Consider the following 122,504-nt stretch of genomic DNA (forward strand, 5'->3'; position numbering starts at 1 on the left):
GAATGCATATTGCTCTATAAATACATCGCAACTATGATTTACTTAGAAACAATATTCACTCAGAAACTGATAGTATATTTCACAAATAATTACAAAAGAAACAGCAAGTAACACACTAAATTAAACATTACATTTTGAAGCAGAAAGACTAAAACAGCTTTTTTTTTACCCTGTTAAACATACCTCAATCATTTGTTTTTTGGACAATTTGATAACTTTTTTTTTTTTTTTACATTGTAGTATTCCTAAATGAGTGTAGTATTTCTAAATACCTAAATGAGCTGCTGATAAGACCTCATGAAAGATGGAGATATTTAGTGTGGTGTAAATACTTCTGAAGCCTGTGCTGAGGGCTTATAATGATGTTTACCGCAGCTGTATTAAAACTGCATGTGCTCACCTGTGTTAGCAGAGGCTAGTCCCTCTTCCCTTAGGCAGGTTACGGTTCTCGCTCTCAGAATGGCCCGAGGCCTCGGTTCTAACACACTCATCCAGACATATCTCCTATCCCTTAGTTCAGCTCTCCCTCTACTGCTGTCTGCCACTCTTCATCTCCCTCTTTCTTTTGCTTTGTTTTCTTTATAACCAATTATCCCTTCCTTTCAAGCTATTACCACTTGTTGTCTCATCCCTTGACCACAGTGATCCCCTCAGGTTGTGGTTTCCAGCATGCTAATGGGTGCTGTGATTACGTAAAGACTGGGAGCTTTATTGTATTGACGTATTTCCTATTAAAACAGTAAGATAGGGTTGCAACATGTCAAACACCTTTTTAAATGCACAACAGCCTTTATATTTCATATCAAAACCATTTGCCATGATTACTATTTACTATTGCTAGTGGAAGCACTTTCTCATCAAAGAGAACAAAATTAGATGCATTAGACATCACACTGAATGACTACATTATAATATACTATCAAATACTATCAAGTTATTTACTAGCTTTTATTTGTATATTTTCACATTACATTTTTACAAGTTTGTTTCACTAAATTTGTTGTGCTTTTGTGATTTTAGTTTGTTTTTAAATTTCTATTTTAGTTTAGTATATTGCGTATCTGGAAGATGTACTTTTTAAGCATTTGATAATATTCAAAACATTGTTAAAACGTTACCTGTCAAATGTTTGAACAACATCCAGCAGATGCAATGCTTATGAATATGTTGTCTGATCTCTTTAAGACGTTTATCAGAATACAAACATAATGCTTAAAACATGTAATGCTTTCCAAATGATGCACTCTTTTACAGATGTGTGCATGTCCTTGGAGAAAAAAAAATTACATGACAAATTTTTCAAAATAAGAGACAGAAAAAAAACTTGTTCACTTTTCAAGTTGAAGTTTAATTTCTTAAAAAAAATCTTGGTTGACCAAAGTGCTGTACAAAATTGCATATTGTCATCACCCAAATTAAAATAGACAATCACAAGATGATAGCACAGGTGTACAAATAGTTTTTTAAAAGACTTTTGGAACAACTGAAGTTTATAGTGGGGCAGTTGTGGCCTAATGGTTAGAGAGTTAGACCTAAAATCCAAAGGTTGGGAGATTGAGCCTCTAGGTACGGCAGGTATTTTTGGGTTTGGGGAGTGAACACCACTATGTGTGTGCACTTGGATGGGTTTAATGCAGAACCACACATCACTTTATGAATAGATGAGACAGGCAGCCCATGATACAGCGACTTACAATAATCAAGCCATGATCAAATAAAAGCATGGATTACAATCTCAAAACTCTTCCTACTTAAGAAGGGCTTAACTTTAGCTAGTCTCCGAAGGTTATAAAAACTGGAGCTGACAACAGAGTTGATCTGTTTGTTCAGCTTTAGGCCACTATCCAGAATAAAACCCAGATCCTTGACATCAAGTGAGCAATATGATGTGAGAGAACCCAAGTCAACAGCACTCAGATCAGTTTTCTCAGAAGGCCCAAACAGAAAAATATGTATGTTGTCATCATTCAGATGCAGAAAATTATTGGTAGCCATGTTTTCAATTCTTGGAGACAGGCTATTAATTGATATATGGCAGATTAGTCGTTCCGCACAAATGGTATGTAAAGTTGAGTATCATCAGCAATGATACGACACACCAAATCTCCTAAATATAGAAGCAATGGGTAACATGTACAGTGAAAACAGTAACGGTGCAAAGGTTGAACCCTGAGGGACACCACATGTACAACGCGCTACAATAGAAGAATGCTTCCCTATATTTAGTGAGAATCTTCTATTGGAAAACCAAAACCAGTCGAGTACAGTGCCTCTAACTGAGACAACAAGAGACCATGATCAACAAAATAAAACATGAGCTGAGATATATATATATGCACTAAAGCCATTGTTTTACCAGCATCAGTACACATTCAAATGTCATTAAAAACTTTCAAAATGGCAAAAGCATCAAATGCAAGTGTTACTGAGGGAGGGCAGTTGTCCTGTTGAGACCAAATGAATTTTTGAGTGGCATGCCCTCGGAAACCAACCACTTTGTTCATCTTATGCAAGAGCTGTTTGCACAACAAAATAATATAGTGTTTTTTATGTCTTTGTAAATATTCAGTTCATTATATTATTCTGTTATGTTAATCTGTTCTTATTTTATTGGTTTACATTCATTTTATTTTTAGTAGTGCTGTCAATCAATTTAATTACTCAAAGGGATAGTTGACCCATAAATAAAAATTATGTCATCATTTATAGAAACATCTCATGTTTTTCCAAACCTGTATTACTGACTTTCCACTGTGGAGCACAAAAGAAGATATTTAGAAAATTGTTTCCATGATGTTTAGAGCCCAATGACTTTGAAAATACCTTCTTTTGTGTTCAACAGAAAAATAATATTTCAAACATGATGGTTTTGCCAGTTCAAATCAGCTCTGAATAAATTTGTAGAATGTCAGATAAATAAACCAGGGCTATTATAGTTGACTAAAACTAAAAACATAAAAAATGCAATAAACATTTTTCAGCTACTTGCAAAGGCAACTTGATGTCCTAGAATTGACATTGATGTCCTAGAGAAAAATACACAACAAAACTACCAAAACATTAATTAAAATTAAAATAAAGCAAATATAAAAATAAACAATTGATTCAAAATTGTAATATACTAAAACAGTAATTAGATACTAAATAAACACTGAATATTTTTTTTTAAATAAAAATGTACTTAAATCATAGGTTAAAATATTTTATTACCATATTATATTTAGCACTTTATTTGTGCATGTTTAGAGAGGTTTTGGCAAAACAGCATGCAAAAACAATCTTGCATACTTGAAGTACTTTGAAATGTTGAAGCTGTGACAGTATTCCAGGCATTATTGCTATCAGTGACAGAGCCGTTACACAGACTGCCGTTTATTATACGATCATACACAGCTTTAGGGAGAAGGGCCTGATGGGTCATGATCCTGACGTCCCGCTCGTGGCGATCCCAGATAGAGAAACACACTCACTTCAGACACTAGTCTTGTCTCTTGCCTTTCACTGGCGTATGATGCTAAAGGGCTAATCCACATATTAAAGCTAATTTATGGAGATCCGGTAAGCACTGCCTTTAAACATGCAGTCAAATTAATATTCAAATGTAATTCCTCACCTAAAGAAATAAAACATGCTAATGGCATACTAATTTAGTTGCAGCTGCTGTTGCTTGCAGGCTGATGGTCTGATTTCTCAAGGCCGGGTATTTAGCACTGAAGCCAGAGAGTAAAGAAAGAAATTTTCTTCCTGCAAATGAATTAGTAAACAGCGAGTACGTGTTTGTAGAAACATGTGTCTGAGGTTGTAAACGTACGCTGCTGGATGTATCGTGTCAAATAGTTTGTTCGTAACTGCATACGTCCTCTCAGGCCAGAAAAAGGGTCACGTTTTAGCTTCAACCTCGTCTCACGCAGGGAAACTATTTTTTATGCAAACTTGATTTAATTACGACTTATAGATGTGAGGGGAAAAGCACATAAGCGACGGATCGTTCGGTTTGGCGGGGAAATTGCACATTAGCCGTCACCACCTGTGGCTGTTTTCAGTATCGGCTGATTTCATGCATGTCTACGGGGGGATGAATAAAACAAACTAAAATATTAAAATATAGACATTGGTTTGTCATCGTGTGCTGTCCTCCAGAGGTGGCTTTTGCATATTCATATTTTCAACTGGATATATGAATAATTTCCCTTTCTCCAAAGGTTAGGGCTCATTAATTAAAGCCAAACAGTTAGAGAGAATATTTTCTATTATTAATTGTTTGAGTGTGTGTGTGTTTGTGTGTGCATGTAAGTGGCGCCACATGGAGCTGTTATAATTTATAACTGACCTGAACTCGTCTTTCTAGTTTCCACTCAGTTACCACTGAAAGCCAGTTCACCTTGGGCAATGACAATCTCCAGCTTAACCTCTCAAAGAGCCGCCACAGGGCAGTTCCTCCAGCCCAACAAACAGCTCCTCCTAGATTTTCCACAGGGAATTGACTCTGCACAAATGAATTGGACTAGAGAACGAGTGCTTACTGCGCTCTCGAAGAGCAGCCGCTTAAACAAATCATTTAGATGAACTAGAAACAGATCGAGGAATGCTGATGTGGGAAAACTGGGAGTGTTTGTGATCAAGAATGGATTTAAAGGTGAAGAGTGTCATTTCTGAACCGCTAGCATCAGCAAACAGAAAGCTCCGCCCCCAGACTCACCCCATTGGTTGAGTCAGTGTCACTGCATACAATTAAAGTATTTAAAAAAAAAATAAAAATTTGCCAGCCTTTAGTTTTCGAAGCTAATCTTAAACAGCGGCTTATACCTGATCAAACTGAATGAAAAGTATCTTAAAACTATCATATTAATGCATTATTCTATATGTTGGAGTTGGTAAGATTTTCTAAGAGTTGCTTAGAAAATCAAAAACCTTTCTGATTAATAATATCGGTTTTGAAAACTGTTGTGCTGCTTAACATTTTTGTGTAAACCATGATATATTTGTATGATTCTTTGAAAAATGTAATGTTATAAAGAACACTTTGTTTTAATTATAATTTTTTTGTTACATTACAAATGTCTTTACTGTCACCTATCACTTTTGAACAATTTATAGAATCACATATATATATATATATATATATATATATATATATATATATATATATATATATATATATATAGTTTGTGTGTGTGTGTGTATGCTGCTTAAAGGTGAATAAATATTAAAAATTACAGAAGAAATTAAATATTATAAAATTATTACCGCAATAACAGACTGGTCATGGTGGTCCACATGGTTATGTGAGCTTGAAGTATCTGAAAAAGGAAAAAAAAAAGTTTACGGTGAATTCTATTAGATTTGAATTCTATGTTGATTCAAAAACATTTTTACAAAGACACATTAGTGTTTTAATTAAATTAAAAGAGCATTAAAAACAAGCAACATATTTGCTCTTGAAAATCACCAAACAAATATCAAAAATCCACCCAAGTAAGGATTACATCAACCCATGCCACAAAAAAAAAAAAAAAGATTATGCCATTTGATGGCACTAATGCGCAGAAAGCTGTTTTGCAATCCGGCATAAAAACACCAAAGAATGAAGCATCTAGAACAAACTTGACAGCTTCAAATAAGATGTTCAATTAATTTTTGAAGGGTACAAATTCAGTTTATGTTGAGTGAAATAACATCTGGCATGCGAGTTTACGCACAAGAAATTTCTGGATGTGTGCGTCTGAATATTTGTCCATTTATTTTTCTGAGTTTTGAATATATTTGTAAATTTCGGGGTGAATAATGACAGTAAATCAATTCGGTCTATACTGCTTTAATCTTAATTAATTACCTCCCAGTTTCTATGTCTCTACAAAAAAGTTCTGCAATATTTATTAAATCACACCAAAAATTGTTGAATGTTGAGGGGTGAAAAAAATCCTTTAAATTTTCATCAAACGTATTCTAATCAGGCAGTCGTCAGGTCAGCTAATGAGATGCCAGGAGTGAGGGCCTGACACTGCAGGCTCTGCCAGATGACTACCTCTCTCTCTCTCTCTCTCTTTCTCAGCCCGTATCCCTCGCGCTCTCTCTCGCACGCTTTCATCATCGCTGAAGCTCATTAGTCCTTCCATTTGATTATAGTTTCACTTTTTAAAAGTAAAAAATATTTCACTCATTTACTCTCATTAGTCCTCAAGGTCATCGTTTGAAGCCGCTCCTGTCAATATAAGATAAATCGACCCTTCGCTTCCTCTTCCTCTCCCGCTCTCGTGCGTGTATCTCCTTCAATGCTTCAGAAATGTCTCTCGCTGTCCTTTGGCTCCAAAGTTACGCTTCTGTAATCATCTCTTCCTCCCATTCCTCCGTTTCGCTCACACCATCCTGACAGAAACTAGCAAAGAGGAAGACAAAGACACAGAAAAAGAGATGAAGTGAGAGAGCATATTACTACTACTACTCTTTCTGCAATATCTGTAGCATTTCGATCAATTTACTGTGTCCTGGCTGAATAAAATATATGTATACAGTAGCAATAAACAAATCATGTTAAAAAACACTCACTTTAAAGGTGAACGGTGACATACTAATTGCAATATTAGTAATAAATAAAAAATTTAATAATATGTTTGGTGTGTATGTTTTTATTATTATTAATATTTAAAATGTATTTCTAAAAGATTTATTTGAAATAAATGCTTTTGAACTTTCTATTCATCAAGAAATTCTAAAAAGTAGGTTTTTGTCAGTTACTTCCACCGTTAAAACAAAACAAAAAGAAACTAATGGACTGAATAACAGTAAAACAAGTCTGCCACTTCACATGAGTGTGTTTCTGCTAAGCTCCTGTGGAAATGTAACGTGTTTTCGTTTCTTTGGTTGTAAACTTGGCGTGTGATTGGGGCCTAAGGCTGACTGCAGAAATTAAAGCACAATCGATACGGACTGATGTTTCTTCCTCTGACGAGTCTCCACCAGTCACACTGTGTGTGTGTGTGTATGTGTGCTGCCATATGCTCATCAATACAGCTCTATCGTGGATTGGCAACTTCTGTATTAATTGCTAATTGCTCTTAATGACATTTAATGACTGTCAGTCAGTCCAAGTACTGCCCCTCAACCTGTCAATCAAAATTTCCCAGGCGAATTACTGCAGCAGTGTTACTGTTACTGTTTACTTTTCTTTTCTGTTGGCTTCTACTGTTTTTACCCTAAGCTATGGTATTTTCTATTTTCACACTGCACAAACTGTCCCTTGAGCCCCTTTCACACTGCACGTCGGACCCGGCATATTGCCGAAACATTGCCGGGTCGCCTTCTGTGTGAAAGCAACCACGTCCCGGGATTGACTCCCGCATTGAACCCTGGTCGGGGACATAGTAACATTGCCAGGGCGAGCGCTGTGTGAACAAAAGCCAGATCTAATGGCGTGTCGATGTGATGACGCGCGTTATCGCTCGACTCTTTTACCGGCTGTTTTGAAGGAAGATCAATGTTCGCGACGAAAAAATATGTGCAAACTGTAAAGAAGCAGAGATCAGTTAGTTCCTCACTTTCCGCGCTGACACCGAGATCGTTTGCTTGCTTCAGTGAAAGTATAACGTGCCTAATGTTTTCGACTTGTACACTACACGCCCTGATGTCACGTGTCGTTACGGGATCTTCACGGGTTGTGTGTCAAAGCATGCATACGACCCGGGAACAATTGCCGGCACACTTTACCCGTGTGTTTGCCGGAATGGCAGTGTGAAAGAGGCTTTGGTGGTGGGAGAAGCAGAGAAGCAGAGAAATCATCAAAAACATTAAAAATAGATAAATAAATCAAATAAACCAGAGAAAAAGACAACTTTTCCGGGATAAAAAGAAATATTATGCACTTTAATTATTTTATATACAGTATTCATTTAGAAAACTATTTAGTTCAATTTGTTTATTTAGCCAGTTACCTCAAGGGAGCAGTTGGCCCTAAAAATAAAATCAGTGTTAACATATATTATAACTTATATTTTATTCACAAGAATAATAATAAGAGAGAGATATTGACTGTATTTCTAAAAAAAAAAACATTTTTGAAATTATTATATATAGTTTATATTTGTATAGACATGTATAAATATATAAAAATGTATAGATAATGAATGTAATTATGTATAATGATATAAAATATTTATTTTTTATAATTGTCAATAACTAAATGTTTTTTACTGCCATTTGCAACTCAATTACTTCATTCACTGTGCTTATGAGTATTGCATTGCATCTTTAAATATGTTTTCCCCGTGATTTTCAAATAACTTTTTCAAACAACTTTTTGCATCAAGGTTTGTAATGTTAGTTTCTGAGCTTGTGGATCTGGTTTATTACTTTGATTAATATCTGCGGAGAAAATTAATGTGAAAAATACTTCCAATGCCAAAGCCACTAAAAAAATGGGCGGTTACTATTGCACTGTAGTCTCTCTTTTATTTATATGTGTGTGCGTTTGTTCTGAAGCTCCGCCCCCCGACAGGGGTCTCAACCTCATATTTAAAATATCAGACAAAGTGCTGTGATGTCACAAAGCATCAGTGTCCAGCAAACTCGCTCTGTGTGTGTGTGTGTTAGAGAAAGAGCTTAACTGAACCCTTTTTCCTGTTATGAACACTTTTCTTTTCTTCCCCCATCTTCCTGTCACTCTTTGCTGTGTCCCTTCCTCTCCAGTCTTGCTGTCTCTCCCGGTGTCTTTAAGCTGCTGAATGCAGGATGCTCTGCACAATGTATAGGCCTCAGGGATACAGCAGAGAAGAGAAAGAGACAGAGAGAGAGAGAGACAGGGCACTCAGTCAGTGTCTGCAGATGAACATGGTGCCCAGAGCGAGACAAACAGGAAGCTCATTGAGCATCTCGAACCCTGACAGCACAATCAACCTGACACTGCAGCCATGCACACACATGCTCACATGTATAATATGCTGCTTTCTTTTTTCTTTATTTGAAGTCCACTCAATCTGAGGACACACACACATAATGTACATTTACTTAGCTATCTAAACCTTACCCTACCTGCAAAATTCATTTATAATGTTTTATTAATCTTTTTCCAATTAAAGATTCCCAAGGCAAGCTCAAGCTAGAAATGTTCCAAAGTTTTAAATAAAACAAAGATTACTGGAGTTTATTGTAAAAGAAAATACTATTTTACTTTTTAGTCTTTCTACTATTAAATTTGTTGTTTAATTCAAGGTATCGTTGTTTCTTTGTAATTATTTGTGAAAATTTGCAATTTTCTGAGTCAAAATAGTTTTTAAGGAAATCCTACAAAACAAATTTAGCGTCAGGTTTAGCTTGACTTGAAGAAAAAAGCACAAATTTGTATTGAAACTCTCTCTCATACACACACACACACACACACACACACACACTACAGCTGCACTTAAACCCTAAAACTGTAAAATAAAGCCTTTTTTAAATGCATTTGCAGTTACTTAATTTAAACCTCTAAATGAGGAAATATCATAGACTTCAATAATACTATACACTAATCTAAAACCTAAATGAAAGAAGTTTTCCATTTTATATATACTTCCAGTGAATGCATCATAATATGCACCTCGAAAGTCGCTTTGGATAAAAAAACATCTGACAGATGAATAAATGTAAAAGTTACATTTATTTTATTTATCTTTTTCACCAACGCAGGTTTAGTGAGATTTAGCTCAACTTCTGAGGACTCAAATACATCAATCTGAAATTTAGGCCAATTTCTTTTTTTTTGTATAGTATCAATACAGACTCATTCTCATCCATCAAACACATTAACCTAGTTATAGTTAAACTGATTCTGTCTGAAACAGATACACACTGAAATAACGACCCCTGACTCACTCACACACACACACACACACACACACACACACACACACACATGAACACACATGCAGGCCACAGAATAAGACAGAGGACTGAAGTGTTGTAGAAATTTCAGAGGGATGAGTGAGTGTGTGTGTACATTTGGAGGTGGGGTCTGAGGGGATTGTGTGTGTGTGTGTGTGTGTCTTTGCGGTGGGGGGGAATGGTGTCAGCTGCACAGGCAGCAGAAAGCAACATCTTAATAAAACAGCCTGAGGCAAAATCCCATTAAAGACTTCACAGAGCAGCCAGGTACACACACACACACACACACACTCACAATATACAATACATCTGTCTGTCTTTGTGTATGACGGTGTGAATTCATTTGGACTGTGTAAGCCTGTGTGTGTGTGAGGGGTTACAGACCTCAGCGCGACCTCAGTGCCTTCAGAGACATTGAGAGAATACCAAAAAGAAAGAGCAATTCTTTGATGTATTTTGTGTGTTGGTGAGAGATACAAAACTTTTTTTCAGGCGCGTAGCCTACATTTTTGGTGCTGCTTGATTGTTCAATATTTCACTATATCTTCCTTTACAACAATTCATAGAGGGAGACAGTTCTGTGAGAGCTACCCGAACCAAAATGTGGCCAAACAAACACATGCACTGTTTACAAATGACGATCGCTGTATTATCATTTTATGTATGGAGGCAGATTGTGAGCATTAGCACACATAAAAACACCCGAAACTGTCAGAGCGCAAACGGGATGTCACGAGAGGGAAGGAAAAAAAAGAGGCAGATGCAGAAGTTAAAACTCCCTGGCTTTTTCTGCCCGAAACGCAGAACTTAACGTTTTTGTAAACTATTGTTATGACAGCATGTCACTTCGGTTTGAGCGTCAGCGGTTAGCGGCGCGGGCTGAGCAGGGCGGTGCAGCGATCTTTAGCGAGACCCTAAGGCTATTGTCATAAAGCTCAACGGCGCTAACAGCCAACTCTAATTCACTTGTCAACTGCCTGATAAAATACTGCACAAATGCCATTTTAACTGAAGCAGCTAATAGGGAGGTTTATAGGCCTTCCTGTGCGGCGCGTGCATGAGCGCGAGAGTCTTCACACCAGTCATCATCTAAAGCATATTAGAATAATCAGGCGGAAATAAATCCTCTGTGTCATCTGGTTAAGTAGATTCGGTTAAGTCGCCTGTTAACCCTTGTAATCCAGACAGCCAGTGAGTCCTGACCCTCGCATTAGAGTTTGAATGCTAAACTAACCCTTTAATCTGAGTCCAGATGTGTTAAGTGCTGCTATTGACTCCACCGCTAATGAACACGGCTCTACTGAAAAGACAAACAAGTACAGAATTGACTGCACTGGATTTATAACTAACAACAAAAAGACTGGTAAAATAGTTATGTGATGTGATGAGAGGCGTTTAGTTAAAATGAAGGTATTGTATGGAGATGCACGGGATGTTCAGGTGTTTGTCTGCACCTGGAGGCAGGAAGCGAAGAATTAAGCTTGTCTTGTTATTTCAATCAGTAAAATATACGAACGCTTATTCTTAACAAATGAAATGGTGAGTTATGAATATTGAACTCACTTGTATTTCAGATTTTACTGACTGTAAAAACACAGAGATGTTACAGAGGCCTATGGCTGCTAAAATGTAGAGTAATGGTATTACACAGTACTGTAGTATTTTATGAATACTATGTTCATTTACCCTTTTCTTGCATGATAGATTCACAAAAACTATAATAATGTGAGTGTGAGCAACATTCAACAAAACAACTGAGTTGTGGCTAGAAGGGATAGAGCAAAAGCCGGAAGCTAACAATAAATTAAATTTTCTACTTATTAGATTGTTTTATTAATGTCTACACCTCAACCCTAAACCTACGCCTTACAATAATGCAAAAATAGTAATTATTTTTGTACGGTGTGAGAAAAAATTATGCTATAGTGATGTGCGCATACCCAATTTTTTTATTTTTATTAATTTTTTTACTTTTTTACTGTATAGCCTATCATCTACCCTTAACCCAAATACGATTGGGTTTGGACACGTACTTTGGATATACTAGCCTAATTATTATCAACATGGTAGGCCTACCATGTTTTTTTTTTTTTTTACCAAGTTTCTCAAAGAATTGCATTGGTAATGCCATCATGCCACAAACAAACATGGCATTATCATGGTAGCCTACATGCCAACAAAAACAAGCACTATTTGCAAATACATGCTAGTCTCAATCTACTTGCAGAATACCATGGTAATACCACAGAACTGTTTGTTAGTGTCTAGGGGAGTTGTTGACGGTGGGCTCGTAACGCCCCCTGCTGGCGTGGGCCGCTGCTCATGTATTATTTAGAAGAGCGAGACAGGTGAGGCTTGCCGAAGCTCACGGTGACGCGGAGCCCACTGACGCCGTCTCAACCGCTCAGAACCTCTGTTTACAGTCGCTTTACCGGGAAATCTACCGGCAGAACTAGTAAATAAGTTAATGAACGTGGAGATCAATAAAGAGCGCGCGCGTCTGGTCAATATTACTGTGACAACAGCGACATCTGCTGAGAACTCACTCCCTTTACCACAGTGCCCTACAAAATAACAGTTTTTATTACAATAAAACTGTGGTGATTTGGTATGATTTAACACTATCATAAAAAAATAAAAATAAATTGTTAAATATAAAGACAGTGGGCTGATCAAAACAGCATTTTAGCTATGCTAAATGACAATGTACAGTGAAAATGAGGAAGAGAACATAGCTATGCCCTGCTCATTACTCTCATGCCCTACAGGTGTATTTGTTAACTCCATAAACGAAAGCATAGCTCCTTGTTTTGGGATGCTACCTTGATAATATAACAGCAACATTTAAAATGATTGTAGCAAATTTCCTTAAATATAGATTGTACTGTTTGCATATTTGAAAATATATTTCTTGAGTACTGTCTGTACTTCAGGTGCATGTTAGAAACAAACATTTCCTGCTGAGTTGAAATCCCAGGTAATACATACATTTCTTGCGCCACCCAAGATCATGAGTTTATAAACAGCAAAATCACTTGAAATTATGATAGCACCCATAACAAAGTGAAAGAGGCCTTTGTGAAGAGATTCAGTTGCTCGCCTTTGTTTACGAGGACTCTTTGATAAGCATAAAACTAAAACAACAGAACATAAAACCACTGATCATCTGATGCTTAGTAATTAAAAACAGAGGACATTTGCTCACACTAATATTTACTGTAAAGCTGCTTTGAAGCCATCTGTATTGTATAATACGTTATATTAATAAAATGATTCCAAACTGATATTATTTCATCATGAGACTGTACTTCTTAACATCTACAACAAAAATTAACTGCATAAGCAAAAACAAAACATATCAAATCGATAACGTGATAAAGATTCGCAGGGAAGCCATCAGAATCCTAATTCAAGGTTGAACAAGGCCCAAATTCATCTTCTTGTGGTCTGATCTGCATTATAGAATACTTGGGAGACACTTCTGCCATTGTAAAGAAACTTTCGTTAATACAGTCAGAGGAAAAATAAATTATAATGATTTCTAGTAATTTATTTTGTTAAAGCAGCCTGCATATCAACCCAGAATCATTCACAGAGCCACTAAAAATACTCATTTGATTAAATGGTGTTCATGGAGCTGTGAAGTGAATCGCATTATTTACATCTGAGATGTGTCAGATGTGTGATGTGATGTGCATTTCTACATGTGTGTGTGTGTGTGTAACATACATGCAAGGTGTTGTTTTTGTTGATTGTGAGAGATGCTAAAGAGTGACTTTTCTGTTTGTTGTGTTCATGTGCATGTTATGGCTGGTGTGTGTGTGTGTGTTTGAGTAATGGTAGCTGTCTGGAATGATTGACTCTCAGGAGACAGATGAGTGGTGTCAGGCTGTCAGCGTGAACTCTATCACACCAGCGCGTCTCTTTCAGACGCAGAGAACAGAGAGGAGAGACAGACACACTGAAGGAGTGCAGCTCGGTCTCTCTGTTTGCTTTTCGCTCTGCTCGCGATCATTTCCCTCCAGCCCTGCACATTAAACAATTTACCCAAACTTTCCTCGCAGTGCCGGAGCGAACACAGGCGCTAAATGTTTTAGCTCGACAGTAAACAGGATCTCAGATCAGATTTTAAACTCATTTAAATTCACATTCTGCACTTGCTCTGTGCGGCAGGCACTAATAATATGCTAAAAACATCAGATATTCAGAATAGCTCAAAACACTTTCAAAATTATTCATTTCTGACAGCGAGAAAACAAAGGATATGAAGAGCGATGACAGCGGATGGAGGGATGAACTGGAGAGATGGTGCAGTGAGGTGGAGGACGGGTGATGAGGGGTCAACGGTCAGACGGCCCGGGGCAGACGATGCTCTGAACGAACAGAACCGTCTCATCACCGGGAACAGACGGGTCAGAACCACAGGGACACAGAGAGAGAGAGCTTATTATTATCAATACTGCTACTTCTGCCACCTAATTATTTTCAGTTACTGTTTTTCCTGTAATGATGCATAGGCAAAAGATAGATAGATAGATAGATAGATAGATAGATAGATAGATAGATAGATAGATAGATAGATAGATAGATAGATAGATAGATAGATAGACAGACAGACAGACAGACAGACAGACAGACAGACAGACAGACAGATTGATAGATATAACGAAAGACAGAACAAATGATAGAACGAATGACAGATGAATGAACGAACGATAGATAGAACAATAGAACAAATGATATAGCAAATGATAGATAGACAGACAGGTAGAACGAAAGATAGAATGAAAGATAGAACAAATGATAGAATGAATGACAGACGAATGAACGATAGATAGAACAACAGAACATGACAGAATTAATGAACAAATGAATGAACAAACGACAGATAATAAGATAGAACAATAGAACAAATGATAGAACAAATGAATGAATGAACAAACCGATAGATTAGAGAGATAGATAGATAGATAGATAGATAGATAGATAGATAGATAGATAGATAGATAGATAGATAGATAGATAGATAGATAGATAGATAGAACAAATGAATGAACGAACAAACCGATAAATAGATAGAGATAGATAGATAGATAGATAGATAGATAGATAGATAGATAGATAGATAGATAGATAGATAGATAGAACAAATGAATGAACGAACAAACCGATAAATAGATAGAGATAGAGAGATAGAGAGATAGAGAGAGAGAGATAGATAGATAGATAGATAGATAGATAGATAGATAGATAGATAGATAGATAGATAGATAGATAGATAGATAGATAGATAGATAGATACTTTTTTCCATTTGTTAAAACAATCAATACATTGCGAATTATATTATCATCAACATTTTATTTTAAGTGAAAAACTATTTTGAAACATTTTTGACTTTCCAAAAATCATCATGCATCTTGAGCTTCAACGGAGAGAAAAACATCCGTTCATCTCTACAAAGAGTCACATGACCAATGACACAATATTTACTTATATATACTTATATCTAAAAAAAAACAACGTTTTGTTCGTACAAAAAAAAAAAAAAAAAAATCCCTGATTTCAAACGGGGTCTCAGACTTTTGGATCCGACTGTATAATGTGACTTCTTCAGGGAGACAGAGAAATTGAAAAAAAGTGGGGAACACAGGAAGGGTTTTGACTTAACAGAGTACGGCAAGGTTACAGGAGTGTCGAAGTGTGTTTGAGAGCTAAAGCGTGTGTGAGTGAGACAGAGAGCAGCTCTGAGACTAATTAAACAAGCAGAAGGCAGCGAGTGTTCTGAACAGAAGCCATCTCTGGGCCGGACTGAGGTAATGATGGAAAAAAGGATTTAGTCTATCCACCATCGCTCTATCCTTTCCTCCCTTTCCCTCGTTATTGAGCAGGTGTCCGTGTCCCAGCTATGTGTGTGTGTGTGTGTGTGTGTGTGTCCCGACGGGGGCTTTCACAGCTCTCGGCTCTTGCAACTGTATCTCCTTCACCGGGGCTCAAACTCCCATTTACTGACAGATACCTATGTACAACATAAACCACAACCAACCGGCAGTTCACACATAAAATCATCTCAAACAGTGCTGGGGAAGCTACTTTGAGGATGATTTGACAATAGAGCTTAAGGACTTGAGATCAGATCGTTTGGTTTGATGTGAAAGCAGTTTTCTGAACTTGGGTGCATCTGAGTTTGCTTAAAAACTTTTGAAGTCTGGAATTGTTTACAGTTGGTTTAAACGCAATCCATCCTTAAATGTAAAAATACACCATTTATGACTTTTTGATTAATTGCATGTTCCAGGTCACAATTATTAAAGAACATTTTAATAATATTTTACTAAAAGGCATTTCTCAAAGCTGAATGTCAAATAAATTGCCCTCAGCAGCAGACAAATGCTAGTGCGCGTAAAGTTCTGGTGGTAAATCCAAAGCTACAAAACATGAATAAAACAGTAATGCTGACATCTCATCCTTAGGGGTTACCTAGTTACAGTGGTAAAAAGCCTGAACCAGTATTCGGCGATACACCCAATAGTACAATGGGGACAGGGAGGTGAAGTCAAGCTCAGGAAGAAACTGCCTGAAACTAGCTTGCCAGGCCATAAGCTACTCATAATTTAACCTGTGAAACATAAGATGCAATCAGATATTTAAGATCTGGGACCAAAGGTTTAAGAATTGCTAACTAAAAATGCATTGAGATATAATGCATTGATAATACATATATATATATATATATATATATATATATATATATATATATATATATATATATATATATATATATATAATAAGAATCTCAATTAGGATGATAACAACAAACTTTAACACTGGATGTAAAATATACACGATTCATAAAACTAAAAAACAATTTTTTAAAGAAATAAATACTTTTTTTGTTTCTTGAGCAGCAAATCAGCATTTTAAAATGACACTGAAGACTGGAGTGATGATGCTGAAAATCCAGCTTTGACCACAGGAATAAGATGCCTTGCTCAAGGGCACCTAAGTCGTGTTATTGCTGGCCCGGGATACGAACCCACAACCCTAGGGTTAGGAGTCAAACTCTCTCTAACCACTAAGCCACGACTTCCCACATAATAGCCCCTGAGGGCCATAAAACCCAGTGGGCATTCATATACGCCTTCTCCTCTCTGTGCCTGCTGCCTGATAATGTCTAGATGGAAAACTTCATTTGATTAGCTGTAAAATCTTTCACAAATGAGGGTTACCATCTACACAACCCGATGCCTGTGTTAGGCCACAAACATACAGTAGTATTCTCAAGTCAGCAACCAAAAGTCACATGATTGACATGTAAATTGTCCAACAATTGTCCAAAAACAAAGTTTTTGAGGTAGGAAGGTTTGTGAAATACAACTTTCACAAACCAATACGACTTTCGATACAATCTTGTGCTTACCAAGACTGCATTTATTTCTTCACAAATACAGTAAAATCTGTAATATTGTAAACATATTATTACAATTCAAAATAACCATTTTCAATTTGAATATATGTTAAATGTTATTTATTCCTGTGATGCAAAGCTCAATTTTAAGAATCAATACTCCAGTCTTTAGTGTCGCGTGATCTTCAGAAATCATTATAACATACTGATCACCTGCTTAAGATTTTTTTTTTTGAATATTATAAATGATGAAAACAGTGCTGCTTAATACTTTTGTGGAAACTGTGCTACTTTATAAAGGATTCTTTGAAGAACAGAAAGTTCAAAGGAACAGTGTCTTTGAAATAAAATCTTTTGTAACATTATAAATGTCTTTACTGTCACCTTTGTTCAATTTAATGCATTACTGCTATATATACATGAGTTTCTTTGTATATATCACTTACTTTAGTGGAGAGCAAAACAAACACATGTATAGATATATATAATAACAGGAATTTTCAATAGATTTGGCTTTTCTCTTTTTAAAAAAGAGAAACATGTCTTAACATTGTTATGTGTTATCACAATGAATATGTTTTAATGAGACAATGGAATGAAGGAATTCAGTGACAACATGATAAGAGAAGCCTGTGGAAAGCAACATCTAAACATGCGTACATCTGGAGCAGATCTTGTTTTGCAGATTGTATTACAGGAAAAATAATAAATAAGACAATTCAGTCTCTTATCACCTTGTCAGTGAACGGCTTGCATTCACAGTCTTCTTTTAGCATATTTTATTCAACCTACTGCAGGAATAAAAAGGCAGTTGCTGCTTTTTTAGCCTTATTTGAGCTATAAAAAAACAGACATAACTTTTTGTTTGTCTTTTCAAAAATAGCTAAATTTATCAGTATGTTTTCTTCATTTCCCTATTCTAAAAAAGTTAGGAAACTTATTCTGAAAGAAAAATGCATAGAGAAAAATCAGGCCAAACTGTACCTTCCAGCGCAAATGTGGAGCGCTTCCTGCTTGTTTTGCCACATTTTGGTTTCCAGCACAGTCAAAGATGAGGAATGATTACTGCAAGAGATAAATTGACATATACACGACTTAAATGTTCTTAAACAACAAAATAAAGTAAATGCATATAATATTAATTGGTTAAAACCCTAAAATAGTTCCTATTGGAAACACAATGAAGCAGCCTGGAAACTTGATGTTTTCTGGTGGACTGATAAAAAGCTGTGCATTTGACTCCTAGAAAGTATGTAAAATCAAATGTTTTTTTTTTTTTTTTTTTAGTATTACTGATTTACTAATGTAGTTTTTAATTAATCCTTAAGGTTAGTTTTTAATTTTATTTATATTATAGTAATTTGTGATATGTTGTCAATTTTATTAGCATTTTTAATATATAAATAATTATTAAAATATTTTAATAAATTAAAAAAATAAATAATAAATTTAGTTTTACTTATTTAAGTACATGAAGTTAAAGTAAATAAAAATGAAATGTTTCCTTGATAACTGGCTAAAATAAAGTACTTATATATATATATACAATTTTATAAATATAAAAATAATAATAAAATATATTAATATAATATTATATATTTTTATTTAATTTACATATATTTGATATTTATAGTAGATGTTATTAAATACAATTTTTATTAAACAATTATATTACATTTTAATATGTTTTATTTTATTCCAATGTTTATTCTATTTCAAGGAATTTTTTTTTTCTTCTATAGTTTTAGTTAGACTTTTTTTACTATAATAACCCTGGTAAAGTTATTGGCGTATAAGGTCTTGCCCTTTTTTTGTGTGCAGCATACATCAGATGGTCTGTTAGGGTCAAAGGTCACAACTACACACTCTACTCAGGCCTATTCTATAAGGGACATCTCTCCCTCATACCTAAAATAAATTGCACTCACAATTGCATATAAAAATACTAAAATTGCTCTGAAGTCAGTCGATGGCCTGTCTGTCAGCAGTCCAGTACAGTAATGCAGTTTGAGTGTCTCCTGTGCTGGTGATGCTCTCTCACCAAACACGCCGGCCCTCTCAACGTTCCCTTCATCTTGTCAGCTCACACAGGCTGCCGGTGTTTTGATGCTGCTAGCAGTATGACGCCACAGCCAGTAAAATGCCAGAGGGAAAAATGCCCTTAAGGTGTAGTATCCGCACTCCTCCCTCCGTTCACTAGCTTAACGTCTATAAACAGACACTAAACGCTGGGTCTCTCTGTTTTGAACCAGACCTCACACGGACCTGCGCTCTGTCAGTTCTGCTGACACGCTTCACTGTGCTCAGCAAAAATACTCTTTTGAAGTAATTGCCTCATTTTGGTGTGAAGCTTCACATTCAGAAGGGATGTTTAGAAATGTCTTGTTTAAAAAAAACATGGCGTGCATTATGTAACACATTTGTCAATCAAAACCAGGGATGTCAAAGTCAATGCATTTACGCATATGATTGATTAAATCAATTTCACACTATAACTAGTATTCTGCTGTATGATTTCTAATTTCCAGAGCTAATTGCAACTGAAGTGTACATGAACACACACCATTTTTAGCAGTAAATAGAAAGACCCTAAAATCCGAATTGTTGAACACAAGAAAGTCATTTCATCATGCACTGACTTCCATGTTTGCATTTACAGTGTATTTTAATGACATTTGAGAAAGATAAATAGAAATATAAACACAATAACACTTTGCGAAAGTGAGACAAAAGTTAATAATACCACATAGGCCTTTTTTAGTTTTCTTTGAACACAATATCATTAACTAATTGGAAATTAAACATGAATTTTGATAAATTAATTAAGCTCAAATTAAAACCTATTACTTGTTTCTGCACATCTGCACAGATATGGGTTACAAATCAACCCTCAGGTAGACAACCATCTTTAATATAATGCATTTAAATTTTAAATTCAGTCAAATTGCATTGAAACATATGCATTACTGTGCACGAGTGCAGGGTATTTTTGGAATTTGGTTGCATGTAAATGTAGTTATTTAAAAAATAAGACGTGGCATAGGGCCTGTGCCAGTTCTTACACAAAAGGTACAAAAGAGGTCACTGGGGTGGTATCTTTTCAAAAGGTACACTTTTGTACCTTTTTTTTCATGGTGTATTTTAGTATCTTCAAGGTATACAGTATTACCTAAAGTGTACATACTGTATTAGTACCTATATGTTAAAGGTACTGGTCTAGTGACCGATTTTGTACCTTTTTTCTAAGTGCGTCTGACACAAATTTGGCTGAAATGATCTCTAGGACGGGTAGAACCATAGACACAATATGACTTATCATATCTCACCAGACGTCTGAGGTTCAGGTGAAAGTTTACACTCGCACCAGGATTCAATCTCGACATGAATTCAGACCAAAAGTGTACACCTGACCTATTAAAGAATAAGAGTTATTATTATATTAGACATCTCATTGTGTTGAATCGGTCATGAGATCACAGGTGCAAACCATACACACATGTGATAGTTATACGGCCCTTGGCATCCTAAACGATGCCTACAAACAGATTCGGGGAAATGCTTAAAGTAGCCATGTCAAGCGTGGAGGAGAAAGGGATAGGTGCAAGAGAAGACTCGGACTCGCCACAAAGGGTTTCAATAATGAGAGCAAGACAGATAGGACGGGAAGTGCACAAAGCAGCTGCGCCGGCGCAGGACGATCGCGGGCCCGCGCTTGCACAGGAACGGCAGCGTGTTTGAGACTGAGCCGAGCCGAGCACAGTGGCATTAATGTAGAGTGAGACTCAGGTAGCACCCTGCTGTCAATCATTCATCCATCCACCTGACTAATTGGCTTCTTACCCTCTCTCCACCCGGCTCCTGTGCTAACCGCTCGCCTCTGGCAAAAATGCAGATGAGCGCTGGAGAAGGTGTCTGGCGGAGGGAGGGAGAGGAGAGGAGAGGAGGGAAACTGCAGCTTTAGTTAATTATCTCTCTGAGTCAGTCTGTCCGACAGCAGCCCACACAGTGCACTTATGCTAAACAGCAAAGCATCCTGGGAATTGGAGTGACAGCTCATTTTCCTCCTGCAATTTTATATGAAAGGCGCACTAGAGACCTGCACCCCTCCTTCTATCCATCCATCTATCCATGTCTCCCTCTTCTCCTCCTCCATCCGTTCTTGTCTTTCTCTCCTCGCACTCTTTCTGGGTGGCGAGGACTCATGGGATGTTGGTGTGGTAGCTGTCAGTGACACTGTGTATGCCTTCTCTCTCCCGCTCGCTCTTTCTCTCTCTCCGCGCTGACAGGGGCTTGTTGACAAACGCCAGCAGTCATCTCGGCACCCTGGGAAATCTCTGCTACCATTTTGTCAGCAGAATGACAGAAGCTGTTAATGTCTCAAATTCTCCCCGTGACAGAGAGCCATCTTGTTGACAGTGTTTGACATTCGGCGCTCACTTCATGTCGTCCATTTTAATTTATTATATTTTTTTTCACACCAGATCCAACTCCCCCTTTTCACTCTCTCTCTCTCTCTCTCTCTCTCACACATGGTTCCTCAGTGGAAAAATTAACAGTTACTCGATTTGTCTGAATGTAGCTGTGGAGCTGCTAATGATTTTTGTCCGGTAATGAGAATTGTGTCAGCACCCTGTTAAAAACAAAATAAATCCTTCGCTCTGTATGAATCCACTGGCATATCTCCTGCCAGCTGCGATCGATGCTATTTACAAATTAGAGTCGGGGAAAAAAAATAGTTTATTCCCTCTCTAGGGTGTTTAAGGCAAACGTGCGAAAGATAGGAGACAAAACGAAACAATGCACAAAACACTGCGGTATGTCAAACATATAAACCGTACAGGACTACTTCTGGATAAAATGCACATTGACTGCAAATAAATCTGCTCGAGACGCATTACATCACAGACTTTGAAAACTGGTATAAACAATATTAATATTATAATAGGACTGTAAATAGGAAATTAGGAAGTTAATCAGCATTCAGGTTGAGCCTAGCGATGTTCCTGTGGCTCGGTGTAAGAGCATTGCACTAGCAGTGCAAAAGGTTGTGGGTTCAATTCCCATGAAACACACATACGGGTAAAAAATAAATAAATGTACAGCCTAAATGCACTGTAAGTCGCTTTGGAAAAAATGTGTCTGATAAATGCATAAGTGTAAGTGATGCTCATAGGTGAAAACTGAACAGTCAAACTGAATCTGTGGAAATTTGTTACATTTTCAGTGCAGATTTGAAAAGAAAATCAAACTCCAAACGTTGTTTCTAAAACAAATGAGCAAATTAGTAAAAAAACTAAAAATAATAATTATTGCCTAATTATAATAAATATGTTGTCAATAAGGAGCTGATCTTTTACTAATATTATGGGAAGATACAAATAAACCAAGTGAGCGAGATGAGTGTGAAAGTGCTGATCTTGGATTCCTATCCTCATTTATGTTTAATAAAAAACTGATTAGATCTGAGTTCACACTAACTGATCTTGACCCACTCATTAAAGACTTATAAAATAGATATATAAAGATATATAAAATTGACACACTGTAGCTAGGCTGTAAATGTGTGTGTGTGATATATATATATATATATATATACATATATATATATATATATATATATATATATATATATATATATATATATGCATGTATGTATGTATGTATGTATGTATGTATATGACACACACACATTTACAGCCTAGCTACAGTGTATATACATATATAGTCTGTAAAATTACTGTTTTATACTGTCATGTATCTTGGTGTTTGTTTACATCGCATTCGACTCCAAGTCACTTGATATAAAACAATGGTACTTTTTGTTTAAGCCCTCCAAAAAACAAATGCAAACAAAATATTGAGAAAGTGATTCGTAAAACTACAGAATCAACATCTGAGCTTAACAATTTTCTTTATATTCTCTGCCAGTTTACTAACGGAAATTCCCCCCCAAACCAGGTTCAGAATACAGATTTATCCTATATAAACAATTACCTTCGGTTCCCAAGAGCCTGAGCGGGAGGCTTTTTAAATGTTATAATGTTTTCTTCACAGCCGGTGTTTGTTATTATGGCCTCACAGCTGCATCCGGTAACCGTGCGCGTTAAACTCGGGGAGGCGCGCGGGGGCCGCACGCGCTCGTCTGCAGGTGCGAGCGCGAGCAGAGGGACGAGATTAAAGTGTCTCCCTCCACCTGACTTTCTCTCTCTCTCTCTCTCTCTCTTTCTCCTCCATCTCTCCGTTTGACGGGGTGAGGAGCGTGAGGTAGATTTGTACCGACAGCACCGCGCGCATTCTCCAGTCAAACGGCATAAAAGGCGCGCTTCTGATCAAAGCGTGCGCTGCGGCGCCCGTCTCGCGGGTTCACGACGTTTGAAAGTTAAAACAAAAAAACCGACACGCAACCGCTATTTACATTTTACTCAGTTTTTTGCATTTGGATAAAAACCTTTTTTTTTCTCTCTCTCTCCACCTCTCTGAAGCGCTCCAAAAAACTTTTCTGCACAAATAACGACATTAATACGCAAATATAGAAGTAGGCTTGAGGCGTGACGCTTGTTTGGAATAATATTGGAATTAATTCGTTTAAAAATAATTTAATGATGCCGACGTTTTACGGAATGTGAGATGATGGCAAACGAGCAATTTGAGGGAAACAACTTGCGTCGGGATTATTTGTAGCTCATCTTCTGAGGAGTTGAAACGCTCCTATTGGGATTCGCGGCGGAGCAGGATCATCCTCTGGTGCTTATGAATACAATTATTACACTCCGTAAACAGCGCTCCGCTTATGAATGTGCGTAAAACTTGCGCTGCACGTGACGTAATGCTGCGCTAATATGAGGCAATCCTTTTATAATGCTTAAGATTGAGGGCCACGTTATTATCTCTTGTTTCATTACAATAACATTACTAATAAAAAAAAATACTATGTATTATTTTATATTCATATAGAAAAAGTGCCTCAAAAAGAGAACTAAAATACAGTGATGTTTAGCACTATAGTAAGTTCATATATGTAAATAGCTATATTACAAGGGTATAATAAAAATAAAAAAGTACTAAAAAAGAATTTAGGGTAAAGGGTGTGTACCAAAGTTTGTCCCGAAAAATGTGAAGGAAAAAAAAGATTTTCTTTTTTAATAAACTGAACATTAATTATTTCCAAGAAACGAAAGAAAAACAATAAGTCTTATGTGTCAGCCTGAAAGCTGAATAAATAAGCTTTCCATTGATTTATGGTTTATAAGGATCTGACAAAATTTGGCAGAGATACAACTATTTATAAATCTGGAATCAGAGGGTGCATAATATTACTTAATCAAAAATTACGTTTTAATATATTTACAGTAGGAAATTTACAAAATATTTTCATGGTACATGATCTTTACTTAATATCCTAATTAATTTTGACCCTTACAATGTTTTTTTTTTTTTTGGCTCTAAGCTAAAAATATACCCCAGAGACTTAAACTGGTTTGGTGGTCCAGGGTCACATATGACAAAATGCATTTCATAAACTTTAGAAAAATGTTAGCATAACTGGCGATTTCAAATAATGTTTATTTGTACAAACCACTAGAAAACTGAGAAATGGATCACAGAGTTCTCCAGAGGTTCTCCTGCTTGAATCTGAGGCTCATGTATGTGTAAGTGCATTACCTTTGTCTTTATGGTTGATACAGAATCAATCAATCTTACAATCCTATCCTTAAAAACTAAACAACAGCTAATACTGCTGTACAACAAAAAAACCAGTGAGAGCAGATACAGTCGTTAAACTTCATAGATAAAATGAAGCATTATCTGGAGATTATAGAATGCTTAGAATTAGGAAGAAAAGATCTAGAACTATAGATTTCAGAATCAAATGTGAATTATACCCTTCTGTAATGTGGAAGAATATAACTGGCCTGTTTTAACTGCTATATTTAGAAGACAAAATATATTTAACTTATCTACTTATCACTTTTTCAAGTAAAGCTACGTCAACGTTTACATCCATGTCTCAAGCCTCATTTCAAATCAAGAACCTCCAGATAATGAATAGATCATGAACATATCAAGGCAATACGGCACGTTATTTACAGAGTCCATGTGTTACAGTCTGTGGAAGTTTGATGGTTACTGGGGATAAGCTTCGATCACCATAGCATGACCCTGCAACACACATACAAGAGAGTGTTATGAGGATATTTCCAAGTGTGCAAATGCTTTGTTGGTTACATAGTGTCACACACCTGTCCTCCAGCGGCACATGCAGCCACCAAGCCGTACTGACCACCCTCCTTCTGCAGTCTGTGGGCGACGGTGGTCGCCAGTCTACAGCCGGTGGCCGCAAACGGATGTCCAAGAGACAGAGAACCTCCCCATGAGTTAAACTTCTCCATCGGAGGAGCACCAACCTGAGAAAACAGAAACAATGAGCATTCATTAACATCGATAGCATCAACATTACTGTGGCTCATCAAAAGAGAGAAGATTTTCAACCCATTATTTAAAAGCTTTACATCTTGGTTTTTTTTTTTATTCTGCTAATTTCCAAAAATATTACCAAATTTTATAAAGCAGAGTTTAGTAAACTCATCAAAATAACAAGAGCAACAAATGCTTTTCAAAATAATTAGATTAAATTCAAAAGCCAAATAAACACTTTTCAATTTAAAAGTATTCAAAATGTTTAATGTAACTTACAATCTGCAAAGAAGAGGAAAATATATTAAAATACTCAATTTAATGTCAAGTAACTTCACAAACACGTTTATAAATAAATAAAAATTTGTTCACAAAATATGCAATTTTCTGTTGCTGTTTTGATGTAGTAAAACACCCACAGCATTCTCTTCAGTCCCTGCCCATAATTATAACCTTAAAAATCAGGATAAGCACAAAATAATGTCTTTAGAATCATTCATACAGATTCGGAGGAAGACAGGAATCATGTGTTTGTGGCAGTTTTTCTGGTGATTATTAATACAAGACGTCTTCACTTTACAAATGATTGTCGAAGGCAAAGATGCTATGAAATGCATCATATTTTATGCAAAAGTGTTACATGTTCCAGCAAAACAGACCCTATGTTTTTGAAAATTAGAACTCCAAAATTAGAAACAAGTGTTGGATTTCATTCAGCAAATAAGTTTTTTTTTTTTTTTTTTTTGAGTCAACTTCAGCAACAATAAATCAATGCATTATAAACGGTGAGCTTTGCATGGCAAATGCAACTCATATTTTCTTAAAAAAAAATAAACCTAGTTTTTGTAATTATGCTTTGTTTAGTTGACGATTTCTTACATCCAGTACATTTATTCTCGCTCAAATCCCCTTGGAGTATCCTGAGGTTTAGCATCTTGCTCAAGGGCACTATAGAGAATCATGAATAAAGCCCTCCTGGGTTTCACCCCCTCTAGTGTAAACATGCACCTACCTTAGTTTTTCTGCCCATATATGTTTGGGCGAACCAGTCAGATTCCATTGCCTTCAGGTTTGCCATGATCTGACCCTGTAAAAAAATAAATAAAGCAGACAACTAAAGTCTTTGCACACACAATCACTACTAAATGTAGTAAGTGTTCTTGCATTGGATTTCTAACACAGTATCAGTAGAAATCTGGAAGGGGATGCTTACAGCAAAAGCCTCATGGAACTCAAACACATCGATGTCGTTCATGGTCAGACCGCTCTTCTCCAGGACCTTTGGTGTGGCGTAGGTCGGCCTGTGAGAGAAAACAAACCAACACATGAGTGTGTGTGACATGAGAGAGACCGACACTTTCTACTGTCGGTAGAAATGATTTCTGAAGCATCACGTGACACTGAAGACTGGAGTATTGATGCTGAAAATTCAGCTGCGCATCACAGGAATAAATGACATTTTACTATATATTCCATTAAAAAAAGAGATTTTAAGTTGCAATAATTTTTTATTTTTACAGTGAAATTTTACCAACCTCAAACTTTTAAACAGCAGTGTGTAAAAAGCTGATTAATGTATGCAAGCAATTCACCGAATAAATCACTCCATCTTTTAACATGGTGTTTAAGAACCAGAGTAGAATTAAAAGTATAACATTGTCATTATTGGTGCAATATACTCATTTAACTGATTATTAGCCCATCTCTATTAAGAATCTCTATCTTTATATCAAAGGAGATAAGGAAGATGTAGCATATAAAAAAGAGAACAGAACATGTTTCAAACCGAAATCTAAAACAAAGAGTCATTTTGTTGCAGCCTCTATGTATGTCATTCAGAAACTCACACGCCACAACACAACCAAACCACAGCAATAACAAAACCTCACAGGCCTTCAAGAGAAAGAGAGAGGAGAGGAAAGAAAAGAAGAAAAGAGGCAGGAACTCACCCGAGAAGCAGCTGGTCTTTTGGGTCTTGAGACACGTACACAAAATCTCTGAAGGTAAAAACACACAGACGTAATATCAACATCAGCATCAGCAGCATGAGGCGCTGTGTGCTGAAGAAATGATGTCTGTCTGCTGTAATGAGACACTATAAACACATGACACCTACAGCCGCAGGAAACTGAGCAAAATGGAAAGACTTCACCATCATTTCAAAATATTCAACAATTGCATTTACCTAAAAGTAAATTGCACCTTTATTATTCAATGTTAAAACACTTTATCCTATAACAGTTTCAACAAGTTGATTTCCCTTGAAAGAATAAACACTAAAACTTACACACGTTTCTGAACAAATATTTGGTTTTCAGATTTTTTGCAGTTTAAACTCATTAAATACACTTGATTCATGGGTAAATTTTGACGGATCAGCTAAATTGTTCAGGAAAACACAGATGATGTTGTCAGTGAGATGCGCCTTCTGGTAGTTTTTTTAATGTGAGGCATTATTTTTGTTTTGTACCTGAGATACGCTTTAGGCTTGTAACCCATAGCAAGAGCTTTCTCCTCTGACATGATCAAAACTGCAGACGCTCCGTCAGTCTGAGTGAACAACACACACACACACACAAAGGGAAAGAGCTCATGATAAATCTGACAGATATCCCTTTGATTAAAGGGCTGGTAAAAGCAAGTTAGATTAAACCAGAAACTGAGATGAACTGACCAGGAAGGAGGAGTTTGCGGCCGTCACTGTGCCGTGAGGCTTGATGAAGGCAGGTTTCAGTTTGGCCATCTGTTCCATGGTGGAAGGACGGATCCCATTGTCTTTAGACACAATATCCTTCCCTGTGACAAACACATCATCACAACATTTAAACAACCATCTGAACTGCTTCTGAACTTTGCTGCTTCTGATACTGTTGTTTGGTCCAAACAGACTTAGGTGTGAAAGCATCATCAGAAGTGTTAATAAAAATCTGTTTTCTGTTCAATTAATTTGCTTACAGTACTTTCATAAATTTCCTGCAAGCAGAATTAATAAAAATAACTAACAAGTATGGAAACTTGTTTCCACCACGGGATAAAAAGCAAAAAAGGTCATTTTACAGCTCACAATTATTTTCCCCGCTCACCATTTCAAGTTTATATCTCACAATTTTGCCAGTTTTTTTCAGTCAGAAAAGTCAGAATTGCAAGATACAAACTCAAACATAAACTTACCATTCTGATAAGAAAGGTCCCAGTAATTTAATATTTTATGAAAACAGAATTATGCATTGTAAACTCAAAACTGCGAGAAGAAAATTCTACCTTTTTTCTGAAAAAAAATCTGAATGGTAATATAAGTCACAATTACACACACACACACACACACACACATATATATATATAGTTTTTTTCCTCTTTCCGGGGCAGAAAAAAAATTCACAATTCTGAGTTTATTCTTCCCTTTTCCCTCAAACCTGCATTTCTCAGTCAGAAAAGTCGGAATATAAATAAATATAAACTTTAAACTATTTATGTTATATATAAAAAAAAAATCACAATTATGAAAAATAAAATAAATGAATTTCAAGAAAAACTAATTACAGATTTGAGATAAAAAGTCCAAAATGATATAAAAATAAAGATAAAGAAAAAAATGGTCAGAACTGGCTGAAATGTTGTGGCAAGTATAGTTGTGTTAATTGCTCACCTGGCACTTTAAAGCTGATGACATCACTGAGCAGCCCGCTGTCTTGAGCTTTCTTTGCGAGGGTGTGAGATCGCAGAGCAAATTCATCCTGCTCTAAACGTGACACACCGAATGCAGCCGCCAGACGGTCCGCCGAGTGACCCATTGTCTCGGCTGTGGAGAACTCGGCCACAGCCGGCAGCTAAACACACGTGAAGAGAGAGACATGTAAGAGCTTTAAATGAAGTGAACCCAACAATACCATACAGACTGTATTCAGACAGACGAAAACACTGAGATATAGCTGTTCTAGTGATATATGGCATTTTATAAATCAGATTTTTTGAAAAGGGTATAATATCTGATCAGACATTTGTCTTGATGGCATCACTAAGAATGGGTTGAGAATTACAAAAAATCAGTAATGTGTCCTGAGGCGATTCGAAGATTTTTTTCAACTGGGGGGCAGCAGCTAATATAGAGGGGACAATCTTATGTATGCATTTAGTCAAACTATATTTAAAGGTCCTAATCTACCTATTAACAATCCATTAACTACGACTTTTGTCTCAAAAAAATTATAATATGATGCTTATTAATTAAGTAAGGTAAGTGTTAAGTTTACATGTTAGGGAAGTAAAAGTAGTGGCCAGGAAGAATAAATGCTTTATAATAACTAATAAACAGACAATATAATATGCAATGATATGATGTATTATAATACGTCTAAATTACTACAATTCTATTGATTCTTTAAGTTTAATTACAGATATAAACATCAATTCAATTGCGTGTCGTCAGGATAATAAAAAATAAAAATGTAGGAAAACTCTGATTTTGTTTGTATATTCAGCCACAGAGCATTTTAATTAGCAATATCTTGGTCTAGGAGCTAACATTGAACCTGGTCTGTCCTGACACTGAAAAACAGCACCAAAATCTAGCACTGCAAATCGCTAGGACAAAAAAAAAAAGTAATAATAATAATATTTTATATATATATATATATATATATATATATATATATATATATATATATATATAAAGGCAGCAGCTATATTCATTACATAAGTTTAAATAGCGATAGATGCTATTTACATTAAGTCCAAATTGTGATGGATGATATTTACACTAAGTGCAAATAGTTATATTGTTTACACTATTTTAAAATAGCAGGATTTTCTGCTATTTGTACTACTCATTGCAAATAGTGGCAATATCTGCCCCTCAGTATTGTAGTACATTATAAAACAGTATGCAATAATAACTTACTCAGTGTAAATGTAAAATTTTATTCAAAATATTATTAAATGGATGCAACCTTATTGGGACAATAAGCCCGTCCACACCTAACCTAACCCTACCTGATACTTTATTTGTAACTTTTGATTATTTGCTTAATTTTCATTAAAATAAATGCATTTCTGAGGTAATTTGAAAAGGGAGAAAAAAAGTTCACCATTAGGCAGATTTGAATCCGGGTCGATTGCATCAAAATAAACTTGACAGGTTTTACCATCTGCATAAATATGACGTGGGTCCCTTTGCACAAAGATTTGGAGTGACAAATACCCTATTTGTATTATGTGATTTGGTACCTAGACATTCAAACTGGGGTGATATATGAGGTGTATTATGGGTAACGAAAGTACCTCAGGTGCCAGGTGAGCGAGGCGGATGGAGCCCAGCAGAGAGAGTCGAGCCCCGAGGGTTTTTGCTTTGTTAAGTGACAGCATCGTCTTCCTCATCCTGCGGCTGTGACGAATGGGAACATCAGACATAAACTCGACTCCACCAGCAACGACAGCATCACACTGACCGGCAGCGATCAAACCGACAGCTAGAAAACAAATTAACAATCAATAGTTCAGTCCATTTAACAGTCTTCTATAAACTGCCTTCAGGTTCAGTTTTAATTCAATTACATCTACCATCACCAAAAGTTGTGTCAGTACCTGTGGTCATCGCTTGGTTGGAGGAAATACACGCCATAGTCACAGTGTGAGCAGGAGTCTTATCTGAGAATCCAGCACCAAGAGCCGCCTACAAGAAAACATTACAAATAATTATTTATAAATGAACACCCAAACTAAATTTATAATCAGAAACCAAAGTTTGTAAGAAATTGTTTTCTGGTTAGTTATCAGAGTTAACATAGTTAACTAAACTAATACAATTAAAAAATTTAATAATAATAATAATAATAATAATAATAACTTAAAATAAAATAATTTGATCAGTTAACTTATATATATATAATTCTTTTTATTTATTTCTTATTGTCATCTAATTTAATTGTATGCACTAATCTAAAATTTAAACTACAAAAAAAATATATATATATTTTTTAACTAAAATTAAAATGAAAACTGGATAATATAAAAATTTGAACCAATTAGAAATATTTATAAAAATTATAATAGCTTGTAGTATAATAGTTTGTCACATACATAAAATTGCACAAGAAAAGTAAAATATCTCTATTTATAAAAATATATAATAAATATATATCCTATACAAAACAATGCACATAATTTATGTAAATAAATATGGTCATGGGTTTAATGAACTCACATACACACACACATATAAAGCAAAATATTTTTTATGGCCGCTAAAACATCATTAGGACAGAAAAAAAAAAATCACAGAAATAGTAAATTTGCTTTTTAAATATTTACGATTTAATCCTTTTAATTAAACTGTTTAATTCATGTTCTGAATGAGTTTGCTTTTTGTCTGAACTGTACCCAATTCACAAAGAAACACTGTAACTGCAGTGATGCTCTGTGGACAAATGAAATCTCCCAGGGCTTCTCAACTCTGGCCCTCGAAGTCCGCTTTCCTGCAGAGTTTAGCTCCAACCTCAATCAAACTCACCTGCCAGTAACTAAAAACAGCTTCAACATCCAAATTCTAGACAGAGGACAGACTGACCTCTCTGGCCACATTACTGGTCTTCACTTCCTGAATAACAGTTCCATAGACAATATAATCAACAGCATCTTTAGGGAGACCAGTTCTGTTCAGCAGACCTCTGAAAAAACACACACACAAAGACAGACAGTTAGTCCTAAACCTTATAGTGATGAGTGAATCTTTATAAGCACGTGTGTGAGTGTGGTGGCATACTGTAATGCAGCTCTCGCCAGATCATGAGGCATCAAATCAGCGTATCTGACAAGAGAGAGCAGACACAAAGAATGATTTCATCAGTTTTTGCAAGGTAAATCTGATGAAGAAACAAACTCGTCTACATCTTAGATGCCCTGAGAGTAAATTTTCAGAATATTTTCATTTTTGGGCGAACTATTCCTTTAATTCTATTCCTTTATGCAACTTACAAACTGTTGTTTTATTTAAACAATTTTCACATAAGTAACGTGTGCAAGTTAAGCCACATTTCTGACTTCATCTCTGTAAAGTGTTCCTGTGGCTGAGTGGTAGAGCATTGCGTTAGCAGCACAAAAGTTTGTGGGTTCGATTCCGGTATTTACATTCATAAATGTAAAAGTAAATTCATGCTCATCTGAACCAAAACATATTCTCACTTACATGGTGCCAGACAGGAGGAAAGGAGTTCGGACGCCATCAACTAGAACAATGTTCTTCACTCCTGGTTTGGCCAGAGTCTTTTTGCTCTTTGCTGTGTGATTAGAAAACACGACAGAAAGAAAAACATAAACAAAAATATTTAGAGCTGTATTGCGTAAATGAAATGTGATTTTTTCTTTTTTTACTCTAAATCAACATTAAATTGTGTATTTCTTTTATTTAGCATGAGGACCTTATATCAAAATAAATAATAACTGGTGTGATTACTGGAAAGCATTACACCTGGAATGTTACCTTGAGCTCGCAGATGAACAGATGTGCTGAGAGAACGAGCAGCTGGAGAGAAAGAGAACGAAGTTACTCATACAGCTCTAAACGTGAAGTGTTATTTAGCTCTGCTGAAACGCAGGACGCCTTACCAAACTGAGCAGCCTGCAAAGATGTCAAAGGGCTGCTCCTCAGTGAAGTTAACAACATAGACGTCATCTTTGATTATCTAGAAGTTAATCCAAAAGTGTGAATGATTATTCAAAACTATCAATCATTTCAGCAGGCGCTTTATTAGTCAAGTATGCTCTCTCTCTCTCTCTCTCTTTACACACACACACACACATGTGTACGAAACTAAATTAAATAGGTCCATTCATTTGTTTTTTGACATGCTGCTATTTAATAATTGTAACAGCTAAAGGAATTAATTTTTTTTCTGTTCTCATTAAAAAAAAAAGTCAATAAAGATGAATGAAAAAACTTGGCAGAAATGTGTTAAGCATAACAAATGGATGTTTTATTATTATACTGAACGAACTGTTATCACACAGTGTAATGAAAAAGTTGTATAATAAAACACATTTTAATATCTATTTAATATCATGTACATGGCCTTCAAAACTATTAAATATTTGCCACAAAATATTTTTTTTTATTTAACCTTTATTTAACCAGGGTAGTCTGTCTGAGATTAAACAAACTAAGAACACTTAAACAATTACACATCACTGAATCATCTTCCAAATCCGAATAACCATTTAAAAATGTTTATAATAGTATAATGTGTATCAAAACGATATTGTATCAAAACTATGTGCTATCTGCACATAAATGCTGCTCAAAGTCTCTGAATCAGCTGGTGTTTTGGTGATTTTTAGTTGATGTATGGAGGTGTCCTAGCATAGGAAACACAGGACTATTTCATCACATTAACTATCAACATACTCCACATACCACAAACAAACAGTCACACAATAATGATTGTCTTCCTCTTCACAAATTGTATCATTTATAATGTCGCAAATTGTATCATTTATAACCCTCAATCTTTATTTGATATAAGTGACATTCAAACATTTTAAAAGTGTTGCTAAAGTTATCAAATGCTATCCATAGTGACATTAATATGTTAAATATGTGACAGTAATGATAAGACACTCACTGATCTTGTTTGTGTGTGTGTGTGTGTGTGTGTGTGTGTGTGACCCTTCACCTACTTCTGTCAGTAGACCGAACAAGGACAAATACATAAAAGCGTTATAAACATTTAAGCAGCAACTTGCGATATTGACATCATTATAAACAACACCGATCATGATATTAATCACGGAAACAATACTTTAACACACAGGAACGAGCAGACCGATCATTCTACTGCGTGTCTAATAACACTGTTTAAGATATTCATCCGAATTCATCATATAAACATAATGTATGTTCTAATATAAACGCATAAATCATATTTGTACCTGTTATTGTTGTGAATGTTGAGCGAGTGTAATTTTGATGTCTCGCGTCTGCCTAATGACTACAGCAGTTCACGAGCCGCAGGACCCCACGCCCCTGTCAACCCGATTCACTGCCTGAGTGGGGAAAAAAACCTCGCTTACTTTATAAATTAAAAAGGTACATTGCCTTAACCCTTATAAACATACATACGCACACACATATATTAAAAGATATGCAAGTTTGTTATATACACTAAAAATGTGATTAGATGCTTTTATTTAAAGGCGCTAAGTTGGCTGCCCTAATGGCGTCTGCACGGGCTTGCGCTTGCTAGTGAGCGCGCGCTTGTTCATGTGAAGGATGGCGAGTGCGAGATTCCTGCTGACGCGACGCTGCTGCACAGCTTTAAAAGCTACCACAGGTACAAACTAATTCATAAATATGTACTTAGTGTACATATATATCTTATTGAATTGTACTGTACTTGTTTATCCGCTTTTTAGTGAGATTAGAGAGTTTGAATAAGGTGACCAGCATGAATGAACTTTCACCTAGTTTTGACAGTTCAGGTCTGTGAGCCACAGGTGCGTCAGGACAGATATAATAGTGGTATTAATTATACCATATTTTATAAAAATATAAAATTACTAGAATACAGGTCCAATGGCAGGTATAGTTTTCAAAATACTACATTTTTTACAGCTGTGGTGACTGTAAAATCATTAAAATATATACTTTGTTATACATTTAACCTTGTAAGAGACTTCTTGTCATTTGCTTTATTTTGTTTTTGTTTACATTTAATGTCAAGTTAGCTTATAGTTTACTGTACACTGATTTTGTCTACTGGGTCAAAACATGATGCAAAAATATAACTTTACACCTGTGAAACACATATATTATTTTATATATCTATGGGTCAAAAAAGATATGTCACATTTTGGTGCCTGCATCAAATTAAATTGACAAAAATAATAATAAAAAAAAATTCAAGTTAAATTCAAGTGTCTACTTTCATATATTAAATAACTTTTGTAAAAAAGTCAAAATTTGGAGGATACAATGTTCCAAAGTGTAAAATAGTAATTCAACATATTGGTCCAGACTTTGATTTTTGCCTTTACATCATTAAATAAAATATTTATATATTTTTTGTAAGATAAAAACATTTTGTAAGATAAGATACAGATAAAGAGTGAATAAATCACTTGTGCTGTCATAAACACAAACCAGGCTTGTGAATTAAAATATTCATGACTATTGATTTGTTAAAAGGAAGTGACCTCTGTGTATGAAAGACTATATGAGTTTTTCACTAAAGCTTCACATGGAACTTTAGACGTGTGTGATCGTGTTTATTTTTGTTTTGGGTCAAAGGTCATGGACAGAGAAGTCTATCCGTATCATCAGCTGTGCTAGGTAACTATTAAAGATGAATAGAGACATGTTTAATGTTTTATTTTTAATCACTTCTTTGTCTCTCTCTGTCTGCAGCTCGCACTCATGTCAGTTATGAGGTCAAGGATAATGTTGCTGTGGTCCGAATCAATGATCCGACCTCAAAGGTGTGTTCTGTTTATTATTGATTTAAAAGTTTAAATGCTTGCTTTTATTCAGCAAGGATGCTTTAAATTAATCAAATATGCCAATTTAAAAAAAAAAAAAAAAAAAAATCTATTTAATGATCCCCCAAAAAAGCATCACGTTTTCACAAGAATATGAAGCAGCACAGTTGTTTTCAAAATTGATATTGATAATAATAAATATTTCTCGAGCTGCAAATCAGCATATTATACTGATTTCTGAAGGATCATGTGACACTGAAGACTTTTTTAAATGTATTCAAATAGAAAACATTTTTTAACATTTTACAAATAGATATTATATGTAATTTGTGTGTGTAGGTGAATACTCTGTCCAAGCACATGCAGGCAGAGATGGTGGAGGTGATGAATGAGATTTGGGGGAATTCAGCAGTAAAGAGCGCCGTCCTCATCTCCAGAAAACCAGGATGCTTCATTGCAGGAGCTGACATCAAGTAGCACACACACTCGCGCACACACAACGATTGCTAGGCTATTTATACAGACTCACATCCATCATCATCTCCTTCTTTCAGTATGATTCAGGCCTGCAAGACAGTAGAGGAAGTGACATCACTTTCACAGGAAGGACAGAAGATATTTGACCGGATTGAGAAATCACCCATCCCTATTGTGGCTGCTATTAACGGCTCCTGTCTGGGCGGTGGACTGGAGGTCAGCACATGATCATCTCATTTTTAATTATTCACATCTATTATTTAATAAATAAAAAAATTATAATAATTCATCATTTAATTTCTTTACAGCTGTGAAAAGCAGCAGTGATGTTACTGTTAACTAAAACTATTTACATATTTCAGTGACTGACAGAAAGCATATATAAAAATTAAATGTGTTGAAAAACGTAAAAATTATTTAAAAAAAAACTTTAAAGAAACTTAGAAATGTTACCTTTGCAACTAGCTGAAATAAGTTGAAGTTGAATTACTAAAATGAATACAACTAAAACAGAATTAAAGGTAAATAGTAATATACAAAACCCTGAAAAATAATACTAATCAATAAATGACTAAGAAATAAAATAGAAATAAAAAATATTAATAATTAAATATAAATAATACTAAAATAAAAATAGTATATAAATAGTTAAAGTAAATAATAAAAAGGTTTTATCATTTTTAATGACTATTAACTAGTCATTCATTAGCTTGCATTTTACTAGCATATTGGCTGTTTATTAGTCCTTTAAAGCCCATAATTAATTCCTTATTATCAATTACCTATATTCTAAGTAGATCCCTTAACCCTAAACACTACTAGTACAACAACTACCTTACTTAATATCAATAAACTGTGATTAGGAGTTTATTAAGGTGAAAACTCTTAATAGTGAATATGTGTTCCCTCAGTGTCACCATATTTGATAATACAGAACAATGCAATATTATTTAAATTCACCCTTGGTTCTCCTTTCTCCCGTTCTTTCAGTTTGCCATTGCATGTCAGTACCGGATTGCCACTAAGAGTAAGAAGACGATTCTAGGCACCCCAGAGGTGATGCTGGGACTGCTGCCCGGGGCTGGAGGGACACAGAGGCTGCCCAAAATGGTTAGGAGTTTACTCACACTCTCTAACTGCTGTGTAGATGTGTAGATGATGCTAAACTCTGAATGGTAGAAAACTGAATTTTTCATCAGTATTTTTCATATTGTTGTCTGTGTGTCTTAGGTTGGCCTTCCCGCTGCGTTTGATATGATGCTGACCGGCAGGAACATAAAGCCAGACAAAGCCAAAAAAATGGGGCTCGTACATCAGCTGGTGGATCCTCTGGGTGATTTAATCAATTAGAATAATTCATATATAGTCCCTCAATCACAAGCTAATTTAAAGAGGCTGGTATCTGCTTCTTTTAAAATAATAATAAAGTTCAAAATAGTAAAATGAAAGTTATATAATTTAAAATTATTAACATTATAAAAACTTAAATGGAAATTCTAAATGAAATAAGTTATAATTACTAAAGTAAATAAAAGTAAAATTGTAATAACAATATATTAACACTCAATTGTAATATAAAAAAAAGTAAAAGAAATGTAAAAAATGCATAATTACTAATAAACTAAAATGATTGCAGTTGAAAATATAAAATAACAGCTAATTCAAACTATGAATAAATAGTAAAATAGTACATAAATAATACTGAAATAGCACTGCTCTATACCATGTATTTAGACCAAATTGCATTAACAGCTTGCAAATAAAATAGAACAATTAAAATGTAAAAGAAAGTTTGAGTGGCATCAGCCAGGTTAATAAAAAAGAGAGAAAAAAAATATATAATGAAAACAGTTTTTGATGCAAGTGATCTTGACTAGCATTTTAAGTGGACTTTAGACCAAAGTAAAAAAAAAAACCTATGCCATAATTTATTTAAAATACATTTATTTCATACTTGTTAAACTTCAAATTCATGAAATTAAAATTTTTATTGACAATATCACTTAAGACTTATGGATGTAAAAGGAATTGTTATTTGGAGTATTTTTTTATTGCAGAATGAAAATTTCTTTACATTAAACCTAAAATGTGTTTTAATATCACTTTTAATAGGATTGTGTGATCTCTGCATAATATCTGTCTGTAAATGCAAGAAATTTAAAGTGTTCCTGAAGTATACTTGCAATAGTTCCACATTAGCACAATCAAATATTCTTAAGTATTTCTTTAATTGGACTTTAGCAATACTTCTGACAATTAAAGTGCATTAAGCACAAAATGAGTTGTTCTAATTTAGCAGACTTTAAATATACCAGTTTTGTGTATTGCAGGTTAATTATATTAAGCATGTAAATGTATTTGTAGTATACTTAGCACAAAATAAATGTAATTCTTATACATTTTAGTATATTTTCACTAGGACAGGAAAGATAAATTTTTTTACACAGATGCAGATTTGGACCCCTATAATTAATAGGTGTCTGTGTTTTGTGTGACAGGCCCAGGACTGAAGAGTCCAGAAGAGAGGACCATCGAGTACCTGGAGGAAGTGGCTGTTGATTTTGCTAAAGGTCTTGCTGGTAAAAAAGTCACAGTGGAAAAGAAGAAAGGACTCGTGCAGAGTAAGACAAACACATTAGTGTCAAGTTAAGAAGATAAGACGAAACGCTGACTTGTCTCTTTATTAATAAAAGCTTTTATTTTTCCAGAGATACAGGATTTTGTAATGGGTCTGCCACCGGTCAGGAAACAGATCTACAAAACTGTCCACAGTAAAGTCATGAAACAGAGTAAAGGGCTTTATCCCGCGCCACTGAAGATTATAGAGGTAAACACACACACACACACAAACAGACACACATACTCTCATTCGCTCATGAACTCACATGTTTCGGTGTGTTTTTAGTGTATCCAGACGGGCGTTGAGAAAGGAAACACTGCTGGATATCTGACTGAATCTCAGGTTAGTATCATCAACACTGTGAACACTTGAATTTCAACATCCAAACATTTCAAACGATTTCAGGGTTTCACTAAGTTTAACCTCCTGTATCATATCTGATTCACAAATTTCTAAAGCCTCTAAATGATCAATGTGATCAAACCCTGCCAGAAAACCTGTTGCACGCAATCTACCACACGCCCTCTGTCGACTGATTGATGTTTTATACTTTTACAGCAAATAAAAGGCCTTATAGTTCATTCCTTTTAGGTTGTGGTAGTACAGTAAACATAAAAAGCAAACATAAGAATAACTTTAATAATTCAAGATGAGCACTTACTGGACTGAAACAGTTTAGGCTTACTTGATTATCATTTTTTATAAAGTATAAATAGAAACATCAGGCTTTTGAGGAATAATTATTTGTTCATCTCTCAATCATCATTGTATTGCATTGCATTATCTGTAATGACACTACAGAGCTTTGATCATAAAACTAAAGACCTAAATCTTATTTAACTAAGACATATTTTTGTGAGATAGTGTGACAACTGATATTTCTATGCATTTTTTGCAAGTAGTGTTATACTGTAATAAAGATCTCACTGATTTACATTACAAACATCGGAATTTCATCTTACTTTCTGACCATATAAATATTAGCATCTGCACCAATTTGCAAAGTTCTGCTCAGTTTGGTCCTCTCAATAACATTTTCCATATTCTTACTATGTCATACGATGTGTGCTCTAAAAGCCTGATGTGGCAAATATGAAAAACCCATACAAAGGGTTTATATTTTATTTTATCTAAATGTTCAATAAACTGTTTAGTAAAAAAAAGGCATATAAAAACAGCATATATGAGCAGTTATCAGCTCGTCTGACCTCTTGTCTGTTATTTAGAACTTTGGCAAGCTGGCGATGACATCAGAGTCCAGAGCTCTGATTGGCCTATATCATGGTCAGGTGACGTGCAAAAAGAACCACTTTGGGCAGCCTGAGAGAGAAGTGAAGTAAGTCTGGTGGGAGGGGCTGAGTGATATGATGTCATCAAAATGTGAATGTAATAACTAATTGTGCATTTGTTTTTTGTTTTTTTGTAGAAAGCTGGCTGTCCTGGGAGCGGGGCTTATGGGAGCAGGCATTGCTCAGGTAACGATAGACAAGGGTGTGGCCACCATCTTAAAAGACACAACAGAGGAAGGACTTGCAAGAGGTCATCAACAGGTGTACAAGGGGTTGGTGTAGCACACCCACAGATAGACATCAACATGATGGAAATATACAGCCGTTTTCCAAACCCACTGGTTCATCAGCTGCAGGTCATGATGTTAGACTGCAGAGGGCGCTACACTCCGAGTCCAGGGCATTAGAAATAAACCATTTAAGCAGAGAGCCAGAGCAGATGTCCAGCGCTGTGAGCTTTGTCCATAGATGACCCCTAATATCAAATATCAAAATGTCAAACTATTGAAAGTCTCCTCTTAAGAAAGTTTTCCCGCAGTCATTGCAAGCCTGGAAATGTCAGGGGTTTTTAATTGTGATTTCGGTTTTAGGTTTGACTTTTTTTTATTTATTTCAAAAATTTCTTTATTTGTTTAACATTTTTATATATATATTATATATATATATATATATATATATATATATATATATATATATATATATATATATATATATATATATATATATATATATATATATATATATAAAATATTAAAAAAAAACTTTCAAATCATTTCAAACTGCTATTTTGCTATTGTGCATACATGGTATGCTATTGTGATACGTTTAAACATTTAAAATAATATGTAAAATATATGTTAAATCTAATAAATATATTTCACTGTTTCTTTCCCAGTCTTAACGACAAAACAAAAAAGAAGAGTCTGACGACATTCGAGAGAGATGGGATTATGTCATTGCTCTCAGGACAGCTGGACTACCGTGACTTTGAGAAGGCTGACATGGTCATTGAAGCCGTGTTTGAAGACCTGTCAATCAAACATAAAGTGGTGAAGGAGGTTGAGGCCGTAAGTTCAACTTTGTGTGTGTGTTTGCAGTGCAGCCCTCCGTATATATACACTACTGATAATACTTGTTCTGTGTGCAGGTGATTCCTCCTCACTGTATCTTTGCCACCAACACATCCGCTCTGCCAATCAAAGACATTGCAGCAGCCAGTAAGAGACCTGAAAAGGTGTGTGTGTGTGTTTTAAATGGGTTTGATTGTTATTAGTCAGTACTGAAGGAGAGATTGTTTGTGAAAGTCTTTATGCTGAACTACTTGTGTGTGTGATGTAGGTGATAGGGATGCACTATTTCTCTCCGGTGGATAAAATGCAACTGCTAGAAATCATCACCACCAATAAAACCTCCAAAGACACAACTGCATCTGCTGTGGCTGTTGGGCTTAAACAGGGAAAGGTCATCATAGTCGTGGGGGTACGAACACATTCTACTTTATATTTTCAGCATTTTCTGTGCATCTGCGAGAGATCATGTTGTATGTATATTTCATCAGGATGGTCCAGGGTTTTATACCACTCGTTGTCTAGCACCTATGTTAGCCGAGGCCGTTCGAGCACTGCAGGTAAATTCCTACATGTTGGCATAGCGTATGCATGAAAAAAGTGTTTTTTCCTAATTAACAATATGTTCCAGTTGAAGATTGAATGCTTGTTTGTGGTTTAAATGTATTATCATCACTGTTGAAAACAGATTCTGCTTAATATTTTTGTAGAAACCGATATTTCTCTCTGAATTCTTTGAGGAATAGAAACTTCAAAAGAACAGCATTTATGTGATTTAAATAGTTTTGTACAATTCATAGTTCAAAACTATTTTTTTATTATATGAGCCAACTCTAATCTTCCTGTCTCATCACTTTGGCTAAAGGAAGGAGTTGGGCCCAAGAAACTGGATTCTCTGACAACAGGATTCGGGTTTCCTGTCGGTGCGGCGACACTTGCTGACGAGGTCGGTATTGACGTGGCGGCTCATGTTGCAGAAGATCTCGGCAAGGCTTTTGGAACGCGATTTGGAGGAGGAAATGTTGAGGTCTTGAAGATGATGGTCCAAAAAGGGTTCAAAGGTGCATCTGTTAGACCACATACAGCTTTGTCTTAATAAATAGTTGGTTCAGTCTTACAGAACATTTGATGGCAAGTTAAAGGGATACAGTAGTTCACCCAAACACAAATGTTCATTTGGCTTTTCAGGGAATAAGGCCTTAAATTTCAGAAACCATAACTATTCTTGTCACATTTGAATTCAGAAATCAGATTGTTATTGGATGTGAATATGTGCACTTTAGGTCGCAAGTCTGGAAAGGGTTGTTACGTGTATGGAGCAAAGTCGAAAGAAAAGAAGGTGAACTCTGGAGCTGAAGAAATTCTCAAAAGCTTCAAGCTAACAGCGCCCCCTGCTGTGTATGTTGCTTTTCATGATTAACAAGCATCTTAAAGCTTTATTTACCTCAGGAGAAACCTTCCATATTTCTCCTATTTCTCTTTTTAGCTCTGCCGACGAGGATATTCAGTACAGACTTGTGTCCCGATTCGTAAACGAGGCCATACTGTGTCTAGAGGAAGGCATTTTGCCTGACCCTGTACAGGGAGACATCGGAGCGGTGTTTGGGCTTGGGTTCCCACCATGCTTGGGAGGTAACACACACATTACACACCTTGTAATTAAAAAGATTTATCATAACGGATGCGGGCCTAGCACTTAGCCTTGAGGCACACCGCATTGTGCCTGGGGATAATTAAGGATTTGCAAAGTAAACTTTGACAACCCACTTTTTTCCCACATTTCAGGCCCGTTTCGTTTTGTCGATTCACACGGAGCTGACAAACTTGTTCAAAAAATGAAGCGCTTTGAGGAGGTTTATGGTAATCAGTTCACTCCCTGCCAGCTGCTCCTTGACCACGCCAAAGACTCCAGCAAGAGGTTCCACAAGTGAAAATGTGTCACCGTAACTTTGTGATCTCAACATTCAGGATCTTTTCACAAAAAATTTCACATTCACTCACTTAAGGTAGTGCATTATAAAAAAAATAAAAAAATTACAATTATTTGTGTTTTATGATTAGTGGGTTAAAAAGCAGATGTTTTCTAACTTGGCCTGTACATAATTTAAACGTTTATTAATGTGGTTAAAGAAAAGATAATTATGTAAAATCCCTCTAAAGACATTTGTTCTCAACACGAACTCTATTTTTTAAGAATTTAACAGTAGCATATTTAATGGCATTATTCAGCTAAATATAACATCTGTTCCCTGTAGAATAATTTCTGAACGTTGCAGCTACATTTTTGTTTTAACCATTGTGCCTAAGGATATCTCCAAGTTGAGCTGGAGGCAGAAACTTGTGTGTTATTATTTGTTGTTGTTTTTTGTGGCATAGTGGTTGTGTTTGTTTGCAAATGATTCTTCTATAATAAACTTAACCAACAAAATAATACCAAACAATAACTAATGACTGTTTTTAAAAGTAGTAGGCTGATCAAAAGTAAGCAAAATTCTAGTTTTCCATTCCGAAACATATACCAGAGCTTCTTTTATACATTTTACCTGACAATACACTTTGTTCAAGTGAGCACTATTGATTTACTCTTTCAAGTAATTGATCCATCAAGATTAAATCAGACATGGTGAATTTAAAGTAACAAATGAAACACACTACCGCTGTTAAATCTTATTCAAAATACAAGTGCATCTGCAGAGGGGGAAGCTGTTAAATAAGCATTTCTTAAATGCTGAAAAAATATTTTTTTAAACCGTGAAATAAGGCTAAAACCTTCTCATTTCAGCAGCTCTGACTCACCTTGCACACGTCCTCCTTCAGCGTGGGCTGTAGTTAGTAAACTCTTAATTACTGTCACCTAATTACATCTTATTAGAGTGTACATCACAAACTGAACTCTTTATTTTTAAATCTCCTGTACACATGACATGAGCTCCGTATGAGAGCAGAAGGAAAGAGGAAAGATTTGCTCTGATGAGTAAATCTCTTCAAATCTGTCAAGAATATATATATTCCCCAGAAATTTTTCATGAACATTTTGCCAGAATTCTCCAAACAACGTTTTCCAATTTTTTACTTTTATTTTAGATTTTTTGTTTATGATTATTCTCAATGGTCCTCTTTATATTCAGTTTTATAAAAAATACATTGTTTTGCTTAAATCTATTTAAACCTTTTTTCCACATTACAGAAATGATAATGAGATTCTTCAGACATTAACAATGTTTATGGTTTAAATGTGCATAAATATCAAAAAAATAATAACACACTCCAAAATAATAATAATAATGATCTTAATGCAATTATTGGTCTTAATTATTTTAAAATGATAAAAAAAAATGATGATTTATTTATTTATTTTTAGATTTTGATTTCCTGGTAAAATATAACCTGGACATGTTCCTGACAGGTTTCACGAGATTCATCATAGTCCCAAATCCAACAAACATGTCAGGTTACCAGAAATCAGACAAAAGTTGTCAAAACACATCAGTAAACCCTTGAAAGACCACACCATAAGTTCTGACTGTCAACTGAAGCCACTCAAAACCATCCCACCCCAGAAATAACAAAAACATCAAATAGAGTTCCATAATATATTAGTCACAATCGGTCAGTCCTTCAATTAGAGAGGTGTATTTCACACACACACACACACACACACACACACACATTTATAAAACATCTGAAAAAGTAAAAACAGAAGCACTCATTGTAGATGGAGTATTCCTGTGTCTCTCAACAAAAAAAAAACATTCCTAAATTCACAAGGATGTTGCTCATATCTTGGGTCTCCATCCTTTGATGAACTGCATGATTTTTTTGACCTGTAGTTTGGTGAGTTTAAAGTCCTCTGACAAGATTTCCTCTGTCAGCTGAGTGAAAATAGAGCCGTCAATTCTTTCTCGGCTGAACAGACCAATCACGTCATCCGAAAGGCCTATGAACCGCAGACTGGATGAAACCTCCTCCACTGAGAGCCAGCAGAGCTCTGCTGGGGGTCGCCAAGATGACCCGGCCCCTCCCTCTGCCCCCTTTGCCTTGGTGACTGATCTGGAGGCGGGGTCTGCGGCAACCGCGTCCTTTTCTGAACTCTTAACGGGTCTAGGCGGTGTCTCAGGGCCGCCTTCTGAACCTCCCTGATTGGCTTGAGGCTCCTTAGGGGTAGAGCTAATGAGGTCAGGTATCAGAGCGGGAGAGTTCCCATCTGTGGGGGTGAGCCAATCGGATGAGGCGTGGGCGTGTCCAGGATTAGCAAAGGGGTTTAAGGCACCAAACGGTGCAAAGCGGTTTTGCGCCACCGGCCGTGGTCTAGGGCAGGTGGAGTAGTTCTTTTGGGTGGAGTCAGTACTGAGTAGAGGTGTATTGAGGATGTTGGAGGTGTAGGACCCGCCTCCTCGTGGGTGGGACCAACAGGCTTGTGCAGTTTGGGTGGGATCAGGGCTCACGCAGGGGTCAGAGGTCACACAGCCGCCCCAGGTGCACGGGTAACAATACAGAGAATAAGAGTCTGGCGATGGAGAGTTGCTGCCACTACGAGGAGCAGAGCTGATAGAGAAAGAGTTGTATTAAAATGAGTAAATGAAGAAATCACCAAAAACTTGAATAAAAACAAGAAGTTGTAAGCCACAACAATCCAAACAGTCGAAACGAAAGGTTGCAAAAAAGCACGCTAGAAAGGTGATGAATGACAAGAAAAATGCTAATTCGAGTGCCCATTGCATTGAAGAAGTTTATGTTGAGCTGTGAGCTGCTGCTTTTGTTTCATGTAGATATATTTTCTGTAGTAGTTTGAAAAAATGAAAATCAGAGCATTTGTCTTTGCTTCATATTTCTAAAACTGGTCATGCTGCATGTATCCAGCATTTTTGTTTGGACCATGATTAAAATTAAGTGGTTGCCTCGAATTTTAAATGGAAAGAGCACAGGCAAAGCCTTAGTATGTTTATATAAAGAGATTTATTTGATTTGGGGTTTCACAAATAAATGTGCAGCATTTTGTCCAAGCAATAATAAAAGGATAACTTATTTATAATTTGTCTTAAATCTAATCATGAGTAAATCATATTATGAAATCAGAATTGTGAATTGCATCATGAGTTAAGTGAATCGTTGCATCCCTATTTATAGTATGTAGACCTTTTTTGCAACTTTTCATATTAAATGAATGCAAATCATTTTTGTTCCTTAGGTATTTTGTTTCATTGTATTTGTTATAGTTCAATTATCAGTATTTCCAAGGGTAAATATTTCCTCGAAAGTACCAAAAAAAATGATGGATTAATTAACTTACTCTTGATTCCCCTTACTTAGTTCCAACTCTATTTAAACCCCTGCAACAGTACTTTTTACCTTTCTTGCAGTCCAGAGGAATAAAATGAGAGTTTTGGGTTGAGCGTCTGTGTGGGTGGAGTTTTAGGTAAGCGGGTGGGAACTGGAGGGCTGGGGGCGGGGCCTTTAGCACAGCGGGGCGGAACAGGAGGAGCGTTTAAGAAACGACACTCTTCTTTCACCTAGATAGACAGAAGAAATGCAAAAGAACAAGAAAGAACAGTTACTAGATAACAGTGTATGTGACATCTCTTATATTATAGTCTTGCTGTTGTCTTCCTCACAACTCAAGACCTAGTTTTCAAGTAAATGTCACTTTATTTCCAGGAGAAATTTAAACAACATATTCCATATTCCATAAAAGGAGCACTAAATACCAAACAATCATTATTATACACTGAAAACTATAAACAGAACACTGATAGTTTGTTGAGTAACCCAGAGTCTAGTGATAAATGTTTATATGGATGCAAAAATCATATTAACAGAATATAATACTATGAAATTCAGTTTGTCTCAGGCTGTCAGTGGAAATAACGACATAATATGCTCCTGATTAATTAATCTAATTAATCATAAATAATTGCATATAATAAAAGATATGAAGATAATTCAAGTCCGTTATTGTAGCAGATGTGTCAATGACTGAAGGGACAAAATATTAAAAAAAAACTATTTTATGGAAATTGTTAATACATTTTAATTCATTTTAACTCTATATTAATATTCAAATAGGTTTATTTCAATGGATTATACACAAAACCAAGATCAATATATGTGTTTTCTTAAAGGGGGGGTGAAATGCTATTTCATGCATACTGAGTTTTTTTACACTGTTAAAGAGTTGGATTCCCATGCTAAACATGGACAAAGTTTCAAAAATTAAGTTGTACGTTTGAAGGAGTATTTTTGTTCCGGTTTGTCACAAGTTTCGGAAAGTTTTTTTTCAAGTATGGCTCTATGTGAACTTAGATGGAGCGGAATTTCCTTATATGGGTCCTAAGGCACTTCTGCCGGAAGAGCGCGCGCTCCCGTGGAGCAGAGATGAGACATTCACTGATCAGAGCAAGAGACCGAATTGTCACAAAAGAAGTGTGTTTTTGGTTGCCAGGGCAAGACAACCCTGCACAGATTACCAAAAAAGAAACAGCATTAAGGGACCAGTGGATGGAGTTTATTTTTACAGATCATCAACAGAGTTGTGCAAGTGTTTTTGTTTGTTCCCTGCATTTCGAAGATGCTTGTTTTTCAAACAAGGCCCAGTTTGATGCCGGATTTGCACATTGTTTATTTCTTAAGGATAATGCAGTCCCAACGAAAAAGGGTCACGATCGTGTGTTGGAACAGCATGCGGTGAGTAAAACTGCTTCAAATATCTCTGTGTTGTTAACTTAGCTATCGGCGCGTAAACACATCAAGTAAACAACATGCGATGTTGTCATCAAACTGCACTTTCCACATACACCTTTAAAAAAAAAAGAAAAAAAAAAAAAAAGAAAGACGACATAAAGTGGAACTTAGTCATTTTCCAAAACCGCTAAGCAAATATATACAGTTTCAGTACATACCACATAGAGACGCCGTTGTTGATGCTGCTCTTGTTAAATTTCAGCCTCTAGATCTGATTCTGGATCATAAATATACGCTGATTCTGATTGTTAGCCATGGTTTGTTTTGGTTGGTTTTTTTCCTCACGGTAATGTCACAGCTTCCAAACGCTCTCAACGCAAAAGCCTACTGGCGCTCGTGATTCTTTAGCTCCGCCCACACGTCACGCCTCCAGGCGCTCGTGTTTTTCCGGGAAAAATCGGTACAGACTATCTTTCTCTTATGAATATAATAAAACTAAAGACTTTTTGGAGTTATGAAGGATGCAGTATTACTCTATAGGTACTCAAGATTAACAGGAGATTGAGTGAAAACGAGCATTTCACCGCCCCTTTAAGAACAGTAAAAAGTATACAGAACAATACAATCAACAAAAGAAATCACAGGCTGAAACTCTTTTTAGGACTCTTTAATTAGAGTTCCAGATACACTCTGCAGTAAACCAGTGTTTACAAGTGCTTGTTTCCTAATTACAGTTAATATGGAAATATTGTCTCAATAATCTTCCAGATGATAAACTCCATCTGTTATCTGTTATCACTGTCTACATTTCCTCTTCTGGGAGGAACAGCTCTAGGATTCTGGGATACAGTTCACTTCCTCCGCAAATACATCAGGGACAGTGAGTGTGTGTGTGTGTGTGTGTGTGTGTGTTTGGGAAGCTAAATTACAGGCCAGTCCTGAACCCACTGTGTGTGGGAGAGAGAGAGAGAACAGGGTAAAAGACAAAGGCTGTAATTCCAGTCAACAGTGTCAAAAAGACTTTAATTCCAGTGTGTGTGTGTGTGTGTGTGTGTGTGCGTGTGTGTGTGTGTATTCTTGTGGGACCGTGACAAAAGAACTGAGGAAGACAAGTTGAAATCATGAGAATAAAGAGGGTTACTGAACTACAGTACAGCTGAGCTCAGGGTCTAAAGCCCAATAATGCCTGAGAGATATCTAAAAGAGTGAATCTCACAAAACTGCTATATGCATTCAATATGCATTAAACGAACATGTCCAGAATATTTCACCCCCAAATCAATAGTAACAAAGAAATTATATATTTTTTTTTTTTTACATGTAACATATAAATTTTACTTACCGTATTTTTCGGACTATAAGTCGCACCTGAGTATAAGTTGCATCAGTCCAAAAATACATCATGACGAGGAAAAAAACATATATAAATCGCACCGGACTATAAGTCGCATTTATTTAGAACCAAGAACCAAGAGAACACATTACCATCTACAGCCGCAAGAGGGCGCTATATGTAGACTACAGGAGCACTGAGCAGTAACTCTGGCAGCATAGAGCGCCCTCTCGCAGCTGTAGACGGTAATGTTTTCTGTTAGTTAATTTCTCTTGGTTCATGTCAAATTAATTTTGATAAATAAGTCACACCTGACTAAAAGTCGCAGGACCAGCCAAACTATGAAAAAAAGTGCTTCCGGAAAATACGGTACAAAAAAATTAAGCCTATTGCAACCATTAAGATTTGTTGAAGTGTCATTATTTTATAACAAATACACATTTCCCTAATTTATCTATATATGGTATGTTTTTAAATTTAAAAAAAGGCAATATGATTCAAAAGCGTGAAAAACGCAAAAAGCAAAATGGCTTCTTACAGCTTCAGATTTGGGTGGGACAGGAGGTGGAGTCGATACTCTTGACACTCTTCCTGCTTCCATCTGCACCATGGCTACGTGGGTTGAGCCCACCGTTCCATCTAATGATGTGGTAGTGGAGTGGAAGGATATGAGGTTATGCTCCGCCTTCACTGAGCTCTCAGACGTCACCCCAAAACTTCCAGAACTCTGATTGGTCCAGAGCTCCTCGTATGGAATCTCCTGTGTCTCTGTTGACCAATTGGGTGTGACGTATTCTCGTTCCTCACCGTCACTAGAGGGCAGCGTGTGCGAGTCGCCCAGCGTGTCTCCGCAGCCATGTGAGATCGTGTGTGAGATGGCTCCGCCTCCATAGACACATAGAGACAGTCTCTGCAGGGACGTCCCAAGCTCGTCGCGCCCGTAGCCTTGAACGCACACCTGAATCCGCTGTGGGCTGAGACACTCCTCGGAGAAATCCGTCTTGACTTCGCGCACAGCACATGAGTAATTGTCTGGATCGAAGCTTTCCTGGCAACGCAGAGCGCACTGTAGCACCACCTGCTGATAGGAAATGTCCGCACGCAGTAAACCCTCCGGCAGAGTGAAGCGTGGCATGTCCGTTAATAACAGGAAGTGAGATGACATGACTTCCTCTTTGCGAAGTATGCAGCAGAGAACGACAGTTTTGCTGATGATGCTGAGGAGTTTATATCGATGGCCTTCACGGATTGCATGCAGGTCGTATGGGTTACGAGGAGGTCGTGACGGCACGGACACGTTCACGGGTAACCGCACGCGCTCGATGATGCTGCGCACGGTGTGTTCACCTCCCTGCATCTGCAGCTCCTGCGGCGAACGTGTGCAAAACCGCCCGCGGCACTGGAACGGCAAACTGACGCTCTCATTGGTCCGGTGGTTCATGCATATCAAACAAGGCATCTTCATGCGGGCAGGACGTCCCAGAGCTCCGCCCGCTTTGCCCAGTCGCCGTAGCAATGCAGTCAGGCGGGATTTCTCATGAGTTGATTGGACGCAGAGCAGCTCTGCCTGGCCCATGAGGGTTAATTCATCTCCCGCTTGAAGAGAGAAATTATACAACTCACTATCCTCCGTAAACTCCCCAGACACCACCTACAGCGAGAGGAAGAGAGACACACATGTATTAGCATTTAAAACACTAAAACACAAAACACTTTAAAGACAGACACCCGAGTTCAAGCAGGTAAGTTTCATTGTTTCCTCCATACATTGTTTTATTTGTGGCGGCCCGCCACAATATCAAAACTCACCGCCACAAATAGATTTTCCAAAAGGCTTTGACTTCATTGAATAAAAATGAGCACTGCACGTGTTAAAGTCGAAAACCCAGTGTGGCTGTTTTTATATCACTGTATTTCTAAAGGTGTCCAACTGTCTTCAGAAAGTTATTTTCATTTCATCTTGTCTGTAATACCTGATCAGCGTCCAAGCCTCTCTTTCTCCCGCTCTACAAGCACCTCCTGCTGGCAGAGAGTGAATTTGAACATATATGACGCCACAAATAGAGTGCAAGGCTGTGGGAAACGCCACTTTTGTTACTATTAAATAAAAGTGTGAAGGTCCAGGAAAGTATGAAACGCATCATCAGAATAGTCCATCTGCCATCAGTGATTCAACTGTAGCGTTATGAAGCGATTTTTTGTACACAAAGAAAACAGAAATAACGACAATTCAACAATTCCTCTCCTCTGTGTCTCTCCAAATCATTGTAGCAACATTTTGATAAATCTGACTAGTACGCAGGTGGTGTACGCTCTTCTGTATCAGCCACGCTGCATTGATGCACTGTTTTCTTTCAAACCAAATCACAAATACATGTAACGTATCCTTGTGGCGCGAACGATATAGAGGAGCATCCGCCATCTGCGTAATAGTCCGATTTGTCAAAATGAGGCTTTGCTGATCTGGAGAGAAAACATTATTTTTGTTTCTTTGTGTACAAAAAGTATTCTCGTCCCTTTATTACGTTATGGTTGAATCACAGATGACAGATGGACTATTCTGACGATGTATTTCATACTTTCCTGGACCTTCACACTGTTATTTACTTGGCAGTCTATGGGACAGTCACAAGCCTCCCTGTTTTCATCCAAAAAATGTGTTCCGAAGATGAACTAAGCTTTTACGGGTTTGGAACGACATGTGGGGTAAGTCATTAAAGACAAAATTTTCTTATTTTGCAGTGGAGTAACCCTTGAAATATTTAATGCTCCTTTAAAGGTCCCCTTCTTCGTGATCCCATGTTTTAAACTTTAGTTAGTGTGTAATGTTCTTGTTAGAGTATAAATAATATCTGTAAAATTCTAAAGCTCAAAGTTCAATGCCAAGCGAGATATTTTATTTAAAAGAATTCGCCTACAAAAAACGACCCGTTTGGACTACATCCCTCTAGTTCCTGCAGCAATGACGTCACTAAAACAGTTTTTTGACTAACCTCCACCCACATGAATTCACAAAAAGGGGGCGTGGTCTTGTTGTGCTCCGACGGATAAGAAGGAAGAGCTGCGTTTGTTTTTGCCATGTCATTGAAACGCTGTTATTTTCATCTCTGAGTCCAATCATCTTTGTTTGGGCTTCCCAGGGACGCTGTACTCAGAGATTAATGGTTACAATTTATGTTTAACTCGGTTCCCGGAAATTATAATCCACATGTTAAACTATGTGCAGCACATTTTACTGAGGACAGCTTCCTCAATCTCAATCAGTTTAATGCCGGATTCGCACAAAGATTATTCTTGAAAGATGGAGCAGTTCCCTCTTTGTCTGGAGAAGGCGTTGTTTATGGACCACAAATGGTAAGTGTATTTTATTATTTAAGTTGGTGCGTTTAACAGTTTCTGTAACTTATTACACAAAGGGCAATGTTGTTTAGCTTTGTTAACTAGATGTTAGGGCTGTGCAAAAAAACGAATGCGATTTTCATGTGCATCTCGTCAGTAAAAACGTTCCTGTGATTATAAGTACATCTCCAGCACGTGTGTTCTAGTCCAATCGCGTTTGCAGGAGGGCCGCGTGCTGTAAGCTGCTGTCGAATCACAACACAGAAACCGCTGGCCCAATCAGAACCCGTTACGTATTTCTGAAGGAGGGACTTTATAGAACAAGGAAGTCATCAGCCCGTTTTTATGACAGTGAAAACAGCGGTATACAGATAGGTGAATTGTGTGAAAAATACTGTGTTTTTTTACACGCAAAACATGAACACATGTTATATTGCACACTATAAACCCAATCAAAGCTTCAAAAAAGCATGAATAACGGGACCTTTAACTTTTATCAGGGTAAAAAAAACAGGACATGATCATATTTACTATATTTTACACACCAGGGGCTTTAAAATGAATCAGGAATCTAAAATATGTTTGTTAGAACCATGGATTTTTACTGGTATTGGTACCGAATACTGAAATCTTAATACTGTCAACACTAACTTCAACAAAACAAGAATTAGAAATGTTGCCTTGACATGAACTGAAATAAGTTGATATTTCTATACAGTATTTAATAAAATTTCAGTTAACATATTTCAGTTAATGTATTTTTTTATAGTTTTAGTTCAAGTGACAGGTTTTGATGCTGTCGTTACCTTAACACTAAATGTGATGGGCTCCATGACGAACACACGATCAGGAAACATTCCTGCGATTTCCTCCACGCTTCCAAAGTATTGAACTGGCTCGCGAACATCCCGATCCTGATCCAATAACTTAAACTTCCCTGAGGACAGAGAAAAACAGAAAGAAACATAAAACGTGTTTTGCAAAATCTACCAAATTTCCCCAGAAGTGAGCAAAAAGAGTTCATTAGTAACATCCAGGAATGTAAAAAATAAGTTAATGCAGTTTTTTTTTTTTTTTTTTTTTTTCATTTTTCCTTCTGAGGATCAACCCAGAGCCATTTCTTTCACATTTTTGTTTAAGAAGGCACTCTGAAGCTCAAATGTATATATATCTAAGACAGAAATACACATGCAGAAATGTTGTTTTAGTGTAGAGCACAAAACTTTTTTAGTTGCTTTGGTTTGGTAATTTTTTTCCATAGAATGTAAACACAGTATGTTCATTGTTATAGTTGAATGTGTTATCATCATAAAAAAATAAAAATCTCTATGGAGTTTATTATTCCCAGAGCCCTACAGTAGCTCACTCAGAAACACACACACAAATATAACGTGTTAATATTATGCAGATCTTTTGAGAGTCGTCAGTAACAACACTCCTCCACATCATTAAAATCAGAGCAAATCTAAAATATCAACATGGTCTCATCTTCTGCAAAAATCAACTCTTCTGTAATTCCATCTTGCTTGTTAGCACTCTGTCTATCTGAGAGACGCTAGAGTCGGCCACGGAGACACAAATGACCTCATCCGTCCCTCTCAGCATCTCACTGCCTCCGGAAACCCCAGCAGATGATCTCATTGGTCACCTGATGTAATGGTGCGGGTGGCGGGTGTATTAGGTAACGGATGTCCCAGGAGAGGAAGTCCAGCGCAGTAATGTCTGCGATTCCGGAAGCTCTGAAGAACGGGCTCCTCCGTGGCTCCCATGGGAATGACGTCAGGATGAGGTAATGATGAGTTTGACTTTATGAATGAAAGCACTAACCAAACGACTACATTCTTTGAGCAAAAAGCATTGCTCTCTATTGATGGCCATTCATAAGAAGTTGTGTGTTCTAGTCAAAATTTATTAAAATGTGTGTGTATGTATGCATGCATGCATGTATGCATACATATGTATAAATGTAGTATTTAAAAAAAAATATCATCACTACTACAGTACTTCCTATCTCTTTGACATTTTTGGCATTATTCTCCACAAGAAATGTACAATCTTCAGCTTTCATTTGTTGTCCCTTTATCGCCTGAATGCTTTGCCCATGTGGTATGAAAACACTCACTGCAGTATAACAACGAATAGAATTGAGACTGACTGACTGAATGTGTGTGTGTGTGTGTGTGTGTGTGTGCGTGTGTGTGTGTGTAATGGAGAAAACATCTAAGTGAACGTGTGAAGTTAAGTGCTTGAAAACAACAATCAATGTACTGTTAACAACCAATCATCTCTGTCTCTGGCTCTTTCTGTCTGCTTTCAGTGTTTTTTAATAGCTTGTACACTCTCAATGAGAAATCAGTTTTGTGTGCTGATCTAGGGTCAGTTTCGTTGCTTATTTTCTTCAAACTTAACTATTAAAAACTGGTTGAGGAAGAAAATGTACAAATATGTCTGTGCACATATTTTCAACATGTGTTTGATGTTGCATCCAATTTTCCCAGTAAAAAGGGTCCACTCTAAAGTCTCTATAATATTCTCTAGATAAGACTCTTATGACCATTTTATCAATTCTCTAGGAGTAAATAAGTCACTTTTAGAGGTAATAACACACCTCTAGTCAACAAATTGGAAAATAAAATATGGTTTTGTCATTCATATCAGCAAATGGTTGCATGTGCGACCACCACTAATGACTGAAAATTATTACTTGAATGTGAGGCACATATTCCAGTCTGTGTGTTTAATATAATACCTGTGTTATTTTAGTATTGATACTATTACTGATACTATTGATACTAGTACTGAGATACTATTATAGTTTTTGTTAATATTTTAAATTAACATTTAATATTTAATATTTTTCTGTCATTTTTTTTTCTTTATTATTTTTAAATATGTCTAAATTAGTGCTGTCAAATCGATTAATCACATTATTTAAACACAAACATTTATTTTGGACATGATCAATCGATTTGACAGCACTAATCTAAATAGGTTTTACTTTTAGGTTATATGGTTTTAGTTATTTTAATAATTAAACTAAATGATTTTTTTTTTTTTTAGTTTTAGTTAACGTTAATGTTACTGTATGGTACCTTGATACTGTAGTGGGATGTCTATTTTGGGTCCAATCACGTAATGACCCTCCTCCAGACTGTGGGCAGTGACGGTGGTCCACTGTCTGCAGGAGTGAAGAAAAATCACATCCTCCTCCGAAAGACCCTCCACATTCTCACCTGCACACACACAAAAACACACACAACTGATAATCACGATAATTCATCATTTACAGGTTCAGCACAAGACATTTATATTGGCTGAAACACTCAGTATTGGCAATGCTTGTCTGACTCTACAGTAACTCAAATTAATAACAAATTATAAAACTACAATAACTATATCCAACCTCACCCAGAAGATACTACAGTACATTCACGTAAAGCAATATTTACTATGTAGCAAATCTCAGCTGTGTGATTTGTTTATATTGTTGCAAGAATTGAACCTATTATCAAACAGCTCTATATATCAAGTTGGATATATTATATCCATCCATGTAGTACATGTACAGCTGCTTGATTGCTTGTATATTGCCAAAATGCAAACAAAATGTAAGCACACAACTCTAATATGCTAAACAGGACTATAAAGCATGAAGATATTAAGTTATTATAAACATTATCATTATGATTTTCTGTAAAACAATGAGACCATGTGTATGTGAAAAGTGCTTTACAAATTAATTTGACATTATTTTTCTACACACACAGCCTGTTCTCTAGATATCAGCCACTGGAAAACCCAAAAGCTGCAAAATGTCAAATGAGGATGTATGTGACCTTGAAACTGACACACACACACAGCCAAACACACAGTCAGTCTCTCACACACACACACACATATGACAGCTCAACCACAAACATCAAATGAGTTCTTTGAACTTCCGCACACGGGGTTTATGGGAGAGAACTGAGGTCAGCGATCTGACACAAACAACATCACCTCACAAACATCAGACTGATCTCTCTGCTGAGGAACGGATGAATGGACAGAGACAGAGAGAGAGATGAACTGTATTGATCTGGTATTAAAAGAATTCCTCATTGAGACGAGTCTCAGAACAGATGTTTTACACAGGGATCAAGTCCAGCACACACAGACATGTTCTCTGTAGACTGTCTGTTGTGTATAATCACTGCTGTCTGTGCTGATACACACACACACACACACACACACACATCACAGCAGCATCTAATCAAGATGATCTGAAGGTTCCAAATCAACATTACGGTCAAAAGGAAACAATAAACCATACACTTAAAAATAAAGCTTCCAAAAAGGTTTATATATATATATATATACAGCAATGCCATTGAATAACCATTTTGGGTTCCTTAACTTTTCAGTGAACAGTTCTTCAGAATCATTTTAGTGTGTGAACACTTTAACAATTAATAAAGACACTATAAAGAAGCTTTTGAGTAATGGTCAAGGTTCCATGGATGTTAAAGGTTCTTCAAGGAGCATTCGATGCCAATAAAGAACCTTTATTTTTAAGAGTGTAAATCTGTTGTCACTTTACCATACTTACTTATATACCATATAATCATGTATAGGTTACTCTTTAAAGGGCCATTCTCTGCTGTCGATTGTTAATATAAAGCCGAGCTCACACAAAAGTCAAACTATGCAGCTATGTGTTGATGAACACAACCAGTTTGAACATGAGAGAAATCGGAATAGGGTTTGCAAAACTCCTGATTGCAAAGATTCCTATTGAAATGACTGGATTTCGATGGTAAAATTTTGCAGATTACAGCACCTCGAAAAGTGTATCCCATGCCACAGTTGTAGCATTAATGACAAAACGGAACAATATCATTTGAATCCCTTTTAGAGTAATATTTTTTCAAGCTGATCAAAAAAAAAAAAAAAAACATTGACAGCCAATTAGAATCCGTCTGACTTTAAAGAAACATCACTTAAAATAGACAACATCACTTAAAATAAACAGAAGGTCATTGTTTGTTGGCATGGACATTAATTTAGTTATAATTATCTTTATCATTTGTTGGGTAATCAGGCATTACAAATATTTATAGAGCATTAAATAAGCAATACATTACATCTTTAATCAGGGTAGATTTATATTTAATTGAACACAAATGCAAAAGTCTTGTCACTTAATTATGATTAAAGTATGCATTGTTAAAAAAAAGAATCATTTTCATTATGTTTTATAAAAATAACCAATTCTAACCTGCGACTCCTCTTCATTTTCCATCTGATTCAATCATCTTTATGAGCTACTGAGCTCATTTTATGCTTAAAGAGTTATTTTACCCAAAACAGAAATTCTTAAGGTTAAGTATATGCATTTGTATAGGTACAAACTATTTCTTCAAATACTCTCACCAGAGAGTATGGAGTCTAAACTGATGCAAACACACAAAAAGTGCCTTATTCCAATTCAGAGGCTTTTTCCCACCATACAAAGTTAAACTTTCACACATACGGGAATGTGTCGACACTGATTAGTTTAATGCTGTTTTCTTTAACTTGAGTTAATGTTAGAGTTTCTTCTGCAGGAGGATGTTTAGTATTCAACACACACTGCAGCACAGTACAACATTAACATATGAAAAGAGCTGCAGCTCTTTAACACACAACACACACTCTTGTCACCTTTAGCCAAAAGACAAATCAACTACACGCTTCACTGAGGATGCTGTGTTGCAAACATTCACACGTTTCATTAAAGTTTGAAACGTTTTATACGATAAAAAAAGTGATGATATCAGCGTTTGCAGAGTATTTCCAGATTGCATGCATAACCAGACCCGAAAGAGCATTAATAAAGCAGCGAAATGTGATGTTTCTTATTCCGCTAACTTTGACTTGGTATAAGAAGAATCTTTGACGTCAAACGAACTCCAGCGATTTAGTGCCAAGTTTCTGACACCGTTCTATAAGTCTAATGGTTTCTTACCGTGGCTCAGCCGCACGAGTGTCGGTAAGCGGAATTTGCTCACAATCACGTCCAGCGGCAGCGACACGGAGCTCCACGAGAGTCCGTTAATGCTCGCGGATAGTTTCTCCATCTTTCATCCGTCACCATCATCATCATAATCATCACGCGCATCACGGGCACGGAACGGAACCGGTATCAGGAGCGCATCGCGCCATGATGAAGAGAAAGGCGTGATTGAATCTCTGAAGTGATGTGATCTAAACCGGAGTCGGACAACCCCCCCTCCTCCCGCCCCGCGCGCGCCGGAACACCGGACAGACGGAGCACCAGTGCTGGAGATCCACCGCCTCAAAATGCCAACGGAACGTTAATGTGTTAATGGAAACTTAAATAGATTTTATAAAATAAAACGTTTGATATGTTTGTGATTATTAATTCACTTCCTGATATCACAGGTTAAAAGAACGTGGGAACCTTGATTCAGTGTCAATTAGTTTTGCAAAGACTTTTTGGGAGGGTAGCGATGATGACCTAATGGCATTTACGTCAGTGACCTTAATTGAGTCATAAAGGCTAATATTTTGTAGTGTTACATCTGCTACACAGATCTAAATGCTCTACACTGATCTAAAATTATACTTTAAATAAAATTATTAGTTTGTATTCAAAAAAATATTTTTACTCAACGAGATTTTGTTACGTAAAATTGTAAATATATAATAGTTCATCTAATAAAAAAAAAAACAATAAATAGAGAAGCTAATAATGATGTTTTGTCGGTTGTAGAGAAAATCCCTCCTTACTTCCCCCCTCGAAACTTTGCCGACCATTGGTAAATATGAGCCTTTCTTCTGTTTTTACTTTTATAATTACTTCATTATTCATTGATTTTCTAATAAATCAATCTCCTTTACTAATGATGGTACCATATGGTTTTACTACAGTAGGTTATAGTTCTACAATCGTATTTGTAACCACCATACATTTAGCCTACTGTTGATGTTACAACACTAATTATCTATAAAGATATATATATAATAGACCAAAAGCTCATGAAAAGTTCTGTCTTGGTAAGGTTGAGTTGTAGGTGATGGTCCTTAATCTAACAAGAAATGTCTTTAAGACAAGCTGAGATGCAAGTAGTTAACGTCGGATCATCAGGATGGAATGAGAGGTAGAGTTGAATGTCATCAGCATAACAGTGGTGTGAAAAGCCATGTTTCTGAATGACAGAACCTAATGATGCCATGTAGACATAAAAGAGAAGTGGTCCAAGAACTGAGCCCTGAGGCACCCCAGCAGACAGATGTTATGACTTGGACACCTCACTTCTCCAAGATACTTTGAAGAACCTATCTGATAGTTAAGACTCAAACCACTGAAGTGCGGTTCCTGAGATGCCAATATAAGAATCATTACACCGCATTATAATAATCCTCTACAGCTTGTTTTCAAAATATAACACAATCTGAGGGAGTGAGATGAGATTTCATGAAACGAGTATTGTTGCTATATTTTTGTTTCAGGCGATGCAGGCTCGGTATCCTGCCCCCAGCCAGCAGAGGAGACACTTTAGAGATCCACCTTACACTGAAACTGTGAGTAACACTGCATCACCCTCCACATGGATGAAGTTAATATCTCTATATAGATTTTTTTTAAAGCATTCTAAAGGCTATAATTATTCTGCAAAAGCACCGTACGTTAATAGAATACGTTTTGATCATATTACTGAACACACACATCATATTCACATTCAAATGTGTTTTATTGTACTAGGTTATTTTGTTAGTTTTCCCATTCAAAGATAAAACAATCTGCATAAATGTGGAGGTAGAAACTGATTTCTGTCAAGAGCTCATTCACACACACACTCACAAACAGGGTGAATCTTGCATTAATAAACATGCTCGGCTTATATTTCAACTCCAATCAATAGAAATGTTATGTTATTCTCATGACAATTTAATGCAATCTTCCTCTCCACTTCTAAATACCGTATGCAAAAACTCAGTCATTACAGTAATGAAAAAAAAAACATTATTGTAGAGCATTTATATAATTTATGCCGATTTGAATTTTAAAAATGTATTGTTCTCATATTTAGTAATAAGAATCACCTCTGAGATTACCGAGAAACATGTCTGGACAAAATCCATAACATTTGAAGACTATTTTAAATGAACTACCATAAAAGTAAAGTAACAGTAAAAAAAAAAAAAACGAATTTATTTCTTTTAGTTTTGTGGTAAAGTGTGAAATGTGAATGTGCACTTGCAGACTGATTTCTTGATGGATGCTGTACATTGAAGTGATGTAGTGATCCGTAAACTGTTCATGTCTTCCCGTCGTCAAATAAATACAGTTCTGGTAAAGTGCTGGAGAGGTTATGACACTTCACCCCGTGACCTCAGTAATTATTATATTTCCTAAGTGTATCCCGTACACAGCCGTGACACATGGTGAATTGATATGAAATCAGTCATTAATGTGATTCAGGTTACAGTTTTCAACCAACACTGGACTGTTTGTACTTGCATGTAACAACACATTGTGTAATAAAACCCTGGAGAAGTGGGAAAGACAGAGACCCAGAAAGATGAATAGCTCAGTGAACAGGAGAGCAAACAGGAAATCAAACCTTAAGAAGAAAAACCTGCAAGAGTAGAGGAACAGCTTAGAGGAGATTAATATTATTCGATCCAGCTGAGGTTCAAGCAGCGAGCGATGAATGCGTATGTGTCGGCCACCTCCTGAATGACTTTACTGGTGGGCTTTCCTGCGCCGTGGCCCGACTTTGTGTCCACGTAGATGAAAAGAGGGTTTGACTGGCCGGGCCACTGACCGATCACACTCTGCAGTGTGGCGATATATTTGAGCGAGTGCAGCGGCACCACGCGGTCATCATGGTCACCCGTTAACAACAATACGGCGGGATACTGAACCCCGTCAGCTTCTGGGACACGGATATTGTGAAGAGGAGAATACCTGCAGGGTCAGAACGTTTACAGCGCTTTAAATTCAGAACAGATGAGCATTTTTGCAGTTATGTTATGTCAGTACAACAGAAAAATCATGATTCTAATGTTTTTATCTCTATACCAAATCTTAATCTTTTCTGAATTATTAAGATATGATATACATTTTATTTACTTAAGTGACTTGCCATGGCAACATTTAAAAAAAAATGTATTTTTTCAATTTTAGTTTAATTTTAATAACTGAAAACAATTTAATAGTTTTAGTTAACAACGCTGCATATTAAAAATGATAAAACAATTGAATAAATAGTGATCATAAATGGTTGGAATACAGCTGAAATGGAGGGGGGCTTGGACTCGGAAACAGAATTTGATTCATCATTGACAAGCGGATAAAATGAACACATATACAATAAAATAAACTGCTGAATAAAATAAAATAATAATAATAATAATACTCAACTAGTGAATTTAAAACTCCACAAGCAGTATTGAAAATAAAAATTCAAAGTTTATAGGTATATAATCAGTGTTATTTTAGTTTTAGTTACTTTATTTATAATCTATTATAGTATTTATTAATATTTGAAATTAGCTATTTAATTTTAACATTCATTTTAGTAAATATATGTGCTTTTTTTATTTTTATATTCTATTTAGTTTTTGAAAAAATTTTGTACTTAGTTACCAAGACAACATTTTTCGTTTAATTTTTATATTTGATTTAAACTTTATTTCAATTATTGAAACTGATTTAACAGTTTTAGTTAACAACGACAACATAATATATTATTAGTAATGAAAAAAATTAAATTAAATTAAGGTATACTAATAAATGCATAAATTATTTTAACTCTATTGCTCTTGCCACATTCTATAATATCCACTTGACGCTGTGCAGTACAATGATTTTTACCACAGTTAATAATGTAAAATCCCAGTAACGCAAAGTCTAAAGTGGAGTGCTTCTATAAAAGTAGCAAATGAAATCTATCTGTGCATCACTGTAGCAAGTAGAAGTAAACTTACTTGATTAACCAATCAAATTGCTCTTTGATTTCCGAGCAGCCGAAATCAGTGGTCCAGGCGTGACCGATGGTGAACTTATGAAACTTTAACATGTCCATGACACCGACCTGAGCCACAGCACAGCCGAACAGATCCGGCCTCTGATTCACACACGCCGCTGCAGGACAGGGTGGAGATTTAGGACCGGGAGAATGCAAACCTTTGTACATACATATATATATAAATGTGTGTGTGTCATACCCACGAGCAGCCCTCCGTTGGAGCCTCCATTGATGGTGATTTTATTGGGGGAGGTGTAACCCTCCTTTATCAGATACTCAGCTGCACACTGAAAGTCAGTGAAACAGTTCTGTTTATTGGCCAGCATCCCGGCTGCACAGGAAGAGAGACGAAAGAGACAGAAAGAGTTTTCACTAAATGCAACAGAATGATAAAGATATACAGTCTATCTTCCAAATGCATACCATCATACTATGCATACTATCAATGTAGCATGTACGCTAAGATTTGTTTTAAAGAAGTCTCTTGTGCTCACCAAGCTTACATTTATTTAATCAAAAATACAGTTAATCATTAATATTTTGAAAATAACTGCTTTCTATTTGAATATTTTAAAATGTAATTAATTCCTGTGATATTCAGCTGTATTTTCAGCATCATTACTCCAGTCTTCAGAGTCACATGATCTCCAGAAATCATTCTAGTATTCTGATTGGCTGCTCAAGACATATTTATGATCATTATCACTGTTGAAACAAGTGATGCGTTTTACTTCAAGATTTTGTGATTAATATAGAGAACATAATTTATGTGAAATGGAAACATTTTGTAATATATAATTATAATTTCACCTTTAATCTTTAATGAATGAAAGTGTTAATTTCTTAATAAAAACAAAATGATAATAGTGTACTATTAAAACAAATGGAAGCCGTATATTAAATGCACACAATTTGCTCGTATTCTATTATAAACATCTGTGCAGATCAATCCCGATGACCTCCAGAATTACAGTCACATGCCTTTATGCCACGTCTCTCCATACTCTCCACCTCCTCTGATATTAGCGACAGCTAAAACTCCTCCCAGATGCCTGACGAATATCAGCCGAGAAACGCTGAAACACAGACGGTGAGAGACAGACAGACGTTTACAAGAACAGAAGAGAGATGCGAGGAGTGCATCAGACGGATGTTTCTGTGTTCGGTTTGTGTTGCACCTGTAGCTGGGAGTGATGGAAATGTTGAAACCTCCGTATCCGTACAGGAAGGCAGGATGGGAACCGTCCAGCTCGAGTCCTTTCTTATGGACAATAAACATTGGGATTTGAGTGCCGTCTTTACTGGGATAGAAGACCTGTAAGAAACCAGCAGATATGAAGTGAAGGCAATCTTCCCGCAGACAGACAGATGAAGCGTCTGCGAGCGTCTGGCTGTACCTGAGTGGTCTGGTAGTCAGCGGGACTGAAACCCTTCACTGTGACCTCTCTGAAGACGTGTGGCTGCAGCGGCTCCTGGGTCAGATCACAGTGATAGATGATCGCTGCACAAAAACACATCACACTTTATTCAATACACACCTTTTACAATATTATTAAATGGATAGCCCACTGAAAATGGAAAATTCATGTTGTTCCAAACCTGTATGAGTTTCTTTATTTCTGTTGAAGAACGTTGGTGATCAAAACGTTGACGGTAGCCATTGACTTCCACAGTATGTTTTCCATACCATGGAAGTCAATGGCACCTGTAAAGTGTTAAACAGAAGACAGAAACTCATACAGGTTTTGAACAAACTGAGAGTGAATAAATGATGCCAATTTTTTATTTTGTGTGTGAACTGTCCCTTTAAGAACCAAAGTGCTTCATTTCAGAAGCTTCTGAATCTCGCCGGACCTGGAGAGAGAAACGAGGTGAAGCTGTAGAAGATCTCTGAGTCTTTCTTCCTCCCAGTGAAGCCCACAATCGAGCCGACGTCCAGCGGAAAAGTGCGGATCTCCTCCCCCGAGGACAGATGGAACATCTTCAGCACGTTCTTCACGTCATGGAGGAAACACACAAACAGGAACCTGGAGTATGTACAGGTAGCAAACACTGAAAGAGAGGGAGAGAGAGAAAACATAGTTCACAGATCATTAACATCATAACACACCACTGACATAATGTTATTGATATTATTTAAAATGATACAATACAAATATAATTCTAGAAATAGAAGGATAAAAGTTTGTATACATATAAAAGTTTTGGTTATGTAAGGGTTAAAAAACAATAATGCTTCTATTCAGCACAGATGTAACAAAGCAATCCTGTGATATTTATATTGTTACAAAATATTTCTATTTCAAATAAATGTTGTTCTTTAATCTTAAAAAAAATGTTTCTTCACAAAGCTGCAATTACCGTTTTTAACATTTTTTATAAAAATAACTGTTATTAATAATTAAGAACCAATGATAATTGAGTTGTAAATCAGCATGAAGATCATGTGACGCTGGTGTAGTGATGCTGAAAATTCAGCTTTGATCACAGGAATAAATTACATTTTTAAATATAATCAAATAAAAAAATACTTATTTTAAATTGTAATAATATTTCACAATATTACAGTTTTTACTGTATTTTTAATCAAAAAAATGCAGGCTTGGTGAGTAGAAGAGACTAATTTAAAAAATAATAATAAATACAATTGTCAATTATTCAAACTCTTTACCAATATAAATAAAATAAAAAAACTCTTATATTATTATTTTTAAACCAAGAAAATAAATTTAATTAAATAGAGTTTAAAGAAATTCCATAATGTGACATATTTCTGTGGGAAAGGTAAAGGTGGAAAAGTAATTACATTTTAATTATGAGATCATGAAAACATATATTTTTTTCTTACAGTGACTTGCAGATGAATCAGACTCAAGACATGGACATTAATTGAGAAAGTAGACAGTGAATTCTGTATTGACGTGATTTCAAAAGAAAAATCATCTCTGCTCACCGATGACGTCTTTGTCGTGTTGGGGAATGAGCTCTTTCCACTGGCTGATGTTCGGCTGGGTGAAGTCAACGTTGATGAGTCGATACTGAGGAGCGTCCAGGTTGGTTTTGAAGGTGAAAACAGTTCCTTCGTTTGTGACGTATTCATACTCCGCATCGAAGTTATCGATCAGCTTCACCCATGGCAGCAATCCTGTCATCATTAAGATATGCATGAGATCCTGGCAGTGGAAAACAAGCAATAATGTTTCTTTGTGTCTGTACCCGTGATTCCCTGCGGCACGTCGTTCAGGTCACAGTACCACAGTCTGTTGACGGGGTCACAGCCTTCTCGGATGGACAACAGCACATAACGGCCATCATCAGACACCTGAAAACACACACACATACGTTATTCACCTCATAACACAACCAGAAATGAAGCACCATTTAGTGTGGGTTTGTTACCTCAGCACCGCTCATCCATTTCGGCTGATCGGGAAATTCAGCACACAGGACGTCCTGAGACTGAGGGGTTCCCAACACGTGATAGTACAACTTCTGGTGCAGGTTAGTGGACGTCTCAGTGCCTGAGAGACAGACAGACTCAAGATCTCTTACCCATGTTGTTATTGGTAACTGAAACTAATGCAGAAACACAGTTAACATGAACTAACAATGAAACTTAATTTCTGTTCATTTCAACATTTACTATGCATTACAAGCATTTCAATGTACAATGTCACATGACTTTTTGTGCACATGACTAATAAAGGTGAAGCTTGGACCTGAGCTGACATGAATTAACAATGAACAGTTGTATTTTTATTAACTATCATTAGAGTAATAAATAATACATAAACAAATGTATTGCTCATTGTTATTAAATGTTAATTTGCATTAACTAAAGTTAACAAGTTAGACCCAATTAACCTGTTAAATGTCACCCCGTCCCGTATACGGGACGCCTACATTGACTATACTATATTACAATCAAATTTAATCTAATCTTGACAAACTATAAATCGTTGGAAAGGTCTAAGACTCCCAAATATATATTTTACCAATATTTTTTTTTAACTTTATGTAGGAAAAGTAATAGATAAATTTATGACAAGAGTGCACCCTCAGAAATCTACATTACAAAAGGAGCTTTTACCTTTGTTTAAAAAAAAGACTTCCTCGTTGCCTTTTTCTCTATCACTTTTTAGAAATCATCAGAAGTTATATATCACTTGAAAACATAAAATCTCAAAATTCATCCTTTAAAACCCATTTTAAAATCAGACATTGCATTACCATGTAAATGGCACATCAAAATCATGATAAAAAAATTTTCAGTCATCAATTATAAAAATTTAGGTTTGTATCATGCACATTCAAGTCTATCTTCAAAAATGTGAGTGACCGTTAACAGGTTAAAAATCATTTTCAGTGATTGAAATGAAATAAAATACAAATATTAGGTGAAAAACTAATGAAAAACTAATGTTAGGTTAAAGTGCTAAAATTACTAAAACTAAAATCAAAATAAATTAAAGCAAAATATAAATATTTAAAACAAAAAAATAATAACTCCTATTATAGCAATGACAAATAATACTAAAGCTATTAAAAACTGAAATAAAATGTAAAAAGCTAAAATAAAATATTAATTAGATAGAAATATGAAAAACACGAACCTAAACCAATTTTTTATTAAGTGTTTGAATTGAATTAAAAGTGTGAAAATAAAAGCTAAACAGAAAAAAAAATTATATTATATATATATATATATATATATATATATAAATATATATATATATATATATATATATATATATATATATATATATATATATATATATATATATATATATATATATATAAGCTGTTAAATGCTGAAATAATGTTTTTAAAAAAAAGTAAAAAGCTTACATAAATTATAATATAGAAATATAGGTAACACTGTAGAGCTTAGGTAACACATGTTAACTATTGACTACAACATTTCTCTCAATAAATTCTTAATTTGCTGCTTAGTAATAGTTAGTAAGGTAGTTGTTAGGTTTATGTATTGGGTAAGATTAGGGATGTAGAATAAGGTCAGGTAGAATAAAGCATTAATATGTTCTTAATTAGCACTAATACATGGCTAATATTCTAGTAATATGCATGCTAATAAGCAACTAATAGGTGTCACCTGTTCTAAAGTTTTACCGAAATATAAAAAAAAAAAAAAAAATTAATGATAAAATAAATTATGTTCAGTTAAAGTGCAAAAAATACTAAAACTAAAATTAATGCTAAACAGAAATATAACATTTATTAATTAAAAAAATAGTAAAAAAAAAAAAAAAAAAAATACAAAAACGATATCTGAATACTTCTAAAGCTATTAAAAATGTGAATAAAATAAAAAAAAAATGCCAAAAAATACAAAATATTAATCAATACTAATATAATATTTACATTATACTACTAAAGCTATTGAAATTGTTTTTGGTGATACATTTTGAAATTTTGCCTCAAAGCATTCAAACTAAATTGATATACAAATAAAATAAACCTAAATAAAAATATTTAAAAAAAACAAAAAAATGACAAAAGCTTAAAATTAAAACTGAAAATTAACAAAAATTTATTGCTATTACAAAATATTAATAATTACTCAAAGTATGTGAATAACAAACATAACACTGTCTCTTACAACTGCATGTGTGAATATGTTTATCGTGCATGCTTGTGTGTGTGTACCATCACTCTTGCCCTCCTGCTCAGGATAAGAGTTATAGAAGAGTCCCTTTCCATCGTGAGTCCAGGACATGCAAGTGAATTTGACCCTCTCCAGTCGGTCCTCTAGAAGTACGGCGCCGTCCACTCGCAAGAACTGGATCTCAACCCAGTCGGAGCCGCTCGCGCTGGTGCCGTACGCCAGGTACTCACCATCCTCAGAGAACGTATAACCTGAGAATAAGCTACAAGCCTTAGCTGACAGTCATTACAGCGATATCACACTGCGTCAAACAAACACAGATATTTCCAGCACCTTGTAAAGCAACCGTCCCATCCTCTGAGAAGGTGTTTGGGTCCAGGAACACGCTGGGCTCTGCTTCAAGGCTCTCCTGCATGTACAAAACACTCTGGTTCTGCAGACCAGTGTTGTAAAAGTGAAAAAACCTATGAGAGGGAGAAAAAATTGTGTTTGTTAGAGCAGAACTTTTGAAAATATACACACAAACACTACCTGTCAACAGTTTGGAATAATTATTATTTTTAATCTGTTTAAAAGAAGTCTCTTCTGCCCAGTAAAGCTGCATTTTGTTATAAAAAATAAAGCAAAAACAGTGATATAATTACCACTTAAAATAACTGTTTTCCAAGTGAATATATTTTAAAATGTAATTTATTCTTGTGATGCAAAGCTGATTTTTTTTAGGAATGCCTCAATAAGTCATCTCAATTATCACCAATAAAGTATGGAGTAGAGTTGTGACGTTCGCGAACGAACCGATTCTTTTGAACGGCTCATAAACATGAACGATGGGAGCCGAGTCGCGACTGGAGAGGAGCCGTTCTTTCTATCGTTCTTTTTTCCTATGCGTGTTCATACAAATGAGCTCCTCCAGGAGACAGAACAGTTATAGGGGGAGGGGCGCACCCAGCGCAGGCCAACCCTTTATAGCGTGATGATATTAGTTATTAGTTGTGCATGCATTTACATTGCATTTTGTGTTCATTTAAAACTTATTTTAAAATCATTAAAAATGTTCTTTTGTGATACTGTACTTGTATAGAAATGTTTCACTAAAAGCTGTTTTCCACAGACATTCATTGCAGCCCACTTTGTTATTGTTCATTGACTTGAAGGGGCTGATGTCCTATTTGCAAAGTTTACAGTAGTAATAGTATGTAGTATGTAGACATTTCCATTTTATTTATTCTAATTTTATCTACTTAAAAAAAAAAAAATAGTTTTCTATCAAAATGTTCTTGTGTGATAACAATGTTCTTGTGTGGAAGTGTTTGTAGTAAAAGCTGTTTTGCACAGAAATTCATTGCAGCCGGCTTTGTTTTTTATGTTTATTTGTGAGTAGGTATTGTATGAATAACATAAGTCAACGTAGTTTTACACACACACACACACACACTTTGTACTAAAGGTAAATCAAAATAATGATGTCACTGTCTAAGCAGAGGGATTTGTGCAACCCTATGGAATATAGTCGACACATGAGAAATGAGGTTATAATCAATATTTCAGAATAATTCAAACTCAGATATTGGTTTGTGATATCTGAGCTTTAATTATTTGACTACAAATCTCACCTCATAATACCTCCCAGTGATTATTTCCAGGATAAACTGAGATGCTCCCAAGCTGGCTTCTTAAAACTGACTAAATATTTAAAAAGAGCCAAAAGAGCCATTCTTTTGAATGGCTCTTTGAAAGGAACGGATCGCGAAGATCCGGATCCCCTCAAAGAGCCATAAATCCCATCACTAGTATGGAGTGCCACAAGGATCTGTCCTAGGTCCTCTGCTATTTTCAATATACATGTTGCCACTGGTAATATTATTAACTGATGGTGATACTCAACTTTATATTTCAATATGACCAGATACAACTTCAAAATTATCTAAGCAAACAGAGTGTGTTAAAAATGTAAAAAAAATATGTAAATGTAAATTTTCTCCTATTAAAATCAGATAAGACAGAGTAAAAACAGTACACAGAATCTAGTAGCCTACAGTTTGCAACTAGAAGGATGCACTGTTACTTCCTCTACAGTCAGAAATCTGGGTGTTATATTAGGCAGCAACTTGTCTTTTGAAAACCATATTTCCCATATTATAAAAACAGTATTCTTCCCTCTAAGAAACATTGCCAAGCTACGAAACATGTTACCTGTTTTTAGTTCATGCATTTATGACCTCTAGACTGGACTATTGTAATGCACTTCTAGGTGGTTGTCCTGCTTCTTCAATAAACAAGCTACAGGTAGTCCAAAATGCAGCAGCTAGAGTCCTTACCAGGTCAAGAAAATATGATCATATTACCACAATTTTACAGTCTCTGCACTGGCTACCTATTAAGTTCTGTATCAGTTACAAATTATCATCACTTACCTATAAGGCCCTAAATGGTTTAGCTCCTGCGTACCTAACTAGCCTTCTACCGCGCTACAACCCATCACGCTCCCTAAGGTCACAAAACGCTGGACTTTTGGTCGTTCCTAGGATAACAAAGTCCACTAAAGGAGGTAGAGCTTTCCCACATTTGGCTCCCAAACTCTGGAATAGCCTTCCTGATAATGTTCGGGGTTCAGACACACTCTCTCTGTTTAAATCTAGATTAAAAACACATCTCTTTGGCAAAGCATTCAAATAATGCATCTCATAATCTTTTATTGATTTTTCCGTACATTTCTGCCATGTAAACTGAGTCTGACAGTCTCCACTGATAAACTACTACTAAATATATTGTAGAAAAACCTAATTTTCTGTAAAGCTGCTTTGCAATGATTTGTGTCGTGAAAAGCGCTATACAAATTAACTTGAACTTAATTTTTTTCAGCAACATTACTCCATCCTTCAGAACAGTGCTTTAAGCGGCCCAAAAGAGGAGCCGGTACTGCATTATTAAAAAATATTTTCTGTTTTGTTTTTTTGAAGACTCCCCTTATCCCCTGAGGTAACAGCAACTATATTGAAGGGGTTTTATATACAGCAGTCAACAGGCGACCTTAATAATAAATCTTTTTATTAGTTTGTGGATTTGCCTGAGCTAGAAAGAAATACTGAACATAAATAAAATGTGCAAAAGGATTTTGAAAAAATACCCTTAGAAAAAGCTACTGCATTCAAACTGACTCAAATGATTCGCGAACCCGCTATTAACTCCCGAACTGATTCAAATTATCCGCGAAGCCGCTCCGAACTCCCGAACTGATTCAAATGATTCCCGATCCACAAACTGACTCAATGATTCGCGAACCCGCTCTGAACTCCCGAACTGACTCAAATGATTCGCAATCCCGCTCCGAACTACCAAACTGACTCAAATGATTCGCGAACCCGCTAAGAACTCTCAAATTGATTCAAATGATCCGCGAAGCCGCTCCGAACTCCCGAACTGATTCAAATGATTCCCGATCCACAAACTGACTCAAATGATTCGCAATCCCGCTCCGAACTACCAAACGGACTCAAATGATTCACGATCCCCAAACTGACTCAAATGATTCGCGAACCCACTACAAACTCCCGAAATGACTCAAATGATTCGCGATCCCGCTCCGAACTCCGGAACTGGTTCAAATGATTCACGCTCCATACTCCGAACTAGGAAGAATTAGGAAGCGTTCATTGTGAGGGGCATTCTGAAAAGCGGCAGCGCAGGCAAAGGATTAAAACCTCTATTAAAACAGATGTCCAAATGAACATACCGGCACGCTAAAAGCACGTTTTGGGCGCACGGAGAGGTGGCGGTACGCTCAAGAGCTATATTTGGAAGTGCCGGTACTGAGTACCAGTGCGTACCGGCCCACTTAAAGCATTGCTTCAGAAATTATTCTTACATGCTGATTTGCTGCTCAGAAACATTTCTCTTAATTATCAGTGTTGAAAACAGTTGTGCTTCTTTTGGCAGAAAATGTGATGTATTACCATTAAAAAGTTGGAGGCATGTAAGATTTAAAATAATAATAATTGTAATGTTTATTTCTTTGCAATGCATAACCTTCCATTGTAAACACATTCATCGATAAAGACTATATTCCTTTATTATTATGAGTTTTCAGTGAACACCTGTCTCACCTGTTCCCGCGTTTGAAGGGGCAGCTGTATTTGGGGTAGTCATAGAGTTCAGTCATACGATCCTTAAAGATGTCTCTGATCTCACACTGCTCCAGGAACGGCAGGGTCAGCTGGTTCTGAGCGTTCACAAACGCCTGAAAGACACATAGAGACACACACAAGTCTCAAGTATATCGAGTCATCAATCACATGCTGATTCAGAGGAGGGTGGGAAAGTGTTGTGTGGAAATCACCTGTGTTTTTTCACTGTCAGGATCCTCCAGCCAGCTGTACGGGTCAGGAACTTTACATCCATGATAGTCATCCACCTGATAACACATATAAACATGCATCACATGAGCAGAGAGGCAGACAGGAAGTGTGTTTTTGAAACCAGTTTGTTTGCTTATTAATAAGAGCATTTTTTTTCATGATGAGCAATTTCTTTCAAGAACACAAACATGTCTCAGAAAAAAAAAATGCAGTGTATATCTACACGTGAGCTCTCAACCAATGAGTTAACCAGCTCAGCAAGTACCACCTCCTTAATTTCCATATTGCACATGGAAAAGTATAAATTAATTATTTAATAAATAAAACTAGAAATAAATACATGTGGGAATAAATGAGTATTAAAATAAATAAATAAATGCATGAATGAATACACTTAAAATGAATAAATACATAAATAAATTACATAAATATTAAATAAATGAAAGAATAAGTAAAAGTTAAAAAGAATAAAAATAAATACTGAAAATAATACACAAAGGAAAAAAATTAATTCAGGATTACATTTATATTTGTTTTATCAAGTCATTTATTTCTTTATTTTCCTATTACATCTATTTATTTATTATAAAACATTAAATTCTCTCTTCTATTTTGAGAAATAAACAGGACCTCTATTGATTTCTTTCTTTTTCACCCATTAATTCAGACTCTCAAGGATCCATTCATTTGGTCATCCTTCTATTTTCATTCATTTTCATCTCTCGTGGATTCATTTATAATCTCATTCATTCATTTATTTATTCATCTATTCATTCGCCAAACATGTAGTCGTAGATTCTGAATTAGTGCTCATTTTTGTATTTTGCTTTAATTTTAGTTCAAGTAGACCCATAGAGTTTTTATTAATATGTTATCTGCAGTTTTAAGCTTTAGTTGTAGTTGTTTTAATGCATCAAGTTCAACACGCTCTCAGTCATTCACCCATCTGTCTCAGTTCCCATTCATCCTTCCATCCCTTCATTCATGTCCTCGCTCTCTCTCTCTCTTTCATTCAGTCACTCACCACTGATTCCTCCCTGTAGGCGTTTGGATACTGGAAGGCCATTATTTCGAGATTTTCAGAGCTGTTGAACAGATGAAATAATGATATGATGAAATGATCTGAGACGAGTGTGTTGGAGAACCGCAGGCAGCACAATGTCCGGAATCAACAGTCAAAGACTCCGTACAAAGACAAACGCGCGGCTGGAAAGAGCGCTGAATTCACAACAGCGCCCTCTGCTGGTAGACACCAAAACACGCATGATGAATGTGAATTAGGTTCTGCGTTTATTCAGATTTTTTGTCTGTTTATTCATTGTCTATCCCCCCACCCACCCCCAAAAATCTATCTATCTATCTATCTATCTATCTATCTATCTATCTATCTATCTATCTATCTATCTATCTATCTATCTATCTATCTATCTATCTATCTATCTATCTATCTATCTATCTATCTATCTATCTATTCATTTATAAAGCCATTTTTCTACTCTTAAAATATTTTGTTCTTGCAACACAGTTATTTAACTTTAAAGTCGATAGTTAATTTAGTTTGTGTCTTCTTCATTAGAGAAAAATATATATATAACAATTAAAGAAAATGCTGAAAACGAACATAGGGGCCAATACAGGATTCTGGTTAATTTGTATAAACTGAATTATAGTTGTCCTCAGTCTCTTTGGTACATTTCTTGTATCTTTCTTGATATTTGCAAACCCCTATGTGCATTTCTCAACACAGTGAATCCAAAAAGCACCACACAACAATGGATTACCTGCAAAATCTTGTAACTTGTTCAAAATCACTGGAGAAGTCAATGCATGTGTAAAAGTAAGTATTTATGTCAATGAGCACATCGAGTCACTGATCGTGAACAAGATCAAGGTCAAAATGCTTAGTCATTTTTTGACGGCAGATTGAAAATGCACAAATGCACATTTCCTGTATGATACATCAATAGTACAAATCTACACATTACTGTCTGTGTGTATATATATGTATATGTGTATCTGTATAAAGTATATTTACTGTATAATGTAAAATGTAAGTGGACTACTGTAATATGATGCATTACAGTAAATATATAAAATATTACAGTATAGTGCACATTGTTTATTTACTACATACCATAGTAAATGTTTGAATGATTGAGGACACAATATTCGACTGCATCTAGTGGCCTTGTTTAATGGGAAAGGTTGCTACATCCTTGGCTTCTTCTACCTCTTTGTGTTTTTGATCTGGTTGATCACTGATTTAACATCTTACATTCCTCATCATTAGTAAGAATCACCTTCACAATTCATCAATTCAGAACACATTAACCAAAACATAATAGAAATGAATGGAAAATATGCTGCTTGACAGATTGTGACAACAGAACCAGCATGATATAATATATTATTATATTTTATTTTCATAATATGCATTTAATGTAGGAAACAGCAAACAACTGTACATAATCATCTGCATGAACATGCAAAAGCATTTTTGTTCAAAAGACTGAGAAATTGCTTTTTATGATGTGCACAACTGACTAGATGATGTGAAGATTGAACTAGTTTTGAGAATCTCGATTCTGATCTGAGAAATGTTCCAAAGCGACTGAGAAACTCTGTAATACATGTAAATGGTATTCTCATTGTTCAGCACTGATTATGAGAAACAATATAAATAGATATCAAACCCTCTGAGATGTCATGTAGAGAACATGTAAAATTCTGTGAAATGCACATTCAGAGAGAGGAAAAGAGAAAGCCTCAAAGGGGTGGAGGGAGATATCAGGGTGGAGTTTGTCTTCAGATGATGTCTGAATGAAAACGCAAGTTTCTACACATTCAAGAGAAACAGAGACAGAGAGCTTGACAGACGGCTGGAGAGACACTCACTTACTCAACAGAAGCCACAGTAAGTGTTTTTTACTCTATCTGAACATGCATTTGGTCTGTAGGGTATCGTGTGTCTGTGTGTGTGTGTGTGTGTGTGTGTGTGAATCAGCTGAAGCTCAGTCTGAAGGAAACCTCCTCAGGTCAGGTGCTGAGACGTGTGTGATGTGGTTGCAGCACTGTGCGTGCAGGACTGCTCTGGTATTGAGTTTCAGTTTTAGTTCTTTGCTAATCTGAATTCTCACATCAGCCTGAAATGATGTGGACCTGTTAAACACGTGCATTGGAATAAAAAATATCAGTAAAAAATGATTACATCAACTGTGTCTTAGTTGCCTCTAAAACTCCTTAGAAGAATACAATATACAACTGAGATATGATACAGCCATAAAATAAAGGTAGCTAAGTATAACTTAAGAGTTTGAGAAGTTGAAAAAACTGCATTTGAGATCTCATTTATCAAAATGGTTAATTTTGTCAAGTGACTCGTCAGTTAATAATAATTCATAACTGAAGGGATAGTTCACCCAAAAATGCAGATTTATACTGAAGGCTATCCAAGATATAGATGAGTTTCTTTCTTCATCAGATTTGGAGAAATGTAGCATTGCATCACTTTCTCAGCAATGGATCCTCTACAGTGAATGGGTGCCGTCAGAATGAGAGTCCAAACAGCTGATAAAAACATCACAATAATCCACAATTAATCCAAACCACTCCAGTCCATCAGTTAATGTCTTGAGAAGTCAAAAGCTGTGTGTTTGTAAGAAACAAATCCATTATTAAGGTTGAGAATTATGCACAGATCAAGCATTGTTTACCAGCAATAACAGTCCACAACAGTTCTAAACATATTTTGGTGGATTTTGATGTCAATGGAAACCAGAGGATGGACTTTTTCACTGGAGAAAGCAATGTATGTTTTTAATGGTTTGAAGTTAGAAGCACATTAATGATGGATTTGTGTCTTACAGACACATACTGTAGCATTTGACTTCACTAGACATTAACTGATGAACTGGAGTGCTGTGAAATACTGTGATGTTTTTGGACTCAAATTCTGATGGCACCCATTCACTGCAGATGATCCATTTCTGAGTAAGCGATGGAATGCTATCTACATCTTAGAGGACTTGAGGGTAATTTTCCAGATAATTGTAATTATTGGGTGAACTGTTCCTTTAAATCAATTAGTAACCCCTCAGAACACAACTGCACAGGATATACAGAAAAACAAGTTTTATCTTCCGTTGATCATCATGTGTATGATTTTCTGTCGTTCACAGGTGTAATCCCCACTTGGTTTGATTATGCCTTTAAAAACACTCCCAACCACAGCAAACGAGAGCATCGCTGTACAAACTGAGGAGCAGAAAGTGGATGTGCGGCACAAGCATCATGTTAAAGATGATGAGCCAGACTTTGATGGGTGGAAAGAAACCAGAGCCCAGACATCATTATCCAGAAACCTCACATTTGCATATCACAATCAGGTACATGCATGAACCTATATGAACACTTAAAAAACACTTAAAAATGTATGTCTGTATTATAGTCAACTAAAACTAAACTGTTAATACCAATAATTTCTCATTACCATTTAATTAATTTGATGTAATAAAATAACTAATACTAAAATATAAACTAAAAAAAACTATATATAATTTTTTTATTAAAAACACAAAGCTAAATTATTAAAACTTTAGCTACAATTCAAACTTATAAAATGTCAAAAATATTTGTAAAACTAATACAAAATATTAAATTAACTATAAAAATATCTCAATGATACTAAAATAACACTGACATGTAATTGTGTTTGGTACAAAATATGTATAAATTTCATTGGAAAGAAAGTCTTAACCACAAACAAATACATATTTTTTTTTTTTTTTTGTCATCAGAAGGTAGTGGGTGTTTTCACCACTGAGGTCATTCCATTAGGGACCGTCTTCGGCCCACTGCTCGGACAACATCTTCACCCTGAAGATATGCCTGCAAACATCCACAGGAAACACATCTGGATGGTATGTTAGTGTGTGAGAAAGATAAGAAGCGTGTGTGTTTGTGTGTGTGTATATATATGTGAGAGAGATCGAGAACCATTCTGAGTCATTGGGGTTCATATTTACCAGTCATGCTTCAGAGGTGTGTGCTTGTGTTGGGTTTTTCTGACGCACTGCTCCTCGCTTACATGTGCCAGTAAAGCTACTTGTGTTTTACACACTGACTCAGCAAGGAAGTGGCTGACAGGAGCGCGCGCACACACACACACACACACACACACACACACACACACAGAGACAGACAAAAAGAGAGAACAAGGTTTCCGGAAAACCTTAATAGATAGTTCTGATTCACTTGCAGTTCCATTGAATTTCACACCTCACATTCAGGAAATATTTCTGATGTACTGTATAAGTTCATTTTCTCAGGGCAAAAATGCATCCAAAAAAATGGCATATTATAGAAATGTCTTATATTGTCAGGTTTATACAAAATCATTATGTTATTTAGACAGAATTAACACTACCATTTAAAAGTTAGGGGTCAGCAAGAATGCATTAACTTGATCAAAAGTGACAGTAAAGATTTTACAATGTTGCAAAAGATATTTCAAATAAACGCTGTTCTTTTAAACTCTCTATGCAACATGATTTACAAAAATATGAAGCAGCACAACTGTTTTCAACATTGCTAATAATAATAAATGTCTCTTGAGCAGTAAATCAGAATATTATAATAATTTCTGAAGGATCATGTGACACTGAAGACTGGAGGAATGGTGCTGAAAATTCAGCTGCGCATCACAGGAATAAATTACATTTTACTATACGTATATTAAATTGGAAAATATCTATTTTAAACTGTATTAATATTTCACAATATTACTGTTCTTACCGTATTTCTGATTAAATAAATGCAGCCTTGGTGAGCATCAGAGATTGTGTAAAATAAATCAAATAAATCCTATGACACCAAAAACATTAGTGACACATACGTTTTGTATACTAAATCATATAAGAGGGGTAAATATAACTTTAAATTGAAATGAATTTCTTCTCTCTGTATAACCACATCAAATGCTAAATGTGCGTTCTCTTAAGTTCAATATTAGACTGGATGAACTAAAACTGAAAAAAGAAAGAGAGAAGAGCAAGACATAGAGAGAAACAGGTGTTGTAAAGTGAAACAGTTGAGCTGTTCTAAAAGACTGAATCAACAACTAAACCACAACCTCTCACTTTCACACAGTCGTTCGCACAAACAGATGAAACTCTAATCTCAAACAGTTTAATTTCCTAAACCTGTCAGGATGCTTAATAGTGCTTGCTAAGCATAATTATTACGATTGCTCACACTAATACTGGTGGATGATAAAGGCAGAAAAAAAGAACCCCTGATTCTTCAATGTATCATTTTAAATCTTCTGTGAAAACGTCAGTGCTAATTCTTTTTTCATTCACTTTCAAAGATCTTCTTAGAGGGGCGATTGCATCACTTCCTGTCTTGTGAGAATGAGAGTTGCAGCAACTGGATGCGCTTTGTAAACTATGCTTCGTCTCCTGGGCAACAGAATCTTGCCGCATTCCAAATCGGAATGCAGATTTACTTCTATGCCATGAAGGTTCTAATGCCGGGGGAGGAGCTACTGGTGGGGCGGAGCCTAGAACACGAGCAGCCAATGAGCACCAGCCTCAGAACTGCCTGTCTAAAGCAAGCACCTCCCACACACTGTGAGTGACAGCCACATCAGTTTAATGCTCTTCTGACACCTGGAATTATTTGAAATACTAATTATTTGAATTAATACATTTATTTTATTAGTAATATATTGTGCTGTCACATGGGATTACAACTTTAAATTCTAATACTACTATATTTAACACATTTATCGCAAGACTGTTTAACCATGTGATGACTGAATCTTTCATCTGATCTTTTATTATGAGATTTTTTGTTATTTTGCTTCCAAAGTATGTTTTCTTTTGGACTAGTGTGGAAGAAAACATCACAAATACACTTTTAAGTGTTGATTTTATTGCACTTGATCTATCTGCATTTGTAGATTTCAAATACAATGCATATCTTTCAAGGCTGTTTTTCAAGGCTCATATCTATACCCTGAAGGGGTTGTTCATATATTTCATATGGTTTTGGACATTTTATTCCTGAAGACATTTAGCTGTTGACCAAATTTTCTGATTTAAGGAGTAAAAAAGAGAAATCCGAAATCCCCTCAGGAAAAACCTTTAACTGGAAAAGGTCCATAAAAAGAAATAAGCATTTTGAACCTGGCTTGATTCAATGATCACATTTCTGTTCTGTAAATGTAAGCAAATTGGTGCATATTTAATTAGATGATACATCATATTAAAACATAACCTTTTAGAAAACCTGTAATAATTTTGTTGTTGTTGTTGTTGTTTTTTTTGCAATTCTTAATGAAATCACTGAACTGGGGATATAGTAAAAAAAATTTTTGACCCTATTCAGCTGGGGTGTCTTGCCTTAAGGATTTTTCTTTTATTTGAACCATTCACTCAAATGTTTCTGATTTATGTTTCTTTTCTTCAGCTTCTTCTCAAGGTAAAGATCAAGTGAGGAAGAGGAAGCGAGGTTACACGGTCACTGAGATCCTGGATTTGGATCCCTGTACTGATCGTCACACTGAAACTCCTCCAAACAAACCGTTTAGTGCTATCACGCAAACGATATATAGAGAAAAAGTGACCAGAGACCTGCAGAATCTAAAATTACCTCTATTTAAAATGACTAATGTCATCTCTGAGGTCCCTTTGAACTTGAAAATGGCCTCTAGTGTAGAAGAAGATGTATACACCTCAGCAATCCCACAATCCTCTATGCCAAAGTATATATGGTCTGTTATTCAATACGCGCCATCACATCAGCCAATGGGATTTGGCCAAACAACACCACACATGTTCCATAAAATTCCACCAATCCACATGTATCCATCTCTCTTGCATCAAACATCCAATGAGAATCATCTTTCATTAGCATTGACTAATACAGGCAACCCCAAAATTAAAGTGACAGACTCCTCAAAGAGAGAAAATAATCCTAAAGGCTCCACAAAACAACTGTCAGACCTCAGTAATGCAACCGATCCATCTCCGGCTGAAGGTTCCAGTGCTGATGACATCACACGCCAGAGAGACTCACCTGAGATGGGCGTGGCTTCCTCATGTGTCTCCGCCTCCACCTCCACCCGCCAAAAGCAACAGACTGTTGGTTGCAAGGCTTTACCGTATCCATTACAGAGACAGAATGGAAAGATCCAGTATAAATGTAACGTGTGCGAGAAGAACTTCAGTCAGCTGTCCAATCTGAAGGTACCTGGATTATTATCTTTTATAAGTCTCTGATTTATTCATTTCAGATTTAGTGGTTCAATGAAGGAAGTCCGAGATGATAATGATATACAGTATAAGCTGTTTTGTCATTTTTACTTTACATTTTCTTTATTTTTTTTAATTAAAGCTTTTTGAAAAGATACTATATATATATGCATGTATGTATGTATATATATATATATATATATATATATATATATATATATATATATATATATATATATATATATATATATATGTATAATTAAGTTTATAATTAGCTAAAAAATCATTTTTCTCACTTAAAAAAATAAATGTTATCTGAAATAAAATAAAATAAAATATTATTTATTTCCAATTGTAGTCAAGGCATTAGTTCTCAGTTCATTTTTTATTTAACTTAAGTTTTAAAACTTAAAACTTTATAAAAACTTTTAATCTAATATTTATATACGCACATGCACACACACGCACACACACACACACACACACACTTATTTGATCAAAAAACAAGTTGTGAAATATTACAACAATTTAAAATAGCTTTTTTATATTTGAATATATATTAAAATTTAATTATTTTGATCAAAGCTGAATTTTCAGCATCATTACTTCCAGCCTGTCACATGATCCTTCAGAAATAATTCTAATATACCGATTTACTGTTCAATAAAAATTTCAGATTATTATAAATGTTAAAAACGATTTCTTACATTACTCTCTCTCGGTTCTTGGCTTTCTGATCTCCAGGTTCACCTGAGGGTTCACAGCGGTGAGAAACCATACATGTGCAATATCTGCAGAAAGAACTTTTCCCAGCTGGCTCACCTTCAAAAGCACATTCAGGTTCATACGGGAGAAAAACCATATGAATGCCATGTAAGAACACACAGAGGAACCTCTCACTGTTATCTGGGAGAATCAAACGAGATCTCAAATACTCATATGATGTGTATCGTGTGCAGGTGTGTAGCAGGCGCTTCAGCAGCTGCAGTAACCTGAAGACTCACCTGCGGCTGCACTCGGGTGAACGGCCGTATGTCTGTAAACAGTGCCTCGCCAGCTTCACCCAGCACATCCACCTGCAGCTGCACAGACGGCTTCATGCCAGACCGCGCTCCCACTGCTGCCCGCATTGCTCTCGCAGGTACACACACCTGTGCAGCCTGCAGATCCACCTGCACCAGTTCTGCCCCGCCTCCAGCCTCACAGGCCCCGCCTCTCAGCTGTGCCGAGCCAATGACGAGATCGAGAGGTTTGATCTGAGTGAAGGTGCAGCGAAGCTAGAGGCTGGCATGGAGGCGGAGTCTATAAAGAAGATGTGTCACGTGATCTGGGCACTTGCAGGTCGTCCAGCAGGGAGCAGCACAGGCCCAAACAATCACACATGAATCTTCCAGTTCTGTTTCTCCAAAGGTTTGCATTAAACAGGACGGTGATCAGTAAATTGTCTGATATTCTATTATTGAATACATTTGACACTTTGATTTAGCAAGTATTTGATTTATCAAGTATGCAAACTGATCTAAAAATAACAGTAGACATTTATAATGTAACAAAACATATGTTTCAAATAAACGCTGTTCATTTGAACTTTCTATAAATCAAAGAATCCTGGAAAAAAAAACTATCCACTGATAAATAATGAGAAATGTGTCTGGAGAAGCAAATCAGCATATTAAAATGATTTCGGAAGGATCATATGGCACTACAGACTGGAGTAATGATGCTAAAAATACAGCTTTGCATCACAGGAATAAATTACTTTTTTGAAAATATATTCAAATGGAGAACAGTTATTTTAAATCTTAACAACATTTCACAATATTGTTTATATTGTATTTCTGATCACATTATTGCAGCCTCTGTGTGCTTAAAGACATAGAAATCTTGCTGACCCAAAAATTGAATGATAGCATGTAATATATGTTATATGAATAACATCTATGTAAATGCACAGTACTAAATGTTGCAGTCTCTGGATTTATGTGTTAACTAAACCACTGGCAAAAGATGTTATATAGCTTTTAGAGGAGCTAGGGGCTAATTGTCACACTGGGTTTTATTTTTGTTTTTCCAATATCATCATATTTGTGTAATATCATATTTATATAATAACACAGTAAAACCAAGCAAGCATTCAGACGAAAGTCAGCTATTGAATGAAGTTAGATTTGCTCAGTGCAAGAGTATTTTCATAAATGACAAACTGCAGAAAACTGGCACAATTTATAATTGTACATAATGCAACTTATTTTGCCTAAAACAGTGGCTTAATACTTTTTATGATCTTTTTTTCCAGCTGTGTTATTTCTTGATTTTTTAAAAATGTTTTTTTTTTTTTACAGTATTTCAGAATATTTTGCTATTTAAACAACCATTAAATAGAATATAACACATGTAACCCTCTGGTACTGGTCATTTGGGAGTCACACTTTTTTTTTGTGGTCAGAATAGCCGGATACCTGAAATGATTTTTTTCTTCTTTTTTTTTCCAGTTAAATCAATTTAATATCTTTTTGTTTGATAATATTTTATTTTCTTATGTATTTTAAGAGAATTGCATAGTAATATTTGATATTTATGCAATAATTATGATACATTTTTCTCATTGAAAAAAAAATGCATTCTAATATTTTCCTATACTTTGTAATTATGGCAGTATTTCAAGTTAAAATAGAGTCAACTCTTTTAAAATCAATTTTTTTTTAAGGCAGATTAGCTCCATCTGGTGGGAGTAAAAAAATAAAAACATCTGAAATCCCATAGTTTACCCGGATTCCTATAGAGCTCTAAATTCTCTAGATTTAGAGATCCGTGAAAACATCTGATCTAGCAAAGATTTACTCTCAGAAATGACAGATTACAGAAATGTATAGATAATATCACATTTTAACCTGGATTTCCTGTTATATAATCTCATCCCATTTCACTGCTCTTTTGTTATGTCAAATATTGTAGCGATTATCTAATACAACACAAAAACATACTGAAGTACATAGATGGAGTTTCATGAAGTCATTTTGTACTTTCAGGTTTCAAAACCTAACCTTAACCCTACTATAAAATTTATTATTTCTCCTGGTTATTTTGGGCGTTAAAAGTGTTACATCTGCACTCTGATTTGGAATGTTATTTATTTATTATGATTTTTATTTCATTTAAATTTATATATACATACATATTCATTTTTTTAAATATTTATCAAATGTGCATGGTGCTACTGTAACACAACTGTATAAATGACATCTAAAAAAAAAAGATACTTACAAAGATTTTGTATATTTGATGCATTTCCCTCTGACAGGAGCTCAAGGCTTATACAGATTTCAGGGGTATTTTACTAAAATGGAATGGTTTTCACTGTTTTAAGTGCTCAGTGTGTGTGTGTGTGTGTATTCAGTTGTTTTCATGAGAGTGTATATACTATCTAATAATTGTTATTTGCATACATCTGAAAGATGTCTGTGCTTGAACTGTAGTGCAGGGTTGTGTCCCCTAAACAGGTCAATAATTTCAATGCAAATTCAGCCATAAGATTATAGAGGTTTGCAGATAATGTGAATGAAAGTTTGTTTGGTTTTCCTGTATGTGGATTGTTTGGTCATCTGGTGAATTCCATTTAGCCATTAAATTAACTTTACAGGAACAATGAACTTATTTTAATATGTCTCCACCAGCTTCTGTAGTTTTTGCTGTACTGTCACGTGGTACGTGTTACTTTTCTCAGCTCTGGTAAGGATAGACCAATCACAGTCGATCATGATTAGGGTTTTTGCGATTTAAAAAAAAAATTAATTAATGTATAATTTTATTATTTTAATATAATAATAATTAAATAATTAATAACATTAAAATGATTATGTTTGGAATGTAAAATAATTTGTGAAAAAAAAAAAATCCTACATTGTTACCCTCACGAGTAATTCATAGCTTCTTACTGCGCATGCGCGCTACATTCAATTCGTGGCTAAAGCGCGCATGCGCAGTGCGCTTTCTGAAGTTTGGAGTGATTCGTGGAAGTTTTAGATTTGGAGGAAAAAAAAGCCCTGCTGAAAATCGCTAACTTGTAAAATGGCTTTTCGCAGGAGAAACAAGAGTTATCCTTTCTTCAGCCAAGAGTTTCTCATTCAGAATCACGCGGACATTGTGTTCAGTTTGGTGATTTTCATTTTGATTGGACTGATGTTTGAGGTGAGTTAAAAAAAGTTTGGGATTCTCGTTTTTTTTTCTTCTGGTCTGTGTCTCAGCCAGCTGTTTTTCTGTCTCTCTCTCTCTCTCTCTCTCTCTCTCTCTCTCTCTCTCTCTTCATGTCGTCTTACTGTTAAATCAAAATTAGATGTGCAGCTTAAAAACAGACATAAATCTGACACACTCCACTTTTAATTAAATGTTTAAAGCCTTTGAATTCATCACCATCTACTCAAAAGTAAGTTAAGACACACATTATGTATTTCATCTACATTAAAAGTATATATTTAACACCACTCTGGTTGAGTTCAGTGCATTAAAATAAATTAATATATTTTGACTCTATTCAAAACATTGTCACCATCACCTGGGCCCTTGAATTTTAGATACAGAAGGTTCTTAAAGCATATCACATAATGTGTAATCTGTGAAATATGAACATGAACCAGGTGTTATTTTGGAGAATGTGAGTTTTATGAAGTTGTTCATGCTTCCTCTGAAGTGCCACGTCAAATCTCTAACACGCTTCCAGTTTGATTGACATTCCTGAAGTTTTATAAACGCTTCATATTCATATGCATCGTGATCTGTCGCATGTAATCCAGTGATCAAAAGCAGAAAATATGCATTTCAAGTTTCTAGACAAACAGTCTTCCCGTGTTTGTCGTATTAGGCCGCTGGCAAACTTTCAGAAGCACTGAATGAAACTCTTCGATTTTATTGCATGCATTTTATCTGTGTTCAGATGGGTTTTGCTCTTCACATCTGTGGTTTCACACACCTGCTGCTTTCAACATCTGTGCTTCATCCAGACGCTTCTGTGACTTTAAGAAGCACAGCAGTGGAAAGCCAGTTGATTTGTTTTGCAATTTTTCATGGATCAAACTGCTAAAATGCAATTGTATGAAATGCCAGTTCTACTGTTCATGCTTTCTGCACAATGTGCATGCTAGTCCTCTGATCAGTATTTATAAAATATTTCTATTTGTATTATATTTATAGTATTCATAATCACACTGCTTCCACTAGATTTATTTTAAGAAGCTACTATTTTGACAACATTTTATGTCATTTTTTATAACATTTTTCTTTTAAATTTAAATTAAAAAAAAAAACTTTATAAAAGGATGCATTAAATAAATAAGTACTTATTACCAAGTATAACTGGTTGCAATTAATTATTAGGTTATTAAAATACTTTTTAATGCATCCAATTTTTCTTTCAGTATTATTTAGTTGCATGTTATTTTTAGTATCATTGAGACTATTATAGATGTATGATAGTTATTCATTTAAATGATTATAAAATTTATTTAGAATTAGTTTTGTATCTTTTAAAGTTTTAGTAATTTAGTTGTATGCTTTTGTCTCTTTTAATTTCTGTGTAGTTTTTATTCGTTTTAGTTGTTTAAACTAAATGAAAACGAATATTCACTTGACAACTAATATTTTGGTTGTTAATGTTCATTTTATTTTATTTAGTTGGCTATAATAACCCTGTTTTTTTTTTTTGTCTTTGTCTTCCTTCTTAATAACAATACAAATAAAATACACAATCAGGAGGTCTCTAACAATGTTTTTAAATGTTTTAAGAAAAAGACTTATAAATCTGAACTTATTTAAATGCAGCTGTAACTGTATGACAGCACATTATTTATAGATCATGTGATCTATATGTGTGTGTCTGTGTTGTTTTTTTTAATCATTGAGCATGAAAGTTATTTTATTCAGTCAACATCATTCTCTCTTTTCTCTCTATCAGACAACAGCGAAAACAGCCATTTTATTTATCCAGCCTCAGTATAACATCAGCACCATGATCGCAGGTTTGACACACATTCATGACAGTCTCTCAGATCTGCTGATGTCTGATGCATCACACACATTAGCTAACGTGTGTGTGTGTGTTTCAGATGAAGAGGTATCTCTGTATCTTTATGGATGGAAAGACTGTGCCACTGTCATCTTCTATCTTTGTATCACCATCATCCTTCATGCAGTGGTGCAAGAGTATGTGCTAGATGTAAGTGCTGCAATGCATTTTGGGTAATGTAGTTTGTAGCAAGCCACGGCTGAAATTCTTTAATGTGCATACCACGTTTTTTAATTAATTTGCATTTTTTTTTGTCTGATGTGTGCTCCATTTCAGAAAGTAAACCGCCGTCTTCACTTGTCGAAGAGTAAAAACACAAAGTTTAATGAATCTGGGCAGCTGTGTGTGTTTTATCTTGTGTCCAGTTTATGGAGTCTGTATGTCATCGCCACAGTAAGAGCCACCAGATCTCACACACAACATATTAAACATCCCACTTTCTGTTTATGTCGCTTAATCATTTGTGATTGACAGGAGGGATACCTTCTGCATCCCAGCAGCCTTTGGGAGAATTATCCTCACGTTCACTTGAGGTACATGCTCACACAAACAAGAAGCATGCATCTCTCACGAAAACGGTCACAATTTTTCAATTTTTCTGTTTTTTTTGGGACAATTGTTTGCATTTTGAAATTATTTTGGTCAAATTTCACCTACAAATTCATATTGTGAATGTATGTATAAATTGTAAATTACTAGATATCGACCGATATATAAATTTTCCGATATTTTCCCCCGATATTTATCCATTTTATCATAATCTGATATCAGTTTTGTAATATGGGATTCACAGATAAACACCGCCATCTTATAGGTGTTTTGAGAATTGATCGCATGTAGGAATTTCTTTTTTTTATTGTTGTAATATTAAATTTAACATGAAAGACAAATATTCTACACTTAAAAAAAAAAGATTGACTGAAAAGAGAAAAAACGCAAGTGAAATATGTTCTTTCTTCAATCAGTCATTTAGTTACTTGATAAAATGTAATAAATATCGGTTCTGCAAATCGGTTATCGGGCACATAAACATGCAAATATTTTGTATCGGTTATATAAAAATAAAAATCAATTGAGGTCAATCATTATAAACGACCTATTTTTCCGGGGGTTTTTTTGTTGAATAGGATTTATGCAGATTTTAATTAATAAAAATCTATAAAAAAATTTTAAACCATGATTTGGCTTCGAGTACTTTATTTTTATTCTTAAAAACATTTCATTTGTGCATAATAATTGTTTAATTTTATGATTTAAATTTTTTGTTTTTTAGTTGTAACTTTTTTTGTTAAATATTTATTTTCTATGTAACTTTTTTTTTGTGAGATTGTCTCGTGGGTGTTACAACTTAATCCAAACACCATATATATCATGCCAAATAAAAACATGGAAACTCTAAGTATGCCGGTGTTGTTGGTTGATTTGATTGTGATTGGTTCTGTCAGCTTGTCATCTTTCTGACAGGTTTCAGGTGAAGTTCTTCTACCTCACACAGCTAGCGTACTGGCTTCACGCACTACCTGAGCTTTACTTCCAGAAAGTGAGAAAGGTAAGAGAAGATGAGAGGAGGCAGGGAGAGAGATCGATGTATATACATAATAATTAATCTATTTAATGATCAAATTGTGTTGCTATATAATGAAAACATTGTGTTTTTGTGTTTATAGGAGGAAATCCCGCGTCAGCTGCAGTACATTAGTCTTTATCTCTTACACATTCTGGCTGCATATCTGTTAAAGTAAGACATGAACCATAGACGCAGTCACACATGAAACCAGTGAAAACCTATGTGTGTGTGTGTATATATATATACTTCAAATAGGATTTTTATTAAAAAACTGTTAGTTTATAATATCAGATATTTGAGTGTTTTATTTAATGCATTTTTAATTTCTCTCAAGCTTGACGCGGGTCGGGCTGGTTTTGCTGTTTCTGCAGTATCTTTCGGAGATGGGTTTCCATCTGTCTCGACTCTTTTACTTTATTGATGAAAACCACCACAAAATGTAAGCCACACGTACTCTCACACATGCACTTGTTGTTTTTAAAAGAGAAATTCAACAAGGATGCAATTGAATAAAAAAGTGACTGTAAATCCATTTATAATGTAACCGAATAGTTCAAATGAATGCTGTTCTTTAGAATGTTCTATTCGTCAAAGAATCCGGAACAAATGTATCATGGTTTCCACAAAAAACGGGACAATTTATAATCAGACCTGTTTCCTGAGCAGCAAATCAGCATGTTAGATTGATTTCTGAAGATCATGTGACACTGAAGACTGGAGGAATGATGCTGAAAATACAGATTTGATCACAGGAATAAATTACATTTTAAAAACATACTCCAATAAAGAAGTTATTTTAAACTGTAATATTACAGTTTTACTGCATTTTTTGATCAAATAAATGCAGCCTTGATGAGCAGTAGACACTGACCTCAAATGTTTGACCGTGTATATCAAAATATCTCTGAATAACATGCTTGTGTAGGTTTGAGATGTGGTCCATCGGGTTCGTCCTGACCCGGATGATCACTCTGACTCTGATGTTCCTGGCCGTGGGCTTCGGTTTGGCTCGTTCGGAAAACCAGACTTTTGATTTGGAGGCAGGAAACTTCAACACCGTTTCTATAAGGTGAGACCGATGTTCACACTTGTTTTATTTTATTTTTTTAATAGTGGAGACCCAGACATGAGGATAACGCTGTGTGTGTGTGTTTGACACAGGCTGCTGGTGTTGCTCGTGGTGTGTTTCACTCAATCATGGCTGCTCTGGAAGTTCTTCCGTTTCCAGCTGAGCCGAACGCGTGAGCTGAGACTGGAGCAGGCGGCCCGGAAGAGAGCGGCCGCTAAACAACAGACGCAGCGCACTCTGAAAGGTACATGGACGGTAAAATGATTCTTTTGAAGTTGTAGTTATGCGAGTACTGTTTTACAAACATCTGTGTAGGTCAGAGCAGGGGTCTCTAAACTCATCCGTTCATCATTACATTGTGAATAGCTTGGAATTGTCTACTGAAAAAAATCATACGGCTTTTGTAAAAAATTTTTTTTTTTTTTTTTTAGGTGAACCTTCACTGTCCTCGAGGCAATAATATAATTTTATTTTGTGTGTGTAGCTAATTTGTACACAAAAGTTAGCAAAACCTGACAAAATCGTCAAAAAATAATTTTGGGGACTTCCTCAGTTGTAAAACTGGTCAGAAAAAAATATATATACATTTTTTTTTTTTTTTTCGTTTTCTGTTGGAGGTGGGTTTAGGTTAAAAAGTGAATATCTATCTTTAGATAAAAACAATAGAAGTATGTAATGTCCACATTTAAATAGCCGTGTGTGTGAGAGAAAGCCAATACGTGTCCCTCAGGAATGACAGACACTGGTTTTGTAGGTCTGATGTCTTTGGTTACATGTTGTCTTCTGTTCAGTTATGCGTCCGTCTTCTCGAACACAAGCTGTTTGTATGTTCTGCAGTTGGTCACCATGAGAATGGACTGATTAAAGCAGAGAACGGCACATCCCCTCGTCTCAAGAAGATCAAAACGCCCTAAACTTCAGCCTCATTCCAGCACATGGCCTCCACACATCGAGGGCACGGGGACAGGAAACCGCTCATCTGCTGCTTCCTGTTTCCACATCAGAGAGAAGTGCATGTGACGACAGCACCCTCAACAGGCTCTGGTCAACGTACTAAACTTCTCTTTCCAGTTTCAGTATTCATGTTATTTCTTCCGCATATGTTTCTGAACTTCACTCAGTCTTTCTTTATTAAAGCGCTGTTTTGAGTTTAGTTTGCTTTTCTGTATCTGCGTATTTTGAGGTACAAAAGTGGCGACTATGGTGGCCTAGCAGTGACACTTATTGAGATGATTTATATCTGAGGTGCTATTGTGAGATCAAAAGATTTACATGACAATCCAAAAATAAAAACCCAGCAAAGAAACGAGAGAAAATCATGTTCGAGGTAGGATCAGGACCCTGAAAACGGCAAACTTCACTCAGATTTGTTTTGTACTTTTATGCAGTTTGATATTTGATTGTATGTGACGATGCTTTATAAATATTGACCCTTTTTGAATAGTGAAATTTTGAGTTTTCTGTCTTTGCAGAATTGTTTAATCATTTGTTCATTTCATTGTTTATTTCATCACATAAACTGATAATGGATGGAAACCTGATGAAAATTTGTTCTTGTCATGTTTCATCAAAAAAAGAAAAAAAAAGTTTTGCATTGAGGAAAAGCCTATTTTTGTTTCTTTTTTTTTTTTTTTTTTTTTTTTAATAAAATCAGTTTAAACTGAAAATAACATTTAAAACTAATTTACAAATTAACTTTTGTACAATTAGGTAAATTGTTTTCAGTGCAAAAAAACACAACTTTAATTTCTGTAATGCAAAAACAAATTCAATACAACTACTGTAGGAATTAATTTAAATTTAATATAACACGGTTGCAAAAAATATTGATACTATAAATAAAGTGCTGGATTCACAAAATATTTTTGAAAATACATTTCTTTTAAACTGTCATTTCATTTTCTGAAATATTATTTACTTTAGTTCAAAAGAATACTCAAGAACAATTTTAGAAAAAGTTTTAAGAATTCACATTCTTCTAGATGACTAACTTGTAAGCGTCTTAGCGTTTATGCATCGCGCATCTGATGAATATACACTCATTCAGAAAAATCTCCAGTTCAAGGTTTTTCATTTGTTGTATTGCACAAGGCATCCTTATGTAGGATAATATCTAATCAGACATCTAAACCTGTAATTGTACACACACAAAAAAGATTTGCATGTAAGACCATAAATTTTACCTCAATATTTATTATTTTTTAATTTTTTCCAGCCTTAATGTTCATAAGTAAAAGATAGTTATGCTCTTTATTGCACATTAACACCACAGTACATGAAAAATCTCAACGTCAAAAAGAACAAACACGAAAGAGAAAAAAAAAAAAAAGTATTTATGTTGGTCTCTTGTGATGATGGGAAGCATTATAGAGCAGATCTCAGTTCTGGAGGACGGCCGCAGCTCCATCAGTCTCAGCTGTGAAGACGAGCACAGAAACACAATCATGAATGCTCCATTTCCCAGGATCTTGGCTATGCAACTGAAGGCTGTGCACTTTAAATAAAGGATCCAACCCATACAGCATTTTTTTTCTGGACAAAATATATTTTAAATATATGGTGTGAGTTCAATGAGAAAAAAAAAATGTATACCAAAATATATTTTCGAATGTGTTCCAGGGGAAAGAAAAACTTTTCCAATCTTACAGTAGCCTACATTAAATGCAAACATGGATGGATATTTTATATTTATTTATATATTTAAAATATACTTCCAAAAATCTATTGGTAGAATAAAAATATTTACATATATTTTTTAGCAAATATATTTCTAAAAATGTATTTAACAATATATATATAGTTTGCCATATGGCGAAATCAGGATATTCTTAGTGATGCCTTGAAAGATCAATTTTTGATTCCCCCAAAGAATCTTTTGTGAACAGTACTTAAGATAAAAATATTTGAATGCTCTAAAGAACCTTTAATTGTTAAAGGCTCTTCATGGAACCATCAAAGCTGATAAAGAACCTTTATTTTTATGCTTCATGTTTTACCTTCATGTTGTTCCTCCTGGTCTGAGGTTCTACTGACCCCAAACTTCTGTCTCAGTGAAGAGAGAGTGTGTTCAGGGATGTGATGGGACAGTGACTCCAGATAACTCAACACGTAACGATCAGCATCCATCAGGACAAACCGATGGCCAAACACTGCAGAGAAAGAACAGGACAGCATGAGAAAACAGGAGAGGGATGATTCCCAGGATGTGATGTCACTGCTCAATACCCTCCACAGTCGCTCCAATATAGAAGTCTGCAGGACCGAAGTATTCTGGGTTTTCCACAGAGCTTCCTGGTTTTGGGACACGAGTCTTCTCTAGGAATTTTCCTCCAATGATGCCGGAATTACGTGTTGATCTCTCAAAGACGCTGATCATGTCATCAGACAGGTAGTAGGACAGAATGAAGCGTCTGCCCTCATCCAGGGGATTCTGGGAATCCTGTGGCAGACGAGAATGTTGTAAGGACGAATGTAGAGTCGGTGCAGAATAAACCGACATTGTGAATAGAACTGGACATGAGCTGGAGCTACTTACCACATAAACAAATACACAAACATTTTTATTTTTTATTTTACTTGTATATTATCTTAAATTAAATAAAGAAAAGTTCATTACATTTACAAAGCAATAAAGCTGTGGAGGGATGATGCATTATATAGGCCAAAACTCATCGATTGAATTGGTTTTGATGACATGTAATACGAGACATGAAAGTAGCACTGGTTTGGTGTGGAAGAGTGACGGCACCCGCAACTGACCAATCAGAATGGAGTACTCCAGATACTGTTTACCTGCTTGTGTTGTTGTAGCACAATATTCAGTAAAGGAATGATCCAAATGAGCTGTACTCTCACCAGCCTTGCCATGTAACGCAGGACTTTGTTGTCGTTCTCCAGCAGTTTGATCACGTCTTTCTTGGGCGGTTCAGGAATCAGGGACAGACAGTTCTGTAACGAGTCCTCCAGTGAACCGAAGCCATTATACGGCGGAATCACCTGCGGGACAGGATCAGAAAACACAGGGACAGACCCAATATCTGGATGAACATTTACACATCATATACCTCACAAACAGGCGGCTTGGAAAATATACTCTTATTCCACAAACATGGTGCAAAATAGGCTTTTTTGTTTTTTTCTTCAGTAAATCAAAAATGAGGTTATAGAGAAAACATCTGTTTTATATTTTATGTAAGTTTTGCCATTTTTCCAGCCCTGTTACCAACATTTTAAACATTTTGTTATTTTCTAGAACATAAATGATATTATTAAAAATAAAAATGTATTAAAATTTAAAATGTGATAATTATATGAGGCTTGCTATTTTTTACTATCCTGCTATTGACATTTGGATATTGACAAATGTGTTGCTTTCTAGAAATTAACTTAAAAAACAAAATAATACAATTTGTGATCAACATTAAAAATAATGTAACATTTCTTTCATATAAGGCTTTAACAAAAATTCAACCCTCTTAATAACATTTGGAACATTTAGTTATTTTCTAGAAATTACAAAAATATTAAATAATACAATTTGTTATTAACATTGAAATGTTAACATTGATTTTATAAGGCTTGCAATCATTTCTAACCCTGTGTGTAACTTTTTGTTATTTTCTAGAAATGTATTTTCTAGATTGCTAATGAATCATTCAGACCATCACTTGTGGAAAGTGGAAGATTGATCATATAAAATGACAAAAAAATAATAATAATTTGCATGTAAAGAAAAAACAATTTTTACTAAGATGAGATGTGATATTAGCCCAATCAACAGTGATTTTCTGACCTTCGTGATGTCTTGCTGTGTTCTGGTGTCTACAGTAAGTGGTTTGAGCAGGATGTCGGGGTGATTCTGCTCATAGTATTTCCGGGTGAAGTCGTCACAGTCATAGAGCAGGAAGCGCCTCCCCATCAGCGTGACCTCCTCACCGACCCTGAAGTCTCCAGGAGAGAAATACTCCTCCACGTCTTGAGGAGAAACTTCCAGAACACAGCTGGGGAACGGCTCTGCGTCGAGAAGAAGAGAGGATTCGCCATAAGGAATAAACAAATTGCTAAAGCAAATACAATTAATCCTGAATTCGTTTTTGTTTTACTTTTTCCTCCTTTATTCATGATTTTGTTCCTTTAATTTTAACTGTACAGTCTTTTATATTTTTTCATTGATTATTTTATTTTTATGAATGTACTTAGTTATGGCTGCAAAATTTGTCAAAATGTGATATAGCTCAGTGGCATTATCAAAAAGACTGGGATTTAATTAAAATAAATAGAGTCAAGCCATAAACATCGGTAACTTGTGATGTAAGATAATATGTATATTTTAAATATAAATATATATATATATATATATATATATATATATTAAAATACATGTAATACACTTGGCCAAGTTGCAGCCATAAATAAAATAAAATAAAATAAAAATTTCCCATCAAAGGGGTTTGGCTGACAAAATTTGGGATCCACTGATTTAGTGTGTCCAAGCTCCAGTTAACATAAAAAGCACCAAAACTGAAGCAGGTTTGTCTCGTGTTGAAATCTCACCGCAGGATGATTTGATGTGTTTGGGAACCTTCTGTCTGTGGAGCAGCACTGGGAACGGGTCCCGGCCGCTGTTGGCCTCGTGATGTTCGCAGATGTCCACCGAATCGTCCACCAGATAGTAATGCAGCATTACAGGCCGTTTCTCCCCGTAGAGAGAGTCCGAGTCGTCCCAGAGCGCATAGAAACGCAGCACCTGGAGACAGCAGAGAAATGACCAGGGAAAGACTTTAAATACATTCATTTGTCTGTGTGTGTGTGTGTGTGTGTGTGTGTGTGTGTGTTTACCTGTCGATCCAGGGCGAGGAAGCGCTCCAGCTGATGATTGTGGTCATAAGGTGTGATGTGGGTTTGTTGAGCCTGAACTCTCCGGATGGTGTACGGATCATTGGGAATAGACTCTGACTCATTTAGTTCTATTCCCTGACTCTCCATGAAGTCCTACACACACACACACACACACACACACACACACACACACACACACACATATCAAACCAAACCCATCAGAAGCAGCATTCTAGTAGAATCAGTGTGTGTGTGTGCGTGTGTGTGCACCTGTGTGAAGGCATCGCAGTGTGTTATCCTGTAGACCGTTCCAAACAAGCTCATGTCTATCCCCACGTTGAGGTCTTTCCAGTGGTACAGATCTCCGCGCTGGTTTTTGGGCAGCCTCTGACGTTTGATCAGCTTTCCCTGAGGAATTCCAGAGTTTTCCACCGGAGGCTCGGTCACACACATGCTGTCGTCCTCCAGGTGATAATAAATCACCACCGGACGGATGCGGAAGTGCTCATCCGGGGAGTGCAACACTTCCTGCCGGAAGTAACCATAGAAACGCAGCACCTGAAGGTCAAAGGGTAAAGGTGAGAGGATGGTTCTGATTTAATGAGAGAGAGATATCGATACAGAGACAGATCGAATGGTAGAATGATAGAACGATGGGTAGATAGATAGATAGAATGTTAGATAGAGACAGAATGATAGATTGATGGATATACAGACAGATGACAGACAGACAGACAGACAAAAGAGAGACAGACGACAGACAGACAAGAGAGAGACAAGAGACAGACAGACAAGAGACAGACAGACAGACAAAAGAGAGACAGACAGACAGACAAAAGAGAGACAGACAGACAGACAGACAGACAAGAGACAAGAGACAGACAGACAGACAGACAGACAAAAGAGAGACAAACGACAGACAGACAAGAGACAGACAAGAGACAGACAGACAGACAGACAGACAGACAGACAAAAGAGAGACAGACGACAGACAGACAAGAGACAGACAGACAGACAAAAGAGAGACAGACGACAGACAGACAAGAGACAGACAGACAGACAAAAGAGAGACAAACGACAGACAGACAAGAGACAGACAGACAGACAGACAAAAGAGAGACAGACGACAGACAGACAAGAGACAGACAGACAGACAAAAGAGAGACAGATGACAGACAGACAAGAGACAGACAGACAGACAAAAGAGAGACAAACGACAGACAGACAAGAGACAGACAGACAGACAGACAAAAGAGAGACAGACGACAGACAGACAAGAGACAGACAGACAGACAGACAGACAGACAAGAGACAGACAGACAGACAGACAGACAAGAGACAGACAGACAGACAGACAGACAGACAGACATAAGAGAGAGACATACAGAAAGACAGACAGATCGGACAGACAGACAGACAGACAGAGAGATAGTGTCACCTTCTTGTCGTAAGCAGCGTGGGCCGGTATGAAGCTGAGCGGCGGGGGTCGGTGTGTGTCGGTCCCGTAGGTCAGGTTCGGGATGTCTCTGATCAGCTGGTTCCTCTCGCTGTGACTGATGTTCACCGACAGCAGCGGATCTTGTCCGGTACCGACCGCGGGCCGCCGGGGCAGAGCGTAACCGTTCTTAAAATCCAGAGTCTGAGCTCTGTGGAAAGCGGATTTCTGGATGACAGCACAGAAATCACGAAATTATGGATCAATATATAATAGCCTTTAATTATATTTGATAATCTGTAAAATATATAGATTTAAAGAATAAATAAAAGAAAAACAAATGAACTTATAATTCGTTAATTCACAACAAAAATCTAAAATTTGTCTTAAAAAGCATTTATGAAGGTTTAATAATGCAGCTCAATTAAAAAAGAAAAAAGAAAAAAAAGAACAAGGCCTAACGTTACAGGTTAAAGCTTCTCACCGTTAAATCCCGAAATGAGTTTCCTGGCAGGAAAGGAAGCCCGTGTCTAGTATTTATTGACATTATGGCTTTTAAATATAATCTAGCTTTACATTAATTAAAGATAGAAGTAAATAAAATAAGTGAAGTTGTTCTCTCGTGGGACTGCTGTGCTTCCCTAAGGAGATTTATTTATAACGGTCTCCACGGAGACACCAAACACTGGCGGTTGTCATGGTGATGTAAACAATTCCTTCAACGTGTCTTGTGGCTCAATGATCAACAGGCGGCGCTAAACGTTCAGTTCATTTAATGCAGTTTATTTAATGCTCCATAACAACCAAAACAAAACCTCCCACAGGTCCTGCTGCTCTGTACACGAGCTGATATTCCTATAAAACCATGCTGAAATATTACTGGAAAACAAAACAAGTCTGAGAGAGTGCTTACAACACAAACATCCAGCTGCTTTACAATATTGAAGAGCTCAAAAACAAACATCCACATACGCATTACAATGTTTAAAAAAAAAAAAAAAAAACCTTATCACATATTAAAGGATCTCAGTGTGGCAATGGGCTCTTAAAAATAAAGGTTTCATATAGAGGTAGGGAACTACATGATAAACTACTTTCCAAAATAGTATTATATTAAATTTTGCATATTTTTAAAATACTATTTAGAGACCTCTACTTTTAGGTATTGCTTAAAAATTTGTAAGAATGTTAATGGATATTAATAGATCAATACATTTTCTGAAATTTTTAAAAATATGTCATTAAATGTCTTAAATGTTTTAATGGACATTTCTATTAAAGGTGACTAATTTCGGCCATTTTCTTCTTCAAATAATTCCATTAACTTGGCCCCCAAAGTGCTTCACACTCATTATAGCCACGATTAGTTATATAAAGTGAGTTATTTATGGTTTTGTATCATCAACACTAGTTCTAAGCCCTCAATATCATGTAACAGAAACTGAAACACATTGACCAGAGTTAGTAATCAGAACGCACTGCTTAAAGTCATTGAGTGATGAACTCTGTTGACAGACGTGTCTTGTGTTTAAGGCACAACGCTGATGTCCATCATGATCCTATAAGAACCTCTTTGAGGTCAAAGTTGCATCTATTGTATGCAAGAATGTCTGAATGTGTCTCTCATCCACTTAAAGAATATAAGATTATACACAGAACACTTGGATTGCATCCCTGAGCAATCAGGCAAGCTTTGCCACAGTATAAAAAAATATTTCATCCAAAAAATAGTGGTATCAAAATTATTTAAATATCAAAATAGATTTCATAAAGGCTGAAATGATTTTACAGCATATATGTATATAAAATATCCCAAAATATTTGGAAGCATAAGTCACCCTTAAAAATGCATGTATGTCATTGCATTTGATAATAAAATACCAAGCTGCATTATTTTTATTTATTTATTTTTTTTCAAAGAAAAGAAGCCTGTTAAGTTTTAAATGATGATAATGAAATGACCTAGTGTTAAACAATTGGTAACATTTTACAAAAAGGTCCCATTAATGCATTAACTAACAATGTGCAATACATTTGTTACAGTATTTATTATCTTTGTTAACTTTAGTTATGTTCATGTTTATGGAAGCTTGTTTCCATCACAGAAAAAAAAAGGTAATTGCAAATTTAATCTCACAATTCTGTGAGAACTGTGAAATATACAGTAAGACTTTTGAGATATAATCTCACAATTCTGAGAAGGGAAGTCAGAAATGTGAAATAAATCAAAACTGAAAGAAAAAACAAAAATAAGATTACCCACTGATCAAAATAATGATAAATTCTCTATTACAGATCAGTGCTAGTAACTTTTTTTTGGCCAGTGGTGGAAATGGGCTTCCATACCTCAGCTACCATTAATAAACAGATAGAACTTAAATGAAAATGTATGTTAAAACTCAAATGAACATTAACTGAGATTAATAAATGCTTTAGAAATATTTTTCATTGTCAGTTCTCGTATAAAAGGAACCTTATTGTAAAGTGAAATCAAAAAATGCATTGTGCCACTTTGAAACGATGCAGAAAAGTGAAGCTCCAGCATCATTTGCAGCTTGATTTGTTATATTTGCTTCCTAATGCATTCACATTGGGATATTTTAAGACCCACTGTACTGTATATGTGTACTGTATATGTCAGATCAAACTGGAAGGCACTTCATTTGCACAGGTCTCTTCCTACAGAAGGCGGTCCTCACTGTTTGACAGGCGGAGTGAAGAACCAATCAGAGTGCTTAGAGCTTATCACACCTCTCAGAGCTGCCTATAGACTCGTAGAGCCAGCTTTCAGCTGAACAACATCTCCCATGAGCCTTAGCTTCAGTAAGGAAAATTAATCTCCAACTTCAAGACATCAAGAAAGAATACTCCCAAATCCAACTTGTCGCAGCATTTGACCTTTCACCTCTGCGTATTGAAGCTTACAGATAATCTGTGCCTGAACGAAGAGCTTATTTCCACTGCAAAACACACACTGGGTGATGACTCTGTTAGTAGCTTCCCGTCTGGATGACCTCGATCAGAGACGGTGCTCTAGTAGTAGCGATTCAGGCTGCGGGTTCCTGGGACGTCCGGCTGTCCGTTCATCCAGATTTCCCGTATGATGCGCTCTCTCTCCTCCAGTCTCTGTGCTCGCTCCAGCTCCTCCGCTGACATGAAGACGTTTGTGTTGAGCGTGCGCGCAAAGCGTCGCTGCCGTCGAGCCGAGAGGTCCGAGCTCGTGTCCCAGTCTGAATCAGAGTCAGAGGTGTTGCTGTCAGGGTCCTCGGAGCTAGGAGGCTTCTTAGCGACGGCTTGACGAGGCTTACAGTCCGTACGACAGGAAATCTGAACCACCAGTGAGAAGAGTGTGAGGAACAGACCCCCACAGATGCCACACATGAAATACAGCGCACACCGCTCCGGGTGCTCTGGGATGGAGAGAGAAAACAGACAACACGAAGTCAAAACGGATCCTTTCTTAAACTTTCTATTATGTTCTGGGTCAATTTGAACTTCTGTACAGTAGTCTACATGACAAATTGGAAGTGAATTGGGAATAGCTGTGGGTTGCTCAGTGAGTTGGTGTCACCTGTGATGTAGGTGTAGGCCGTCAGCATGCTGCTGATGAGGGCCATGGCTGGTCGGATCACGGTGGAGATGGTTGGGTTCGGATCACGTTCTCCAGACTGATCCGTCTCTTCTAGAAACGGACCAGAACTCCGTCCTCGCGTCGACCTCCCTGCGATCAAATGCATACAATCATCACGCCCTTATGCGAACCAACCTTCATTGTGAGATCTTTACAAAACCGAAAGCTAATATTTTGCCCTAAGCTTCCATGTCTGACAATAAACAAAAGAATAAGTTGGATTTACAATCAATAATTCATAAACAGTTCCTGTATGTGGTGTTAAAGGAAAAGCTCAATCAGAAAGGATTGCATTGTGGCACGACCAATATGAAATTTTCTACATAAAAGTATACACTAGGGATGTCAACGATTAATCGATGATCGATTAATTGTCGATAAGAGATGCAATCGATTAAGGCTATGATGGTCGGTTAACCGATTCAATGTTGGGCTGCGTGCGGCTCATGCGCACTCAACACGTGCGAGCGGCTGTGAGTGACGGTGACGATATATAAAAGCATCATCATTCATTCACAATGTACAAATTAAGCTTTTAATGTGATTTAAACTTTAAAGTACATTAAAATAGAAACAACATAAAAGTTCTTCAACATTAAATGCAATAGAAATGTAGTTACTAATCATTTCATCAGATAACTGTTTTATATCGTGCGCTTTGCAGGGCTGCGGGACACAGTGACAGGACAGGTAGTCTATTCATTCCTACAACTTGTTAATTCATTCCTACGAATTATAAATGTGGCAATTGTCCATGTTTCATTAATTTTGTTCCCTAAATAACCCATGATTTAAGTGAAATAAGGGAACAAATTAATAAATCGAACGAATTCTTAATTCATGAAATCTTTAATTTCCCTTCCCATGTTTACCACAGTAAGAGATGCGAAAACAGTTATTAAAAGCGAAAGATAATAAAATAAACCTTTTTTTTTTTAAATAGGCTATGCGAAATATATCCGACTTAAATATGCTAATTAAGATTAACGGATTTAAAACAGAAGTGTGGGCGCACCATAAGTTCACAAAAAAAAAAAAAAAAAGGATGACAACGCATTCTGTTTGTTTGCTTTATTTTACAAGAGCACAAATCTTCTGTTTTTATTGTGAGTGTGCACAAATGAAAGTGAACACTTTTGCGGAAAATATATATATTTTTTAATGTCTCAGCTGTTTCGATCGCCCCGGAGCCTGCTGCACACGTATATTCTAGCGATTCAAAGTTACATCGCAGTCTGTTCATTATCAAAATAAAATGTCAACTAAACATTAAAAGGTTACACTGGTCAGTTTAAATAGACCGTAGTATACCGGTCCACTCTGCTGTTATGCCAAGGATGTTTTTGCTCATATGAAGAGGATCATCTTTTCCGTCTATATGCGAATGCGTGTTAAGTACAAGCCTAGTTTACATTATAAATAATAGTTTAACATTCAAATACATTGCGAATATGGAAACATTTCGATTTGTGCCGAATGAGACATGAGCAATAACCTCCAAATAAATCTAGCCAAAGCCGCGCTCGCTCATCCTCGTCTGCACGCATGCACTGTCACGATCTAATGCGCTGTATGCCGGATTTTTAAAAATCTGACATTTTCTAGGACAGAATCCAGCAGGATCAAATTAATGTGAGCAACTGTGTTTTGGTGCAGCAGCGCCGATGTAGTTCACTTAATGTGCAGCGCAGTCACACGCGCTCCACATTTCGGATAATTTTATACAATAATGTCAGTTGAAAACATTGCAATTGTGCTTTAAAATACAACAACGAGCACCACAAAACCATTTAAAGAGGCGCGTTCAGCGTTCTCCGTGCGGGATTGGAAACTGTCAACAAAGTAAAATGACCTCAAAAGTATGGCGCGCTCTCTTCATTTTATCAAATGATCATAATCGAATCTATTCATTTTATAATCCTGCTACTAGCATTTTATTCAGACTAAAACCTCTTTAATTCAAGTGAGAAAGCGTTTTGTGTGTGTGTGTGGCTTTTGCACATCCTGTCATACCGCTGACTGCGTGCCTGCAATAGACGCATTTTGCAGTATTATGGTTAACGATTAATCGATTAATTGATCGTTAATTTAAACGACGATCGATCATGGAAATAATCGAAATTTGACATCCCTAGTATACACTATATAGTAATTGTGAATGGAGATGTGCTGTCTACTACAAAAAGTATAAAAATGCATGCACTTTATTCTTATATATTTTTAAATATCAAAGATGTCAAATGTCATTGCTTCTCATTGAGATTGTACCATATTTCAATGTATATACACCCATCATATCATTTAATATTGTACTTTTCCCATCATTTTTGGAGCTTGATGACTGTAAAATCGTCTGCTGCTCATATTAACTGAAAGCATTCAGGTAACATGTTCCAGGATATTGGTTTCAATATAATATCTGCTGTGTGCCAGACTCTTACAAAGTCAGAACAATGAGAAAATAGAGATCTTATTTGACAGTTTTTAAAACCTGTTTCAGGTTTCTTAAACTTAGGTCATTATGGACTAAATCAACATAACACATCTAATAACTTCTTGTTAGAATTGAATCTAGAAACAGGACAAATTAAGTGCATATCTCCCTAGAAGGAGTTTATTAAATAAAACAGAAACATCCATCCAAATACTGGATAAATCATAAAAGAAATAATAAAAGTGGTAATTTTTTTTTTTATAAAGATACAAACTTGTAGTGATCGTACTTTAACTTTAGAACATTTTATCATTTTACATCACTGTGAATATGAATGCATGGAAGCCTATATATATATATATATATATATATATATATATATATATATATATATATATATATATATATATATATATATATATATATATATATATATATATATAACACAGAATTGCAAGATATAAACAAAATGATCTCACAATTAATTTTTTTTTTACACAGAATACATTTTTAAAGTTAATAGCAACTTTTTATCTCACAATTTTGACTTTTGTACTCACAGGTGGGAATTTTTCAAGTTTGCACTTTTCTTCTCAGAATTGTAGGGGGAAAAAAATCTGAATTGTGAGATAAAAAGTTGCTATTGCCTTTTCTTTATTCCGTGACAGAAACGAGCTTCCAAATGAATGGCACTGCATGGAAGGTTCATTAAAAATTCAAATATTCCACACACTGGAAATGAATAAATAATGTCTTAATTATCTTTTTTTGTGTGTGTGTGTGTGAGAGAGAGAACTATTCCTATATTAATATACTGTTTGGCCTAATATACGTTCAGGAAATATACAAAAGGTCATCTAAACAGAGCTCATGTTAAAAGCTTCTTAAACTTTGTTGCTTGTATTTTGCAGATCAGTGTTTCTCATCATTTTCCTGATAAAAGTGATTATTTGGATGAGGGTAACTGATTCCAGTCAGAGTTTCTGCTGAGGGTGTTTGTCAGTCCATCAGTCGCACTCGGTTTCTTACCTGGCGCAGAGTCTGAGGTCAGAGACGGGGTCCCGTCCGGAGGGGCGCTGTCTCCCACCACGTTGGGGTCATGAGGCACTGATGGGGGAGAGGGGAACGATGGATGCCTAGAAACCGGCTCCTGCATGAGTTTCTTTGGGACTAAAAAGAAACACATAATTCAGCAAAAATTATACTTCTACTTGAATTACGTTTCTACTCCCTCACACACGCTCACAATGCATTAGAGACGATCAAGAGTCATCCAACATACACACTAAAAACAAGACTGCCTTTGTGCTCTATAAACAGTGAAACAAAAGGAAAATATATTGTGGCAATGATCAGGATCCAAGCAGACTGGAAGAAAGGAGAAAATGACCACAAACGGACATATTTGAAAGATAAGATCACTTCAATACTGAGAACACTAGTAAATGTAAACTGCTGTAAATCACAGTTGCGTAGGATTGTTTAAGTTCTGGTGATTTTATCATTGGTTTTGAATTATACACGTGTCCTCAGAATGAGTTTTGTGATGTTTTACTCTCATAAGACACTAATCCATTATCATCATCGCCATACTGCCAAATGATCTGGCAAAAAACTAAACACATTTGATAACTTCTTGTTAGGAGTGAATCTAGAAACATGACAAATATAGTGCATATATCGCACCTAAAAGGAGTTTTAAGAATAAAATGGAAAAATCCCTCCACGGAGTAGATCACTTTTGATCAATTGAATGTATCCTTGCTGAATAAAAGTATTCATTTCTTTCTTACTGACCTCTTTTGAATGGTAGTGTAGACTCTATATTATTTGTCACTTACATTATTATGTATAAGATCTTATATACATTTGATAAGACAATGCAGTTAATAATTAACATTAAATCATAGAAATTAAATGATATTAGCTATTTTGCTGTTCAAACCCCTAAATGGACTGCCAATGGCCCTTCAACAATCCTCCAGAGAGGTCTGGCTTACACACACACACACACACACACACACACACACGTCTGGTCAGCTATCCTTGTGGGGACTCTCCATAGGCGTAATGGTTTTTATACTGTACAGACCGTATTTTCTATCGCCCTACACCAACTCTACCCCTAAACCTAACCCTCACAGGAAACTTTCTGCATTTTTAGATTTTCAAGAAACTTCATTCTGTGTAATTTATTAGCTTGTTTACCCGTGGGGACCTCAATTTAGGTCCCCACCATGACACGAGTCCCCATGAGTCTGTGTGTATTGAGGTTAAAGTCCCCACCAGAATAGAAAAACAAGTACACAGACACACACAGGCACACACACACACACACACACACATACAGTTTCAGTAACACAAAGCATTTGTTTTAGACTCTCTCTGAATAAACATGGCACCAAATTTAGCGAAACCGATTTTGGTTAAACTCTTAAGAGTCTGGAAACAGCCTGAGGACACACACACACACACACACACACACACACACACACACACACTTACTCATGAAAGCTGAAACAGTCACCAGTGCCAGTTACTGATGGCTGGGTTTTAAAACACACACACACACGCTACTCTGAGGGAGGTCAAGTTAAAGACTGACACAATCACTGTGTGTGTGTGTGTGTGTGTGTGTGATTGTAAGGCCCCTGGAGCAATTACAGCCCACTGATTGGGGGTAATTGGAGTCACATGTGAGCTTAGGTATATTTACGTGTGTGTGTGTTCATTTTCAACCATCCATTTTAAAGTTTGTACAAAATCCTCAAAAATTTAAAAGAAATAAAAAAGAAAAAGAGAGAATAACACATTATTGGCTATGCCATGCCGTTTCCAAGCACAATGCAAAACTGTGACATTCATCCACTGACGCTCTTTAATCAGCAGCAGCGCTAAATCCAGAAGGCAACCTGCCTAAACAAAAGCCTGCTGATTTTAAGTTTGAATATGATGAAAACGCTTTTATTCATTTATTTTTTATATATGCTTTTATCCAAAGTGACTTAAAATTGGGGAATACATAAAGCGATTCTTCTTAAAGAGCCAAACAAAGAAAGTAGTACTAAATATTAGCATTTTATTTTTAAGTTTACTATAAAATAAATGTATTTGCATTTAATACTAGGACTGCCTTTTTTTTATAATATTATGACACACTATTTATTTACTATTATTTTATATAAAAAAAGTAATTAAATAAAGTGCAATAATATTATAACTATTATCAATTAATTTTAATTTTAGTTATATAGTTATATATTTAATAAATTTAATAGTTATATTTAATGGGTCATGCTATATGCAGTGTGAGGACCAAATCAAAACTCCAGGTTGAAAAAATGATGTGCACCCCTGTGTATATATATACATTTTACACACGTAGTTGATGCCTAACTGAGACTGAACACAATTTTTTTCCATTCCAGTGCATGACAGACGGACACATATGACCGCTGTGCTCGTGTCTCACATCTTCTACAGAGACTCTCACGAGAACTTCAGCTTTTACATGCAGTTCCAAAACAGTGGACCAATCAGAAGACCTGTCTGAAAACAGTCACTATTTTACAAAAGTCACACAGAAAGGACCCTCTTTATGTTTGAAGAGAACCCAGAACAGCACAAGAATCAACCTGGAAATATTCTCATCATCAGAGTCAAACTAAACCATTCCAGACCTCAAAACACGCGCCTGTGTGTGTGTGTGTGTGTGTGTGTGTGTGTTTTCTCTGGCATAGTACAGCTCTATTATGTGCTGATCCAAGCAGACACGCTTAACTCACTGAAGTGTGGCATTCTGGGACAGCTGGAGTCCTTGCTGCTCAAATAAAGACATCATATCTAGACTACTATCTACAGCAGTCTGTGTGTGTGTGCTTCTAATATAAGACATCGATGAACAGAACACACACACTCCTCTAAACCACAGAAAGTGAGATTCAATATCAGTGTGCAAACACAGCACAAATAGTAAAAGTTCATGGATGAGTGAGTCTCGCTTCTCAGATGCAATGAAAAGACAGAGAGTCTAAAATAAAAAGTCATGATGAAAATCGCCTATGACTGACAGAGGTCAGTGCTTTCTGGACATGTAAATGTGTCTTTTGTATTCATTATTAAAGTCATTATTCCACATCAAAGCATTCAAGAGAAACACATTTCCCATGATGCTTCACCAGAAAGGGTTAAAACACACAGCAGGTTTTATGAGCCTTTAAAATAATCGGGCATTAACATTCAGACTCACGTTTCACTGTATGACCCACATTAGCTTTAGCCGCACGCTGTCTGGCAGGAATGCATTCTGGGAAATGCCTGAATTCCAGCTTGATTCCTGTCACAGAACTGGTTTACTATTCCGTACGAAACAGTCATGGAAAACTCTGCTTGAGTGCATGCAAACACATCTAAATCAACACAAACTGTAGACTCCATTCAAGCAAACTAGTATTCAACACAAAGACGTGAAGGACATCAAGATGTAAAATATGTTGTGACAGAAGTCAAAGTGCGCCAGTCTCATCCCCAAAGTGAACACATACACACTTCAAATTTCTTCAGCCATTTTTAGGGTTAATGCTAGATAAACGTTAGATTAAAACTGCTCTGGTAAATGTGGCCTTTAACGATATATTTGTGCTAGTTTTCATGTCTTTTCTGTATTAAATAAATTACAACTCTTATTTCATGCAATTTTTCATGACATTTATCCTTAAAATAACCAGATCTCATTTCATGCTATCTGTCATGACATCTCATGCCTCTAATATATAAAAGTATCATTTATCTTGTATTTCATCTCAGGCTTTTCACTTAAAATGAAAATTAGATTATCAAAACTTTAAAAAACATTTTACTCTTGTCCCAGATCCTATGTAAAATGTTAAAAGTCATAAAAATATTACATTTTTAAAGCTTTGGAAATCTAAACGGGGAGTAAAATGCACATAAAACATTCAATTTAAGTGAGAAGCTTGAGATGAAATGTGAAATATGTGATTTTGAGAAGACAAACCAAGGAAAATATCACTAATAATACACTTTATAATAATTATTTAAAAATGGTATATTATTTACATGTATTATTAATAATAATTTCATAAACATTTTATATATTTAGCTTTATAACAATTATTTATTTTACATAATTTATATTTTATAATAATTTTCTTTTTTGTGTGTGTAGTCCTACTCAAGCTGTAATTTTGTCAAAAATGGGTAAAATATGATTTCATTGTGTGTACTTATGATCCATTAATTGCATCAGCAAGACCAAGGAGTCACCATTTTATTCAAAAAATTTCAAATGCCATCCACCGCAAAATGTTATGAAACAACATCATTTGAGACGTGGGGGAAACTGCATTTGATTGATCAAGAGTTAAATGTCAGAATTTTTCTGTGACGCACATAAAGGCTGGACATGGTTATTAGACAAATTCAATAAAGTGTCCTTTATTTGAGGACTTTCTAAAAGTGCACAGGGCCAAATGTGCCCAACACACACACACACACACACACACACACACTCCAAAGAATGTTTTTCTACACACCAGCAGAGACAGAAACAGAGCGAGAGAGAAAGAGAAAATAAGAAAGAGAAATAGTGTTTTCTCTGTATAGCTCCACCTGGTCAAACACTGAGTCACGTTACAGCATTGTTACTGAACTCAAAGCCTGAAGCGTGCACACACACACACACACTGCTGAATTTGTGTTTATGCTGACACAGTGGACAAGCTCACGCTAAGCCAAACACAAGGACTCGTCCCAAACACACACACACACACACACACACACACACACACACATCACGAGAGCTCTCCAAACCAGCGAATGTCGTCTTGATTGGCTTGCTTTACATCTTTGTATATAATATGCTAATACAGTTTTTATTCATATTTTGAATTAGATTTCATTTTTATATTTTCATGTTTACAAATTTTGCTTTGTTTTAGTCATTTTTATCATTTTTCAAACGTTTAAATGTTTTTATTAGTTTCAGTTTTAGTTTTAATTATTGTACTTCAGCTTAAACTAAATGTTTTTTTTTCTTTTTAGATGAGAAATCTTGCCTGGGCAGCTAGCTGAAATAAAATAATCCATGGCCAGACTGATCTGCAATAGAAAATAGTCAAAAGTATGATTGTGATTGTGGTAAAGAAGTTCCAAGTTAAAACAGCAGCATTCCAAGGAAATTCCTCCAGGAAGATTTAAACCAGTGTCTTCCGGTCTACAAATAAAACGCAGAATCTCCAATACGACACATAGAAACAGAAAAACTCAACCTGATGTGTATATCATCCGGTTCTCTTCCAGTAACCGTGTACTAGTTATTTCACTGAATGAATGACTGATTGACTGATTGTTTGTTTGAGCCAATTTTAACTCGCTTCAGTGGTTCAAAAATAACCGGCTCTCGAACAAGTCTAAACTAGTTCGGTCTGGTTTATAAATATAAAATAAGAGGACTAGTTTACTCCTGACGTAAATCTTCAGAAAAACTCACACACACATTATCAACTGCTCATAGAAGCCTTAGTTTGTGTGCACTGACTGCAACACATGCCCTCGTCAAATGAAACAGAAATGAAACACGTGTGAGCTGAAGGTTATAAAAGCGGATTGATCTCATAACACAGACACGGTTCATATCTGTGAGGAAAACGCAAACTCAAAGCATCTGTTTACAGTGAGCAGTTTTAATAAGCGCACACCCGCCACGCTCTCATCTCACATGATTAAAAATAAAGCTGTGAATTCAGACGCTCTGTTCGGTGAAAACCAGTGCCAAACTCTCACTCTGTCCCGACAAATTAGTGTTAACCGGCACGAGTCTGGCCAATAAATCCACATGTGCTGTAAATATTCTCTCTGTGTCTTTTAACAGGGCTGAGCGTCTCATGAACACACACACACACACGCTGTGGATATTAATGGACTTGAGGGCCATTTAAAGCTCTGAGGCACAGAGAGAAACTGTTATAGATGATCACGATACAAATCCACACAATCATAGACAAACATGGTCAGTATAAGCAGACGGATTTAAGTTCAATATGTGTTCTTAATGTGCACCACATCTGCATCAGTAAAAACAGTAATGTTTATTACAATTTAAAACAATTATTTTCTATTTGAATATATTTTAGAATGTAATTTATTCCTGCGATCAAAGCTGTATTTTCAGCATCATTCCTCCAGTCTCCAGTGTCACATGATCTTCAGAAATCAGAATAATATGCTGATTTGCTGCTTAAGAAAAATGTATTATTATTATTTTTTTTTTAATCAATGCAAAAAAAAAAAAGTTGTGCTGCTTCATATTTTTGTGGAATTTTTTTCAATTATTTCAACCAGAAATAAATATATTTATATGATAAATATATGTATATATAAAATACATTATAATTTAATGTACAATTTTGTTGAATAAAAACCTTCTTTATAATATATATATATATATATATATATCAGAAAGGTTTACAGTAAGGGTTTGGTTTAGCCTGTAGTCCTTTAATTAACTTTTTTTAAACATTAAAAGTTCAATAAATATGGGTCAAAGTGATGTTTTCTAAAGCCCAGTAAACGTATGCGTGTGTCATGGCTATGAAGCTGGAACACTATGCTATATGGTTGCTAGGATGTTCTGGGTGGTTGCTAGGTAGTTGTTTAACATAAGAGTCCACGTTCATCATTCACGTCTATAGAAAGACCAGTTTTAGGCACAGAAATACAGGGGCTCGTTTTATGATGATTGGTTCAAATCACCAACTTCTGTGAGTAACAGTTCTGGTGATGCTTTACTGAACATGTCAAATAAAATCATTCGCTCACACACAAACATTCAAACCCTCTCAAACGGTCAGGTTGTAAAGGTAAACCCCTCAGAGTGAAGAAGAATCAGAAGCACACTTACGAACACATGATGGAAATCTGCTGTTTTCTCTTTCTGTCTGTATATGTAGCAGAAATGAGTCAAATCAGACAAATCAAAGAGTCTATCAGAGCTGTGTGCACTGAAACATGAGCTGAATTCCTCGGGAAGTCATAAATCAGTTCTAGTGCCACAAGAACCAGGCAAGATAACCAACCAACCAACTTGTTCACACAACAGCTTTCAACATTAACACCAATAGAACAATTATTGACAATTTTAATTCGAAGAAGAGATTGTCAAATTTATTGTTCGTGATTGGAATGCAACGCTGGACATCACATGTAAACCCAGGAGATCAAGTTAAATACTTGCATTGACTTCCCCCCCCCCAGCCAGTGAAACCAGACTGAAATTCCTAAGGGGGAAGGGCTTTAAACCTTTGTCCTCACAGAAAAGTCCTTTGCCAGAGAATGGCAAAGAAACCCTTTTTATCCATTATATATGGACCAGAATGAACTCAAAAAAAAAGACTTATGAATGAATCATTCCATTGCTTAACTCCATATTCATTTACGTGTAACCCACACATTTGACTATCATGTATAATCACTTATTGTGTATGTCTTTTGATAACTATAGGATACCTAGTCATGTCTAGTATTGAAATAATCGCATTTTCTTGCTTGATATTGTCCTGACAATCATTTATTTGTAAAATATATCATAATCATGTTATAGGAATCATGTCCAAAATTAGACCCTGTGAGGCAAGGACCACATGCTTGGTAAGATAAACAAATGATTTATGATACCCACCCCAAGAACATATCTGATTGGTCAAGGCAACATTTGAGGGGTGGCCAACAGGAAAGTTTTAAATACTTTGGACACGATGTAATTTGGCTTTTAGTCATGCCTGGCTTTTAGTCATGCCTTGCTTTTAGTCATGCCTTGCTTTTAGTCTGCCTGCTGCTATTAGCCATGTCGGCTTTTAGTTCTAGTCTAGCTGCTGCTATTAGCCATGTCGGCTTTTAGTCTAGCATTGCTTGTGCTATCAGTCATGCCTGCTCTTAGCTTTTAGCTTGTAGCTTTGCTACCTAGCTTTAGCTTGTAGCATCTAGCCATGCGGTAGTCATCATTGTTCTTTGAGCGCGGTTCCAGCGTGCCTGCCTGCTGCTACTATGAGAAGGAACACAACCTAGTCTCGTCAAACTTTATTTCTTTTCTTTTCCGTTTGAGAGTTTCGTGTTCTGAGTTAAATTTTGTAACGTCCATTCAACTTCAACCAGCGAACACGACTCTGCACTTTCAGCCAACGCCCAACAACCACGGGCTTCCCAAGACGTCACTTCAGAGACTGAACTTCCAGCCAATCAACGACCTCGGGATAGCCCTTTCACCGAGGCTCCTTCTTCACAGGAGATGCAAGTAACTTTACCTCCAGACTGTGACCTTTACTGGTGTATCTAATATAATTTTAACCTCATTGAGGAACTCAATGCGAGCGCTAATTACGTGATTGATGGTTGTTCATGTTTATGCAATTTAACGTATTGCTGTTAACTTGGGATTCCATATTTCCATTCTCTTAAACTCATCTTTCCCTAACTTTCGACCTTCCTGCAACTTGTGTGAATGTGTGTGTGCGTGCGTTTATGTGTTAGATTAGTTTATATGTCTTAGATTTATCTAATAAAGCCTTATTCATATTGAAAAGAGAAGTATCTTGTGTTTTGTGCTTACAAGTTAATGTCTTAAACTGCCGATCTTGTTACTGTGCTAATTGATAGTGTTTTCACTATAGTTTGGATATTAGTATCCAGCGCAGATTTGATGTTAAACGGCTCGTTCACTGAACCGCAGGCGCGTCTCCGTGAACAGCCGTGAAACAGTGATTCTGTTCAAATCCCCTTCAAAATCTTAAATGATTCCCTTTGAGCTAAATTGACCTGTTTCCCTTACATTTATTATGGTGGAGAATGCTTGCGGGCAGTTTAACCTAAATTGTGAGCATAAACCAAGTTATTTAATCTTTGATTTTGCTAAAGGAATGACGGATGAAAAGCTTCCGAGACCTGAGTATGTGTGTGTGTTTGCGTGACGTAAGCAGCGCGCGCCCTCCCGCTTGAATGAAAGGAGCTAGAGGAGACTTTAACTCGAGTCCGTCTCCCCTTTGTTAACAGCAGTAAGTGAACTTAAAAGTAAACATCTGAGATCGTACAATAAGGTAGAAATTGAGCGTGTTCCTCATTTGTGTAATGCCTTGTTTTATAGCTGATTTGATTTCACTGCGTGTTCCAGTGTCTCAAACGCTATCTCAGTCACTGTTTGCTGAACGGAGCTAAACTGTTAGTGTTTCAAAAGGGATATAAATCGGTGAATAAAGAATAGTTTTGAGCGGGTTCCTCACTCTATTTATCAAAGTCCCCGTATTCATATTTCATATAGTTTGATTGCCAGTGCGTGTTCCACTGCCGAATCAAATTTGATATTCTACTCCCCTAAATTAACGTTAAACATTAGAGAACAATGTTTGCCCATTTGTATCCGTTCACAAAGTGAATGCAATCTCGCGTAACACTGCGTGTGTCCGAGAGTAATTTGAATGGGAGTGTTTTAAAAGCTTGATCAAGTAAAGTTTAACTGTGTACCAACAGCGAAGGAAAACTTTTATGTTTGTGTCCAGAAAAACTGGCAAGGAGATTCAAATTGCTGAGATTGATATAACTGTGTTCCCTTAACTACAGCAGGAAGCTGCTATTTGAATTAAGATAAATTTAACTCTATACAAACTGAGAGTTTAAGTGCCACATCGCAAAACCAACTGAAAGGCGGTGTTGTTATTTGTACAGTGTTGAAATGAGCCGACATTTCATGTAACTTGCTTAACTGTATTTGCAACAATGCAACGATCCATGTGCTGATCCACTAGAATGTGTTTTGGTTGCCATAGTGACGACCGTGACCCGGAAGCCTAACGTACTTCCGGAGCAACTCTGAACTGTGCACGCGCAGCGCACAAACTCTGCGGTGTCGCTAAGCTAACGAAACCATTGCATTTACATTGAAGTCTATACTAAAGCCACTAGCCTCAAAGGTTAGCCGTTAGCATTACCATCCAGTGGTAGAATAATGTGTGTTTGGGCAACGCTGACGTGATTTAACCATTTTCAACATCTTAACTAACACTTGTTAGTCTCTTTCTTTTTATCGCTCTGTTTTCTCACTAGACCACTTATTTTCATTTTACTAGAAAGGGAAATACTGACTCACAATTATTAATTGTCAAATTGAAATTTAATTGAAACATTAAATTTATTTTGAATCATTTAAAATTTCCCTCTCAGATCATTTCATATGATCTTTTATTTCTAGTATTCTCTTTTGGGTCTTATTATTTTAGGAATGAATAAGCCTTGAACTTTGGAAGTTTAAGTAAACTTATTCTTCCTAATTTATTTATTACCCATCTGAATATATGCTATTCAGACCTTTACTTATTTGAATGCGTTTTACCCCTCTTCCTATTTTGGTTATACACTTAACCACTATTGTTTTACGTATTGATTTCCTCTTTTTAATTTCATTTTTGCATATTTTGCCCATTTATTAATTTTTTAAATTTTCCTATTTCTTACCATTTCTTTTGTGTATCCTAGCCTGGGAACGACAAACCTGAGCCCTAAAAGGAGACATTGTTATCCCTCACTACGAGTTCAAATAAATTAGAAAGACAACTCTCTTTCATTTAAAGTTTATTTTGTTTGATTAGTTGTGCAGCAACTAACACAACGCTCTCCTTGTAGTTGAGGTAACCGCTTCTGAGACTTACCATCTCCGTCCTCTCTCTCCTTTACTTTCCTCTTCTCTTTTTACATTTGTAGGACATGTAAGAACCATCAATCAATTCTAAGTGAAGTAAATACACAATCGTGCCAAAGACGACGAATCATCCTTATGAATTTGATTGTAATCATCCTCTCATTTGTTCTTCCTAACCTCCCTACATTTGGAAACGCATTCCAAGTTTTAGCATCTCATCCATCGTTGAGATCAATTTAATAGAGATACGTGTTGAGCAACTGTCGCCTTCGCTGACTCCCTGGTGAGCGGTCCAACTGAAAGGTGTACGGTGTCAGTCCTGTCAGACTAAGAAAAGAGATATCAGAATTATTATTGTATTCTTTTGTCCAAAGCAAGAAATATAATAATATTATTTACGTTTTTGATAACATTTAATTGGAAAAAATAATTTTCCTCATTTGAAAAACAGAAATTTTGCTTGTCATTTGAATTTGTTTTTCACCTCTGTCTCTCTTTTCCTCTTCCTCATTAGAGTGACAAAGTCTTCGCATCTCTAGTCTACTTAGACACCCTGAGACCAACACAGTCATCACCACATTTCACTAGTGGTTCACAATCACTGATACAACACTTAGTTGTCCCACCACACATAGGCTTTTACTCCACACAGATCTGTGTCAGTCTCTCTTCTCCCCAGCGTGCCAACATGCCGCAGACTGCAGACCCCATTGCCCATGGGGAAGATGTGAACATTTGGCTGAGAGGCAGAACAGACAGCCTCACTCCAAAGACATTTGAACTGTTATTATTTTTAATAATAATCCTAATCCTGAGAAGATTCCTGACACAAGATTCAAGCCAGAACAACAACCACGAGGAGCTAGTCAAGATCACGAGCTCACTAAGCTATGCCTTCACAACCCAGCTGAAACTGAGCGACAAGCACATCACCCACCTTCAAGAGGAGTTGACACGTGCTCAACGTCGCATAGACAAGCTGGAAGTGAAAGTTCAAAATCAACTCAAAGCACCCAGGGAGAGGGAGCAGGATACAACAGAACAAGTTATGAAGCTCCAAGCAGCCCTGGCAGCAGCTCAGCTCGACCAGCAACATGCAACGGCTGCTCAGAAAGACCTGGTAAACAGACTCCAGTATGCCGAACAGCTACTGGAGAAAGCCAAGATAGACATCAGAAACATGAATTCTGAAATCAGTGCTTTGAAAGACCACCTTGAAAGGTACAGAACTGAAAGGGACAATCTGACCCAACAACTAGATGATACCAACGATGAGCTCTACATGGTCAGAAAAGAACTCCAAAATGCTTACAAGCACAAACTAGAGCCAAGAAAAGAGAAACATCTCTTAGCCTCATCACTGCTGAGCAGAGCAGAGTCCCACGTCCAAGAACTGGCATGTGACGAAAGGAGCGAAGGGCCACAACCCAAAACCTCACCTGCCTTCGCCACACAACCCTTTCCTGCCAACGAAAGAAAACCTCCCGTCCAAGACCTTGAAGCTGCACACGGGATGACAATCAAAGACCTCAACAAGCTGTCTGAAAACATCAGCAGGTTCAACCCGGACTCCACAGAGAGCCCCGACATCCAAGCTTACCTGCGAGATATCGAATTTCACCTGGAAGTGAGACCTCATGTGACTGACAGAGACTGGTTATACCTCCTTAGAGCCACGTCCAGTTCCGAGGTACGAAACTTTCTAGATCGACAGCCCAGTCAAACCAAGTCAAACTACCAGCGACTTCGTGAGGTCCTGATTAAAGAGTTTACAGACCCAGAGTCTGAACATGGACTGTTAACTGCCTTGGAAACCAAACAAGGTCGTCAAGAGACTCCACAAGCTTATTACAACCGACTCCGACAAGCCTACTTTGGTGCACACAACAGCCCTGACCTTGAAGAGGATGTGAACTTCAAAAGCCTCTTCCTAAGAAATCTGCACCCTGGAGTCAGTCACCATCTAGGTGTCATGGCCTGTCCGAACTCCATGACCATCCAACAGTTGCGTGACCTAACACAGAAGGCCTATAACAAGCAGAAGGTGGCCTCAAAGAAAGGTAGCAAAACCTCCACACTCTTGAACTCTGTCAACAAAGACTCAAGCCTTGCACTGGACGACACCCAGTGGCATCACAACACCAGAGTCTTCCATCAAGAGCACAGAGAACGTGACGCCCATATCCACGACCGCTTTCAGCCCAACTGCTGGAAAAATCCATGGGACCAGCCACGCTTCTCAAGAAACCAAAAGGATAACATCTGGAAACCTAACCAGAGATCCAAAGGTAATCACCTGACTCATCCAAAAGCAACTCGTGTGGGTAAGCGACAACAAAACCCACCTCAGCACCACTCAGACATGCACAGTGCTGAGTATGCACAAGAACATAACCGCTTACCATTAGAAGACACGGAACAAGTCATGGAACAACTAAGAGAGTTCCTTCAAGACAATTTACATGCATATGACCACAAAGTTGAGTCGTGCTCGCTGTGACCAGCGACAGAACGGAAGGCCGGTGATCACCTGGTGCACCACATCAGAGATGACAAGCACCTGTTCAACAACGACCCAGAACGAACAAGTCTTTCACGGCCAACTGTTGATGAAAAATCTGAGGTACTAAAGGACATCACCTCAGTCACTAACAAACTGTCAAATGAACTCCAACTCCAAGTTCCAAATTCCCTGTCTGTGCAACAGCAACCACCAGAGCACAGAAGGTCAGAAAGTCTGCTACAGCCAGAAGGCATCACAAGAAGAATGCAACATAGGAGACAAGTTTTGCAACTCAGCTTCACACAGCCATGCCAAACTGCCTCCGACTGTCTGCCAAAGAACTCCTGCCTTGCTGGACTGACCCCTCATTAGACCATGGACACGCCCTCATCCAAGCCAAGGATGCTGAGAGCCAGTCTTCAGTGACATGCTAGAAAAAGGGGGAGACAACACAGACTTGAACAGATCTGACCACACATGCACTACACCAGTAACACACAACATTACCTACACCCAGAGGTAAACACATCTACTGATAACACAGTCAACAAACATATTCTTCCCACAGGTAGAATATCCAACTTTTAGTGTAACAAAGTTACACATACCCACCATGAAGAAACGTGCAGCCATCCTCACAATAGGTAGAACACCTGACACTAAGTTAAGGTTCATGACACACTAGCTGCACCTGACATCCTAGCTCAATAGTAGTTGTAACACATGCTAGGAAAACCCACAGCAGCCTTGTTTTGTTTTGTTCTTCTTCTACCTATCCTTCTCCTTCCCCTCTTTCCTGAGTAGGTGAAACGCCTAGACACCCTGCGAGGGTCGAAGGTCTGATATTAGGATTGACTCGCAACACCTAATATCCGCCAGCCACTCTAAACTGAATGGAAGCCAGAGAGCTCCATGCATGATAGGTCAATTCATTGAATTGAAAATGAAATTACTAGAAAACTAATGGTAAACATGTAAAGTAAGACGACCTAGAAGAACCAAACAAAGTTAACCACAAATTTGATTGATGAATCAAAATAAAAACAATTTCCAAGACGATCTAAACTATCCTCAATGTGCTAAACTACATTGACTAATTGAACTTAACCACGTGTACCTAAATAACCTGATGCCTGCACCAGTACAGTAACTGTCATGGAGGTGTTGTCTTGCTGTTTGCTGTGTTTGTCTGCTTCTTCTGCCTTTGTTTCTCCAGCGATCGACGATGTCTTCACCTAAACACCTCGCCGATCGAAAGGGGGATATATGTAGCAGAAATGAGTCAAATCAGACAAATCAAAGAGTCTATCAGAGCTGTGTGCACTGAAACATGAGCTGAATTCCTCGGGAAGTCATAAATCAGTTCTAGTGCCACAAGAACCAGGCAAGATAACCAACCAACCAACTTGTTCACACAACAGCTTTCAACATTAACACCAATAGAACAATTATTGACAATTTTAATTCGAAGAAGAGATTGTCAAATTTATTGTTCGTGATTGGAATGCAACGCTGGACATCACATGTAAACCCAGGAGATCAAGTTAAATACTTGCATTGACTTCCCCCCCCCCAGCCAGTGAAACCAGACTGAAATTCCTAAGGGGGAAGGGCTTTAAACCTTTGTCCTCACAGAAAAGTCCTTTGCCAGAGAATGGCAAAGAAACCCTTTTTATCCATTATATATGGACCAGAATGAACTCAAAAAAAAGACTTATGAATGAATCATTCCATTGCTTAACTCCATATTCATTTACGTGTAACCCACACATTTGACTATCATGTATAATCACTTATTGTGTATGTCTTTTGATAACTATAGGATACCTAGTCATGGTCTAGTATTGAAATAATCGCATTTTCTTGCTTGATATTGTCCTGACAATCATTTATTTGTAAAATATATCATAATCATGTTATAGGAATCATGTCCAAAATTAGACCCTGTGAGGCAAGGACCACATGCTTGGTAAGATAAACAAATGATTTATGATACCCACCCCAAGAACATATCTGATTGGTCAAGGCAACATTTGAGGGGTGGCCAACAGGAAAGTTTTAAATACTTTGGACACGATGTAATTTGGCTTTTAGTCATGCCTGGCTTTTAGTCATGCCTTGCTTTTAGTCATGCCTTGCTTTTAGTCTGCCTGCTGCTATTAGCCATGTCGGCTTTTAGTTCTAGTCTAGCTGCTGCTATTAGCCATGTCGGCTTTTAGTCTAGCATTGCTTGTGCTATCAGTCATGCCTGCTCTTAGCTTTTAGCTTGTAGCTTTGCTACCTAGCTTTAGCTTGTAGCATCTAGCCATGCGGTAGTCATCATTGTTCTTTGAGCGCGGTTCCAGCGTGCCTGCCTGCTGCTACTATGAGAAGGAACACAACCTAGTCTCGTCAAACTTTATTTCTTTTCTTTTCCGTTTGAGAGTTTCGTGTTCTGAGTTAAATTTTGTAACGTCCATTCAACTTCAACCAGCGAACACGACTCTGCACTTTCAGCCAACGCCCAACAACCACGGGCTTCCCAAGACGTCACTTCAGAGACTGAACTTCCAGCCAATCAACGACCTCGGGATAGCCCTTTCACCGAGGCTCCTTCTTCACAGGAGATGCAAGTAACTTTACCTCCAGACTGTGACCTTTACTGGTGTATCTAATATAATTTTAACCTCATTGAGGAACTCAATGCGAGCGCTAATTACGTGATTGATGGTTGTTCATGTTTATGCAATTTAACGTATTGCTGTTAACTTGGGATTCCATATTTCCATTCTCTTAAACTCATCTTTCCCTAACTTTCGACCTTCCTGCAACTTGTGTGAATGTGTGTGTGCGTGCGTTTATGTGTTAGATTAGTTTATATGTCTTAGATTTATCTAATAAAGCCTTATTCATATTGAAAAGAGAAGTATCTTGTGTTTTGTGCTTACAAGTTAATGTCTTAAAACTGCCGATCTTGTTACTGTGCTAATTGATAGTGTTTTCACTATAGTTTGGATATTAGTATCCAGCGCAGATTTGATGTTAAACGGCTCGTTCACTGAACCGCAGGCGCGTCTCCGTGAACAGCCGTGAAACAGTGATTCTGTTCAAATCCCCTTCAAAATCTTAAATGATTCCCTTTGAGCTAAATTGACCTGTTTCCCTTACAGCTCACACACAAACATTCAAACCCTCTCAAACGGTCAGGTTGTAAAGGTAAACCCCTCAGAGTGAAGAAGAATCAGAAGCACACTTACGAACACATGATGGAAATCTGCTGTTTTCTCTTTCTGTCTGTCCTCCGGTCAGCGTCTACCTGTGCTCACGTGTGTTCACAGACGCTCGAGCCGTGAAACAAAACTCAACGACGCTCCTCAAACTCCTCAAGAGTCTCATGTGACCTCCTGGCTTTCTTCCTTCAGCTCGTGTCTCCTGATTCACGGCTTTCTCTCCGGCGAGAGAGCAGCACTGAGCACCTCCATGAACATGGACACACACACACACACACACAGAGGGGCAGGAGTTACGCTGGAGGGGGCGTGTAGGTCTGAGTCAGTGTGTGTGAGACAAAGCCAGACTAAAAGCAACAGGAAATGACATTAGAGCTTCATTCAGTGGAGATTGTGGCTTTGGATCTTTGATCTCTTACGATCTCACGTTTCCTTGACTTTAATCCAAAAAAGAAAAACACAACCAATGTAAGATTAAAGGGACAGTTCACCTAAATATGAAAAGTCAACTTTACTGTATGTTGTTCCAAACCTGTATGACTTTCATTTCATCGTTATAACACAAAATGAGAAAGTTTGAAGAATCGAGTTGGTTGCTCTTTTTAATGCAATTAAAATAAATCACAGTTTAAAAAGGACTATAAAACCAGCGTGAAACAATAATGTCCATATGATTTGGTGCACTATATTTAAGTCTTCTGAAGTCGTATGATAATTTTGTGGGAGAAACAGAACAAAATGTAGTTTCTGAAAATCTGGTTGAGGTCGTTTTAAAGATTTCATGAGAGAACAGCATTGTAACTGTTAACTTAAACTAAAACTATATAAATGTAAAAAAAAAAGTTTTCTTTCATTGAAATAAAGCTGTAATGATATAAAACTATAATGGCAACTAAATGAAATAAAGTTTAAGTTAAATACTAACATTATTCAATCTTAAATAAAAATGAGCTAAAGCTAAACAGAAATATAAAAAATAATAAAAATGGCAAAAGCACAAAATATTCTTGAAACTTAAACTAAAATTAAAATCAAAACTAAAAATATAAAAAATAAAAGCTCATTCAAAATATTAAATACTATAATAGTATAGAAATGATACTAAAATGACATTGTGAATATTATCTGCAAAAAATTACAAAAATTAAATGAAAGTTAGAAATGTTGCCTTGGCAACTAACTGAAATGAAGTAAATTGTCCTAAACAAATGCCTAAAATTGCAAAACTTAAATAAATTAAAGCTTTATTGAATTATAAAATGCTAAAATGAAATGCTAAAATGAAAACTGAAAACATAAACATATAAGCTCTTTCAAAATATTAAATACTATATTAAATACAAAATATTACATACTAGTATATAAATAATGCTAAAATATCATTATGAATATTTACTTAAAATTTACAAAAAGTAAATGCCTTGGCAACTAATTAAAGCTAAATAGAAATATAAAAATTTATTAAAAATGACAAAAGCACATGACAAAATTCCTAAAACAAATGAAAAATGAAAACTGAAAATATAATAGTATGTAAATAATGCTAAAATTACACAGTGAGAGAAACATTTGTGAACGAATCATTCTTTTGAGTGATGAATCAGTTGATTCAGTTCACAAGTGAGACGAATGGACTTAACGATTCGTTAATGTGTGAATAACTACTTCAATTATTTCAGTTTGTTCATCATAAGAACATTGCATAACTTCAGAAGTCTTGTATGACTCATATGGACCACTTTTATGATGCTTTTGAATCCTTCTGATGCTTGAAAGCCTTTGTACATTTTCTAAAGCAACCAATGGATTATCTTAACTTTCTTCATTGCACATTCTAGATGACCGGTTTTAAAAACAG

The 122,504-nt window shown here is 36.2% G+C and overlaps 8 protein-coding genes and 1 long non-coding RNA gene across 11 annotated transcripts in view; 3 read left to right on the forward strand and 6 right to left on the reverse strand.

The window, feature by feature from the left end:
* LOC113075084 (uncharacterized) overlaps window positions 1-9,034 on the reverse strand; it is a 10,331-nt gene extending 1,297 nt beyond the window's left edge. The window contains exons 1-3 of the long non-coding RNA XR_003280888.1: window positions 8,601-9,034; window positions 6,166-6,376; window positions 5,248-5,300 (exon numbers count right to left, since the gene is read on the reverse strand). This is a non-coding gene — a long non-coding RNA (uncharacterized LOC113075084). The remainder of the gene's footprint in view (window positions 1-5,247; window positions 5,301-6,165; window positions 6,377-8,600) is intronic.
* Window positions 9,035-24,804: 15,770 nt separating this feature from the next.
* Window positions 24,805-34,719, reverse strand: LOC113075079 (trifunctional enzyme subunit beta, mitochondrial-like). Its single transcript, XM_026247799.1, has 16 exons — window positions 34,596-34,719; window positions 33,276-33,352; window positions 33,151-33,192; window positions 32,857-32,947; window positions 32,434-32,478; window positions 32,239-32,338; window positions 31,257-31,344; window positions 30,954-31,141; window positions 29,323-29,503; window positions 28,351-28,472; window positions 28,147-28,226; window positions 27,626-27,673; window positions 26,890-26,977; window positions 26,689-26,763; window positions 25,502-25,666; window positions 24,805-25,421 (listed from the first exon to the last, which is right to left on the reverse strand). Exons 2-16 carry the CDS (start codon window positions 33,340-33,342, stop codon window positions 25,386-25,388), a joined length of 1,416 nt encoding a protein of 471 aa, XP_026103584.1. The 5' UTR covers window positions 33,343-33,352; window positions 34,596-34,719; the 3' UTR covers window positions 24,805-25,385.
* Window positions 34,720-34,872: 153 nt separating this feature from the next.
* On the forward strand, window positions 34,873-44,021 carry hadhaa (hydroxyacyl-CoA dehydrogenase trifunctional multienzyme complex subunit alpha a). The gene is made up of 20 exons (XM_026247797.1): window positions 34,873-34,996; window positions 35,953-35,994; window positions 36,070-36,140; window positions 36,480-36,613; window positions 36,695-36,833; window positions 37,608-37,727; window positions 37,848-37,950; window positions 39,116-39,238; window positions 39,326-39,444; window positions 39,523-39,579; window positions 40,464-40,573; window positions 40,664-40,798; window positions 41,422-41,593; window positions 41,674-41,760; window positions 41,865-42,005; window positions 42,085-42,153; window positions 42,459-42,654; window positions 42,877-42,991; window positions 43,080-43,225; window positions 43,379-44,021. Exons 1-20 carry the CDS (start codon window positions 34,936-34,938, stop codon window positions 43,522-43,524), a joined length of 2,286 nt encoding a protein of 761 aa, XP_026103582.1. The 5' UTR covers window positions 34,873-34,935; the 3' UTR covers window positions 43,525-44,021.
* Window positions 44,022-44,135: 114 nt separating this feature from the next.
* LOC113075075 (GRB2-associated and regulator of MAPK protein 2-like) lies at window positions 44,136-59,224 on the reverse strand. Its single transcript, XM_026247796.1, has 6 exons — window positions 58,930-59,224; window positions 56,036-56,176; window positions 53,750-53,880; window positions 50,143-51,255; window positions 46,943-47,103; window positions 44,136-46,138 (listed from the first exon to the last, which is right to left on the reverse strand). The coding sequence occupies exons 1-6, from the start codon at window positions 59,039-59,041 to the stop codon at window positions 45,370-45,372; spliced, it is 2,427 nt and encodes an 808-aa protein (XP_026103581.1). The 5' UTR covers window positions 59,042-59,224; the 3' UTR covers window positions 44,136-45,369.
* Window positions 59,225-60,660: 1,436 nt separating this feature from the next.
* On the reverse strand, window positions 60,661-74,123 carry prep (prolyl endopeptidase). Its single transcript, XM_026247798.1, has 15 exons — window positions 73,968-74,123; window positions 72,925-72,999; window positions 72,692-72,825; window positions 68,922-69,052; window positions 68,630-68,839; window positions 66,362-66,483; window positions 66,179-66,284; window positions 65,916-66,107; window positions 64,817-65,014; window positions 64,360-64,463; window positions 64,141-64,277; window positions 63,944-64,038; window positions 63,162-63,293; window positions 62,922-63,078; window positions 60,661-61,899 (listed from the first exon to the last, which is right to left on the reverse strand). Exons 1-15 carry the CDS (start codon window positions 74,007-74,009, stop codon window positions 61,605-61,607), a joined length of 2,130 nt encoding a protein of 709 aa, XP_026103583.1. The 5' UTR covers window positions 74,010-74,123; the 3' UTR covers window positions 60,661-61,604.
* A 1,577-nt stretch (window positions 74,124-75,700) lies between these two features.
* On the forward strand, window positions 75,701-82,796 carry LOC113075085 (PR domain zinc finger protein 1-like). Its single transcript, XM_026247806.1, has 7 exons — window positions 75,701-75,857; window positions 77,122-77,328; window positions 77,740-77,862; window positions 79,311-79,572; window positions 80,414-81,192; window positions 81,943-82,071; window positions 82,158-82,796. Exons 2-7 carry the CDS (start codon window positions 77,146-77,148, stop codon window positions 82,581-82,583), a joined length of 1,902 nt encoding a protein of 633 aa, XP_026103591.1. The 5' UTR covers window positions 75,701-75,857; window positions 77,122-77,145; the 3' UTR covers window positions 82,584-82,796.
* A 2,378-nt stretch (window positions 82,797-85,174) lies between these two features.
* LOC113075080 (translocating chain-associated membrane protein 2-like) lies at window positions 85,175-91,045 on the forward strand. Its single transcript, XM_026247800.1, has 11 exons — window positions 85,175-85,386; window positions 87,146-87,209; window positions 87,297-87,406; window positions 87,533-87,649; window positions 87,731-87,789; window positions 88,721-88,805; window positions 88,924-88,994; window positions 89,158-89,262; window positions 89,749-89,892; window positions 89,985-90,136; window positions 90,730-91,045. The coding sequence occupies exons 1-11, from the start codon at window positions 85,267-85,269 to the stop codon at window positions 90,804-90,806; spliced, it is 1,104 nt and encodes a 367-aa protein (XP_026103585.1). The 5' UTR covers window positions 85,175-85,266; the 3' UTR covers window positions 90,807-91,045.
* A 1,022-nt stretch (window positions 91,046-92,067) lies between these two features.
* Window positions 92,068-97,850, reverse strand: efhc1 (EF-hand domain (C-terminal) containing 1). Of its 2 annotated transcripts, none has more exons than XM_026247802.1 (10): window positions 97,650-97,850; window positions 97,169-97,393; window positions 96,001-96,288; window positions 95,731-95,883; window positions 95,446-95,638; window positions 94,685-94,905; window positions 93,748-93,888; window positions 93,118-93,331; window positions 92,889-93,041; window positions 92,068-92,308 (listed from the first exon to the last, which is right to left on the reverse strand). In XM_026247802.1, the coding sequence occupies exons 1-10, from the start codon at window positions 97,710-97,712 to the stop codon at window positions 92,271-92,273; spliced, it is 1,689 nt and encodes a 562-aa protein (XP_026103587.1). In that variant the 5' UTR covers window positions 97,713-97,850; the 3' UTR covers window positions 92,068-92,270. The 2 variants fall into 2 exon arrangements, with proteins under 2 accessions (XP_026103587.1, XP_026103586.1); XM_026247801.1 differs by having other exon boundaries at window positions 93,685-93,888.
* Window positions 97,851-97,941: 91 nt separating this feature from the next.
* LOC113075082 (protein eva-1 homolog A) lies at window positions 97,942-121,144 on the reverse strand. 2 transcript variants are annotated; one of them, XM_026247804.1, is made up of 4 exons: window positions 120,674-121,144; window positions 104,260-104,400; window positions 100,737-100,886; window positions 97,942-100,575 (listed from the first exon to the last, which is right to left on the reverse strand). In XM_026247804.1, exons 2-4 carry the CDS (start codon window positions 104,384-104,386, stop codon window positions 100,199-100,201), a joined length of 654 nt encoding a protein of 217 aa, XP_026103589.1. In that variant the 5' UTR covers window positions 104,387-104,400; window positions 120,674-121,144; the 3' UTR covers window positions 97,942-100,198. The 2 variants fall into 2 exon arrangements, with proteins under 2 accessions (XP_026103589.1, XP_026103590.1); XM_026247805.1 differs by lacking the exon at window positions 120,674-121,144 and adding an exon at window positions 111,152-111,186 and having other exon boundaries at window positions 97,989-100,575.
* Window positions 121,145-122,504: the final 1,360 nt, after the last annotated feature.

This window comes from Carassius auratus, unplaced genomic scaffold (assembly GCF_003368295.1).
Source record: "Carassius auratus strain Wakin unplaced genomic scaffold, ASM336829v1 scaf_tig00016351, whole genome shotgun sequence".
NCBI lineage: Eukaryota > Metazoa > Chordata > Actinopteri > Cypriniformes > Cyprinidae > Carassius > Carassius auratus.

Coding starts and splice junctions, on each gene's coding strand:
- LOC113075080 (XM_026247800.1), top strand. CDS start 85,267: ATGGCTTTTCGCAGGAGAAACAAGAGTTATCCTTTCTTCAGCCAAGAG. Junction 87,790..88,720: donor TATCCTCACGTTCACTTGAG/GTACATGCTCAC, acceptor TCTTTCTGACAG/GTTTCAGGTGAAGTTCTTCT. Junction 89,263..89,748: donor GATGAAAACCACCACAAAAT/GTAAGCCACACG, acceptor ATGCTTGTGTAG/GTTTGAGATGTGGTCCATCG.
- hadhaa (XM_026247797.1), top strand. CDS start 34,936: ATGGCGAGTGCGAGATTCCTGCTGACGCGACGCTGCTGCACAGCTTTA. Junction 40,799..41,421: donor CATCAACAGGTGTACAAGGG/GTTGGTGTAGCA, acceptor TTTCTTTCCCAG/TCTTAACGACAAAACAAAAA. Junction 42,655..42,876: donor GGTCCAAAAAGGGTTCAAAG/GTGCATCTGTTA, acceptor TGTGCACTTTAG/GTCGCAAGTCTGGAAAGGGT.
- efhc1 (XM_026247801.1), bottom strand. CDS start 97,712: ATGTCAATAAATACTAGACACGGGCTTCCTTTCCTGCCAGGAAACTCA. Junction 94,906..95,445: donor ACACATCAAATCATCCTGCG/GTGAGATTTCAA, acceptor TTCTCGACGCAG/AGCCGTTCCCCAGCTGTGTT. Junction 93,332..93,684: donor TGCTACAACAACACAAGCAG/GTAAACAGTATC, acceptor CGTCTGCCACAG/GATTCCCAGAATCCCCTGGA.
- LOC113075085 (XM_026247806.1), top strand. CDS start 77,146: ATGCCTTTAAAAACACTCCCAACCACAGCAAACGAGAGCATCGCTGTA. Junction 81,193..81,942: donor GTCAGCTGTCCAATCTGAAG/GTACCTGGATTA, acceptor TCTGATCTCCAG/GTTCACCTGAGGGTTCACAG. Junction 82,072..82,157: donor AAAAACCATATGAATGCCAT/GTAAGAACACAC, acceptor TATCGTGTGCAG/GTGTGTAGCAGGCGCTTCAG.
- LOC113075079 (XM_026247799.1), bottom strand. CDS start 33,342: ATGACGTCTATGTTGTTAACTTCACTGAGGAGCAGCCCTTTGACATCT. Junction 33,193..33,275: donor TTTGCAGGCTGCTCAGTTTG/GTAAGGCGTCCT, acceptor CTTTCTCTCCAG/CTGCTCGTTCTCTCAGCACA. Junction 31,345..32,238: donor CCAGTAATGTGGCCAGAGAG/GTCAGTCTGTCC, acceptor GTTTTCTTGTAG/GCGGCTCTTGGTGCTGGATT.
- LOC113075075 (XM_026247796.1), bottom strand. CDS start 59,041: ATGGAGAAACTATCCGCGAGCATTAACGGACTCTCGTGGAGCTCCGTG. Junction 56,177..58,929: donor ACTCGTGCGGCTGAGCCACG/GTAAGAAACCAT, acceptor GTGTGTGTGCAG/GTGAGAATGTGGAGGGTCTT. Junction 53,881..56,035: donor CATCCCACTACAGTATCAAG/GTACCATACAGT, acceptor CTCTGTCCTCAG/GGAAGTTTAAGTTATTGGAT.
- prep (XM_026247798.1), bottom strand. CDS start 74,009: ATGGCCTTCCAGTATCCAAACGCCTACAGGGAGGAATCAGTG. Junction 64,464..64,816: donor CACCTCGTTTCTCTCTCCAG/GTCCGGCGAGAT, acceptor GTTTTTGTGCAG/CGATCATCTATCACTGTGAT. Junction 64,039..64,140: donor TCCATCACTCCCAGCTACAG/GTGCAACACAAA, acceptor TCTGTGTTTCAG/CGTTTCTCGGCTGATATTCG.
- LOC113075082 (XM_026247804.1), bottom strand. CDS start 104,386: ATGCAGGAGCCGGTTTCTAGGCATCCATCGTTCCCCTCTCCCCCATCA. Junction 100,887..104,259: donor GACCTCAGACTCTGCGCCAG/GTAAGAAACCGA, acceptor ATTTGATCGCAG/GGAGGTCGACGCGAGGACGG. Junction 100,576..100,736: donor GGCCTACACCTACATCACAG/GTGACACCAACT, acceptor TCTCCATCCCAG/AGCACCCGGAGCGGTGTGCG.